The sequence below is a fragment of the Pygocentrus nattereri genome, chromosome 26 (genome assembly GCF_015220715.1).
Source record: "Pygocentrus nattereri isolate fPygNat1 chromosome 26, fPygNat1.pri, whole genome shotgun sequence".
Classification (NCBI taxonomy): Eukaryota; Metazoa; Chordata; class Actinopteri; order Characiformes; family Serrasalmidae; genus Pygocentrus; species Pygocentrus nattereri.
The window spans coordinates 8,345,045-8,452,562 of NC_051236.1; the positions used below are offsets into that span (position 1 = coordinate 8,345,045).

At 39.9% G+C, this 107,518-nt stretch overlaps 5 protein-coding genes across 9 annotated transcripts; 3 read left to right on the plus strand and 2 right to left on the minus strand.

The window, feature by feature from the left end:
* Positions 1-4,627: 4,627 nt before the first annotated feature.
* Positions 4,628-8,729, plus strand: hmga1b (high mobility group AT-hook 1b). 3 transcript variants are annotated; one of them, XM_017708381.2, is made up of 5 exons: positions 4,628-4,951; positions 5,475-5,585; positions 5,947-6,024; positions 6,787-6,837; positions 7,163-8,729. In XM_017708381.2, exons 2-5 carry the CDS (start codon positions 5,496-5,498, stop codon positions 7,226-7,228), a joined length of 285 nt encoding a protein of 94 aa, XP_017563870.1. In that variant the 5' UTR covers positions 4,628-4,951; positions 5,475-5,495; the 3' UTR covers positions 7,229-8,729. The 3 variants fall into 3 exon arrangements, with proteins under 3 accessions (XP_017563870.1, XP_017563869.1, XP_017563871.1); XM_017708380.2 differs by having other exon boundaries at positions 4,630-4,867; XM_017708382.2 differs by lacking the exon at positions 4,628-4,951 and adding an exon at positions 5,078-5,230.
* Positions 8,730-10,334: 1,605 nt separating this feature from the next.
* Positions 10,335-22,382, plus strand: nudt3b (nudix (nucleoside diphosphate linked moiety X)-type motif 3b). Its single transcript, XM_017708404.2, has 5 exons — positions 10,335-10,624; positions 11,497-11,607; positions 16,659-16,703; positions 17,068-17,152; positions 18,494-22,382. The coding sequence occupies exons 1-5, from the start codon at positions 10,526-10,528 to the stop codon at positions 18,688-18,690; spliced, it is 537 nt and encodes a 178-aa protein (XP_017563893.2). The 5' UTR covers positions 10,335-10,525; the 3' UTR covers positions 18,691-22,382.
* Positions 22,383-24,122: 1,740 nt separating this feature from the next.
* On the minus strand, positions 24,123-27,896 carry rps10 (ribosomal protein S10). Its single transcript, XM_017708403.2, has 6 exons — positions 27,769-27,896; positions 26,289-26,438; positions 24,890-25,064; positions 24,673-24,750; positions 24,316-24,371; positions 24,123-24,201 (listed from the first exon to the last, which is right to left on the minus strand). Exons 2-6 carry the CDS (start codon positions 26,436-26,438, stop codon positions 24,160-24,162), a joined length of 501 nt encoding a protein of 166 aa, XP_017563892.1. The 5' UTR covers positions 27,769-27,896; the 3' UTR covers positions 24,123-24,159.
* Positions 27,897-28,861: 965 nt separating this feature from the next.
* On the plus strand, positions 28,862-68,781 carry pacsin1b (protein kinase C and casein kinase substrate in neurons 1b). Of its 3 annotated transcripts, none has more exons than XM_017708401.2 (10): positions 28,862-29,010; positions 56,167-56,293; positions 57,171-57,327; positions 57,599-57,834; positions 58,404-58,559; positions 62,517-62,692; positions 63,310-63,430; positions 63,705-63,835; positions 64,612-64,802; positions 67,214-68,781. In XM_017708401.2, the coding sequence occupies exons 2-10, from the start codon at positions 56,234-56,236 to the stop codon at positions 67,321-67,323; spliced, it is 1,338 nt and encodes a 445-aa protein (XP_017563890.1). In that variant the 5' UTR covers positions 28,862-29,010; positions 56,167-56,233; the 3' UTR covers positions 67,324-68,781. The 3 variants fall into 3 exon arrangements, with proteins under 3 accessions (XP_017563890.1, XP_037391059.1, XP_017563891.1); XM_037535162.1 differs by lacking the exon at positions 28,862-29,010 and adding an exon at positions 42,902-43,040; XM_017708402.2 differs by lacking the exon at positions 28,862-29,010 and adding an exon at positions 52,972-53,230.
* A 1,781-nt stretch (positions 68,782-70,562) lies between these two features.
* On the minus strand, positions 70,563-85,837 carry LOC108433664 (SAM pointed domain-containing Ets transcription factor). The gene is made up of 6 exons (XM_017708379.2): positions 85,502-85,837; positions 75,172-75,637; positions 73,870-74,067; positions 73,711-73,758; positions 72,457-72,591; positions 70,563-72,324 (listed from the first exon to the last, which is right to left on the minus strand). The coding sequence occupies exons 2-6, from the start codon at positions 75,629-75,631 to the stop codon at positions 72,146-72,148; spliced, it is 1,020 nt and encodes a 339-aa protein (XP_017563868.1). The 5' UTR covers positions 75,632-75,637; positions 85,502-85,837; the 3' UTR covers positions 70,563-72,145.
* Positions 85,838-107,518: the final 21,681 nt, after the last annotated feature.

A 107,518-nucleotide genomic window follows, 5' to 3' on the forward strand; every position in this document is an offset into this window, starting at 1 on the left:
TCATTAATTAGTGACGCTGACGTCTATTAAAATGATCATAAGCACAAAACACTGAAGGTAAACAGTTTCCGTCAGGGAGAACCGAGTGGCTCTGAAATCACTTTTTACAAACATGCAATAACGTTTTTAAGATTTATTTGTAGCTTAGTTCCAAGTTTAAGTTGAATAAAAACTGGCTTTAAACTCAGGATCACAGATGAGCTCCTTTACTATGTTGATCTGTAGGCGTCTGTTCATAAACATAAACCAGCCCAAACTAATTTACTATAAAATGAAATGGTGTTTGTAGAAATTCAGAAAAAAGCCGCGTCAGTCTCGACTGCATATGTGGACATATTTCTATATTATGCTCTATTTACACAAAGTTAGGTTAGTTCATCATTTATGTTGAACAGACTCTCCCAAAGTTTTACGCTGCTGCAGGTCAAAACCAGCTCTAAACAAAGTGACCGCTGGGCCCTGATTGGGGCTCTGGCTTTGCACTTCTTTTGTTTTGACGTTTCGGTGTTATATACTGTCACGATTGGCCCCTCCCAGTCCTGTCCATGTGCGTTTGTTTTGGTTTTCTAGTCCTGCTCCTTCGTTTCGTGACTCCACCCCTGATTGTCTCCACCTGTGTTTGCACCTGTCCCTTGTTTCCCTTATGTATTTACGTCCTGTGTTTGTTTGATTCTGGTTTATGTCATGTCTGGTCCCCAATCTGTCCGTGTTGGCTTATTGACCCTGGACTGTCTCGACCCTGATTTTGGATTTGCCCTTAATAAATCTCGCTTATCTCTGCATATGCGTCCGCCTCCTCGCTCCCCGTTACACACACACAGAAACCTAAAGGAACGACAGATTTCTCAAAATGTAGTGAAGTAAAAAGTAAGATATTTCACTCTGAAATGTAGTGGAGTGAAAGTAAAAAGTCGCCCAAGATGGAAAAACTTCAGTACAGATACACAAAAAAAAACTACTTAAGTACAGTAACTAATTACATTTCCTTAGCTACTGTCCACCTCTGGATTTGTCACTTTAATTTTGCAACTTTATTTTTTTTTCTTGAAATATAACTATTATGACTTTTTTTTAAAGTTACTGTTAACGTTTGATGTTTTTACTGTATCCTTTTTTTTCAATCCTTCCTACATTGTAAATGAAGGTCACCCTCAATGTACTGCGTGTTCAAATAAAGGCTGGCTGACTGACTGACAAACAGTCATGTTGAGTAGAATGTGAAATGCAGAACTAGATCCTAGATAAACTCTTATTCTCATTTTCTAGTCCTACGTGCTCAGTAGAGCTACAAACGATTTATTAACCTTTCTCTTCTACCATTCCAGACACCTGTAGGGTTCCTTGGGTAGCAGATGGCCATGGTTTTGTCCAGGAGGCGCAGAGGAGAGACAGGCACGAACAATACCTGCTCCAGGTAGGGTGCACTCCAACAGCCTTATTATATATATATATTAGAAGCGTGCATCAGTAGAACGTTTTTCTTACTATTTAAGGTGAGGGCAGTCGTGGGCTGGAGGTTAGGGAACCAGCCTTGTGACTGGAAGGTCTCCGATTCGAACCCCTGAGCCGACAGTATGTGACTGAGGTGTATTTGATAAGAATTTAGAACCATTTGTCACTGTGGAATTAGACCTCTGCATTTAACCCATCCATACAGTGAAACACCCACATAGATGCACACTAGTGAACACACACACTAGGGGGCAGTGTGCACACTTGCCCAGAGCTCAAGGGCACTTCAGTCATGGACTGTCAGTCGAGGGGATCGAACTGGCAACCTTACGGTCACAGGGCTGGTTCCCTAACCTCCAGCCCACAATCAAGTCATCTAACCCTCAACTGCTCACTGGGCACCATGGATAGGGCTGCCCAGCACTCCGGGCAAGTGCGCTCATTGCCCCCTAGTGTGTGTGTTCACTAGTGTGTATGTGGCATTTCACTGCATGGATGGGTTAAATGTGGAGGTGAAATTTCACGATTGTGGGACTAATACGGGTCGCTTGTTACATTTGAATTAACCTTGATAGCGTTTTATTAACAACCGTGTTCTCTTTCATAGGTCGTCTTTTAGGATGAGGCAGTGCTCCTTTTAGATCATGGTAGAGAGGAGCATCCTGTCTCTTGTCTGCATCCTGGATCTCTGGCTTTGTGGGACTGTTAAGAGAAGCACGTCCAGCAGCTCTTGCTGAGAGTCCAGGCCACAACTTATTTTGAAACATCATTCCTAGTTTACGTACATATTTCAGTTATAACAAAGTTAATATTTATAATTTTAGTATTTTAATTGCATTCTACTCTGAGTCGCCGCTACGAAGTACACCTGCCTTGTACCTACATTTGTTGGCTGCACATTTCATGGGCTGTTCCCCTTTCATCCATGGAAACGAGCCACCAGACATGCAAAACTGACCAAATATAATTTGGGAGGTGGACCATTGTTTTTAAACACAGTGTACACTAAGTGGTCATTTTTTTAGGTATGCCTTCTGAGTATACTCTAGTACATATTTATCCATGCAAAATTAGTTCTTGACAATCTCTGGCTCGGGGGGTCTCAACTCCAGCCCTGGGGACCTACTGCACTAAGCTGGAACAGGGGCAGTGATGACATGATGCTGTGCAAGACAGGGGGTCTCCAGTAGTGAAGATGACAGCCACTTCTCTATTCCACAGGTGTCAGACTGAAGTCCTGAAGAACGTTTGGTTCTTTAATTAGGAGTGAAAGAAGCCATTGTTTGCTTTGTGAGTGGAAGCTCTACATCAACAGGTGTTTGTGTAATCTGGGGCTTTGCCTTTTTCGCACTTGTTGTCCTTTCAAGATCTTTCCATCGTGTTGTTACTGGACCCTTCCATCCATTCATCCAGACACCAGTGACTCAAGAAGTGCTCTGGCTATTTGTGAGGAGGTCAGTAGGCCTGCCCCATCACCAAGACTATTTTGGGACACTGTGTGTAGACATATGTGAAAGCCAATGTAAAAAATGAGCACACATATTTACTAAGATATTTGTCCTGTCTTTCTGGTCCTGTTCCTTTAGGACTGGCAGCATCCACCTTCCTCTTTCATTGTAGCTGGAGCCCTCTCGGTCAACTAAAGGGGAGGGGGACAACATGGGATTGAGGTACCTGTAGGAGAGAAAGGATAATGTTAAATATGAGAACATACCAGTAATATGAGTGAGTCGGGATGTAGTTTGTCAACAGTGATGCCTGCAGTGATATACTTAGTTTCTTGTACTATCCTCTGTTAATTTGCTCTTATCAGTGGTTTAGCCCAGTCTGATTAGGGGCGGAGCTGTAAATTTATGGTGGGGGTTGTTGGGGGGGGCTGTCTGTGGGGTTAAAAGACTTCACCTGTACTGAAATTGAGGGAAAGCTTATTTTATTTGACTGATTTTGGTGGACTAGAACAAGTCAACTAGAGTCTGTCTCTATAAATTGATCTAAGAATATTTTCTGTTCTGTGGTTGTCTGTGTGTGTTGTGTGACGCCTGTACATGCGGCAGTTATGTTGCTCTGCTCCTCACGTGCAGAGATGGCAGGAAGTTTGGAATATAGAATGAGAATGGAAAATGTATTTTTAAAAATAAATTTTTATTAAATAAATATATATATATATAAAGGGTATTATACATGCCAAAATTAAATAGGGTGCTTAATCGATTATTACGTGTACAGTGGTTTGAGGTGAAATGGTTCATTTGTAGAAAAACCCAAAAACACAAATATACGCCATGTTATTTACCATCCAAAACCACCAGTGAACCTACACGTGCTTTCGGAGTTAATGTGGATAATGGTAAAGTAGTTGCAAATCCAAAACAAAGAGTTTTCTTTGGGGACTGTTTTGCCTTAGATCACCCTTCATGTATTCCTCCACTATGAGTAGATTCAAATAAATTGATTAAAACGTCATTGGACGGTGGAAGGAATACTTCAAGGATCTTCTCAATCCCACCAACAATCCTTCCCTAGAGGAGGCAGAGCTTGGAGATCCAAGCAAGGGTCCGTCCATCACTCGGGCTGAGGTAGCCAAGGTGGTTGGAAAACTCCTTGGTGGCAGAGATCTCCCTTAGAGATAAGGGGGAGAAGATCAGTGATTCGGGAGAGGCTTGGAGTAGAGCTACTGCTCCTCCACGTTGAGAGAAGCCAGTTGAGGTGGTTCGGGCATCTGGTAAGGATGTCCTCTGGACGCCTCCCTAGGGAAGTGTTCCAGATATGTCCGACGATGCAGATGACGATGGATGGATGGATGGATGGATGGATGGATGGATGGATGGATGGATGGATGGATGATTAAAATACGTTTTTAGGCCTAATTTTTTTTTAATCACAAAACCATTCTCTCAGTCATCATGAGTGTACTTCATGCAATAACTTTCTATGAGAAATCTTTTATAGGTGGACGTCTGGTTCCTATAACCACCACTGTAAGCAATTCTGACTGTGTAAGTTTCTCTAGAACGGAGCATTTTTACAACAAACCGCTCTGAATTAAAGTTTACATCTCAACTGTTTAATTATCTAGACATTTTGAAAAGTCGGTGGAGTTGCCCTTTAATTAAACTCTCCACAGTCTAATGCAAGCTGCCTTGCCAAAGCAGATGGTCCACGGTCTCCCCGCCCCCTTTGTCTTTCCTTCAGCCTGAGCCTCCCACTGGCTTTTCCATTGGCTTAACGTTATTATAGGGGCACGGTTATTCCTGAAAAACGGTTCAGAGCGGTTCATTCCTCGAAATACCGAATCCGTTTGCAGTGTCCTGAGTCGTGCGTTACTGCATGGACCCGGCTGGGCTTCCTCTCTAGCTGGAGCGGCGCACGGGCATTGTCCTTTAATTCAATCAGAAGACATTGTGCACAGGAGGAGGTGGGGCTAAACCGAGACACACTGCACACGCATACGATTATTGTCGTTTCGCCTGTGTGAAATCAGACGTGCGAAGCGCTGCACGTAAGTTAACGTTTCGTTCTTTAATTCGGATTGAAATCCGCTCGGCCTTTCCCGACAAACATCGCCGAGGCCCGGCCGGCCGAGTGCAGAGCTGCCGCTGCCGCTGCCGCCGCCGCCTACGCCGCCTCGGAGCGTGTTAGTGCGGCTTGACCCAGACCGTTTATAGCTACCGTGGTGGGAAAGAAAAGATAAACCGAGCTATTTCTGTGTGGTGGAGTACATTAATTATACTCTGCTGATAAACACAGGCTGACCTCTACTGATGGGTGTATTGGCCGTGTAAGACTTAAGATTTCGATTTTATTTTTCCGTTCCACCTTAAATGGTGCAGTAGTTTCAATATGTTACGTTCCACCGTAAACGCTGCTGCGGTATGTAGCTGCTGCATCATTTAAGGTGGAACGTGAGAATTCGATGAGTAAGCTGGCGAATAGGAAGCCTATTTCATCCTCGTCAGTTATTTACAGTTGTAAGCGGTTATTATGCTGCTGAAATACTTATTATGCCGTTTTTATTCGACTAGGTGACGCAAGACATCAGGAGCATGAGTGATTCCGAGAAACAGAGCATTTCTCTGAAAGAGAAGGATGGAGTGGAGAAGAGGGGACGGGGACGGCCGAGAAAACATCCGAAGGTAACAGTGATAACATTAGGTGGATAACGAAGCTGGGCAGCCTCTTGTGCGAATTCCTCGTTCCACCTTAAATCGCGCTGCTGTAGAATGTAGCTGCTGCACCATTTAAGGTGGAACGGGAAAATTGGAATAGGAAGCCAACTTAAGCCTCGTACAGCTGATGTCAGAAGCAGGCTAGGCTAAAGTAACAACCCCTTAAGAGCTAACAGGTCCCCTGTAACTTTGGCAGGGATCAGGAATTAGGCCTGTTATGTCCAGCCCCTGCCAGATGCATAACTTTACATAACCACCATAAAGCAGTGAGTTAAATCGTGGTTCTGTGTTTCAGCCTCATGACTCATGATGTGTTATCCACTCTCAGGAGTCCAGTGGATCCCCTGTTCCGAAAAGACCGAGAGGGAGGCCAAAAGGCAGCAAAAACAAAGGGCCCTCCAAGAAAGTGAGTGCATTCCAGGCCAGTCCTTTATTTCTTTCCTACAAACTTTATTTGTCATGTGCATTTGATGCGTAATAAGTCAGAGGAGGACTGATGAGGGATCATCCTCAGGCCTTCTTCAGCTGATGGCCTACTAAGTGCTAGCTGTGAGCTAAGCGCTGTCAGTCTGTCGCCCACCACGTCACAGCTCTCAGTGAACTCATTGGCCCCTCCACCTGTTTTCCAGCTCAGCAATGGCACCCTCTGCCGTTCTCTGCTGGAAAGTGTGGAGGAGCTGTGATATTTCTTGGACATAACTTATTTTCGCATTCAGTTTTCACGTCTTTGTCGTAGTTATTTTATCTCTTCAACCTTCCAGTTTGGGAGGTAGGTCCCCTTCCACTTTGGGAGGTAGGTCCCCTTCCACTTTGGGAGGTAGGTCCCCTTCCACTTTGGGAGGTAGGTCCTTCAGTGCCATCAGCCTCAAACATACCCAGTCTGTGAGTATGGTTGAGGGACAAAGCCAATAACATTCTGAAGAAATACGAGAAATTAATTTCTGTAGGGTTACAGATGCAGTAAAGGAAATAAAATACAGACATTTTTTGGCACAGTAGCCCAACATCACCTGAACATTCTGCTCTAGCTCATGAAATAATGGTTTACAGTATTGCCCAAATGTAAACATCTCTTTGTTCTGCATATAATTATGATACGGTTCTGATATCTTAATGCATTCCTAAAGATAACTGCTGTGCTTGGGACTAAATTGGTGTCTCTCCTCAGAGAGCTGTGTCATCTTCAGGAAAGAAGCTAAAGGGGAAGCCCAAGAAAGAGGTAATGCACCCCACAAAAAGAATCCTTTCGAAACATCTTGTAGACTTGTAACATTGGATAGTGTTATATTTGGAACAAAAATGCTGTATTTCCACTTTTTCTTCCCTCTCGGTTCTCCTATACGAATGCTCAAAACCTGTAATACAACCTTGTTACTTCAACTTGCATAAAAACTGTTTTTCCTCTCAATCTTTTCTGCAAATGTAGTATTTTGGAGAGAAAGTCTTGTTCTAGCAGCGACCATATGTAGTTTACTGTCCTTGTAAAGGTGAGTTTGTTTAATGAAATGTGATCTCAGTCGTTGCCTTTGTGTTTTGTGACTCAGGAAAAAGATCAGGCATCTCAGGAGTGCTCGGAGGAGGACGAGGAGGATGAAGATGAGGAGCAGTAGCTGTCTCATCCTCAGCACTACCTCAAGACACTCAACTTGGCACCACTCACTAATCTGCAACCTGTGTTTTAACAAGGGAATGTCATTTGCTCAGACCCCTTCCCGAACTTCAGAGGACTGATATACATCAAATATTCTCTCTCTCTCTCTCTCTCTCTCTCTCTCTCTCTCTCTCTCTCTCTCTTTCGCTCTATCTCTCACTCTCGCTCGCTCTCTCTCTCTCTCGCTCTCTCTCTCTCTCGCTCTCTCTCTCTCACTCTCTCTCTCTCACTCTCTCGCTCTCTCGCTCTCTCTCTCACTCTCTCTCTCACACACACACAATCAGTTATGTAAAAAAACTGGAATAATTTTAGAAATCTGTGAATTAGATCATGTAAGTGTTTAGTACATTTAATGGTGCTTACTGGGTGCTTTTCTACTTTTGTTCAGGTTGGCTTTTTATGTATTTTATGTGGCTTCTAAAGTGAGAATTATAGAATTAGAAAGAGCAAGCTATATGTTTTGACTGTGATGTGTAGTGGTCCTATGGTTTTAGTGCAGGGCTTTCTGCTTAAATGCAGCGGTTTTAAAACATCCCTGCACCGTAAACTGACTAGATTTCATCTTATTAGATTTGCTTTATTATACATGTCGAAGAGTGAGTATTGAACATTTGTTGAAGGTTAAGTGTGTGTAGTTTGTGAGATATACTTACCACGCATTTAAGGAATTTAGATCAGCACTCTCTCTCTCAATCTGTTGTATTAGTTGAATAGTGAATGTAGGTGTTTCAAGCATAGTTCTCACTTCACGTACATTCCAGTAGCACTTATTTCGTGACCAAATTCGATGGGCTGTTCGTCTTAGGTATTTTGCTCACTGACAGATTTGCCACGTTTTATTTAACTATTCCCAACTGGTCACTATCTAGGACAAATGAAAAGACACCCAGGGCAAATTGGTAATGGCTAAAGTCTTTTATACATTCATCCGGTAAACACTATTCTTTAAACGACAGTTTATCACAGTTCAAAATGTATGGGTCCGTTCAAATACTACTGGCAGTTTACACTGAACACTTGTGAAACAATGCTCGCTTGACCAGCTATACCTCAGTACCATGGCTTGTGCTCGTGACAAGCCCACATTTTAGTTGTGATCATGACTGTTTTTACTCTGAGCTTACATCACACGTTTCATCCATGCCCGTTTTCTGAACCATTGCAACAATATGCATTAGCCACCTCAGGAATTACAGTGTACAGAAAGGCAGCAAAAGACCAAGGTAGTGTTCAGATAGCACTGATGACTTCTGTATAGAATATGTTTGTCTTTTCACTTGGAAATAGCCTTTGCCCTGCACCTATTTTTGATGCAGCTGAGGAATTGTCTACAAACTTTTTTAGGCTTATACCACATTTTGTTGATGCAGCAGCAGGATACATATTTATTTCATGTTTAATTAAGAACTAAAATGTACCTGTGTAGCATGTTGTGTTGTTAATAAAATACATTTTCTCAACTTGCTGTCTTGTCATTCTTTTGGGCTGAAGAGCTTTATGGGTCTGGGTTTGTGCATGAATAGTTCCTATCAGAATCCAAGTCATAACAAATGCAGTACTGGTCATATTATTCTATACATTTAAATTAATCAAGGCAATTGATTAATCAATACACGATGGACCTCATTCACCAGTATCTTCTTTTTTTTTCTCCTAAATTTGTTCTTGAGAAAGGTCCTAAGAAAAAAATTTATATCAGATTCATTACGTGTTCTTAAACTGCAGGATTGTTCACAACTTTGCGCTCGTGACTGTGTGTAGATTGTGTACTTGACTAAGAACAAAACTCAAATAAGGAAACGTGTGTGAATTTTTGATAAAAAATTGTGTAAGTCAATTTTAAGATGTAATTTCTTCTTAGGAATGGTAAATAAGACCCAATGACCACACACACTCACACACACACACACACACACACATATATAGAAGCCTTATGTCAACACGATCCAGAAACGCCATCGTCTTCTCTGGGCCAAAGCTCATTTAAAATGGACTGAGGAAAAATGGAAATTTGTGGTCAAATAAATCAAAATTTAAAATTCTTTTGGAAAACCACAGACACCGTGTCCTGCAGATGCAAGAGGAAAGGGAACATCCAGCTTATTATAAGCTCACAGTTTAAAGCCTGCATCTCTGATGGTCTGGGGTTGCATTAGTGCCTATTGTGTCAGCAGCTTACACACCTGTAAAGGCATTATTAATGCTGAACAGTATATAGAGGTTTTAGAACAACACATGCTCCTCTCCAGACAGCGTCTCTTTCAGGGAAGGCACTGCATATTTCAGCAAGGCAATGCTAAACCCCATACTGCATCCATCACAACAGCACAGCTTCGCAGAAGAAGAGTACGGCTGCTGAACTGGCCTGCCTGCAGTCCAGACCTTTCACCAGTAACATTTGGCTCATCATGAAACAAAAATCCGGCAAAGAAGACCCAGGACTGTCGAGCAGCTAGAATCCTACATCAGACAAGAACGGGACAACATTCCTCTCCCAAAACGCCAGCAATTGGTCTCCTCGCTTCCCAGATGTTTACAGACTGTTGATAAAATAAGAGGTGATGCTACGCAATGGTAGACACGGCCCTGTCCCGACTTTTTTGAGACGCATTCCTGCCATGAAGTTCTAAATGAGTTAATGTTTTTCATGAAGTGGTAAACCGTCTCACTTTTAGCATCTGATATGTGTTCTACGTTCATTTGTGAATAAAATATGGGTCTTGAGATTCGCAGATGATTGCATTCAGTTTTTATTGACATTTATTTATATTTTACAGAGCAAAAATATAATTGTGAGTAGAATGCAGAATTATTGCGAGGGAAGGCAGTACCACTTGCTTTAACCTTGGCGCCTACTGGCGCAAAAATCCGGATAATTCTAAAGGGTCCACAAACTTTTTCATGCAGTTGTGCACGCCTGCGTGCGGCGGTCGAGCTGAGACAGCACTGCGCTGTGTTATGAGGGGCTCCCGTAGACACGCTAAGGATTCCCGTCGCTTTGGGCCAAATTCTGTAAGAGCGGCTACGCAACTTTTCTAGTGAAGAGCCGTTCACGGAGGCTCAGGCTGCGACGACGACGTAGCAGTTTCAGTAATGGCGTCTATGGCTGAGATGCGCTTGGCTTCGGAAAAATGAAGCGTAGAAGAACTTATTTCTTTTATTGAAAACGCGGGGTTTCCATTAGTGAACTTTGCGTCGAAAGGCTGTGTCATCTCCCGGAGGTTCGAGCTCTGATACTAGTCCCTGTCGTACCGAGATGATGAAGCTGAAGTCCAACCAAACTCGCACATATGATGGAGATGGCTATAAGAAAAGGGCCGCTTGCCTGTGCTTCAGGAGCGAGACCGAGGAGGAGGTGAGGCCGGGGATGTGAACTGGAGTGATTGAATGGGCCGTGATAACGACCAAAAATAGTGCCGTAGTCAGTGAAATGTTCAGTAGTGGGGAGCGCATTTTGGCAGCACATAAATGCACGTTTTTGAGTTTAATAGAGGAATAGCCGAGCGCCGAGATTGAACAGCTTGAGGGCGGCGGGGTGGCTGTATAATAGGGAGCTAAAGGTAGCTTAGCCGGGTTAACGCTATACGGTGCGATCCTTCAGTGAAACGCTGAGCTGCCTTGTGTCCGGTTAGCCTGTCAGCTACCGAGAACCCGCCAATTTCTAATCCAGCTTATACATGTTGGGCGGCACCGTATGGCTTTTACCGACCAGGACTTTTTGGGGTCTGAAAGAAATCCGCAGACACCGCAGTTTGTGCGAGGTGGTCGCGCAGAAACAACGAAAAGACCGCTAGCTAACCGTTAGCTTGATAGCCAGCCTACTCATTGGCCAGCGCTCTGGATGAGCTAATCTAGGTTAGCTTGTGTTAGCTAGACGTTTTAGCCAACCAAGTAGCTCGCAAGGTTGTACAATTTGTCTCGTTTTCAACATTTATGGCCAAGGAGACGCTGTTATTCACGCTCTCTAGAGATTCGCATTATCTTAATAGACTCAAGTGCTTCAGCAATGTGCATAGCTGACATAGCGCCACTCCACTTGTTTGTTTATAACGGCTGAACAGCTAACGTTAACTTCACCGAGTAATTTTTATGGATATCGTTTGACCTGCTTTTGGCTCAGAAAGGTGTCTATCTCTCGTTAGCTTTTGTCAGACTGGAGGGGGAATGTATGACAAGTTCTGTCAGATCCTGCTATGTCATCTGTATTGCTGCTGTGTGTTGATCCAGGTGTTGTTGGTGAGTAGCAGTCGACATCCAGACAAGTGGATTGTACCAGGAGGGGGAATGGAGCCGGAGGAAGAGCCCAATGTTGCTGCTGTCCGAGAAGTTTGTGAAGAGGTCAGACTCGTTCACATTCACTGATGCTGAATGTGAATTTCCACCCAGTTATTGCACTGTTACTAACGTGGTACAAATCAGTGGACTTTGATCACTTGAGTTATCATTTGGCCTTAAAACACATGAGAAGTACTTACAACTGTATTAGAGTTACAGTTGAGTTGGCTGTATGACCGCATTCATCATTATTGTGATAAATTATGTTACAGTATGCTTTCCTGATCAAATCTATTGTCAGATCAATGGATCTCTAATCATTCATGCAGTTAGGAAGTGGATAAATCGCTCCCCAACTGGGTGTTTGGTTGGTTTAATAGGATGTAGTGCAGCACAGTCAAATGTCAAATACAAGTGATTGGATTCATAGTTTTTGTAAGTATTTTTGAAATTTGGCACAACTTTGTCTGTTTTTAACATGCCAGATGCCATGCTTGATTAATATAAATGGAAATTTATGATGAAAAACCTCTTTCAGTATCCTCTGAGCCACCCAGGAGTCTCATGTCTCACTTGAAACCCAGTGTTTTGTTGGTTTTCGGTAGACTTTGTGCTACTGAATGGAGGGACTCTTATATCCTTGTAGCCATTCTGAGCCAACCCTGATGTTCTGGACATAGATTCTTGTGATGGGTAGTGATACGCATCACTCATGTGGAGAGGCAGATCACGTTACAGTGGAGTTTTAAAGGGCGTTAACCTCAGATTAACCACTGCTCTTTACTCTACACCCTGGCTGTGCTCCAGTTAGGCAGACCTCCAGCAGCAACACTAGGCTAAGCTTCCTTAGGCCCCCTAGGATGCAGACCTTTTCCCTTTATGTGCTCAATATGTCACCATAATGTGCTGGAATATAGAATTTGTAGGATGTACGGCGTTCGAGTGAACAGGATATTCCTTCCTGTATTCTTTTGACCTGCCCTTTGGTAAATCAGTAGGTCTTTCTAACTGTAAATCATGGTGGAAACTGAGAAAGGTGAAAGAGACTTTGTAGAAGATACTTTCTATGGTGCAAGTGACACCTTTGTTGTGTCATTAATATATCTTGACCAGTATATCAGGTGGCCAATAATATTGGTCTATATTGACTACCTATGGGTTTTTTCCGATATGTGCAGAAATATTACTGATGTGCCAGTAGGTTTTGGTTGAGGCATTGGTGAGATTTAAACATAACCTCCTGATGGTAGAAGGAAACCTTAAACAGTTCGAGAACTCGGTATGAGTCCCCTCATGTTCATAGGAATACAGGTTGAATTGCTTAATTTGTACACAAACCACTTTCATGGTTAGAACAACAAAAACATGTTGAAAGCATAATCTTTAGCATGAGAATAACACAAACAACCTTTTTTTATAGAGAGGAGAAATATAAAGTAACAAAAATGAGAACAGAAGCCAAAAATATGAAGAATTGTAGGTATAAATACCAACCACAATGCAATATTATTTATCTCAGTTTAAGCTATTACACCTATTATTGGCACAGGTAATATTTCAGTATTGTCACATTTGGTAGGAGAAATTAATATGTATGAATTAAAAAAAGAGGTCCCAGCCATGATTGCAGTACTTCTGTCAAATCAAAAGTGCTCACTGAAGCTGTATTCAGTTATTCATAGCCACTTATTCCTGAGCTGTTTTTACAGTGGTGTGTGCAATATCAAACCTTTCCCCACTGGCCAAGCATCTGCTCAGTGTAGTTGTGCGAGCTATTATGCAGGTAAAGCTTTAGAGTTTATGGTAATTTACTCAGTCGGGTAATGTGAACACTACAGAACAAAATCCAGATGTCCTTAAGGGCCTTTTGATGTACAGTATGCCCAAAATTTGTGTAGCTTGGGGCTGTAATGTCTTGCGTAAAGCCAGCGATGACGTGGGATTTTACAGCTTGCCTGCTGAAAGAAAGTCACCCCAAAAGACTTGACGCACACCCTTCTGTTTCTGCTGACTTTGCTGTCTTTAGCCAGTCTTTTAATATTAACATACTGATTAAATTACAAATCTCACATTAAATAGCAGTGAGCCTTACCTTTCAGATAATAAACTATTTCCCTTCCCGTCTTGAAATTCATGACTCCAGCCATACATGCGTTACTGCTGGTGTTGGCTTGTATTTCAAATACAAACCTTTTACACATTGCTTCTGTTTCATTACTGAAAATCTGTTTCACTAAGATTTATATTTATATTTTGGTGCTAAAAAATACAATACACTTGCAGCTTTTATAGCACCAGGACTACATGCTCAATTTATTTGTGCAAAGCCCTGATATCTGCCAGTAAAGCACTGTTTAGCTAAAAGTACTCGAGTATTATTTATTAGATATTACTGGAGTAATATCTAAAATACATCACGTATTAGAATTTCTAACTCATTAAAATCTGCATTTTTTGTGGCTTCAAAATTTTCAGGAAGGTACTAGGCATTAAATTGGGAGAATTTTGTGTGAATAGAGTGAATTTTGTTGTGGCACTCAAGGCTATACGATTACACATTTAATTTACTTTTAGTCAGATTGCCATTAAGAGAGCATTGAGTTTTTTTGTATGTTCTTGATGTAATGTTAAGAAAAAATATTCTTCGCCGAACAGGATAATGAAATATTAAACTGTTACTTGGGAGAACTTGAGAAATGTGTAAACTGGGAAAGTAGCTTTCAGTTCCACAATATTGGAGGTGAATACAGGTGTAATTGGTGAGCAGAAATTGCTGTCAAAACTACTGCTCTAATCCAGGCATGTCTAACTTGGGACATTCTGGGCCAAAGCGCTGCCGAGATTAGCGTTTACCCTTATCTAACGCTCAGTTAATGAAGGCCTTGCTAATTAGCCGCTGAGCTGAATCAGGTGTGTTTAATGAGGCAATGTGCTGAAGTCTGTAGTGGTTTGGCCTACGAGGACTGGATCCTGACACATGTGCTTGCCCAGTCTTATCCGCAAAGGGGCCAATGTAGCTGCAGGTTTTTTTTCCCAAGGATTATCACACCTGCTCAGTTGTTTGTGGACAGAGACACTTGATGAAACAAGCAGAGTCTGGTGTCTTGTTAAGAATGAAAACCTGCAGTCAGTAGATTTTCTAAAATAGTTTGGCAACATCTGCTCTGATCTTTTAAAATGAGTGCCATTTCTGAACATGAATGGTAATGACTTGCCTTTATGTAACTGAACTAAACAAAAGTTTTGGTTCCCAGTCACCACCAAACAAATCACATAAGCACTACACATCATGCATTCCCTTTATTTGTGACCGTGATCTATACTTGATTCTATAACATTGAAATTAAGCCATCAAGTCTGGACCCCAGTGCAAAAAATGATGTCCAGCGAATTGTTGACTGTGACGTCTGTTTGGCTGTTTATACAAAGAGCAAAAGGAGAGAAAAATGCACAAGTCACTGCTGAAAAGATCTAAAGTCTGGCTGTACTTTTCACAACTAGATGATAACCGTTCTTAATGCTTTAAACCTACATTCTTAAGTCTGGTAATAACCCAGTGAAACACAAAGTGCTGAATTAACTTCTGTCAAGAAAACAACGATTTTGAGTGCATGAGAAATGGGACTCTCAGCCAGTATTAGGTACAAATCTATTACAGATTACTAATTACTTCTTACAAAATGTAATGAGACTACATTACTTATTACTTCCTGTGAAAAGTAATCTCATTACTCATTATTACTTCTCATTTACTCTGTAAAACCTGCTTGTACCCAGCTGTACAAGAGAAAGCCCAATAGTGCTTTTCAGTTGTTTATTATGAAAGAAATAGTCCAGTTACAGTAAACATTGTTGAAAAGGCCGGTCACTGTCCCTGCCTTTCAGTAAGATCAGTTATGCTGAACAGCTGATGCTGTTTGAAAACCAAGAGACTAGCCAGTAGAAAGAGTTATGAAACAGCCATCTCGAAACAGAATGTTTATGAATAAAATGGAAAATTTAGGATCTGTTTTTACGGCTCTCTTAACGGTTCTCTCATTCCATCAGTGCTGCGATATTGGCTAACACATACTGGAGCTAGCTTTACAACAGCATAATTATCAATCTGTTGTCTGCAGCCTAAAACTATTGACAGCCAGTAGCAAGATCAACTCCAGAAAGTCCTGGGCTCTGTATTAACGTTATTGCACTTGGTAGAAGTACTAAAGTTCTTCACTTCGTCTCTTCTAGCCTCGTTCCTATTAATGTGTGTTTTTGTTTATTTTGCGGAAATCAGTCGTTTTATTTCTTATTGCTTATCACTTCTAGGATTAGTCATTTTTTGTTTTTATGTTGTGAGAGGGCAGTGCTGTGGGAACTGAAAAAGTTTTATTTGAGCTATTTGTCTGTGTTTTCTCTGCTCCTAACTACAGAATCACAACTGAGGTTGAACTACCACTGCGCAAAGTAACCCGTCAACTGAGAAGTGGTTTGTTAAATACAGAGACAGTTTCATTAAGGTCTTGCAGATTATAATAACATCTAAAGCAAAATTAAAACTATTATTCATTATTTAGTCTTTTAAATTCTGTGTTTAACTCAGTAGTATTTCTATCAGTGTGGTTATCAGAAGGCCCAGTCCAGTAATGTAGGCGTTTGCTGATTAGTTTTTTCGGAGGTTTTTAGCCATTGGGCCAGTCTCTTGGGTTTAAATTAAATCTAGTTGCAGACTAAATTAAACTGTCAGTGGGTTTTCTAAGTTGATGGCATTTTGCCTGAGTAGTTAATTAAGATGTGTTGAAGAGTTGATCAGTTTTAAGCTTCGCATATGGAGAGACCCAGTAACTAGTAGATGTGCAGCAGAGGGGCGTGTCATTTCCCAGCCATGAACTTAACTACAGGTTCCTATTAAATGATAAATGGCAAGACTGAAACATAAATGATGAACAGTCTTGATAATGAGTGATGGTGGTGTCAAATAAACAGATTATCACTAAATTTGTCAATGTGTCAAACCCTTTTATCTTGTCACTTTGAGTTGCAGCACATTAGCTTTCTTGTGTTTCCAGCGATTTCTTTTTCCTTGTCCCTTAAATGTTAAAAACTGTGTGCATGTTTTTGTTCTGTTCTGATAGGCTGGTGTCAAGGGCACTTTAGGAAGACTAGTAGGAATTTTTGAGGTGAGTTGAACTAATACTAGAGTACATTTTGTGACCAAACCAAGCTTCTTCTTGTCTGCAGTACTGGTTCTGATTCCTACTGCACAGGTTATTTTCCTAAAATTCTTTATACGGATCAAACATGAGACTTTGCAGGTTTGCGAAGTCATTATAGACTTGGAGTAGATAAAATCAAATGCAATCAGTAAAAAAATGTTGAATTTAAAAAGCTTTGTAGTTTTGGAAACAAGCAGATTTTCATTTAGTGGTTATTTCTTAATGATAGTTGGATGTAAAAGATTTTTTGAATCAGTGTTCTAGATACTGATGATTCTAAATTTCATATTGTGATGCATTTTTTGTCATTCATTTTCTTCTCATTTAGAATCGAGATAGGAAACACAGGACGTATGTGTATGTTCTCATCGTAAAAGAAGTACTGGAAGACTGGGAGGACTCTGTAAACATTGGTAAGTATTTGAGAGTAGTTTATTGTAGTGATGCATTAATACCATTTTTTATACCAAGTTCAAGTACATAGTGCTTGTCAATACCGAGTCTGATGCCATACTGAGCAACTTACTTAGTATTAAGTAGTTGTTAGTGTAAATGAGAGTAATGTACCTTAACGGTTAAATCCTTCAAATTTAACTGATTTAAGACATGCATTAACTAGCTATGATAACAGCTACGTTATTTACCTTGGATTGAGTAGGGTTGCACTGGAGAAGAGTGGACTTTGTTCCACATCATCCTCTAAAGCCAGGCATACTCTGTGCGATTTTAGAAATCTTGTTCTTTGGTGACTCTCACTGTACATTTGAATAGACCATTGTGTACAGACAAAGCTGACATGTTATGTACTCACACTGTACCAAAACACATGGTCTACATGCTACACAGAAAGACAGCTCTTACAGAAAGTGATGTCTATGAACAAATTTAAATAAAGCTGTTTAATTCAATACAACATATTGCACACCAAGTACTGAGCAAACATGCTAAGAAACAGAGCTTTGAGCATTGCTGTGCTGCACTGAAGCGAAAAGCAAGCAGTGATGTACATGGCAGGACAAAACAGTCTGTCTACTGGCTGTTTAAGAAAGAAAGAAATCACGATAGTAACATTTACAACTGTCAGTGTTAACTTTTTTGCCTCCGTTTTACTAGCCCATTTTTTTCCTCCCATTTTGGGGAAGTGGTTGTGATTGTGTTTGTGGGTTTAAAACGAGCTAAAATCGCACAGTGTAGGCCTGGCGGGAATATGCCAAGGCAGTATGTTTAAAGTGACGACTTTGTGTCCAACTACCACTCAGTAACACTTCTCTGTGAGAGCAGCCCCTCCTTCACTGCCAGCTTGAGTCATTTGTTCATTAGTGCAGCAGCGTACACTCAGCTTACATCATAGGGTATTAACTGGTATCTGTGAGTTTTTTATCGATATCAACGCATCCCTAATTTATACAATAGGCCATTATTGATTTTTAGATGGAACTACTGAATTTTAACACTTATGCCATAAGTGTATAGAGATCTGTGTAGTACCTGGGCGATACTGCTAAATTGAATGTTCATATACAGAGAGCATGTTTTCTGGAAGGAAACTGTATGTACACCATGCTATTTTATGGGCATTATATCATGGCTTTAATATTAATTATCTAGAAAATATATAGCTAAAAAGTATCGCTAAAACTGAACCACAATATAAATATCTTTGTGTAGGAGTATAGACAAAGTATCGCCCAGCCCTACTGTGTTAGGACTAAACAACCCCACTGAGAGCACTGTGCCTTCTCTTGTGTTGACAGGAAGAAAAAGGGAATGGTTTAAAATAGACGATGCCATACAAGTGTTGCAGTGTCACAAGCCAGTTCAGGCCACCTACTTCGAGGCTCTACAGGAGGGCTGCCTGACCAGTAACGGGACGCCTCTAGTGGCCACGATAGGTGGAGACCTTTCGCCCACCTACAACATTAATCAGAGCTCTGTCTCTGATATCAGATAACTAATACACAACACTGACACTCCGGATGCTTCCGCCACCACTCTCGCTCTTATTCTTTCAGTATTTTTTTTTTCTCTCTTTGCGCTCTCTCTCTCTTTTTCCTTCTCTCTTTAAAACTGGTTTGCCTTGCCAACCCTTTTTGAGTGCCAGGAAGGTGGCACAAACAAGTGTTGGGTAAATATTCAAAAACTTGTTTTGTAAATGTAAATTGTTTGTCTCTCTACTCTGATTTCTCACCTCCTCCCCTACAAACGGACAGTTGCATGAAATACTCTTTCCCCTCCTCGTCCTTTTCTCCCTTTAGCGCCCTCTACGTGGCCCAAGTGTGAGTTTAAATGAATGCAAGAACTACTTTTTACTGTTGTGATGTAAATACACATAGCCTAGTACTTACGCTTGAGGCTTTTAATATTTTTATGCGTTCATTTTCTTGTATGTGAGAGTGAGAGTGAGCACGTATTAGTGTGCGAGTGATCGTGTATGGATGTGTTTGTTCTCTGAACCACCCCACAGTGAGAAGGAAATGCTTAGCTGCCTGAACAGATGGAAATGTGAGAAGTCAGTCGTTTTGCATGAGCACTGATATTTATTTGTCTTACGAGTTTGGGTGATCTGATGAATGTTCAACCTGTATTTGGTGTCGGTAGGTCTTTTGAGTAATGTTTTTCTCCCCTTTTTGCCCCCTGTGGCATTTTGTAAATATCTTGTGAGCTGAAGAAATACAGATGGCTGACTTACGCTTGTTCCCTGACTAGAGAGTGGAGCTCAAGTCTTTGAATATGCTGACTTTAAGGGGATGGTTCAAACAAGCAGTTCACATAGGCATGCTAGCATGCTAATCGGTGTGTTTCATGCCACTCTTGCGTCCGTTTATTGTTGGGCCATGTTAGCGTTTTTGCCTAGCGCATCCATCTAAGTCGGACTACCCTTTGGAACCTCAATCAAAAGGCTGTGGGAGCATATGTGTGCTTTATGTCGCCAGAAGAGAGTCCTACATGTTCATTATAATATGAAGAGGTCCTTGAGGTTTAGCATGTCGCTGCTGCTATCTCATGCAAGCCTCTATTTATTTCAGTGTTTTGATGGTGTGCCAGTGAGAAATGGTCTTTCAAAAAGAAAATTTGCTAGTTATTTCCTACATTTCAATGGCAAAACCACTAAAACCAGAATTATTTTGAATGGCAATGTCCTGGAATTTATGATGTCTAGTTTGGCGACAGGTGGATGTAACCAGAAGGTGTGGTAGAAAAGAAGCTCGGATAGGCACATATCAAACTGTTTTCTCTTTTTGTTTTTATTTATTAGCAAGCATCAAACTTCAAATGGGCCCACTATAACATTTCTTTTTTCTTTCTTTCTTTTTTTTTTTGGATCCAAATTAGGTGGAATACAAGTCAAAGACACTAGGCCACAAAATTCTGCGTCAAAGCCCACTGGGTAATTCTAAGTTCAGAAAGCTGAGGGCGCTTTTTTTGGTTTAGTCAAAGGAGTTCCTTTGAATGTGTCCAACAGAAAACCCACACGCCTTAGTTGTCCCTCAAATTGTTTTAAGCTTGTACAAAGGCTCATGTCAACTGCATGAAGGCACAAGTAGTTTAATGCTGCCTCTTGTTTACTGTGGTTTTCAATGGAAGAGTTGTAACTCATACCGTGTTGATCTGGGCAGATGAAGGTGTTGCATAGCCCTTATTTATATCTAACAATGATCTTTGCAGTAGTCTTTTTTTTCTTCATCTCTTAAGGGAAATTGTTGAATCCACATCTTCATTCAAGTGCTCCATACCTGCTTGACAGCAAGAACTAACACTTTCTAACATGATGCAGAGCCAAACAAGGCTTGTACAGACGAGAGACCTTGTTTTAACATGTAAAAAAGTGGTTTTGATCTGTAAGCTTTTCCCTTCTCTTTTCCACTTTAAACCATTTAGTAAGTCGTCTGAGCCAGGCTGCTTACCTGCCCTTCTGACGGCAAGCAGCAGTTGGCACAATACTGTGAATCTGGAGCCACTGTAGTTCGCCATTTATTTTTTCCTTTCTGCATAGGTCAAACACAAAAATACAAAGTACAGTATGTGTGGTTTGATGTTGGGTATGGTACAGTGTGAGTTTCTGGTCATTGGCTATGGAACTGATAAAGGTCCCAAGCAGGATGTTTGAGCTGTTATAGAGCAGACGTTCTCAAACGTCGAGTATTGGCAGCAAAGTCACCTTTATTTCTCTGAACAACTTTCAGCAGGATTGTTTATCCAGAATTTAACCTGCACACTTAAAAATGATGGTTCTTCAAGGGTTCTTAAGTAAGCAATTGGTTCTGTATAGAACCATGAACATTCAAAGAGCCCATTGCATGATTAAAGTGTTTTTTTGCATTGTGAATGGGTTCTTCAGATTGATGGAGAATGTGCTGTAGATGGTTCTATATAGCACCAAAATGAGTTATTCTGTAGTAACAAGCCTGACGTCCTAACAATTGAAGAACCCATTTTGGTGCTATGTAGAACCATCTACAGGACTCTGAAGACACGTTCATGATGCAAAGGACCCTTTAATCATGCAAAGTTCATGATTCTATATAGAAACATTTTGTTTACCCTAGAACACTTGAAGAACCATCATTTTTGAGTGTGTAGATATTTTACCCCCCAGCCAGCAGATCTGTTTTGTTGAGATGACGCATCAGGTTTGCCCCTATAAAACATCCTGATTAGGACTTTGAGGCCCGATTCCCAGACACAGATTACGTCCAGTTCTAAATGACACAATCCTCTGAATGGAGGTTCTCCATTGAAAGGAAAATGGTCCAGGACTTGCTTTAATCCCTGTCTGGGAAACCAGCAACTCTGTGGGCTTGGTTATTAGTGAGCAAAGAGCAAGTACATTCAGGCATAATCTTAACAGAGGCCATGGTTCAACTGAGTAAATCCAAATTTGTAATGATTTTGTTTACATGGCTAGTCAAGTGCAGGTCTATCCGTCAAACACTAAAATCATGATTTAGAAGATTACATCGTCCTATAGCTGGGTGGATGGACTAGATAATATTTAATACATAATTTTGTTTAATTGCTCAGAAAGTGCAACATTTTTTATGTTATGTATTTTAACTGCACATAGCACAATCACCTATAGACACATAAAACTGTATTATAATTAATTTCTAATTTAAAACAATCTCCTGTGCAGGGAGTAGCTCGATTATACGTGGAATACAGCCAGCATTTTTTCCCTAGTCCTTTCGCCCTCTCCAGATTTGACTCTGCTTATGCAGTCTTGATTTCCGACCAAAAAAAATTGAGTCCTACAATTTGTTTGCAGATCAATGTCAAACTGTAGAATTGACTATGCTCAGTTACCCTATTGCACCTTACTCTTACTAGCCCAGCATAATGCATTAGACCCTGAATGTAGACTTTCAATTTACATCAAAACACCAGCCTGAGTTTAGATTTTTTTTAAAAGCCCTCAATGTGTCACATTTGAAATTTGCCTGTTGTAGACTGTTGCCTGTAGAAACCAACACGGAGAAAAAAAACTGACATCACTAATTCAATCCCTGAAGCTGTGACCCTTTTCTGTTTAACAAGCATACCCTTCACTGGAACATTTGCTTTGTGATTTTGGGATTGTGGAATATACCAGTATGAGAATGTAATATAAATGTGCCAACAAATAAACATCAGTATTTCACATTATCATTATAGTGTGCCTTTGCTTACAAAAACTTATCTCTGAAGTTCAAACAGGGTCCTGTTTGTTCAGATGTTTACAGGAGAAAAGCTATGAGCCCTTGCAGCCCTTGCTGTAGATTGCTATCCAGTCTTTAACCTTAGAGCTTTCTTTGTATTTGGCTGCAATTTTCCCACAGATCAAACTCAAGATTAGTTCAAATCCCAACAGGCTAATTCAGTTGTAAATGTATGTAACCTTTGCCCCGTTTTGCAATGTAGTAAAATATCTTGGCATGCTGTAACACTACGTAACAGCTCTGGTGTTATTCAGATCTGATGCTACAAATCTTATCCAGAACTTAAGCAGTTCAGCTCATTCCAGACTTTTCAAAGATGTCTGCATAATTAAATGGTTAATATGCAAACAAAGTCATGCAAGTGGTTTAATGCAAAATGCTCCATTTTAGAGAAACTTGCCTTCTGTGGATTGTTTGCAGTGGCAGTAATAGGAACCAGACATCTGGTAAGTTTAATGCATCTAAAATCTACAACACATTAAGCAGTTGCAAAAATACTCCCTGATATGAGGCACTATTTTAATAAGATTTTAACCTATAAAACATTTTTAAATCCCTTCAGTGTGGGAAGGGTGTTATAAGTCAATAGTACCAGGACTTTTGCGCAGATGACCTTTATCAACATTACACACTGCTGCTGTCTGACCGAAACCTTGCATCTCCAAACTGAGAACTTTACAGCAAAAGGTAAAAACCCACTTTGCTTTTAATTTAAGTGAATGGAACCAGACTCTCCACCCAATGAAGTGAATTTGGGTCATTTTTGTGGCCCATTCATTATGAAGTTTACACACAATGTACAGAAAAAGGACAATGGGTACTTTAAAATTACATCAAACTGAAAAACAAAAATGGAAATACAACCTTTGATCCGACAGCAGCGATATACAGATTTTTTTAAATTAAAAAGTGGTGTGTTCATCACCACCACTGTAAGGTTTCTCTGCAATGTACTTTCCATATGCCACAATGAATGTTTACATCACACTGAATTATGCAGAAACTTAGAAAAATTGTAGTCTAATCACATATGCTTAAGCAAGGAAAGCACTGCACTGTCCAGCACTTCCTTTCAGGAGTACAGTACAGGAATCTGCTTTCCACCGAACATCAGGCTCTCACCGTTACGTTACACATATTATGCAAAACTTCAGGCCTTTTACCCAAATTCATTAATTTTCCTGTCTTAAGTAGGCAAATTGTGAGCTTGGGTCTCGCACACGTTCTTAGCCATGTATATTTACAAGCTTAAAAGAAAATTGTCACATCATGCCCACTAGCTTAAGTATTACAGGAAGCATGTTTTATGATTTTTCTTCAGGTTTTATATAGCCTCTTTAAAACAGCACTCAAACGGCACGCACATTGAGCACTCATCTCTCCGACCTGCACAGGGCTTCTGTTCAAATGTCAGCTTGGTATGAATGCAATCCAGTCAATACAAGTACATTTGCCAGGGAATGTCATTAAAGCCTCTCCTACAAATCTGACCTGAGATCCCCGGCCTGCTGGCCTGGCCTTTTACATAACTGGAAGAGACTGCTGTATATTCAGCATGCATTAACTCCACAACAGAGCATTAATGTGCATTTTACCTAAACTGCTAATGTGCCCAGAGGTTCTGCAAATGCCCAATATATAAAGCAATATTTAACATGACCGGTAAAAGAAAGACACTGACATGAAACCTATTTGACGCTTTATTATACAGACAAAGTGGAAAATTACTGTGGCTGCTGTCCTCGGCCACGTCCGAAACCACCTCTCTGCGAAAGACAGAAGGCAGAAATCAATACCATCGTTTCATATGAATCTCCATTAGTGGACAGTTTAATTACAACAGCCCACTAATATTTACACAACTCTAAAACGGTACTTACAAACTGGAATTCTGTGGCAGCTCCAGCACCTGCTTCAGCCTTCTTGTCTGCTCCAGCTACAGTAATACAAAATACATGTATTAGGTTTATGAGCCCTTCATACACCCACCAGTGTAAAAGTCTGCCAAGTAAATAAATGTTGGATGAAATTACAGGCGTACTGTTCTAAACACAACTGCATCTGGACCACTAGAACAAGTGAGGTGAAAAGCAACTGAAAGACAACACTGATAGTTCACCCTGTACTGTTCTCAGAGCGTTGTATCTCAGTTTTGGCTGGTACTAAGCCCCTGCCCCACTGGGCAAAGAATGTGATGACCTGCTCAGCTCGGCAGTTTGACAGTAGTGTGCACTTACGCTGAGCTGCAGATCGTCTGTATGCATCTCTGTCTCCCTCTCCACGGGCCAGACGAGCTGGTCTCTCTCCCTCCAGACCTGAGAGGAGAAAGAAAAAAAATTAAGCAGAATTAATTTTCTTTACATTTAATCTAAAAAGCTTTCAACCTTCAGCCATCTCATTTGTTCCAAGAGTATGACTCCAACTGTAAAACGCATTCACATGACAAAGCCTTACCCTTGGGGCGGGGTCTGGCTGTCTCAGGGCGGGTCTGGCGGCGGAGGGTTGCAGGAACGATCTCAGGTGGCAGGTGCAGGAAGTCCCTCAGGTACTGGATGCCCTCATTGGTCAGGTACCAGTAGAAGTGGCGCCAGGCAAACTGTTCTTTGACGTACCCACAAGACTTCAGAGACTACAAAAAAATAAATAAATAAAAAAATAAAAAAAGCACTGTTTTACAGATCTTGGCAATGTTGACAACTATATACACAAATTCTTGTGGCATCATTTAACACTTCACAGCTTGACCCTTTGACAAGGAGTACTTTATAAAACAAACCCTCATGAAGTAAGCATAATTCAGGACAAGTGCATCTCAATAACTGATAGCCAAAGTTGCTTGTAACCAGAAATACATCAACGACTTGATTTGAAGCAAAGGATCTCCTGGGTTGCCAGTTTTTCAGCAGCTTAGATAATGAATTGCATAACTACACTGTTACATGAACTAATTAAAGTACTACCTAAAGCCCATCATGTGGCTAAACTTGGGCATGAGTAAACCAGGGCATTTTTCTCAAAGCAAGTCAGACATGGATTTGTCTGGAACCTTTTTTTTCAGGAACAACTGATTACGATCAATGATAGTTTACCAGTTTTTCCAAAGTAGAACACGTTTCGGCTCAGCAGTATTGACATACCACTTTATAGGACCACCGGATTTTTCCTATTTATTAAGCACTGCTAGACAGTAAACCCAAAAACCTGCCAGAACAGGAAACCAGTCAACCATATATTTTTTTTTTAAATCACAACAGTTTTACACAATGCATGCTGTATCATTCTTGTCCATCTTAACAGCTTTACAAGACATTGTTTACTGATGCTTTTATTATTAACTGTGTGAAATTAAATTATAACACACCCAAAGGGCACTTTGAACACCTAGCTTTAAAATCATTGGCTCATTACTGATAAGAGAATTGATGTTTTTAACACAGGAAAACAAGCCAACACATCCATGCTGTCAATACGGCACCACATCAGTTCTAACTTATTTCCTCCAAAACCACCTACGCATTAAGCTCCAGTGTGATATTGTTTGCATTTTACAATCACAGTCACCAGTCAAGCTTTTATTAACAATAAATGTACCTATACTTTCCTGGCTGACAAAGTTATGCAAGCTCATTCACAAACTAACTACAGACAAGTGCATTCAAAAAGACCATACATCAAACAAAAGCTATATATGCTCAAAGAAATTATATACAAGACGGGAATAAAATCCCTCTTCATTTGGTACACAGCTGCGCATCACCACACCAATTTCATTAACATCACAGGACGACCGGTCACTTGCACATTAACGCATCTCAGACTGGAACCATTCCAGACCAACTTTCCTGGTACGCACCTGCATGGCCTTGATGACGTGAAGGTTGGGCACATTCTTGTCAGCGAGCTCCGGGTGCTTCGGCAGATGCACATCCTTCTTGGCCACCATGACGCCCTCCTTGAAGAGGAGCTCATAGATGGCAATGCGATTCTTCTTGGGCATCAACATCTAGAACAGAAGCAGATTCCAATGATCGTTACACTCTGATCTTTAGCAATATGTACATACCAATCAACACGCCGACCAGATATTCATCAACGAGAAGGCACGAAGTGGGACCTTGCTTATCAGTTACCAAGGAAACTCCTTAGTACATCATGTGAACAGCATCCAGACACCCTTCTAATGAGTTAATGCAGCTTCTTTAAAAGGTAAACCTATTGCTAAGACATTAAATCCCACACAATGCACGTGATTTCCAAGCAAAACTGCTACCAACTAAATGAGAGGCTCTGAGGCAGCCCTGCTTGAACTTATGGTCATCATGCCCACTGCTAAGCATCAGCTGGAGGGGTATAAAGCTGCCCAGCACTGGGCTTTGGGGCAGTGGACCACCTCACAATTGTGCTCCAATTTGGCATGAACATGAGTGATGCTTGTGGTCCAGAACTAATCATCCAACATCACTACCCGACCTCACTAATGCTCTTGTGCCATCAAATCCTCACAGCAACGTTGCATAATCTAGTGCTAAGCCTTCCCAGAAGAGTAGAGACCTGTTGGTGCAGCAAGGGAGGACGAAGTCCTGATTTAAGAAGGTGGTCTACAATCTTTGACATAGTTGAACATCATGGTCATGCTTCCTTCTGGAGTGACGAAAACCAAAGGAACGGCTGACAAACACTGAGCAGTGGACCAAGCGGCACCTGGACTTAGAACTGGCTTTCGGGAACAGGATCCAAATACGTCCAGAACAAGATTAATGACCGTTAATAAGCCCATAACGTGCTCTGCCCTGCAGGACGGATTCGGATGGGGAATATCCAGCACCGGCATACGTGCTAAGCTACTTCCACTGGTTATGAAAGCGGACTCTCTGATTCAGATACACAACTAAGATTATCTGGAGTTTCTACATATGAAGTGTCGCTGAACCGCTACACGGAACCGCGTCGCTACAGAGCAAACCGAACCGGGGCCGATACCGAGCTAGCATGCTAAACATTAGCTCGCGGTTTAACAGCAAATGTGGCTGTTGTGGCTGCATGTTTTGACTTTTAAGGCCAGTTGCGGACGCTCTGGTGAAAATAATCCCCCAAGTCACAAAACTAAGAGCCATTAATCCGGAGCGCGTCCGCCTACATCACATTCGGGAAAGGCGGACGATAGCCGCGCTAAACCTTCTCTCAAATACCCTCCTAAATACGAGTAATTTGGCGAAAGGCTGTTAATCACGCATACATAAGAGAGTCTTCGCACACATCGACCCAAAAAAGAGGCAATATATAAAGCGATTAAATAGATTGTGGTGGATTTTGGGGCCTCGGGTCCGGCCTACCTTTACACTTGCTGAGAGACCGGAGTCGGAAAGGACCTCCGCTGTAACTCGCCCTGTATTGTTGAGTGGAGCGGGTCGCCCCGTCAGTACCGCCACCTACCGGCCTGGAGCTTAACGTTGAAGCGCCCTTGATGGAGAATTCCACCGAATTTTAAAATTTCCGAATCATTCAGGCTTTAATGTGTAAACACAGAGTCGTTCAGAGCGGTTAGACGTAAAAACGCTTAATTGTAAAGAAAGCTACGAACTCGGGTTTCTTTACAGCGGTCCACAACACAAATTCCAGACCCCCAATGGACCTACATTCTTTTGAAGGTTTTATATTTAATGTTGATGCCAAATCTGACAGTAATAAGTTTGTTTTTTTTTTGGGGGGGGGTACTTTCAGAGTACACCATGCAGTCATCAGGCAGCTTACACCATTCAAGCAGCAGTTCCAAAATGACCAAAAATGACATAAGTATAAATAAATAAATGTATAAATAAATAAATAAATGATACACTTTTTGTCATGAAAAAGGGCACACTAAAAGTAAATGTTTTTACTTTATGTATACATTTACACATATCAACATTTATTTGGGCCTTTTCTGTATTTCTACATTTACTTATTTATTGATGTATTTTAATGTATACTTATTTTTATATTTCCACATTTCTACATTTATTTATTTATTCATTTATTTATTTACACGTTTACACATTTATTCATTTTTTACACATTTATGTATTTAATTATTTACACATTGACACATTTATTTATTTATTTATTTATTATTTATTTATTTATTTCCCCATTTATTTATTTATACTTGTGTCATTTTTGGTCCTTCATAATAAAGAACCTTCTTTTTAAGAGTGTATTGCTGAGCATGAGTGTAGTTAACAGTAAACAGGCTGATGCTGGGCAGGAATTAAACAAACACTAGTATATTCGTGTTTATACCTTGTTTATCGAGGCTGCACACGGTGTAAGAGCGTCTTTACCAGTTTAACGGTTTCCTCCATTTTGGGGTTTAGCTGGTCTCCAGGGTGAAAGTCATGAATATGTAAGAGCTCCTCGTGTTGGACCATCCCCCCTCTCACCCCCCCCACCCCCCGTCTACCGCTGCGCCTCCAGCCTGAGCGCATCGCTTCCAGCCGATGTGCTCTCCACCAGGACCTGGGGCTTTTCCGAGGAGCGGTTGGGGGGAACGGGGCTCGGTGTAAGGAGGAGGCTGGATTCTCGCCGTCCCGTCTTTGGTATGTTTACTAACCCGCTGTTTTACTGCCGCGGCACTGAGGGCGCCGCGTGGCGGAGCGTGTGACGGCGGGGTCCCTCGGAACGGGCTGCGCGGTCAGGCTGTGGGTGAGCAGCGCACTTGGAGAACAGGCCGGAGCTGAACGTGCTTCGGGCTCAGAGCATGTAAATAAGAGTCTCTGCGCGGAGAATCGTGCGGTTCATGCTTTCTGCCGTTCATTCGCGCTCGTGTGCTGAGTCGCAGCGGTTGCATGTGGCTGGCTGGCTGTAAGCGGATCCTGGTCATACATTAGTGATGGGCTTTCACCAAAATACTGACAGCTTTGAGCCTCAGAGCCCATTTAGCAGACAAGACATAAAACCGTTTCAATGTAATTAAATGTGGGAGTGTATGGATTTAGAATTATGTGTATTTTATTATAATTTGTATTTATTATGGTTGTAATTCGTATATATCCAAAATGATAACTTTACATAAGAAAGAAAAAATCTACTTTTTTATATTATATTGTTGGAACAAAACCTTGTATCTCCAAAATGGTAACTTTACAGGAGAAGGAAAAAACATACTTTACCTTTAATGCAAGTCAATGGAACCAGACGTCTTCCCAAGCCCAAAATTTTGGGCCATTTCTTTTAGTCCGTTCATCATGAAATCTACACACAGTGTAAAAGGCCATGAGTCTTTTCAGATTCTGTCAAAAATGGAGATACAAGGTTTTCTTCTGACAACAGCAATATATGGCATGGAACGTAGGGAATTACAATCATGTAAGTCAGTGGAACCAGAGTTTTTTCTAAGTGAATTTGGGCCGTTTGCTTTGGTCGATAATAAAATTTACACACAATGTAAAAGACAACAGACACTTTCAAATTGTGTCAAAAACTGAAGATGTTAAAAAGGGATATATATATATTGTATGGATTGTGTGGAATTACATTCATAATAAATACAAATTCTAATATAATTTTTGTCTTTGTTTTTCAGTTTTTGACATAGTTTGAAAATGCCTGTGGCTCTTTACATTGTGTGTAAATTTCTTGATGAATGGACAAATAGAAACGGCCAAAAATGACTTGGAAAAATGTTTGTTTTCATTGACTTACATTAAAAGTAAAGTATGTTTTTTCCTTCTCCTGTAAAATTACCATTCTGGAGATACAAGGTTTGTTCTGACAGCAGCAATATATATAAACTAGAAAGCAAAATTAATCTATCTATCTATCTATCTATCTATCTATCTATCTATCTATCTATCTATCTATCTATCTATCTATCTATCTATCTATCTATCTATCTATCTATCTATCTATCTATCTATCTATCTATCTATCTATCTATCTATCGTTTCCTTTGGACACCACGAGTTTGCATTTACAGCCAGCCATTGGTTATCTGTTAAACCATTAGGACTCTTTACATTGTAATATCAACCCATTAAAAAAGCCAAAAACCATTAGAAAACAACCAAAACACTTCATGGTTTCTAGGAGGTTTTTCAGCTGGGTACTTACTGCTTTTCTCTTGTTTTCCAGTGAAATCTAAATCAGACACTCTTTTATTGCACACTGTGACATGGTGGATGAGTCAATTAGACGTTCTGCTCACTCAGTCCTCTGTGGAGGTTCACACAGACCATTTCTGTAGAAGTAATCTCAGCTGATTCTCCAGAGAGACCTTTTGAATTTTTTTGAATTCAGAATGTCCTTGTGTTGTGCATTTTAAAGTCCAGTCTAATAACCTCACTGGCAGGTCACCGGGTGAAAAAAGCAGTCAATACAAATATGGGTGAAATTAGATGGATTGCGAGATGCCCACTAAATTACCTTGACCACTGCAGTTGTATGATTCTTTTGCTAGTTGGCTGTGGGACTGACACATTTGATCATATTAGTAACTGAGGAATCTACAGATCTGATTAATGGAGTCATTAGAATTTGTAAAAAAAAAAGGCCAGTAATGTACAACAACAAACCATGTGTAGATTTCTGAGATTAGTGTCCATCAGGCTGTTTTAATTGATTAATTGGGTTTCATCACTTTATTGTGATAGCCCTAGTTGGATAGTATCCTATTCTGGTGCAGTTGTCTTGTGTGAGTCAAGTCGCTTTCAGCTTTGGGCTGATGATATTATATGATTTTCTGGATCATTTGGATTGGGAGTAAACATGAAAAGCAGGGGTCGTCAGTTCTGGTCCTGGAAGACCGTATTCCAGCAGATTGGTGATATCCCTGCTCACACAACCGCTTCAACTTGTCAGTTAATGATGAGGTTTAGTGTTAAAACAGAGAAATCACTAAGTTGTGCTGGAGACCCATCCATATATACAGTCAAAGAGTGATACCGTGTCTCTCCATAAAAACTGGACAGCTGGTCCTTTTATGTCTCTTGTTGCAGCCTAACCCTTCCATCAGTTCTCTGTCCTAAATGGCCCAGAGCACTGTCCAGGGTCCTGAATTTCTCTTTATCTTCATGTCTAGCCCACTTGTTAGACTGACCAGTTTGTTTACTGGTTGACCCTGCCTGATGCTTCACCATTGTATGCATTAATGAAATGGACACAAACAGGGGGAGAGCATCTGACATCATTTCATTATGCTGAGGTCCATCAGCTGGCTCAGGGCCAGCTTCATTTCTTTCATTTTGTAGTACTCAGGAAAAAAAATTCTGATTGAATTGTAAATAGGGTTGTCACCAGGACAAAATGAATGAGAGTAAAGTCGTGGCTCATGCTTTAGACATACTTATTTAATTAAACTGCAAAAGTCATCTGTTAAAGCAGCTGAGCGTGATGCTTGGATTTTAACCATATCTATTATAGTGGCTTACATACTTAGATCACACCATGTTCCCTCTAACCCCCTATGCCTGTTACAATTGTGAATTTTTGATGTTTAATTATATAAATATGTAAATAATTGCAGTTAACAATTGGAATCCGTACTAATGATCTGCGTGCTTTATTGAATTCACTAATAATATGTGAACTAATAACATGAACTTGATAGTGTCGTTTAAATGGAACAGTAATATCTGTAGGATCAGCAGGTCATCAGGCCTGTCAGTGAGTTACTGACTTGTAATGACTATTGACATAATATGACTTCTCATGACCTCTAATGACTAATTTCATAGGGTCAGATATGTTGATCTTATGATACATGCAGTTGTTCAGTGTAGAAGTCCTAGCAATACACGACATCAAGGTACAAAATACAGGGGGTTCTCTCGGATGCACTGAATGTATCAAAATTCTGGGAGGTCCATGTAATTAAACTTATTATGACGTTCTGCTGACATTCAAATATAAAATTCAGGGAAAGGTCATTATTTGGTCTGCTATACCCACAATCAGCAAACTTCTGTCTTTGGTGTTCTTAACTAACTAAAATTGGTTCACCCAGTTGGTCCTTCATTACTTAGCAACTGTAACTGTGCCTAGAATATGGAGATGTGTAAGATCTCAGTTATGTACAAGGCCACATTACTGAACTAGAAAAGAGCATTTCCAAAAGAAGAATAGTTAAACAAATCATTTTGTTGGCATTGAAGCAAGCATCGGCACTGCTATGGTGAGTGAGTTAGCAGCCAGAAAACACAAAGTAGCTATTCAACATGGGACATTCTGAATACCAAGGACTGTTTCACACACTGTTTATGCAGAAAAGTGTCCTGTGGTGTAAATGTATCATCACAGTGCATCATATTGCCCACAACCATATCCAGTTAAGCTAATGCAGTAGTTAGAATAGTGTAGCTTACAGAAAACACTCTTTTCTATTACAGTTAATCTTTGCTTATTAACAAGAATGACCTGGGGGAGGGAAGGGCCATGTCATTGTAATGGAAGATGTAAACTGGGGTTAAGTGTCATGCTCAAGGGCACCACGGTAGCGCTCTTCAACAAGATTTTGACTTGATACTAATTCATTTCACCCTTGGGACTTGAACCAATAACATACCAGTCACTTCAGTGAACCCCTAAGCCTCTAAGCCATCTGTGGCTCTAACTGCACTTATGAAAACAGATGATGTTTAGCTGATGTGTTTAATCTTGTGTCTTGCTTTCTTACACCATCATAAAGCATGGACTTGGCTAAAATGTCTTTAAGGCTATGTTCAGACTGCAGGCAAATTGGATTTGTTTCTCATATCAGATCTTTCAAGACGACTGCCCGCACTATTATTTGCAAGTGATCAGATCAGATTTGTGTTTCTAGACATTACAGACCAAACTGCATGGGTTGCTGTGTTAACAATGTAGGCATCAGTAACTGCGTAGATACACTGGTGATACAGATGCAGGAGAGATGGAGGTGCATCATCTCGCCCTCTGAAGTCTTCATAATTCTCTGGCATGAGTGGTGTAAGTGTGAATCTCTGGTGCTCTTCTTGAATCCCAACAGTTCCTTCGCCCTGGATTTGACTTCATCATTGTTGCATTGCGAGTGACGAAAAACACACCAATATGAAATATGATTTGAGCAGCCAGAGCGTCCAGAATGAGACACATCTGTAAAAATCAGATAGGAATCGCATTTCAAACCAACTCCAAATGTGTTTTTTGGTTTGCAGAAATTGGAATTCATGTGGTTTTTAGCTGTCCAGACTATCAAAAACATCTTTATACAATCTGGGTGAGATAAATACCATATTAGGGCTGGCGGTCTGAACATATCCTTGGACTCAGGCTTGGAGCTGACTGATACCTTGTATGAGCCTCACCAAATTTAGCTTCATGATGCAGCCTTTACAGTTAAAGTTTGCAGAACTGTTAAGATAACTTATTCCCATAATCTGATTGGATTTTGGGCTTGCAGGACTGTGGGCAACTAGTGACCCCACTGACCTTCAGTAAAATAAAACACTTTTTGAAGAACGTTATTTCTTCACAGAAACATGATCTTATATAGCTTATATTGTATCCAGTATTTACTGATAAACATAAAAGTATGCAACAGTCTCTATTAGATATCTGTACGAGAGCTGTTTCTCAGCTCTGTTGAACTGTGGCATTTTAAGCTTTTTGGGTATAATCTTTAGTAAACTGCCAATCTAATTGTGTTGCATTTGTTAATCGCTGAGTGGCTTGTTGTTTTCATGACTGGTAGCAGATTGAGCTGAGCTCAGAGCGAATGACGCAGGCTTATCGGGTATAAGGGCTTTGTTTGTCATGCAGTAGGTGCATGCAGAATATATTATGGATTTTTCGGTGAGTCACCACAAAAAGAGATTTCAGTCAATGAGATTTGAGTTTCAGCATCTCTTGAAGTATCATATTATCTATAATATGAACCAAAAGTACTGAACATGACAAAGGTTTTTGGGATTATGTCGGTGTCCGACCCAGTTTCAGTACAGTCTTGCATTTGTCGATTTCTGGCTGCTGCGGGCCTGCACTTATCAATTCTCCAGACGCTAGTTGATATCAACATAGATGGAGAAGCGACACTTGAAAGAGGATGGTCAGACATATTGATTCTGGCAAAGCTTTAGACACAGCTAGAGATACCTAGTAAATTCAGATGGGTTATTTATGCATTGGACATCGTCTCAGAGGCAGAAGCAAAGAGGTTATGAATTTATGGAGATTGTTTTGCTGGCTGTTGTTTGTGAGAGGCAGGGTTTGTGTCCTTTTTTAGCAGTAATCAACACTGCCTGGGGTTATGTAACAGACTACTACAGCATGTTCGCCTTAGGGAGAAGAGCCCTCAGTGGGAGAGAGAACGATTCATATGCTTCAGAACTGCCTGCCAGGCTATTTATTTAATCCATGAGTCAGACTCTCTTGGTAGCAACCCTCACCCTCTGCGGGGCAGTTACTCAGCAAGGTTCTAACATGAATAAATCAGAGCAGCTATGTCTAGTAATGTACAGTATCAGTGTCAGGCCCTGAAATCCCTCTGCTTGCTGTTACCAGCCCACTTTGTTCTGAATGTAAGTGAAACATGGAGCAATTGAGGTGTGAACTGCGGTGAGGGATATTACACTCTTAAAAATAAATGTACAAAAAAGGTCTTTGGAGGGATTCCACAGTTTCCTAAAGTACCTTGCAATGAATGGTTCTTTAAACCATGTGTAAATGAGATGTGAGTGAACCTTCTTAAAGTTTAACGAACCTCCATGTAATGTAAATTTCTACACAAACGTTCTAAAACACCATGCCCAACCAAAGAACCATTTAGGAAACTTTATTTTGAAGAGTGTAGGCATAACCAAGAGCGTGTCAGTGCCTTGAAACTTGTAAATAAGGATGCACCGATATGACTTTTTTACTTTCGATTCCGATGCCTGATCCTTGAGTTTCGGCCGATACTAACTATTTAACCTAACCAGCTTATAGGGCCTCATATTTATACAGTTCCACTTTTAAATATTTTATTTTGGTAAAAGTTCCCCGTCATACTAACTTGTCACCAAACAGATAAATATAGAACTGAGCAATATATAAACCTGTAGTCTGTACATGTACACTCATGCTTACACCTCTTCGTTTGACTCTGCTGAAGTTTTCTAAATATTAGTCATTCAGACTAACAGCAGCGTTTGAGCCACATATTCCTTGGTTTGGTGAAGCAAAAGGCCGCGAGACCCTGCTGCTGTGTAATGCAACTGACTGATGTAGCTGATATGCTAAAGGCTAAACCAAGACTATATTTTAGATACATTCATGGCAAGAGGTATATGCAGGGAATTGTAAGGCAAAACAGTACTCAAAATAATTTTGTCCAAAATGGCTTTTTTTTTTTAATTTGTGTTGTCATGACTCCTGCTTCCTATCACCACCACTGTAAAGACGTCAGTCAGTTAATTTCTCAACAATGAACCATTTCTCAGCTCTAAATGACTTTGTTTACATCTCAATGATTGAATTTTGTAGGATTTCGGGAAAACGCTCAGTGCGAGTTCGTAAATGCTTGGTATTGGAAGAGGTGGCAAGACTTTTGAATGGCCAGTTAAAACTGAGCTGTTGTTCTATAACTGTGCTCTAAAAGCAAAGCTGCTCTGATACTGACCCATATGGTATCAGCGCCGATACTGATAACACAGTATCGATATCAGTGATGGGGATACCGATAACTACGATAGATACCACAAAGTAATTTCTGACCAGTGTATTGTCTGACCAATGTATTTATAATCTTTCTGTGAGGTATCTTTTCGATTAATTAAATGCTTCATATGCCTGGTGACTGTCACCACCACAGTGAGCAACTCTGAATCTGCAAGTTTCAACAGAATGGTGCACTTCACATCAAGCCAATATGAACTGCTTTCTTTCTAAATGCTGAAAATATTGTGGAATCACCCTTTCAGGGCAATTAAAGTTTATTTTATCTCTCCGTGAGTGAAGACAAGTGGCAACTCCCTCAAAGAAATCACTGCAACCTGACGCATTGGCCCTTTTTCAAAACTGAAAAAATGGCAAGGCTGTTTATAAACCACTGCAAACGTTCTTTTAAATGGTTCATATTTCAAAATCGTAACATTCAAGTAGCTCAGATTAGGTTTTAGGTTGTGGAATACTCCATCTTGCACTCGACTGCTGATACTTTGTTCACTTTTCTCTCACTGTGTGGTGGTTTTGCTAGCTGTGTAGCGTTTAGCTTGCTAACTAGCAGGCTGAAAGCTACACAGCCAGCAAAACCACCACACAGTGGCTCTAAAACAAAGCGTATTGCCAGACCAAGCAATTATTCACAATTCATGTATGTAGGTTAAGCTTAGGCCTCTCAGAAAAGTTTGCAATTAGCTAACTGAGGCTAAGCTAGCTGAGGGCAACTGGAAAATGCGCTCTTTGCTGTCCCCTCCTGCCCTCTTTATGCTGTGAGTGGCCATTTGCGTAACATGGGAATGATGCACTTCCGAGTGGTGAAATGAAGTGTGTTAAGAGAGGGGCTTCTGATGAAGCAAATGGAAAAGGTCATCGGGCTGAAATACGAATTTCAATTGGGGATCCGGCCCTGTGACCGGAAGGTTGCCGGTTCGATCCCCAGCACCGACAGTCCATGACTGAGGTGTCCTTGAGCAAGACACCTAACCCCCGGTTGCTCCCCGGGCGCCATGCATAGGGCTGCCCACCGCTCCAGGCAAGTGTGCTCACTGCCCCCTAGTGTGTGTGTATTCACTAGTGTGTATGTGGTGTTTCACTTCACAGATGGGTTAAATGCGGAGGTTTGTGGGATTAAAAATTTATCACTTAAATAATTTCAGAGGCTTCTGTTTTACTGTGCACATCTTTTCTGTCGATATGGATTAACAGCGTTCATGACGCGTGTGGTATTGTTAAAATGATGGGCTATTGCTGCATTCCTTCTGGCTGCATTGCAGGCTTTCGTACTGTGGTAGTCAGCACGTAGCTTGCTGTGCGTGAAACCACATCCGAACACTTCCTGCTCTAATGACTGAAAGAGCCCTGCTGCGACTTCAGTGTGATTGAGCCAAGAGCAGGTGGAGGGGGGTTTGTGCTGCTCTCTTGGATGATCAAAATCGGATGCTTTAGAGCGACATTGAAGGAATTTTTTTTTCTTCTGTCTGTTTGTGGGTTTCTGAACCTGTGCACCTGAAATAGCTGAAATAACCTTTGCTCTAATGCCAAGAGAGTAGCATAGTGATGTTACTAACAGGAGTTGTCATTCGCTGCTTGTTTTCAGAGCCCTTTTGCCATTTCCAGCTCAGTGAATCTCACACTGGTAAAGGACATCACAGGAAAGGTTTCAGCTGAGCTGCCAAATGTGATTTCTAATTTCCTCAGTGAAAACTTTAGACAGTGCTACCTTGTGATGATATTATCACGATAATTGAGCCATAATACGGTATAATATTTAAAATGACATGCTAGGTATTGTGATATGACACAGTGTAGTATATTGTGATTTATTACTTTTGACTGAAATTCCTGCAAAAGAAAGCACTGCTTATCTGAAAGTTTATTTCACAAACTCATTTAATCTTAACTATTTGTGTTCAAGCAAAACAGGTTAGATTAGACAGATTAGACAAATCAACATCCTTACATGTACGTATGTAGCAGATGCTAAGTGGTGCTGGGCACTCATTGAAGCACAAGGGCACAAAAGGCTATCCCATCTGCTCTAAACCAGTGGAATGGCTGCAGTGATGATGGGTACAGGCAGAATGTGTCATAACACACAATGTATTTTATGGGGCTGTGTAGTTGCAGACTGGTCAGAGTGCCCATACTAACCTGTTTACCGTCAAAAGAGCCTACTGTGGGCAAATGTGCCTTGGAAATGGACCGTGGACCAATGGAAGATAGTCGCCTGGTCCACTGAGTCTTATTCTTGTGGATGTCAATTTGACATGTGCCACCTAACTAAACATTGCTGCAGACCATCTACTGCCCTTCATGGAGGTGGTAATTCACAATGGCAGTGACCTATTTCAGCAGGATAATGCACGCAGTGTTCAAGAATGGTCTGAGGAACATGACGAAGAGTTCAAGGTGTTGTCCTGGACTCCACATTCCTCAGATTTTAACCTATGGGACGCATCTATGGGATATGCTGGAACAGTTAGTCCAATCTGCAGTGGTTCCACCTCACAAATTGCAGCACTTAGAGGATCTGCTGCTAATGTGTTGATGCCAGGTATCCACAGGGTATATCTACCTATCTGTCTGTATCAAAGACTGTTGTCGGAAGAAATCTTTGTATCTACAAAACTATAACTTTACAGGAAATGGAAAAAACAACTTTACTTTTAATTCAAGTCAATGAAACCAGACTTTCAGACTGTTTGTAATTTTGGGTCATTTCGTTTGGTCCATTCTTCATGAAATTTACACACAATGTAAAGGGCAACAGACATTTTCAAATTATGTCAAAAACTGTTTTTTTTCCACAGCAGCATTATATATATATATATATATATATATATATATATATATATATATATATGTGTGTGTGTGTGTGTGTGTGTGTGTGTGTGTGTGTGTGTGTGTGCTTTGAGTTGAGGTGCTGAAATATACATGATATGAGCTAAAGGTAGAGCTTACTGAATTAATTTAAAAAGTTCAGTTCACTTTTATTTTTATCTTTTTCAATTGCAGTTAACCAGTCCTTAAATTTGGTAGTGCTACACATTTACATTTATTTGCATTAACCCCCCATACCCAATTCTTGTTTTACCTGAATTTAGTTTGTTGCAGCATAATGTGACTGAAATCTAACGACTGTGTAAAATGATTGCAGTCAGGTCAAATAAATTGCAGTTAGGTGATTGTATAATAATAGTGACAGCATTAGCTGTGGGGTTATGGAAACTTTTTTTTATTCTCTTGTACATTTTAGACGATTTACCTCAAACGGAACGTGTCCTAAAGTGCTGTAAAGTGACGAGAGACGCTGATATGCACATGTAATTGTGTGTGTCTCAGTTTTGGATGAACGGCGTACAAATGAGCTGAGCGGGACCGATCAGAGAGTGGTGGGTTTAACCGATTGTCACACCCACTCAACCTACTTTCTGAAATTCACTGCTCAAAACAAGCACCCAGTAAGAGTAAGAGATATAATGGATGAAAACACAACTAATGTGTTCAAAAATTGCATTAAACCTGTTTGTGTTTTGCCGACACACACACAAAGCATCCAAGAGTTGGAGAGGGACTCTCCACAAAGCGACTCTGCCTGCTGTAATAAGAATACACCATTAACACAATTTTAAAAAATATATTAAATAAAAAACAAAACAAGCTCCATCCTTTTACATCCATCATGTAAAAGCTCAGCTCTCTTTTATTATTATCTTCATCAATTACAACAGCTAAACAGTCCTAGCACACCTACCTCCCCTGTCTGTGTATATATCTACCCAGCTAGTACCTGCTCTGTCACCTTGCAGCCGCTTGGCGGAATAGTGTATGTTGGGTGCTTCTTTGTGCCGGGAAGTCATTCATAATAGTTCATTTCTGCTTCAAAACTTAATTAGAACTTGTATTACATACACTATTACTCGTAGAAGGGCTGGGTTCTAAAAACACCACCAAAACACTTGCTTATGGTCAGAACACTTCTTTTGTCATTTTGACAATAAAAAAAGAAATTGCATTCCAGTGTAGCATACAGAACAGTGGAGTTGCTTTGGACCGGATTTTTGAAGCACCCTATTGTAGAATGGTTATTAAAATACTGGGAGCAAGGCATTCTCTGCATGTCCCTCGGGGCTGTGGAGAAGATATTACACAGCAGACGGGTGAGGAAAAAGCTGTTGTCAACATGAACCGAGTCTGAACCCTTCTGCAATCGAAGACGAGTTTGCTGTCAAAGTGGATCTTAGAAGCTGTAACTCAATTTGACACCACTGTGGGCTACCTCCAGGCACTGGCTATTTCTGAAGAGTTGTATCATTTCAATTAGGCTAAATATGGCATATGTATGGTTACACATTAGGGCTGCACAGTATAGCATTTGTTAAGCTTTATCACAGTAATGGCTTTTGTGATACTGGTATATAGTGCAGAAGGCTGCAATATGCAAATAATAATAATAATCATTTTTATTTATATAGCACTTTTCACAATGGTGGCAGCTCAAAGTGCTTTACAGGCAGATGATAAAACATAGTTATACAAGAAGTCATTAGTATTTAGCCCCTTAATACAGCACAATAAAATTGTTGTGAGCTTTGTTCATCCTGAACAACACCAGGTGCTCCAGATGAGCTTCTGTGGGTGTTTTAATGGTTAAAAAGATTCACTTGATCCAACATGGGTAACTCATTTTGGTGAAAACAATACAGGCCAGTCGTTATATTAGAGACATCTGAGGTTGTGCATCATTCTGTAGCTGGCGTCGTGACCATATAAGGAACTCCAGGTCGAAGCTGGTTTTCTCTGCGAGAGACATGAATGATGATTTTTTCAAAAACCTGCTTTTGCACCTGAAAATGTTCCAAGCCTGATATGTTTTGTCCTGCATACATTGTTTTAGCCCCGAAAATCACTGTATCCTCTAAATTACAAGGTTGTGAAGAAGTAAGAATGCAAAAGTTGCTATATGCATACTAAAGCTAGCTAACTGTCCTGCTGATTGAGATGATTGGTTGCATGGAGAATTTTGATAAGTTGTATATTTAGGCTATTTAACAACCTCATAATTCAGAGGATCGAGTGATATTCCAGAGAAAATTGTGCAGAGGACAAAATATATCAACTTTTGTTCACCACTGCGTGTAGTAGCACAGATTTTTGAGAGCTCAATTCATTTTTCCCGTAAAGAAAACAGTCAAGTCCAAGTTTGTTTATATAGCACTTTTTACACCAGGCATTGTCACAACGCAGCTTTTTAGAAAAATCCAAGTCCGAGCCCCCATGAGTCTTGCCAGTGGCAACAGTGGCAAGGACAAACTTCCTAAGGGCAAGAGGAAGAAACCTTGGGAGGAACCAGGACTCAAAAGGGGAACCCATCCTCTCTGGTTGACACCAGATACCAAAGCAATAACACAAGTGCAATATAGTAATAATAAGGCTTTCATTTAGGTATAAAACATTAAAATACAGAAAAGGGGAAAAGCAGGTGAGGCAATGGCATCAGCAACAGCATCATCAGGAGGGTCAGAAGCAGGCAGGTGAGGTTTGAACAGCGCTTAGTACAGAAGGAAACTGGTCAGGTGGTCAGACTGGTCCGGAAGGCGGTTGAGGAGTGGGCACTTGGATCAAGGCAGACGAAGCAACAGCATCAGACTGCGCAGGCTTAGACCCAGAGTTCCTCACATGGGCATGTTGCCGACTGTACTACTTTAAAGATCTGTGTTTTCAATTTATTGAAAGGCACATCACAATCGCAGTATGTATATGTATTTTGTCGCTATCTTGCATATTTTTAGCATATAAGAGGAAAATGTACATTACTGTCTCATTATATATCATGAAAAGCATATCGCTGCGATCGGAACAAAACCTTTTTTCAGTTTTTGACATCATTTGAAAGAACTCGTCATTCTTTATATTGTGTGTGAATTGCATGACGAAAGGACCAAAATAAATGACCCAAAATGACAAAAAAGTGGAGTATGTTTTTCCCTTCTCCTGTAAAGTTCTCATTTTGGAGATACGAGGTTTTGTTCCAATATTCAAATACACTAATGCAAATACAATTTCAGTTCAGACCATGCCTGCAACATGGTGGTGGTAGTATGAGGGAAGACTAATTGAGGGAAGGGGAGAACTCTGAGAACTTGGGTTGGAGTTCTGGGCAGCTTCCTCTTGTAGCTAGATGGCCAAACCCCCCTCACAGCTGTAGTAGGACTGAGGAAAAGGGAGGAGGTGGCGATGGGGAACAGAACACCTTGAGAATTCATAGAGCGTTAGATTGAAAGAAGGAGGGTTTTCAGACATGTTCCTCCCCTCAAACTTCAGTTGTGACCTAACTACATTAAGACATCAAGCTTTTACATATGGGGACTATGACTCCCAGCACCAGGAAGACACTGGAGATGTGTGTTAGCCTGAGACATTAGTTGTCTTTTATGATCAGTGTTATGCATTAATTCCTGTGTTTCTATGTTTTTAGGGGTAGATGGCTCCTCTGGTTAATGATCAATCATTGTTTAACACTCCACATTTAATTTCCTTATCATATATTACATGAATAATTCAGACCTTTTTTTACAGGTGATTTATTGGGTTTCAGTGGTGATGTCATGTTGTTGTTTAACAGGCGGAACTAGTGATGATCTGCAGTTGACTTATATGGTACATGCTCAGATTGGAAGAGATGAGGTGATGTTTTACACAAAGGAGTGTTCTTTTTTTAGTTTAGCTCCGTCTTTATAAGAGACTCAGAGTTTATGGCTAGGAGGGGCCTGTCTGTTAATAACTGATGGGCTGGTATGTCCCTGAGAGCATTGTCAAAGTCCAGTGTGGATATGTGTTTATGCGTGTGTGGCATTGACAGCAGGGTGTGGCATTAAGCAGAGTTCTACTGTATCTATTAAAACATCTGCACTATGTGGAGTATCACTCAACAGCCTGAACTGCTGAGCTTCTTTTAGCCTGGAATCCTCAGGTGAGGCATCATTTCTCCATAGACAGTTGTATTTAGATTTGATATGAACAGTGTGGCGTCCACAGTGGTGAGGGTGATATGACAATATGTCACATTAAGTTTTTCTGTGTATATCGTCAAAAGGAATTATCATTAGACATTACTGATCTGGAACCAGGTATTGCTATTGTGCTGATGTCAGCAGAAAATGCTGGATGGGTTATAGGAGGGAAAAAAGTACCTGATCCAATCATGTCCTGTAACCTACACTTACATGGTATCGTGTTGTCCATGTGATTTTATGCTGATAATTATCAGTCAATATCGATCCATTATTTTTCTTTTAAAATTACTAAGCTTTTAAATGAGCTATTTTTAATTGAAGTACTACACTGAAGATGAGCATCTAAAAGTAGGCTATGATCAAAAGTACTCAACACTACTACTATAATCAAGGTTTCAAGGTGTAGGTATTGATTCTTAACCAAAACCAGAACCAAAATTCAAGACATACAGCTTAAATCCAAAAGAAATGGTTCTCATATATACAATTTGCCACTTAATTTATACTTTTCAATTAACGTAATAATACCGATGGTGCTTCAAAGGAGATATTGACCATTTCCAGAAAGAGAATTTACAAACTAAAGAACAACTTTAACTTTTAAACAGCTTGCTAAATAATAGTTGTAAACTTATGAAAGTAAAATATTTCATGGTTTCACAAAGGCCTCTAAAGCTGAAATCCACCGCACCTCCACTATAATAATGGAAATCAGCTCATTTTTTAATATATAAAGCATATAGACATGGCTTTGGAGCTCCTGCCCAGCAGTCTGAAGTTTCTCCAGTGGGGGCGCTGTTAGCATGCAAGTCACTTTAGTGTTTGGTTTAGAAACAGCCATTAACCTCATCAGGATCTAATGAATGCACATATTTATTACCAAAAAAAAATACTTGATATTATTTATGTGACTTAGTATGATTATTAGAATTATTTATGTGACTTTCCTCAGCGATTTTCATAAATCAGTTACACTAAAAGGCATGAAAGGCATACAGGACTGTATAGATGAGCTGTTTTTTACTCTTTCAGCCAAAAAAGTACATGATTAAATAGGTCTGCAATGAAATGTCAAAAGCTAGCATTTAATAAAAATTTAAATGGTAAAAAGCGCCACTTTCAACCATTTTGGGATGAACATTTCCCGTGGCCAAAATGTCAGCGCATCTCTAGTACTGGCATCAGTGTTTTAATATCATATCAGAAAAGACAAAGTTATACTGTGCCATCTCTAATATTTATTAAACAACATTGACCAACTGCATATTTCATTGAAAACACACTTAAAAGAGTCTCTAAAGTGATGCAGTTGTTTATGACGGCAATAATAAACTAAAAGTAGCTCAGTTTGTGAATGGTGGAATAAAAACTCATTGTGCTCATTGTTTTTGATTGCGATTTTTTAAATTAGTGTAATTTAGTGTAGTGTGTCTTTTCCAACTTCAGAAAACGAAAATATTAATTATATGTATTGTGTAAGATGAACATAAGTATCGAGATTCTATTTTTGCCTGTTTCTAAATACCAAGGCCAAACAAAGAGAAGCAGGATTATCAGAAGCCCTAGATGGATGAAGATATTTTCAACAAGTATGTTCAGATGTCATCTATGTAAATAGTGGTTTGCTATATTTTGTGTGTTTTGCATATTATGCAAATACGCAAGTTGTTTGTGTTCCAGTTAGGGCTTTTATGTTCTTCAGTTGTTATTCATCTAGGCCTCAAATGTGAAACTTCTACTCTGACATTTGAGCAGTTCTCCCGAGGGTGTGGTGAAGTTCTGCTTGTCAGGTAATTGGTTCCTTGGCTATTTCTCTGCTGTCACCTTTCTGGTTTGCTTTAATCAATTCTGTATTGATTGAGTAGGCAGCTGGGGCAATAACTCTGCCTGGGGATCATTGAAAATATATGTTGTGCTGCATTTTGTAGAGCTGCGGGCAGATTTGGGGAGTTAGGGGTTTAAAGTGTTGTGTTTCAGTGTCTTGTGGCACTCTTGTTTATTTATAGCTGCTTTAGGTATCAGGGTGAAGAGGAACATTACATCATGATCAGACGAAGGGAGTCAGAGAAGGTCAGGCAACTTTTGTTTGAGCTTTTCTGACACTGAGCTATTTATACTGTGGTTAACCTGATGTCTTTGCTAAGCTGGCATTACCTTTAAATCAACAGAATGCCCATGACAGTAATGGTAATGAATGAGGGATGTAAACCGTTGGAGTGAATCTTTAAAGTGAACATGATTAGTTTCTAATGAGGCTTTTTATCATTTTTAAGTTGTCTTTTATTAACTTGGCTTATGCACCTGCTTATGTTCCTGTGGTTTTTAGAATGATAGCTCATTTGCATCTTTCTTTTTCATTCAGCTGTGTTCATTTTCCCACAGAGTTACATGAGCCATTTTTTATCGTCCTATTTTGACCTCAAGATAATACAGCCAAGCTTGCTGTGGAGATTCTGATCACTGGTGCAAAGAGCCCATTGGCTTATCTGACTTGTATCTCTTTTCATCCCTACTTTTTCATTCCTCTCCCATAATTTTAGTTCATATTTAGTTCATATTTAAACGCTTTCTTGCTTCCGTAGTTATGCAGTAAATATACACTTACATTGGCTTTTTCTCCACTCCACTTCTACATCCTTTCTTCTTTCTTCTTCTTCAAGAAATCTGTTGATTTATGTTCTTGAATTTTCTAATTCAAGCCGGGTCTTAGTATAAAGATTTGCCTTTTGAATAAAACTTATCGTGCATTTCATACTGAGCACTTATTTAGATAAACCTGCTCTATTTTCCTTCCCCATCCATTCCGTCATCCCAAAGAAACCCTCTGATTTCATTGCTCCTTGCATTTTAAGATACAACCAGCAACCGTGATAGAATAGTGTCACTCATGGTTCGAAGTGCAGTGCTGCATTTCACTTCATTAATTCTGCTATCCGTGATTTTATCCCATTGATTTTGCACGTCCTTGAATTTGTAAGCAACAGTCATGAAATCACAGGCCTGACATCCTGTTTATCCTACTGAGGGAGCTCATCTGTGTAAGCCTGCTGTCCTTCCTTTCATTCTTTCTTCGCCCAGCTGAAATCTGCTCACAACTCAGGATTCACTGCTCACGCTGCTTTCACCAAACCCTATAGAAATATTGAGCTGTTGACCCAGAGCACATTTCATACGGCTTGTGTCTAATTCTGTTGTTTTTCATCTCTCCCATCATCTCATGGAAACCCCATTATTTGGTAGAAAGATTCATCTCTTGGTCCAAAGCACACAGTTGCATTTTATGCTGATAGCACAAGCTAGACAACAGCCCTATTTTTAGTTTCCATGCTCTTTTGAATAGCTTTGGCAAACCACCTTAATATTTAGTCACAAACATTATTTTCTTTTATCACCGTCTTTTTGGAGATTTATACTTCTATAACCTGAAGCTGTTCCAGAATGCAGATGCATTGTTAGAAATGCCTGCTCAAAGGGGAATTCCAGTGATTTTTGAAATATCCACATAATTTGATTGCTGAGATGTAAACACAGTGGTATAATGTGACGTGGTCCATTGTGGAGAAACTTACCGCCTAATGCATTTCTTGACAGTAGAGGTGACAGGATCCAGTGGTCACTTTTCAACACACATATAGTCATTTTATTTATTACCCAAAATGATCAATGAATTCTTTAGTGACTACTCTGCCTTACAACACCCTGCATGAACCTCTCCAGTATGAATGAATGTAAAAAATACATTGTAGTCATAGTACCTACCTCTAGCAGCTTCCTGTGCGGACACTTTTAGAAGCGTTAAATGCTTCAGACATCTGGTTCCTAACACTACCACGTTGAGTGGTTTCCCTAGAAACAGGGCATTTCACATCAAACCGCTCTGAATGATTTTGTTTGCATATGAACCATTTTATTATGCAGAAATTTAGAAAGATTAGTGGACATCCCCTTTCATTTATTTGCCTCTTTTAAATCCTTAGTGTGATGTTCTGTGAAGCAATTGGAAGAACTGTGAAGGACTGGATGGTTAGAATAGTTGGCAACTGGTTCTGTGGTTTTGTTTTTAGACAAAATTTGGAAGATTTATTACTGTATGATTTGCAGTTTTTCCAGAAAGCAGATGCTTCATACCTGCTCATCATGTCGGGCCAGAAAACTAGAGAATACAATCCATTCAGAGCAATGCTGCAAATGTAGACTCAGCTACAGAGTCGTCTGATGAATGCGATTGTTATCTCTGCACAGCTGCATCATTCAATTCGCTAAATCTCATTACGCCTTAGAGCACTTTAGAGAACTTAATTGGGACATTATCAGATATTCAGAATGAGGAAGCAAAGATGGCTCCCATGGCTCAAATGAAGTGAACCCTGACCTCTTGTGTGCCTCCAGGCGGTCCAGAGTTGGTTGCTCCAGTTATCAGATAACAGAAAGGCCTGAATAATTTATCACTGGCCAGGTCTATATTTAGAGGAGTGGATATGATGTGGGCTGCAGTGCTAGACTCTCTAGGACTTAGTGGAACTGTGTAGCTTTGGTCCAGGACGATGGACTTAGTTGTTCAGAAATACTCACTGAAACCCGAACCCCACATTTAACCCTCTTTAGCTCCTAGCACCTACAGCTTGACTCATGTGAAGAGACAATGATCATAAGTCTTGTTTTTATCTGTCTTGCTGTGAAACAGGACCGGCTTAAGTATGTTAGCGGCTCTTGGCCTGGTCAGGTAATGACGAATGCGATACCCTGTCGAGAAAGAGAGATGAGGAGGCTGTGCAGCTGCTAGTTGGAGCAGGTCCCATTTTGCCATCAGTGTGGATGCATAGGGCAGCAGCTTTGGTGACCTTGGATGCATTGATCTGCAGCAACATGAATGCTGCAGTGGAGGGTGCGCTGCAGTGATGCAGCACTTTGGGTGACAGAGGTTATAATATGGATTGAGTCATTATAGATTATTGAGTGTCAAGTCACACATATTAGGTGTGACTTCCTGGGTCTTCCTGTTTCACCAGAATGTTGTAGCTCTGTTCGCTTGGATGCATCTGAGTATAATTGAAGTTGGTTTGATATTGATACCAATACTGATACCTTGTTTTCTAAATGGTACGTTTTTCTGGTTACCATTTTGTGAGTTTGCCTGCCATGTGTGGCGGTCGAATTTGTAGGACGTTAGAAGGAGGAGGAGATGTTTCAGGCATGGTCCTCCCCCCAAATTTCAGTTATTAAGTGATACTTTTTTAATCCCACAGACGGGGAGATTTCACCTCCGCATTTAACCCATCCATGAAGTGAAACACCACATACACACACTAGGGGGCAGTGAGCACACTTGCCCAGAGCGGTGGGCAGCCCTATCCATGGCGCCCGGGGAGCAATTGGGGGTTAGGTGTCTTGCTCAAGGACACCTCAGTCATAGACTGTCACCACTGCGGATTGAACCAGCAACCTTCTGGTCACAGGGCCAGTTTCCTAACCTCCAGCCCACAACTGCCCCCGTAGTTCTGTAACTCCTTGTAAAATGCTGCAGTAAAATCCCTTTATTGTTGGTGTGTACTTTGTGTGATGCACTTTTTTTCTTTTCTGGGACTGTGGGACGTTTTTGGGCTTATGTGAAATAACCACTTTATAGTATTTTGTGTGGTCTGTTCTTTTTTTGGCACTGAGGTCAGGTCAGATTTTAGATTTTCTTGATAGCTGACCTCCACCTTCTGAAACATTTCACCATAGTTCTCATTGTTATGTATATAGTAAAGCTGTTGACACCAGATGAACAGAAAGATTTCTAAAAATTCTTAGTAGGATCTAACTGATATATTGGTTAACTGATACTATTGACCAATGTTGACAACCCGTTTATGCTGGTGATGTTACGCAGATAGTTAGCACTTGATTGCCCTTAGATGGTTGTGTCATAAACATATTTAAAAGATGACCAGCCTTTAACATTTTGCATGAAAACAACTAGAGGTGGGCAATATGACAGTATTGTATTGTTGTCATGGTAAATTTTGTTATTGTGATAAACAATACATTTTCTGAGCATTTTGTTGATATCGTCAATACTCTATGAACCCTGACCTACTATATGTTTCATTACAAAGAGAGCATAATTAGTCCTGTTTAACTGGATTTATTGCAGTGCTGTATGTGAAATGCTGAATAATAAGTACATACAGTTTTTGACTATACTTCTTAAATGTGGCATTACTAATGCTAATGTCTTTAAGTTACGTGATGGAATATTTTTCCCAAATTGCCTACCCTTAAGAACACCTAGCCTTTATTTGAACTAAAGAATAATTAGACTATGAGTTTCTGCCATTTCAGTTTAGGAAGTATGATAATTGAAATCTGACAGTCATATCAGTCGTTGTATAATTGTTTACACTGTTTAGGAAAATGAAAAGCTAAAATATAAATATAACATTATATCAGCCAGTATTAGCAGTTTAAAAAATTTAAAAACTGTATCCGTGTTGGCCACAAAATGTTCATATTGGGGGCAGTCGTGGGCTGGAATTTAGGGATCTGGCCCTGTGACCGGAAGGTTGGCGGTTTGATCCCCAGGGCCGACAGTCCATGACTGAGGTGTTCTTGAGCAAGACACCTAACCCCCAACTGCTCCCCCGGCGCCGTGGATAGGGCTGCCCACCGCTCTGGGCAAGTGTGCTCACTGCCCCCTAGTGTGTGTGTTCACTAGTGTGTATGTGGTGTTTCACTTCACGGATGGGTTAAATGAGGAGGTGGAATTTCCCCGGTTGTGGGATCAAAAAAGTATCACTTAATCACTTAATCTTAATATCCGCCAGGCCTATAGTTTTCTCAGGTTATTTATTCATTACTGTGTCTTTATCAGTTGTCTAACATTTCTTCTGCATTTGTAGAGTTAAAATCTTCTGGAAAAGTTGCTGAAGAAGGCAGAGAGGTGTGCTTCCTTCTGGGGATGTTCTTGCTTGAAGTGCTGCGTGTTTGTGGAGAGGCACGCTTTCTTTGAGTATGTGCTTGAACTTCGAGTGCTGTGTGTTTGTGGAGAGGTGTGGGTGCTCCAGGCGTGCTCGGGCTGCTGTGCTGGTGCAGTGGAATTTTACTGAGGCTGGCCTGGCTGCCTCTGGGCTGTGTGTCTGTTCTCACTGCCTACGCTTTCCTAATGGTAGCAGTGTGATCAATCACTACGCGCTCTCACTCTCCTCTCATCTATGCCCCCACCCCCCTAGTCTTCAGTCCCCCTACCAATAAATTCATTCTCTTGGGCTGATCATGCAAAAATCTCCAATGACAAAAATATACATGTATATATTGGTGGGAAATTTCTTGTATGACCAAAAAAAAAAAACCCCCAGTATCAGTCAAAAGTTTGGGCACTCCTACTACTCATATTTTTTTTTACTTTTTCACATTTTGGGACAGTATTTTACACGCAAACCAGATATAGGTCAAATTTCTAGAATAGAAACTTGCTAAAGATTGGTCTTATATATTTTAAATTGTTTATCAAACTTCACATATTTTAACTGACTGTTACTGGGTGCCCTGTGACCCAAGAGGAGAAGCAGCTTAGAAAATGTGTGTGTGTGTGTGTGTGTGTGTGTGTGTGTGTGTGTTATGGGTACCATGTTTAAAGTGCACAAAATGTCTATCAATACTGATAAAACTCACTCTGGTCACTACGTGGCACCAAACTGCTGTACCCATACTAATTATATATCACTTAGCACAACTATTGTTCTAATAACTGAGAGATACTTCTTATGATTATTTCCTCACATTCATAATGGAACTGAAAGGAAAATACTATGGAAGCAAGAAACATACATGCGTGCTTATACATGCGTGTCACTTGCTTGATAGGAGGTGATGCAGCGATAAGATATGACTTGTATGTCGATCCGTGTTGTGAAGATTTTTTGAGCTTTAATTTCAATGTTATAGAATCAGCACTGTGCAACCTCCCTGACACTGTCTTTACTGAAGACTTCACTGACCTTATATGGTATTGCTTTAATGCTGTGCGGTGCAGATAAAGAGCAGCATTACATTCTTGCTTTTAGACTTTGAACGTCATCTGAGAAATTTGAGATAAGTTATCTGAAAGTGGCGTGGCATATAACTGAGCTAAATGACTTAACCATTGGGCTTCTTCATTCCACGCGTTGAGAAATTGAACAGATTTCCAATATTTTATCTAAATAATGCAGTTTTCTCATTAATTGCTTCATATTCATCCCTACATACATACTTAACCTCTAAAACTGCTAAATGATGGGGAGATCACCCTTAGACCCATATATGCACACATGCAGTGTACTGATAGGAGACACAGTGTTTTAAAGTTCAGTGTGATTCCTGCTTTGATATTCTCAGCAGCTATAGAGCAAATATGAGTACTTAAGTCATACTTTTGCGTATTTTTCCTAATATAGGATAATATAGGAATCACATTTACTGAGTTTTTATTAAATTGATATATTCATATATTCTCAATTAATCTGCAATGATTTGTTGGCCATTTTTATGATGATAACTGTCTTGTGTCAGTGTTTCCCAACCTGGTCCTTAGGGTCCCCAGGCAGTCCAGGGCAGGGGGTGGGGGTAAATAGGAGGACGGAGTAGATAGATCCTAATAGACAAGCATATTTATATGTATATATTTATGGTATTTGCAGTCTTTTTATAGGCTTCCCAGGTTATGATTTGTTATTATTAAAGGGGAATTCCAACAATCTTTTACACTTTCTGCATAATTAATTCACTTACATGTAAACGCAGTAATCCAGAGTTGTTTCATTCGAAATGCTCTGTTGTAGAGAAACTTAACGAGGCGAAATGTTTCATGGAGGTGGTGATAGGAACCACGCGTCTGAGAAGTTTAAAGACTCTAAAAGCTACATTACTGAAAGGTTTCACACAAAATGGTTATGAATACACTGCCTGATGCCTGAGACATGTTGAGAGAAGGTTTTGGCCTAAAACGTATTTCATTAAATACATTCATGGCAGAAGGGTGTATGCAGAGTGTTGTAAGGGAAAATTGTCCATAAAAAAACCTTATTTACAATTTAACATTATTGTTTTTCATTAACCTTTAAACCTTTAAAGGTTTTGATTCATACAAAACTCAGAAGGCATGTCTGAGTTCACTGGTCATTTTGGAAATAGTAAAAACTAGTTGTTTTGGATAGCAAATGAATATGGGGCAATAATGGGCTGGAGGTTAGGGAACCAGCCCTGTGACCTAAAGGTCGCCGTTTCGATCCCCAGAGCCGACAGTATGTGACTGAGGTGTCCTTGACTAAGGCACCTAACACCCAACTGCTCCACGGGCGATGTGGATAGGGCTGCCCACTGCTCTGGGCAAGTGTGCTCACTGCCCCTAGTGTGTGTGTGCTCACTAGTGTGTATGTGGTGTTTCAGTTCATGGATGGGTTAAATGCGGAGGTGAAAGTTCCCGGCTGTGGGACTAATAAGGGTCACGTAATCTTAATAGGCAACATTGATGATGTACACATGGTGACCTCCTGTCACAATGTACCATTTCACATCAGAATGACTTTGTTTAGACCTCAATTACGGAAATATGCAGAAAATTAGAAAAATGGATGGTGTTCCCCACTAATTTCATCTCTATGTTGTGTTGTTTGGCCTTTTATGAAACAAATCAGATTACTCTATTAATCATCAGAATAATCAGTAGATTTGCAGTATGCTTAATTCATTTATTATATTTTATTATTACTTTCACCAATGCATAACATAGTTGTCCTTAAACACTCTCGCTCTCTCCCCATCCCTCCCCTCACTTGCCCACCGCCCTAAGCTGTCAGAATTGCTTGAGCAGAATGTGATTGGATTCCCCCTCTGCCATTCACACACACACAGCTGTGTGCACACACACAACCTTGCAGCAACACCCACAAAACCCCGCTTTAGTAATTCCCCGTTTTCCTATCGCACCCCGTACAGAATGGATTTGGTCACTCCAGTGGTTTACAGTTGACGGGTTGAGGTGGGCGAATGCATGATTACTCTGAAGGAGGAGTAGAACAATAAAGAGCGTGTTGAGAGGAGAGTCGCACTGATTGGTGTTGGGAGGGAAGCCCCATGTGCCGGGATCTAAAGGCAGTTCCTGCCCTGATCTAATGGAGGAGAGCGGGTAAGCTTCTATTGTCACCATGGCAAAGCTTTCTTGAGGGTCTACGTTTTAGCTTTGTCTTTTTTTCTTTGTCTCCTCTGCTGTCTGAGAGCAGACCATGAATGAGTCTGTAGAGGGAATGAGAGGTTGGTGGGGGGGCACTTTGTTTGGGTGTGCTGGGTTGTGTTTTGTCTGTGATGAAGTGAAAGCTAAAGCTGCAGTTGTGGGGCGCGTGACTCACTCTGGCACATGCTCCTCTGCACCATGCAGGCATTTCTTCCTGTGTGTGTGGTTATAATTTGTGTTTATGGAAATGATTTTTTTTTTTTAATTTTCTATGAAGACTACTTTATTATGCGTCTGTGTATGAAATTACCTTCATGCGAGCAGTGGATTTTGTCACTTTGTCAATTAAAAAAATGCTAACAACAAAATGGAAAGTATGATTAGATAGAAAATGTCATTTGAAATCACTGTTTTCAATAGCATAAAACCATTTTTGTTGCAAATACATTTATGAAATGATTCTTATATGTTTTCCATCTCTGTTTAGTGTTTTGATCTGGACCGTCAGTTTCTATCACCTCCTTTGAGGTCCGTTTGGTTCATTTGGAATGCTTTAAACTTAATCCAGTGTTTTTTATTGGATATAATGTTAATTTCGCTTTGCCTCAGGCTGGTAGCAGCTGAGAAATGAACACTTGCTGTGAGCTAAGTATAAGCTAGAAAATAGATGGGATGTTTCAGCCACGCTTACAACGCTTTTGTCTTCCATACCAGTGAGGCTCCTGTAGTTACTGAACAAAAGCTCCCCCCGGGCCACTGGAGTGGATTAGCCAAGCATGGGGTTGGAAAATGCACTACGCTTCAACACCTGCCAGAGGCTCTTCTGTGTTTTTATTTCGGCTACTTATGAATCCCATATTTTCTTTATTTCCAGATGAGGTTATGGCTCATTTTGTTCTTTTGTTTTCCTCTTGTGTTCTTTTGTCTTTTGGAAAGAGAGTTACCCTATCGGCTTCAGCTGACCCAAATACTCGTGTTGCCCCTCCTTCCTCCCCCGCTGGCCCCTATTAAACAAGAGCATTGCACCCCCACATGTCACTGGAAAGAGCCACGCCTCCTCTGTGCTCTTAAATCACAAACCATTGTCTTGTCAGTTGTGGATAAGTCAATTACATCATCTGATCTAATTATGCACTCTTATTTTCATTCTCTGAAGCAGCCACCTGGACCAAAATGATAATTAAGATTTCTTTTAAAAGGCCAGTCTTGGTGAAAAGTCAAGAAGTCCAGATGCACCTTGTTTGGAATTATTCCTGACATATTAATGCGACATATTAATACTCTCAAAAATTAAGGGGTCTTTGGAGTGATGGAAGAGAAGAATTGCCTTTGGTTCCATAAAGCAGTGGTTCTCAAATGTTTTTGCTCTATTTATGTGTGTTGGGAGTTGGGATCAAGCAAAATTTGGATTTTGGGGGTCCTTAAGGGCCAGTTTTGTGAATCTCTGCTCTAACAAAGGTGGTTCTTTTATGGCACCTTTGTAGAACCTTTGCTTTTAAGAGTTTAAGACCTTATTCATGAGTAGTTCTCAATTTGTGTCGTAATGTCACTCCATCACAGTGTATCTACTGCATTGTCTTAATTGCATCAGTGGTCTTACAGCAGTGAATGAAACACCACTGTATGCAGGTCCCTGTGTTTACAGGTGCATCGATCCATTCTGTTGTCTAAAGTGATCTGGAAGAGAAATCAATGAGCCATTATCAGAGTTATGGGGACTAAAGAGCAGAGCCCCGGCATGTTGTGCCACTAGCCAAAAGAGGGCAATTAATGTGATGTGCTGATATAATCACTTTGGAGGGAATGTTTGTGATGGGAGGCTGTAGATTAATAACTTGGCTTTGGTTTTAATAAAATACACATCGGAGAGATGTTTAGAGTTGACTAATGTTTCAAGCTGATATATAACTTTTAGGCAACTTTGGGTTACTGGGTTAAAATATCTGTACTTTGGTACAGAAAGTAGGGATGAAAGTCCAGTCAACTCTTTTGAGCAACCCTGCTAATCACATTTATAACAAACAGCAAAGTAGAGCACCATAATAAGCTCACAATATAAAGTCTTACAGTAAACTACTGCAGTACATTACTGTAAAATCAACTTTATAGTATTGTTGTAACTGTCGTGACAAAATCCTGCATCTCTAAAATGTCGACTTTACAGGAGAAGAAATAAAAAATGTTCTTAGCTCGTAAGGAACAATATTTGTCCAGGTAATTTTGGAGCAATTCTGTCATGTAATTCACCAAAGTATTTCATGTAAAGAGCAGCTGCCATTTTCAAATCTTGTAAAAAAAGGTTTTCTGATAGCGATGATATGCTTTCAAAAGTTTTTCTAGGTGTTTATTTAGAGTAGCACTATGTAAGTTTGTGAAAATGTATAGAAGTAGCAGGAGAAACAAAACCATGCCATAAAAATAAGGTGCTGCTGGGCAACTCTGTATGTTATGCTATGTTGTACATCCTTACCTTTTAACATCACACGCACTGCAAAAAAAAAATGTCCAGCTTGATGTTTAGTTCTCAGAAGCACAAACAACATATCTATGAAGATATCATAACAATTGTAGATAATTCACTCACATCCTCAGAAGACACATCCTTCACCAAGTTTTAACTGAGTTCTCTTTGAATTCTCTTTCAACACACAATCATCAGATTCATCCACTCGGGGAGGGGGTCTCAAGGGGAAGGGGTCTGAAGCATAACCTGTGTTACAAAGTCTTATTCCCCACTTTGCGTGCAATTACACATTTCCACCAAAGAGGTCTCCAAATCCCCAGATGTAACATTCTGTAGCTTTAAGTTCAAATAATTTTGGAACACATATGGTTTATATCATCTACAGTACACTTACGCTGCTTGTATTTTTTTTTTCTGTCTTTGGCAGTGCATGGTGACGTCCTCTGTGCTGCAGTGTTCTCCAGTCTCAAACCTGTTCTGCCAAACCATACAGCATGTCCGGTGCCTATGATGAGACAGCAGGGCCTGATGAGGCCACAGACAGCTTCTGGGAGGTCAGCTGCTTATTCACAACAGATATTTTATCAGTATTTTAATATTTAATATTAAGGCTTAAAATGAGAGTTAATTGAAAAATCTCATTTAAACAGTTTACTCCTTACACCAACTGTAATTGATGAGTCAATACATGTTTTGTGTCTGAAGTTTGTTTCTTTATATTTAATCTGATGCTACAAGGTTAATATGACAAACGAGTAATGGAAGCTTCTATATATTATATGTGAATTTGAATCCTGCACAATTAAATCATCATACTTGCCTCAAAACGCATCAAACTGTTCATCTCAAATAGAAAACGAAAAGGGAGCGATCTCAAAAGGGCTTGCTTATGTAGTTTCTGAGCTGTACGGCATACTGTTTTCTATAAATTGGACAAAAATACATTGGCACAGCTAAAAAATGTAGCAGCAATCTTAAATCTGTATTTGTGGATCATATAGGTATCTGTCTAAAATATATTATAGCCAAAATTCAGGATGAAGGACATCCAATATTAATCCTAGTGGGCAGTCATGGGCTGGAGGTCAGGGAACCAGCCTTGTGACCGGAAGGTCGCCGGTTCGATCTCCAGAAGCAACAGTATGTGACTGAGGTGTCCTTGAGCAAGGCACCTAACCCCCAACTGCTCGCCGGGCACTGTGGATAGGTGTGCTCACTACCTCCTAGTGTGCGCATGTGGTGTTTCAGTTCACAGATGGGTTAAATACGGAGGTGAGATTTCCCTGATGTGGGACTAATAGGGGTTAATCTTAAATTGTGACTGTAATTCAGTGATCATACTGTATGAGCATTTCTTGGATTGTTGTGTAGTGAGCAGGAATTACTGTCTTGGTGGTCACGTTTTACTCCTTCCTTTGCTCTGTCTTTCAGGTAGGGAACTACAAGCGTACAGTGAAGCGGATCGATGATGGTCACCGACTCTGCAATGATCTAATGAGCTGCATCCAGGAGCGTGCCAAAATAGAAAAGGCCTATGCACAGCAGCTAACAGACTGGTCCAAGAGATGGAGACAGTTAGTGGAAAAAGGTAATGAATAAAGTTTTAAATGAAATACTGAACTGTAAGTTTCCCTACATTTATGGCGTTTAGTCTTTGTATGAATTTGAAGTTGAAACAGTCTCATTTGAAAGCTGCTTGTGATGCATTGATGAAAAATTCAGGTTTATCGCCCTTTTCATTTTAGTCTGTAGGTTAAATTGTTAAGTTAAATGGTTTCTCCTCTGTACCTGTGGAAGTACTCAGTGGGACCATTGGGATCAGACTCATACTATCAAATCCAGTATCTTCTCTCTCTCAGGGCCTCAGTATGGGACAGTGGAGCGAGCATGGATCGCAGTGATGGCAGAGACAGAGAAGGTGAGCGAGCTCCATCAAGACATCAAGAACAATCTGTTGAATGAGGATTTGGAAAAGGTGAAGAACTGGCAGAAAGACTCCTACCACAAACAGATGATGGGAAGCTTCAAGGAGACCAAAGAGGCAGAGGAAGGCTTCAAAAAGGCTCAGAAACCGTGGGCCAAAAAGCTCAAAGAGGTGATGAAAATACAGTTATATGCTGTTATTCTCTATCACAGATTCATAAAAGCATGGTTAGAAACATGCTGTCCTTTACAGTGAAAGATCTTGGCCTTTAATTTGCATGGCTACATAATATTTTCTCTCATCGAAATCAGGTCTGGTTCTTGGAATTGGCCACTTTTTTCCTTTTCTCTAATTTCCCACCAGTGTTTACCATCCTGTTCTGTTTTGCTCTGGCACTTTTGTACCCTTGTTAATTGTCCATTGGCCTAAATTTGGCCATGTTTGCACGATTACTAGATTTGAGTCAATACTTTATTGGATCTGACATGGCCACTGCACAATTACTGCTGGCAGCCAGGGCCCTAATTGCCTTATTTCAATAATGTCAATGTCTGCCGTTTTCCTTGAAACAGGCTTACACTACCCTGAAACCTCAGGAATGTAGTCCTTTAGCACTTTCTAATGTATTCTTAAAATTGAGACCTACACAAATGCAGTCCACATTTAATATGTTTGATGGTGTTACTGGTTAACTCGTATTTTTAATCACTGAGCTCTTGCACACTCTTTTTTCCTGGTAGTTGGAAACAGCAAAGAAAGCATACCACATGGCCTGCAAGGAGGAGAAGCTGGCCTCCACTCGAGAAGCTAACAGCAAGGGAGAGTCCTCTGCCACTGCAGAGCAGCAGAAAAAGCTTCAGGAGAAGGTGGACAAGTGCAAAAACGATGTTCAGAAGGTGAGCCTTAGAGAATAAAGATCCAGATGTTTTTCTGTCCATATTTTCACTGTGAAAAGACAATTTAGTTCTGAAAGGATATGTAGCTGTCAAGAAGCTGTTAGAAAGTGAAATACAGGTGTAGCTTTTTCTTTGAGCAATGTATTGACCAACCCAGAGTCCAGACATCAACATTACTGAATGTGTTTGTATTTGGACTGTGAAAAGCAGAAAATGCAACCAACTTCTAAAACTGAACTTTGGAGCTGTGGAAAGATATCCCTGCTAATACCTTTGAAAGGAATCAAGGCAAAAAGTGGGCACACTACATGTGAAAGTCTTGATATTACATTTAGTTTTTGAGGGTTCTGTGCACATTTCTGTTGAGTATGAAAAATGAATAACTTGTGGTTCAAGGCTGGAAGTTATATAAACAAACTAAGGGTCGTCTGACTTGCGCAGTGCTGCGTTCGTCACGGCTGCAGAGTTAGTTGTTTGTTAATTGTTATTGCAATATCTTGGCAATACTGATATAGGTGAAATGCAGCAACATGTAAATGAGCCCTGAGAACCAGTCACAGTGTGCTGTGTGCATCATGACCAGTCACAGTTCAGATGAGTGTTTGAGTGTTTTAATGATTCAAGGTGTTCCTGTAATCCAACAAAAGCAAATAATTTAAATGATTTACTAATGCACCCAGCCTTGTCATATTAGTGGTTCACTAATGCATGTAACACGTCTAATACATGAAGCCATATTATATTTCATAAATTACAGTTTAAATATGTATCAAATCAAATCAAATGTATTTGTATTGCGCTTTTTACAACGGATGTTGTCACAAAGCAGATTCACAGAATTCCAGAAAAGACAGCTTTAACAAGCCAGGGGCAACAGTGGCAAGGAAAAACTCCCTCAGAACTAAGGAAGAAACCTTGAGAGGAACCAGGCTCACCAGGGGAGGAACCAGGCTCAGCAGGGGAGGACCCATCCTCCTCTATTCAAACTACCTACAAGTGATTATACTACTAATATTAGTAGCAGTAGTATTAGTAGTAGTAATAGCTAGGAGTCTATGAAAACATCAGTGTAGGGTGGGCAGCTAGTCCAAGGCAGGTGGCGGTAGCTGGGGCATGGGCAGCTGGTCTGAAGTGGGTAGCAGGAGGGCTCGACAGTTAGTCATCCTTCAGTGTCCGGCCGGACATGTTGGCGGTTGTATACTCGGAAAAAGGCAGGGAGAGGGAATTAGTTTTATTCTGTCTGTTTTTAAGTAATATGTGGCAATTTAATCAGTATTTAATATTATTTATCTAATACTGTTTCAATACTAGTATCAAGCAGCCCTATTGTCACATATCTTCCACTCTTAAGTGCTGATTAAGAAAATGACAAGACTGTACTTGGCAGTTCACACTATAAACAGGGCAATTAGGCAGCAGCAGATCACTCTGCTGTAAAGCAAATCCTCCAAGCCATTTATTTCACCATTTATCAAGATGCCACATCTGAGTCTGCTAAGAGCACCATGACATCACTGTCCTGCCCTTGGCCCACTCGACATGAAAGAGCACAGTTCCGCTCAATAACGAGCCCTCGGATGCACCATGGGGTCAATTCATTAGCCTTTAACATCAGTCTCCTTACATCAATCATAACCACTTAACCCCTCTCTTTAGTGGAGTTAGCCATGCCAGGCCTGAAATTGTTCCTACTCAAATGACTCTCGATTGAGCTGTGGGCGCACAGTGGGTATGAGCAATGAATTAAATTAGTGACAATAAAGTAACTATTCATAAACATGTCTGCGATCATTATCGTCCCAAAAGCATTCGTAGTGAGAGCAGTAAGTTCTAGATATTGTCTACAAAGCGTGGCAGTGCAAAGAAACATGCCTTTTGGCATTAGAACTAATGATCTTCGCTTTGAATACACATTTGTTACACATTGAAGAAACAAAGAAGCGCAAGAACAAAGAGCGCAAACTACAGGAACTACAAGGAACAGGACAAGCACAAGACGTCTAAATATTAGGGGGAAATGAGCACCTACAGGGTGGGGCAACAGATCAGACACAGGTGAGGGGCATGGCAAAAGGGCAGAGCAGGAAAATAAGACAAAAACAGAAGAACCTGGCCAGAAACATGAGGAAAGTTAATCAAGAAGGAAAACAGACAAATACACGGGCAAGACAGCATTACAGTTATGGTGAGATCATAAACTGATCAGACCATACTGAATTATGTTATTTGTTACGTGGTAGGTATAGATGTCTGGTTGATATTACATGTCTAAGAAGCGTGGGTGGATATTAACCCTATCATGCATGGTGTCCACATAGGTGAGGAAAACTGTCCACATATGTAGATGGTATACAACAACTGACCAAACTGCATAGAATACTACTTGTACATCTCAGGGATTAAGTCGGTATATCTGAGTATAGCATAAACAGATAATAAAAATATTGCTGCTGTTGTAACAAAATCTCCATTTTTTACATTTTTAAATTGTTTACATAATTAGGATTTACCTGTTGCACTTTATATTGTGTGTAAATTTCATGAATTCATCAATGGACCAACAGAATTGGCAAATATACTTGGGAAAAGGTCTGGTTCCATTGACTTTTATTGAAAGTAAAGTAGAAGTTATAATTTTGGAGATATGAGTTTTTGTTCTGTCAGCAGCGATATGTTGAACTATTATTTCCTAATTTTTTTTAGTATGTTAATGTAGCACTGCATGTGCTACCCCAGGCTCAAGGAGGACGCTGGAGGCAGGTTTCAGTGCTGCCGCAGCCATTGCTTTACTTCACCCAACTTCACACAAAACAGACAACAAACAAAACCAACACTGTGTTAAGCTGGCCACTTTTCAGTGGCTTATGCTAGCTAGACTTTTCAGCCCTTTCTGAACTGGAGCTCTTCAGCTCTTCACTCAGTCGCTTGCTGCTGCTGCTCGTCCCTCTCTCTCGCTCTGGTCCCTCACAGCTCTTTTTAAAGACGCTCACCCTACCAGCCAGATCAGCATCAGCTGGCTCGCATTAAGGGCAGCATGAGCACCTGAGGCGAGAGGGAATGAGAGCCCGCTGCTCCGCCTCCTCGTTACCACCCCCAGCTGGCAATTCGGCCGTGCGGGACGAATGTGAGGTGTAGTGAAGCGGCCTCTCTGCGTAACCGGAGGTGAGGCCCAGGCGGTGGAGCTCGGGACTTGCTCGTTGCTGGCACCGTTGTTGTCCTCCTCCTCTTCCCGCTTGAGTGTCACTTGAGTCACATACAACACTCGCGGCTCTCACTATGCAGTCCTCGCCGAGGTTCGTCACCGCTGGGTGTTTGGGCCCTGCCTTCCTGCTGGCTCTCACAGCTGTCATTGTCGGGGGTCTGGGGGGCGGGCGCATGCCTCAGTTAAATTCAGTAAATAAACAGTAATTGTGCTTTAAAATGTGCAGAGGTAGATCACAGACATTTTCTTCTCAATACACACAACATTACACCAAAATAATCCTCAAGGGGTCTTATCTCACATCATCTATCTGGTTAAGCGATAGAGTAAACATTTCCCGAGTTATGACTGTTTGTCCAGAGGGTGCAAATCAGACTCAAACAAGGCTTCTCCACTGAGAGCTGCACAATAACAGAGTGACAGTTCATTTGAATGACTCCGCCCCCCCCCCCCAAACACATACATCTCTGTCTCTCACACACACACACACACACACACACACACACACAAACAGACACATACCTAAGGAGGTTTTGTTCACCTACACACAAACACACACACTTGCAGCTCTTTTCAAGCACTCTTGCAGTTCCTTCAGGAAATGCACATCTAGTTTAAAATTATATTGGGGGGGAGGTGAAAATGAACACTTTTTATGCAGTTCTGTTATAAACAATGCATGAAAAGGTTAAGCATATATGTTGAAATGTAGCTTGTGTAGAGTGTTTATACGTGTGCTCTGTTCTGGGTTATAGGCTAAAGAGAAGTATGAGAAGGCTTTGGACGAGCTGAGCAAGTGCACACCACAGTACATGGAGAACATGGAGATGGTATTTGACCAGTGCCAGCAGTTCGAGGAGAAGAGACTGGCCTTCCTACGGGAGGTGCTCCTGGATATCAAGCGCCATCTAAACCTCACAGAGAACCAAAGGTCAGCCAGGAGCTGGCCTTCTGTTTGTCCTCTGCTTGTGCTAAGTGCTGTAGTAGCAAACAATGAATGAAAGATAATGTGACCCAATTAGCATGCCTTGCATTTGCATAATACAGTCTTGCATGTGTTATTCCTTTAAACTTCATGCTACATACATTCTGCCAAGCATAATTACCAAATGTAGGGCACTTGATTAAGTGGTGTAACAGGTAGAGATACGATTTTTTAAGACAAACATTTCAGTTGATCATGAAATCTCAGATTTGTCCTTGATTTTATTTAATTTGATTATTAGTGATTATTAACAGAAAATATATTATAAATATGAGCCCAGAGGAACTCACTGCCAAGTAATGGGAGGGACAATTAAAATAACACACTACACGTTTCTTGTTTGTTAGTTTTTTGGGATTTTTAGGTTTGAAAATGGTCCTAAAATTTGATTGTTGTCAGAAAATGGGTGCATACTTCAGTGAATATTATTCTAACTGATTTTAACATTCAAAAATTGCAGCCAAATCAACACCTTTATATTGATGCATACATATTCACACCTGGTAACAGGGATATGAGATCAAGATGACTAGAAGTCAAAACCTACCTCTTTGTTTCTACAGCTATGCCACAGTCTACCGGGAGCTTGAGCGAACCATCACGTCCTCCAGTGCCCAAGAAGACCTCAAGTGGTTTAGCAACAACCACGGCCCAGGCATGCATATGAACTGGCCACAGTTTGAGGTAACATTTATTGTGGCCTAAAGGATTCAGTGCATTAATTCCTAATGGTATGTGCTGTACGCTGTTGTGGGAGTCTGGATATAGTTATAAAACATTCTATAAATACAGCTATACATAAAGAAAGAGACATGGAGTGGTGTGAGATTTGATTTTGTCACAATGAATCTCAGAACAATGACATAGGCATTTAATAGTCATGCTGACTGGATATGCTTTTTCTGATATTCAGTAGAAGTTAATGAATGAATGAATAACTGAATAATCTCTATATTAGGAATATAACCCAGAGCTGAGCCACTCCATTAGCAAGAAAGAGAAAGTGAAGAAGAATCATGATGGAGTCACGCTCACCCACGTCTCAGCTGCTGGGGATCATGGAACGCCACGCACTGGAGACCGGGGCAGGTAGAGTTCTACATCTTTCTTGCGCACTATATCCTTACGTTTATTCATTTATGCAGGCACTTTTTTCCAGAGTAATGTATAAAATGTACAAACAATGGAAGCCAAAGCAATGCAGAGCATTTAGACAGTGCGAGAATCTGTAACCTAAGGGACAATAGCCATACCATAGATCTAGTTAAATAAATACTTGTAGTCATAGAGGATAATATATTTAGTGCGGCTTGTGTTTGTAGAAGTTAATAATCAATAAAAACAAAGCTAAAATGTGGAGGATTGAAGAGAAATGACAAAGTGATTCAGAAAGTAAGTGCAATAAGGTGTTAACCTGGGTGTTGATCTGAGTTACTGTAAAGGGCTGAGTTCTGTGGGAAGTTTGTTCCACCACTAAGGGACAAGGACATTGAAGCAGCGAGGCCTCAACTCATGCCTAGATTTTAAGGAAGGATCCCAATGGAATATCTTTCTCTTTATAGTTAAAGTATTCCATCATTCTTTCACATTTTAAGTTGAACATGCTTTCTGTTGAGGACGAAGTACTGCTATGTACCTTAAATATGAATTGCACCCAACTACTAAAGGATAGGGCAAATTAGATTGAGAGTTTGAGGCTCAGTCCAAATGTATTATGAACATGCTTGTCGATAAATTTAGTCTGTTTTTTCCTGGCACTTTCCAAGCTCATTTAACTGCTGCCCATATTTAGGGGGCCCAAGATCTTCTACCCTGGTGCCCTCTAATGAGACACTCCCATTTTACTAATTTTACTGATTTTGCAGTGTGAGCAGTTATGAAAAGAACCAGACGTACTCAGCAGAGTGGTCAGATGAAGAGCAGCCTGCAGCCCAGCCGGCCGCTGAGACAAATGGAGGAAACAATCCTTTTGAGGAGGACGTGAGCAAAGGGGTGCGGGTGAGGGCGCTGTACGACTACGAAGGACAAGAGCAGGATGAACTCAGCTTCAGAGCAGGTGAGAGGCCTAGCATGAATTTGTACTGACTGAATGGGAGAATTCGCCCTTAAAGATCCATCCATCCATCCATTTTCTAAGCCGCTTCTCCGTCAGGGTCGCGGGGGGATGCTGGAGCCTATCCCAGCAGTCTTCGGGCGGAAGGCAGGATACAAAGATGTGACCAAAAATCAAATTTATAGATTTTTTCTCTTTCTGGCTTTAACATGGCTTCCAAATGGCTGCCCAGGCGAAGGTTTTATTGCTCAATTGTTGCTCTTTGATGACTCAGGAGACTTAATGTTGACTCTCCTAAAAGTCCTTAGAAGAAATAGCAGTAGAACAAAAGCACACATGAGATAAGATTAAGATTAAGTGACCCTTATTAGTCCCATAACGGAGAAACCCCCACCTTCCTGCCAGCTCTCGTGGTCCTCATCAGGGCATGCCATAATTTCTATTATGGAACAACTTGACACTGTTTGAGATGAGTGTGTAATGATTTAGTCATGCAGTTAGCACAGTGCTAATTGGTGGTAACATGTTAGCTCCATTAGCCTTGTAACTCCACTGCAAAACTAAAGAACCAGACTTCTGAGATTAAGTACATATTGATTAAAATGATATGTACTTAAAATTATATGTATCTAAAATTAAGCACACATTGATTTTTGGTCAAACTGTTCCTTTTAAGGGTCCATATAATGTAAAATCTTATTTTCCTCCCTTTGTTGGAATAAAAGAGACTGATACAGTATATTAAACATTTCTTAAAATGTACTGTTCTCTCCTCAGTAGTGTGTATAGTTATGGCTAAGAAGTTAAAAAAAATGGTTTTGAATTCATTGTTTTAATGATGTCAAAAAACAAAATCATATCAACTTACAATCCACATAGTTTCATAGATCTGCTGATTTAGCCTACACCTGTTTAGCCTTGAACACATACACTAAAGTTATAAGTGATTCAGCACAGACTGCTTTGTAAATGAGGCACAATATAGGGCAGCCAGTAAGAACAGGGTTAATTTACACTTTTCACTCTTAAAGGCACAGTAATACAAATACATACAACCACATAAAGCTTATAATAAAACACCACACAATTTTTGGATATGGGCTGTTGAGTGCGCTCTACTATCCCGGGTCTACTATGATCTGGTCACAAGGATCAAGAGAACAGACTACATGCAGTAAAGTTGAAGTTCCAACAGTTTTATTAGCAGAGCTCCGAGAGTTTAGTCTGACATTGACAAAGTCTGCCAGAAAAACTCAACATCTGGGTGGGCCGAGATACATTTTATAATCAAACCCCCTCCCATGTGAGTGGGAGGACAACCAAGCCTGAGCCACAACAGTTTTGCTCTTAACGTCCCCCCCCCATGTAGTTGTTATCTTTCTAACTTTGCCCTCGTTTTCACCTCCCTGTGTCTCTAACTAGCCTTTTCATGCTGTGGTTTCAGTGTGGTTGTCACTCTCACGTCCCTCCAGTCTGTTTCCTTTACAGACGCTGAACATCATTTTTAAACTTTCAAAACAAAATGTTATAGAGCAAAAGGTTACATGAGGGTCCTATGTGCAGCCATGCTGGTCCCTATAAGCATTTTCAGTACACTATTACCTAGGAGTAAATAATGCTATCCGAGAGTATATAATGCTAAGCAAGAGTAAATAATGCTATTTTCCACAGGGGCTTTTAAGCGCTGACATAAGTGTAGTTTTGTCCTGCAAAAAGCCGCCATCACACTAGACATTTGCGGTTTGTGTCGCCTTGTAAAAAGGTCCATGGTGCAGTTAATTAACAGTAAATTTACTAACCAATATGATACAGATTTTACCAGGTAATTATGGACTTGCCATAGTGCAGTGCTGCACACTCACGTGTAGTAAAACAGGATAGATGAAGTGTAGTAGTAGGGTGACTTGTGTACAGTTAGCCAATGAGCTAACATCACAGCTAGCTGCAGTTAGCCAATGAGCTAACATCCCAATTAGCAAGCTGGCTAATCCGTCTAAAGCAGAAAGTAAAACCACAAAAGTACAGATTAATAATACAGTCTTTTGACTGACGGCATATGATGCAGACTCTTTCATGTGTTTATATATAGCCGTTGGGGAAGAAGTGATAAAGATCTGTGCTAAAATTAGCACTTGCTCGATTATAGATCTGTAGTGCTGCTGTATGGAGGGCCACCCCTTCAGAGGTCAACATAGACAACGCGGCAGTGCTGTTGCTTTATTACGTGAATTAACATGTCAAAGTTCACAAAAACTGAAAAATGTGAAGATTTGCTCACACGTTTGTTTGCCCTAGAAAAAGCTGCTTATTAATGAATTCCATTAACATGCATGTGAAAGTCATTAGGCCTAAATGGTTAACTCTAGGACATGAGAAGGTGACAGCTAACAAAAATCTGATCTCTTCTGTAACAGGTGACGAGCTGACCAAACTAGAGGACGAAGACGAACAAGGCTGGTGTAAAGGCCGACTAGACAGCGGTCAGCTTGGCTTGTACCCGGCTAATTACGTTGAGCCCGTTTAGTTGCCTTGTTTGGAAGACGGCCTTCTTTCTAGAATGCCCTGAAAGACTGCGCTGTCCACTGCACATAACCAGAGACTCCACAATACTTTCCTTGAACAACAGACTGGCTGAGATATGTCTACCATGAACATTCCTCCTGTATCTTAGTCGTCAATGAAAACCATCACAAAAGAAACCACAACACATACCCAAAGTATACTGTATCTACTGTGTCGATCCAAGAGGTTTGGGTGATCTTAAATGAAGCCTTTGAAGCAGTACATATCTAACATGTCAGTGCAGGGAGAGGTTTTGTATCCTTGTGTATCCGTTATGAATTTATGTGCAGCTGGCATATGTGTACAAGTATGTTCTCCTGTAAAAACAAACAAAAAAAAAACATTGACTTCAGTATAATGTAGTCCATGAAGCCTAGCATAGACAGAATAAGCTATGCACTGTGTATATTTGATGACTCTTGCGTGTGGCGGTGACAGTCTCAGTACCTGGTATGGCCCTGCTTCATGCATTGCATCTGGGTTAAGACATTTACATTCCTTTCTTACGTTTTATTTATTGATTTGATGACATCCCTGTCAAAGGTGTATATGGTTTTTACCCCCGTCTATATGAAGCAACATAAGTTTCGGCATGTGCTACAGTGTTTAAACTCAGTTAATTCCACTCGGAATGCTGCCTGCGCTGGTTTTAGCCGCCTTATTTCAACTGGAATGTGAACCTCGGGCACTGGCATTTAGAAATTCAGTTCAGGTAAATTGGCTTCCTTTTCTCAGGTGCTGTCATGTTGTCCTGATATTTAGTTTACCCCATAACCACTAGCCTGTCTTTGTTTATTTCACCTCTGGTGGTGACAGATTTAGTATTAAGTGTCACGGAAAAGTGTCACATGGACATCCCCTTTTGACTAAAGAAAATAATTAGGTATTTATATATTGCAACAAGAATTTGATCATGTTTTGTTTCACAATTTAAATTAATAACAGTCGCCTCTGTGGAAATCCTGAGCAATTTTTGGTCCACTTAAACATAGACAAAACATGTCTTGCCAGCCTGGTCCTATGAACCTAGTCCATATTCTCCTTTCGCTGGGGAATTTCCGTTCAGAATGCTGTGTAGTCCAGGACTAGGTTTAATCCCTGTCTGGAAACATGACTCATAAACATGAAGGGCATTGCATATTAAAGGATTCCTTCTGCAGAGTAATGGCAAAGCAAAACCCTAGTGGGGACTAATTATCATAATGTTACATACATACTAACTGATCGCTCCAAGCTTTTATTCGTTGTCAGCGGTGAAATGTTCCTTCAGGATTCTGTTTTTTTTCTGTTTCGTGTGTGCTGAGGACATGAGAATGAGAACAGCAGGATCACATCTGTATGTTAAAGCTCATGTGATGTATTCTACTCTTAATGCTGGTGTAGTGACTGTTCAACTATAAAATAAAACACATCAACCTGACACACACACTCTGTTGGCTGGCTGAGCAGGTCACAGACTGTAAACCACAGTGCACATTGTGGCCACTAGATGGCAGAGACCTTTTCATCTTTGGTACAGTGCTCACATTGATAGTGTATAGAGCTGGTTTATGGGGCAGGTTTCAGGAGTCCAGCAGAGAGTCCTCAATGAGCTGCAGTAAAACTAAATGGCTGAAAATGTTAACTAAATGCATTCGTAGATATGGAAGCAGTGACTTACTTTAAATTTGGTGAAATAGAAGGATTGATATTACACAGAAAACAGGTTTGGACACTAGCACTACAGCTACTGAGTGCTGACTGGCTGGCTGACTTAGCTGATTGGCAGGATGAAGTTATATTTGACATGTTTTGGGCTGTTATATGTTTTATATATATATATATATATATATATATATATATATATATATATATATATATATATTATATGCACAAAAGCTCTGTAGGTCCCTTATCATTCTGGACTCTATCATTAGCGCCCTCTAGTGTCACCATCTGGATAACCCAACTAACCAAAGGAGAATTCTGAAAATGTTGCTATTTTTCAGAATGATTAAATGGTTATATATGTATGTATGTATGTAAACAAAGTCATTCAGAGTGGTTTGAAAAGTTCTGTTCTAGAGAAACGTGCTGAGTTAGAAATGTACACCGTGATAGGAATAGGAACCAGATGTCGGAACACATCATCAGCATTACCTATAAAAACTCAGAATACACTTTCAGGTTCACTGATGGTTTTGGATAGTAAATGAAATGTCTATTTTTGCATAACCCCATGGTTTCTGTCACCACAATGAACCATTTTACATCAAACCACTCTGAATGAAAGAGAAAAATTGGTGGAATTCCTCTTAAAATGTAGGAGCCAATATGTGTTCTATTGTCCAAATTACAGCTGCTAATCAGTGTCCTAAAATTACAGTATCTATACTAACATGATGTGTTTTGATTGTTACAGACCAAAAGTGAAAGTTTGATCACACAGACACAAACAGCGTTCAGGAAATTTTTACTTAGTAGTTTATAAACAATAACTTCAACATTTTATTCACAACAATGGCAGACACAGCAAAAAATCCAGAGAAAAGCTTTACTTGCACCTTTATAAAGATACCAAGATAAATGGAATAGGCCTAAATTAAAATATGAACACAGAAAAAAAGCCTTTGTTCTGACAGTGACTGATGACCTGACTGAAAACAAGCCAAGTACTGAAGAGGAAAAGAAGCTGCCTCCCTCGACGTTATTATTTAATACCCCACCCTTTTGCCTAATTCTTAACTCAAGAACTGACTCTGCAACAGCAACTTACCTTTGCGATGCATATGAGCCCTGAACATATTAGTCATAAAAATAACCATTAGCCAAGAAGCCCACCTTTTGCTGCCAAATTGTAGGAAGATAGAAAGATAATTCATGAGAGCTCAACAAAGTGGAGACTTTCTCCTTTGTGAGTGCCTTTGGGGAGAGTTAATAAGTTTGCTGTGTGATTAGGCCTTAAAAAAAAGAAGCCAGAGTGTGTTGGACGGAGGCCAGAGCCAAACCCAAACGTGTGCCTGAGCTGGCAGGGAGTGGAGGCTTGCTCAAATACACGCTGCAAGCATTCACATGACAGTGTGAAAGCTGGCCAAGGGGAGTTCATGTTCGATAAATGTGAGTTTACAAAAACTCCTTGTTGCAAACCAGGTTCTAGATTTATCAAGGGTTTAAGAGAAATGGACTACAATCAGGTCCTCTCTACCCAGATACATGGATTGATTAAGACATAAAAAGGCAAGAATTGGTTTTAGATCAACACTTTAACTCTGAGAAGTTTGCTGTTGGGCCCAGGTCCTTAAGCTTGAGTGTTGAGTAAAACTTAGAAAGATAGTGAAAGACAGGCAGACCATGCGAACATACCCGGACATGTTTTTGTAACTTCTGTTCATGTAGAACCCCATATATCTAACCTAGTTTCTCAAATAAATATATGATGAGATGAGAAAAATGTCTTGAAATATCTACCCAGACACATATACCACTTAGAGCAAGAACCATGGCTGAATCGCAAATGGCTCCCTACTTCCTATGTCGTCTTAAAATATTGGCTCCGGCATCCAAACAATGCATATTATGTCAAACATGGACATGTGCATTTCGCTACTGGACATTATTTAGGAGGCCAAACTTTCAGAAGTCCCCAAGTGTACTCCATGGGGGGGGGCTGATTTTGAGATTCAGCCCTTGCCTCGACACTAAGCTCACTGGCCTTTATTCATCAAATTTATGACAGAAAATTTCATGGATCTACTCTGTGTCTGTTTCATGAAACCTTCGTCCAACATGCAAAGGTCTGAGCGCAAATAGCGAATCAGCTTCAGTGTGTGAAATCAAGCACCAGCCTGCAAGTACCTCATTTACAGGAAGCAAGCCCTAATTCATGCAGACGTTTGGTAAGCCTCATGAGACAATGGCTGTGCTCGTAGTTGGAGTTTGAGGTTGAGCAGTGTGTGCACTGTTCCCCCTAATCACCAATATTTATACTATTAAAATGATGATGATAGTAAACAATGAAATATGAAATGAACAAAATGTCTTTTTTAAGACAGTAGAAAGATGTGATTGTGTAGTGTGATTGTTTTCCTGAAATAAAGTTAAACACTGTGTTGCTCTGCACTAGCTGTGGTTTGAAGTATGTGTTTATTTTGTGGGCAGAGTCAGTAGCATAAACCTATAGCACAGTGTATTATGTGTTTAAATGGAATGTGCAACAGTGGCAGCATTTGTTTACACCAATGTCCATGTAAAATAAGTACATCCACTTTTGTGCTGGATTGCCATGTGGACAAATTATTAGCGTAATAGTTACTTTCTATTTGTATTCTTATTTCTGGTGTTATAGATGATGGTGATAATAGTTTTGATGAGTTAACCACAAATTATATGATTTTCAGCATGTTAAACTATTGCACTCCCACTATATACGCAGATACACCAAAGATGACATTAACGAATAATAAAATTGTCTGTGAAATTTGGGTGCGCACATTTGATCAGATTTCACCGAATGCCACATTGATGAATAAATAAGGGCCACTGTGTATATCTGAGTGGAAAAAAACCAAAACATATGCCGTGAGGAGAAAAACAACCCTTATGGAACTAATAAACCATTTTTTTTGTTCAGTTTTGAAACCAGATCTGCGGCTCAAGTCATTAAGAAAAGTATTGTAAAGATGGGACTCATACAATCCTGTTGTGCTAGCATAATTTGCTAGCCTGTAAAGTGTAGAAGTGTAGGCTTAGTGGTGCTTGTCAGTGCATAGATATCAGTCTTGCCTCTTCTAGTATGATGACCGGCCTCATACTGGGTGGACGAACTGATAGACCAGTCTCTGAGACACGTCTGGTTTGCGGATGATGCCCTTCTTGTAGTACTGTCGGATTGAGCGGCTAAGCTTGTCATAGTTCATAGCGGGTCGGTTCTTCCTCAGGCCCCAGAGTCGTGCCACATGAGCAGAGTCTTCAATTTTAAAGATGCCTTCGTAAAAAAATAAATAAATAAGAGGGATTAGAGATTTAAACAAGGCTTGACAGAGCTAACTGGCTACTTTCATATCCTGTTAGCCACACTAGCACTATTGGGGACATCTGTTCCTTTAGGGTTCTGTACCTTTCTCTTTGTTGAGCCAGCGGATGCAGCGTCCATAGCTGTGAGGCTTAAGTAGCAGCTCCCGGAGGAACTGCCACAAGTGGATGGGCTGACCAGAGCAGGAAGAGTCCGCTTCTGACCACAGCTCCTCTCCCCCTGCAGGATCACAACACAAACATGATCATTAGCCCAAATCATAGTGAATTAATATCCAGCTAAATTTCTACTGAATTTGTGTTTTTTGAAAAATTCCATGTGGTTGAACAATCTCTGACCTAGGGGTTGGCAGTAGGATGATATTTTCCATTATAAATGATGATGATAAATCACATTAAACAGTTAGGTCCAGCAGCACAGTCGGATTGGCCGAAAATGTTTCTGTCTGTACTGTTATTTGTGATAACAGCACTTTTTCTTACAATAACTGCATCATGCTGCTGACCACTGGTTGCTAACCACTTGTTTTAGCTGCACCGAACCATTCGACTTTACCACACACAAAAACAAAAATGGAAACGTTACATTACATCTTTAGTATGACCTTTAATCTGCTGCCTGTGTGACCAAAGGCCTGCATGAAATTCTGAACCTCTTGTTGATCTTAAACGAGCTTTCTAGTTCTCAACTATGACAGAACAAATAAACAAACTGTGCTAACATATTTTTGTATGTTCCAATTTATCCAACATCAGTAAACATTGTAACTTTTTGTTGTATCTCTCATCATTTGAGCCTGTGCATGTGACATTGATAAGTAAGTAAGTAAGTGATACTTTTTGATCCCACAAACGGGGAAATTCCACCTCCGCATTTAACCCATCCGTGAAGTGAAACACCACATACACACCAGTGAACACACACACTAGGGGGCAGTGAGCACACTTGCCCGGAGCGGTGGGCAGCCCTATCCACGGCGCCCGGGAAGCAGTTGGGGGTTAGGTGTCTTGCTCAAGGACACCTCAGTCATGGACTGTCGGCCCTGGGGATGGGGTTTTAGCTTGTTTTTTTCTCTTGACTCAGTAATGCTACTAACTTCAAGTTGAACAAAAATATCTTACATATTGCAGCTTTAATATAGAATTAAATCTTGAAATTGATAGTAAAGAATTGGAAACGTACCAATCTGGATTTATTACTGGGCCACATTAATTCTGTTTTGTTTTCTTTCTACTCTCTGTTTAATAAACACCAAACCTAAACATGCTATTAATGTTTGAATTCACAAATTCAAGCATATCTAATTTGTTGGCATGCAGGTTTGAGACAGTGACCCACCTGTGACCCTGCTCTCTCCTACCGAACACCTCTCCTTCATCCAGGCAGCTGAGCATGCAAAAACAGAAAAATTCTCTCATGAAATCCCAGAAAACATAAACATATGTTTATGCATGTGCAAGCTTGATGCGCATGCTTAGCCACAGTTTCAACCTGCACCTGATTTCCAGATGTCTAGATGCGCATGCAGTGTGTCGCCGCACTGCGGTGAACGTTGGCGGAAGTCTTCCTCCGTCATGGCGCACAGGTCTTTCCCATCCAGGTCCTGGAAGGCTTTGCCCACTTGAGGGAGCCGGTACAGATGCTCTGTCCACAGCAACCACTTCTGAACATTCCCACAACTCCACTCCACCGGGTCTGAAAGATCCAAGACAAGCGTGACTCACTCTCTCTTACTCATTACCCTAAAGCAGCTCCCCCAGTCCTTTGAGACAGCAGTCAAGCTGTATAACATGTGGATTAGTAGGTGTTTGCATAAGGCTTTGTGTATTTTGATGCACCTTTTTTAGGGCCATTCAAGGAGAGCAAGAGAGAAAAGTGTGAACAGGGGAAACAGGTATTTACCAAAGGAGGTGCACTGCAATTCTTTTCGAGGAAAGAAATTTGGCATGACAAATGTCAGTTAGAAGCCCTGGCAGGCCAAAGAGGACACACCACTAAAATCAATAGCCAGTGTCAGTGGGGTCCAGGTAAATCAGAAGGTTTTAGCAATGCAGTACAAAGACATTATGTGCAATATATTTAAGCTGTTAGAATTTTTTACTCTTTTCAGTGGTGTGAGACAAAATACAGAGCTTGTTAAAATAGTCCATAGACAGGGGACAATTGTTGATAAGTAGTCCTTTAGGAAGGTTTCTTCACCAGTTCAGGGGAAGGGCTTGGTTGGACAATGTAAACATCTACTTCTAGGTAAACACCAAAAGACTTTAAAGCTGCTCCAACAAAGTTCTCCATATGCAAGAGTGAGGATTAAGTACATCCTGGTGTGTAAAGCTAAGTTTGACGTCAGGTGCAGTCTGCGTCAAAGACCTTTGACAGTTTCTCTATTAATTAATGTACTGGATGCGTGATTTATAGACCTTGACCAGAACCATGATTTATAATTTCAACCTAGCGGATTAAGAATTTATAAATAACACTTATCGAGCGTCATCATCTTTAGTTAACAAAATATCGTGAGTTAACAAAATCTGACATAGGCAAATGTTTAAATATCCCAGATCAACTGATGATGAATGTTGATTGAAAATAAGTTAATATATCCTCTATGAACACCTAAATATGGCATTTTTGTATGTATGTCTATCTATCTATCTATCTATCTATCTATCTATCTATCTATCTATCTATCTATCTATCTATCTATCTATCTATCTATCTATCTATCTATCCAAACTTTTCCACATGACTGTAAAGTGTTGCAGTTCCCGGCTTTGAAAGTGGAGTAATCCAGCTTCTAACCTGGTGTGATGTTCAGCAGTTTGCAGGCTGTCTCAATGTCCTTCAACACTTCTCCCACCACCAAACTCTGCACTTGCTCCAGAGACCTCTCCTCAACCTGGTCTTCCAGGCCAGGTGACAGTGGTGCACTTCCTAACCCAGGGCTGTCAATAACAGGGCACTGCTCTGGCTCCGGACAGGGTTCTGGACGAGGTCCGACACCGGCCGAAGCCGAGGAGTCCGCCACCCTCACTAGCCAAGCAGCATCCTCAGTGAAGAGCATGTCGATACAGGACAGGTAGAGTCCTGAGAGCCCTCGCTCTGAGCCATCTAGTCGTGGTTTACTGTCTACCAGCTCCAGGGTCTCTATGCTATCTTCTTCTCTTTTCAGAAGAGCCAGAGGACTCTCAGAGAAAGCAGAGCCACTGCGGGGTGGCTGGAGCAGGGCGCTGTCTGGGTGGACCCGCACTGGACTGGCCATGGCCTCCTGAGGAGAGGGAAGAAAAAAAAAGCCATTTTTTGGTTTTGTGTGTGGTAAGAAAACCTTAAATTCTCTGACATAGTAACTCATATCGGTCCATCTGTTGGTCTAAAAATCACAAATTTGAAAATGCCTGTTGCTGTTTACACTGTGTCCAAGTTTCATGGCAAACAGACCAAAAAACAGTCAAAAAGACCTAAAAAATATTGTTACATAAACTTATATTGAAAGTTAAGAATGCTTTTTCCTTATTTGTAAAGTTGCCTTTTCAGAGATACAAGCTTTTCTTCCAGTAGTAATGCTAAACAATCAACAAGGAAGTTCATCAACAAAGACACAAAAATTGCCATCAACAAAAACTCAGTACCATTCAAGTAGAATCTGGTCTCAGGGTACTAGTCGTTAACTGGTGTCATGGTGTCCAGTTCCATAGCTCAACCAAACCAGAATCCAAGCTTGCCTTAAGGGAATTCTGAGCCCTAGTGAGACTCCTGGTCTCTTTAAATGTTGGAGGGACAGAGGGACCAAAGCAAGTCACGGTGCAGCATGGGAAGCCAAGGGCCAAAACGGATTTGGCTGAAGGACTTACTCACGGGTCACTACTGCAGAAAGACGGTTGACGTCGGGGTAAAAAACAGTAGTCAATGCTCACTTTCAAGGTGTCATTCCCGCAGTTTCCTGTCTCCACTGTCAGCATGAGTTTTTAATGAAAGCGAAATGAAATGGAACTGAGCAAAAGACAGCTTGACGCTGCACAACGGTAACGGTAAGAGACTGGAGACTAGGAGAGCGATGAGTAGATGGCGCTAATTCATGCAGTATTTAAAAGATGGGCTGTTATCAAACATCCAATACATGTGGTAATTTTCTCCACTCCACTATTTAGGTACCTAAATAGTTTTTAAACTTGTACCTTAACATTATGTGGCTGTTCTTCAGAACTTCAGAAAGGTTCTTCATACTGGTACATTATCATTTATATTCATTGGAAGGTTCTTTATGGTACTTTAAGGGTCCACATCACAAAAAGCCACATTTTCTTCACTTTTTTGAAATTACAGTTGTTTGTAAACCAGTTTTTTAAAGTTCCATTTACGTCTCAGTCTGTACAGTCCATGTGGTCACCTGCCACATTTTGGTCTTTTTTACATAATTTGTAAACACCAGATGACCATTATACTTTTGTATACTGTTTGAGAATTTCATGATAAATGGACTGATAGAAATGATTTATAATGTATATAATATAATAAATGAAAAATAATTTGGAGGGGGGGGGTTAGATCCATTTTAAGTTTCAGTTTAAGTTCCCTCACATTTCTGTGAATATTTCATTATAGCTTTTTATGGGACAACACCAGTACTACCACCACCATGCTTCACTGTAGGCAAGACACAGTTGCCTTGGTATTCCTCACCAGGGCGCTGCCACACAAGCTGGACACTATCTGAGCTAAACAAGTTTATTTTGGTGTTGTCAGACCACAGGATATGGTTCCAGTGATCCAGCCCTGCTCCCCATTCACACCTGGAACCTTGTAACTCTAACGAGTCACATGACACCAGGGAGGGACAACAACACGATTGGGGACAATTTGGATGTGTTCACTGTGAGGCGTACTCACTAGGGTTGCCAGCTATTTAGACATTAATGGCTGTGTGTTGAGTTCTTTTCAGAGGACAGTAAGTCTGTACAGCTTGTATAGCAGTACAGATTTACTACTTATATTGACTACTTTAAGCTATATCCAAGTTTTAGTGTATAGTGTTTAGTGTATAGTGTTATCCCATGAAAAGATATAATAATATTATAATATTTGCAGAAATGTGAGGGATACTGTGTGTATATATATATATATATATATATATATATATATATATATATATATATATATATATATATATATATATATATATATATATATATTTGTGAGATACTGTATATATAGATAGTTGGAAAGTGGTCTTGTTTAATTCTGATTATCTTTGGTACATAAAACCACACAAGCATCATAAGTGGACCGCAGAGAAAAAAAAGGACATACAATATTTTGAAATTGTTGTTCTATGGAATTGCTCCAAAGAGCCCTTTTACACAACTTTATTTTTATATTTATCATTTGCACTAAGAAAAATACATATATTTGTCGCAACCTGGTACTCCTAGGTTAGCGTCATTGGGCCTCATTACCCAACCATTCTTATGAAGATGTTCCTTTTTAAAACCCCCTTGTGCAGTTTTCATTAAGATTCTAACTCACTAATGTTGTCTCATTAGGTAAGAACAGAATCGACACACACTCAAGAGCACAGAGGTGAGAACAGTTCTGCAGTTCAAGAACACGACATGAATCTGACAGACTTTTTCTTTGGCCCTTTCACAAGAACCCATTTAAGAACAAACTTAGAAAGATTGCTTAATGAGGCCGATTGTTCATGTCTTAGATGAGTGATAGTGGTATTTGGAAGACATCTTTAGTGCTGACAGCCAAGTGGCACAGATGGAGAACGAGTAGCCATCATAGATTATCTGCTGTCAATGATCTTGTACGTCTTCAGAACAGTTCGTCGCATGCCACATGCTCATTGATACAACTTTCGTTTGTTTGGACATAGTGACACCCAAATTCATAAAATCTGATAATAGCTCCACACCCAGTGATAGCGGAGGAAACTAGGTACTATTAAACTAAGCACAGGCTGTCAATGTATTTATGAAGCAGCTCAGGCCATTTCAGCGTCTCTCTTTGCACATCTCTATGCGAACACAAAAGGAAGCCTTGCCTAGTGTCTTTGAAGCTGCCCTCTGGTTAACCCTAAAGGAAATGAAGTTATCCTCCTTTAAATAACGCCTCGTCTCATCTCTTAACCCTACTGTGGCTCTCATCCCCTTCTGCTGCTCCCCACATTCCCTCCTTTCATCCCTCTCTCCTCCGTGGAAAAGAAGGTGCATCTTTTCCTTCATCTGTGGTCAGCTTAGGCTCACTGAGCATCCAAGCATTCCCCCTCTGTAGCAACAGCTTGCAGTAAGCCCATTACCCTTGCGCATTTGGCTGTATTGACTCAGCCCAGCAGTGAAGGAGATGCAAACATACTCCCTAGGCAAGGGATTAGAGCCTGTGACTGATCCTTAAATGAGTTTGGTTAAAGACTCGAAAATTCATTTCAGGGGAATTAGGAGTTGCTCCATTTGCCAGGTCAGTGGTGCTCATTGTCGCTGAGATGAGGAACGTTTATAGATTCGGCTAACAGTATAGGTTTAGCACAGGAGTCTTTCAAGGGCCTTTCTTAGTGCCTGAGCTGCTCTGATTGCTCAATCTATTGGTGGGGAAATGCTTCGGTGAAAGACTGAGGTTTTGGGTATTGAAAGCTGTAAAGCTGTTTCCATCATCATTTTTACTTGTTAACATTTAGACCTTCTGTCTGTTCATTTTTTACACTCCTAAATTTGGTGCACAGTACTTCAGATTCCTCATGAAAACCACATCTGCTCACAATACAAGGACCAGGGAACATGCAGTGCTTGAAAGCTAACCACTAGCGATTTTATCTGGAAACATAACAGAAAGAAAAAAAAATTAGAAGACAAAAATCAAAGACAGACGTGTTGCTGAACCTGCTGTCCGCCCATCCCTATCCTCTCTTTTTTATACAGGGCTTCTTTGTTTGGGTTTTGGAAAGTATATGTAGTCATCCTGTAGACTCCTGTCATCTTAAAGGGGAATTCCACTGACTTGAAATGTGTGCATAGTCAAATCTTTGAAATGAAAATGTCATTCAGATTGGACTGAAGTGAAATATCTCATTGTAGACACTGAATCAGACTTCTTTATAGTGGTGGTGATGCGAACACAAATGATTGAACATTCATCCATTCATTTTGTCAGTAATAGTACAATAACAACAGCTAATAATAACAACAACAAAACACACTGGTTTTCATACTATGGGACATGTTTGCTTCAGAACAGTGGGATTTAACTGCTCACCATGTGGCCATGAGGGACAGGGATGCAGTCTCACTTCCTGCTCTAAAATGCAGGGGTGTGGCTAAAATGTGGCTCTGCCCAGAAACTAAAACTTGCCAGTGTGTTTCAGATGTGACATGAAAATGTGGGGCAGCATTTTTTGAATAAAGGTTTTTATATAAAATTAAACAAATAAATTATACATGAAAATACATCATTTTTCAACTTCACTTAAAAATCAAAAGAGCTTTTTAAAAACAAAAAAAGCACTGAAAAATGCAAAAAAAAAAAAGTATATTATTTTAACAGGTGTACATTTAGGGGTTAGGGCTTCAGACAACCACCTCCCAAAAAATAAGTTATAAATATATGCTATAAATGATTTTCTTTATAATTAGCTTATTACAATCTCTATTAAGATTGAGTGACCCTTATTAGTCCCACACTGGGGAAATGTCACCTCCTCATTCAACTCATCTGTGCAGTGAAACACCACATACATAATAGTGAACACACACACACACACACACACTAGGTGACAGTGAGCACACTTTTCCAGAGCAGTGGGCAGCCCTATCCGCAGTGCCCGGGGAGCAGTTGGGGGGTTAAGTGCCTTGCTCAAGGGCACTACTGTTGCCTCAGGATATCAAACCGGTGGCCTTCCAGTTGCAAAGCTGGTTCCCTAAAATCCAGCCCATGACTGCCTCTACTGGATTTAATTAGATTGTATTAATGCATTGGATTTAAATAGATTATAATATAATAAGGTCCGAAAACTTTATCTGATAGATTTTAAACAGCTTTTTTACGGTGAGGCTGTAGCTTGAATTAATTTGGTAGAACAGTCCATATAAGAGTTTTTATATGTAATGTTGATGGTGATAAATTAGAAAAAAATACTTTTCTTTGGCTACTATGCAGCCGCTCAATGTACCATAAAGGCAAAACTATTGTAACCAATGTCTCAGGCACCAGGCCTTCATAATCATTTCATGTAATACTTTTCTGCAAAGTAGTTTTAAGAGGCATTAAATACTTTGGACGTCTCAGTCCAATCACCAGCCATATAAGCATTGTTAGCATTGTGAGTTGGTAAGTTTCTCTAGAATGGAGCATTTCATATCAATCCACTCTAAATGACAGTTCACGTTGCATACATTTTTGAAAAAACATTGGAATTCCCCTTTAAAATTTCACATTTCCCCACTGGCATGAAAGCTCAAATTCACCAAGGAACACTGATTGCTCCACTGGCCAGGTCTGTAGTGCTAATTTAAACTTCCTTGCAGTGAAACTAGGTATTAGATTAGAATAGGTAAAGATTAACCCTGAATAAAGTCTTTTCTGCTGAAGGAAACATATTGAACGTTATTGTGAGTCAAGACATCATTTCAAGGAGGCAGGACAAACTGACTCTGTGTTTCCTCTGACAGCTGTTCAGTATGAGAGCTGTTCACATGGGCAGGACATAAAACGCTATAATGATTACACACAATAGGCCCAAGATTAGAGCTTTTGTGCCATCTGACTGTATCTCACAAAGGTACAGCACTACAATTCAGGAGCCCCTTTTTCTGAGAGAAGGTCAGCTGTGAGAGCCGTCAAAGAAATATTGCAGCAATTGAAAATTTTTAGTGGCCTAACTTATGATGCTCTTATTGCTCTAGTCGTGAACCACAAACCTATCAGTGTGCAGCTTTTCCTTTGTAACTGGCAGGTAATTAAGTAATATACACCTTATTTCCCACACCAAGAAAGGAACTTTGCTCTTTAAGGGGCCAATACCACAGAAAATCCCATTTTCCTTTCTTTTTAAAATAAAAGAGTTTGATGTAGCTAGTAAACACATTAAACATGTTAAAGTTTTAAAACTGCTCACTCCCCAGTTCAATCCCTTTGTATATTGGCACTGTTGGAACAAAATCTCATATCTCCAAAATAATACTTTTATAAGAGAAGGAAAAATATTCTTAACTTATAATGTAAGTTAAAGTGACAAGTAATTTTAGAGCGTGTTTATTGGTCCGTTTAAAAATGGAAGGCTCTTGCATGAAGGCAACAATATGAAAACTAAAGTTAACTTCACTCTATTTGTGATGTCATTAAAGCGACACACTTATTCTGCCTACAGCAGTTTAACCCTGCACATTCATACAGGAGGTATAAGGAGTGTTTCAGCTCAGGCCTGTTTTTGAACGAGGGCAGCCAATAAGGGCATAGGCCATTTATATACATAAATCTTAAAAGGACAGTTACAAAAACAGCCTGTTTAATTCTAAGGGATGAAGAGAGGCTGGACAACGGTCGTGTTAAAATGAATTACAATTGCTTTTCATACACTAAACCACATAAACATTATAACTGGATCTCAGGGATAAGAAAAAAATGAAAATATAAGAAAAATGTAGGGGACGAGCCCTTTAAGTTCTCCTTGTTGATTGACAATTAAATGCTGTAGTCTTAGGTGTTACATCATTAAAGCAACATTTACAAATTCTAAACAACAAAACAAGATAAAACAATATTATTATTATTATTATCATTAATAATAATAATAATAAAAATCTATTTATAGAGCACTTTTCATGGCAAAGTGCTTTACAGACAGGTGATGAAGCCTAACAGTAATAGAAGAGGTTGTGAGTCTTAAGTTAAAAATAAGGCAATAACAGAAATCTAATTAAAATGATAAACACCAAAGAGACGTACAGTTTTAATTAAAAAGACATGTTTTGAAATTAATAAAATAAAGGTGACCACTGAGCTTGACTGTCTAATAAAAGGTGAACTGAGCTCCACAGTCTAGAAGCAGAATAACTGAAAGAGTCTCTCCATGTTTTCCGTATTTTACAGAAGGTGTTCCTGCGACCCTGACGGAGAAAATGGATGGATGGATGGATGGTGTTTGTAGAAGGTCATTATCTGAGATATCACGTGTTGGAACATAAACACACAGACAGTCACTCAGTGATGTAAGCCAGTGCTCTACGTTCATTTAGAGCTTTAAAAACTAGGTGCAGAACTTGACTTATCAGTAAACTTACTGATAAAACCTGGCAGCCAGCGCAGTTTTTAAATGGGAGTGATTTGATCTCTGTTTTGGTTTTGTTAGAGTCTGTGCTGCTGTATTGTGGTTGGTACAGTGTAGTGGATAACACCTCTGCATTCTACGCTGTAGACTGGGGTTCAATCCCTGCCTGGGGATTACACTATAACAGTAAGAGTCTTTGGGCAAGACTCCTAAAACCACATTTGGCTTCCTGTGTAAAATGATCAAGTTGTAAGTTGCTCTGGATAAGAGCGTCAGCCAAATGCCATAAATTTGGCTCATAAGAAATGCATGAACAAGTTTCTCTGCATCACTCTGGGATATAAAAGGCCGAACTTTAGCATTAAAACCAAAAGGACCTCTGTCTGAGCACCCTGGAAAACATTGTATTGCCCCTGAGCTTCTCCATTACAACTAAGAGAAAATTTGTCAGATTTGGCAAGTTCAGTAAACTTGTTTTCAAACCTAGTTAAAAGTCTATGTATCTCATTAGGCAGGCAATTCTCTCAGTACATCAACCAGATAGTTAAAAGGGGAATTCCACTGTTACTTTACAAAACTCTGTTTTTAAAAAGACACCTGATTTCACAACTATAGTAAAATCATGTCCCAGACATCAGGCAGATTATGTGTAACCATTTCATGTAATACCGTCCGTGGAATTCCCCTTTCAAGAAAATAAAAGTGAAAATATTCCACCAACACTCTGAAATCTGATCAAAAAATGCTAAAGCAATTCTGTCTGGAGCTTTTTGTGTGAATGAATCATACTCTTCCTGTTACTGGTTAGCATGCTTTCCAATTCATGGGTGATTTCATCACAAACAAAACAGGTCCAAATATTTATGTGAAAACTTGCATGGTATGCTAAACATGCAAATTTTCACATCCCCACCAAGTCATCCAGTTTATGACAAGACCTTGATAAGGATCATTGGCTCGGTCACCAGGTTCAATTATGACAGCATTTCCAACTTATATTTGCTTGTTTTTTCTGTTTACCTTTTGGCGTTTCTCTATGTTCTTGGCTCGACTTCTGGTGCAGGTGTGAAAACACTGTAGCAGGTTATATTTCAGGAAGATCGCTTTATAGATTTTGGAGCTGATTATACAAAAGGACTTTGAAAACATTTTAACGCAATTGAGCCAAATCATCTTTGAGCTGTCAGTGTTTTTCAATGTAAAGCGTAACGTTAAATATTGAACAAGCTAACTAGGTGAGGCTCATGCACAATTTAGTGTGTATGACTTTGTATGCCAAAGTAATAGGGTGGGCCTTGGCTTGTATTCGAAATCTAGGCAAACACCCCTAGGTCAGTCCATAGCTCTTCATCACTGCGCCTTTGTAACTGTAGACAGATCAATAGCTTTATTCTATTTATTGTACTTTTATTTTAATTTTCCCTTCATTAAATAAGTATTAACAATCTGTTTGCTTGTCTGGTCTGTTCAGTAAATTTTATGTCATACATATGTGTACGTCTAACATACTTGGTAAAATAAAGTCATTCTGAAGAGCATCAGACAGCTGCTCTTAAACTAAACTGTGAATAATTTAATCCCTTGAACTGAAAGTGACCACTGCAATTCCTCATTCTCATGACTACATAAATAAATTAAAAGTTACTGAATAATTTCTTGCAGTTATTGAATAATAACAAAAGATTCAAAACTTAATGGTAAGCCAGAGGTTCAAGTGGTTATGCGTGTGTGTGTGTGTGTATATATATATATATATATATATATATATATATATATATATATATATATATATATATATATATACACATACATACATATAGCTGTTGTCGGAAGAAACTCTTACATCTCCATTTTTGATGTTTTTCAGTTTATGACATAATTTGAAAATACCTGTTGCCCTTTACATTGTATGTAAATTTCATGATGAATGGACTAAAAGAAATGACCCATAATAACCTGGAAAAACTCTGGTTCCATTGACTTACATTGAAAGTGAAGTTACAGTGAACAGCAAAATATATATATATATATATATATATATATATATACATACCACATTTATATGGTCATGATGTTGGTTATATATGGACATCAGTCATTTCACCTGAATTAACCTGAGCTGAAAAACCCTGCCTGAAGCCTTTTTCAGTCTGAGATATTGAAATTCATGCACTCCTTTGGGAATTCGGCTGTTTGAATTTCAGTTCATCTGCCAGTGCTGTACAGCAGCCAAGCAACTTGGGCTTTACACGATGGGAATAGTTGTGGTCTGCACTGGTGGCGATGTGGCATGCTGCCAGGACAAAAAACAGGTAGGAACTTTACAAAGTTTTTTTTTTTCTCTTTAATTACAAATCACTCACCGGGATCCTAACGTTAGTAACACACGGAAGAGATCCAAAGTGTGTCACACAACAGGTGCACTCCCTGTTAGGAATGCTCGATCTGAATACCATATCAGCACTTATTAATCATCAAAAGAAAACACAAAAGCTTGGTAGAGATAAGGGGCTGGCTTAGTGCTCTTTTACCCATTAAACTCCAGGCTTTTCTACTGTGTCTATTTTCCTTGTACTATATTTAAACTTAGTGTCTTTGGCCCATTGCAGTTGTCCTCTTTAATGATTGAGAATTATCATGAAGTTAACAGTGGCAGTTATTTTTATCACATGGAACTTGTTTTCTTTTATACAGTAACTACAAGGAAAACAATATGACATTTTATTATTACATGACAGTGATAATAGTAAATACATTAGCTAAGAAATAGAAGTTTGGACCCATCAACAGGTCTATGGATGCTAAGGTTGTTAAGCACGGGCTCCTAATGTTGCTCACATCCCTGTGGAGTCTTTGGTTACTTGTTCTTACCTGTGCAGTTGCAACGTCTGTCCAAGAAAGCACCACAAAGGATTTTTCTCTCTCTTGCGTCAAAGCCTGTTGATGTGGTCAACGAATAGCCCCCTCTCGTTCCTGTCCGGTCTCGGATCGCCAGGTGATGGGCGTTCAGTTTGGGCCAACCTGTATCTTCTGAAGGCTCTACAGAGATGCAGGATGTTCTCTGGCTGCGTGAAGAGTATGAAGCTGGAGGCTGTGAGTGATGTTGGGATAGCATGCAGCGCGACAGGCTCCAGGCACATGCCACCACATTACTAACCTCACTACTGACTTACAGTGCAAGTGTCAATCTTTCCCTAGCTGTGTGTGTGTGAACCTGATGTGGGTGTGTAGCCAAGCCCTTAAGTAAGGTTTGTGTGCAGGAATGTTTGCTCCATTGACTTCAGAGCTTGCATTTATAGGGAGGCTTTATTAACCTAAGTAAACACCATCCCAGAGCCCCGTCCTCTGTCTAAAGCACCACGAACCACAACTGGACCACTTCTAGCTTTCAACAGTGGGGTAGCCACGGCTTGAAGGTTGTCAGAAAAGTGATGAGAAACTAATGAATTCCATTGTTCTCTATTGTTGCTGTCTCCAGTCTGGTTATCAGTAGGTTGGATGGTGTTAAATTAGGGGATTTTCATAGACAGATGAAATTGCACGCTTAGTGTAACAATTAGACAATGTTTTCATCAAGAAGAGATTGTTATTGAAACTGAGGACATTTTTTAGTAAATTTAGGAAATTTGCACCTGGCTCTCAAAACAATTCACTGGAAGTATTAAAAATGAAATTTGATTTAGATTTTTCAAAATTCCTGTAGAAATCATTTGTTGAGATGCAATCAAAGTCTTTCATAGTAGGTGGTTCATTTTAGAGAAACTTACAGACTCAGATTTCTTTATAATGGTGGTAATCATAACCAGAGGTTGTGATTTTTCCAATGTAATTTTGATGATAGTTTAGAAATCTTTGTGATCTTTGTGAACTATCGTGCCTCACAATACCCTGCATGTCCCTGCATTCATCTGAATTTTGTAAGCGGTACCATAAGTTGCTATATTCAATGTGGCCATGGTGATCTTTGCATTTGTTTAAATTAGGGCAATTTTGTGAATAAGAAGTTTGTAACAATTTGTCTGAAAATTGTGTTGTAGTGTCATTTTTATATAGGACCCCACAAATGCCATTCATCAGATACACAACTTGCCTCTCTACTTGCAAACGGTTGTGGTTATGAGTAGCAGAACATTTACTGCTTTTAATTACCTCATTCACACAGCCTTGATCTTTGGAATTCCAATGGATTGTTTGTCAGGACCAGTTGCAAATTTCTGAATTTTCTTCCAACGTTTCTCTCCACAAGTATAATTTTCATTTTACTCATCAGTCAGGCATCAGCATTCAGTTGGGTTAAGACAGGCTCAGCTCAGGGCTAAGCAGACGCACCCACTAGACTATACAATATAAGAATACATAGGTCTCATTGAGACCATTTATCCTTAATAGCTCTTGAAAATTGTCTTCAGTCTCTGAGAACTGATATATGGATGTACCCAGAGGCATTTCTGGATTTTCAGCATCATTATGTAAAGCAGTGGATCTCAATCACGGTCACAGGAGGCCTGCTTTAGGTGTTTTCCATACACATCTGATTGAATAAATCAACTGATAGTGATTTTCACTGCTTTCAGAAGTCAGAGCAGGGAAATCACTGAATGTTATTAAAGAGAAATGATTGTATGAGGCTATAAAAGATTATAAGCTATGCATAAAGTGCTGTGCAAAATAGGTAGGTCTGTTTTTACTTGTAAAAACATTGTATAACATTAGAATAAATACAAATAAGCATAGATACAGTACAATATTACATCCTTGTTTACAAAAAAAGTGTGACATTGTGCAAAATGTAAATAAAAACAGAATGCAATGACACAAATCATTTCAACCCTCAATTTAATTGAAAATAGTGGAAAAAACAACACAAAATGTTGAAACTGAAAAACTTCATTGGTTTTTGAAAAATATATGGCCATTTTGAATGGCTTTTGAACTGTGCACTGATAACAAGCTGGACACCTTGGAGGACGTGCTGTGCATGATTTCTAAAAAGGATTTAAAATTTTGATTTGTTGGAGCACAGGTCACTTCTCCACTTTGCCTCAGTCCATCTTAAATCAGCTCAGGCCCAGAGAAGGTGGTGATGTATCTCTATTCTCTTTATATGTGGTTTCTTATTTGCATGGTTGAGGTTTAATTTGCATTTGCAGCAATGAACTGTATTCACAGGCAGCGGTTGTCAGAAATGTTCCTCAGCCCATAAAAAGATTTCCACTACAGAATTGTGTTTGTTTTTAATGTAGTGACACCTGAAGGCCCAAAGATCATGGTCAGCTAATGCTGGTTTTCAGCCTGAATCTTGTAATAATATTGTATACCATAGATGATGAAATCTTCAAGTTCTTTGCTATTTTACATTGAGAAATTATTCGTGAATTGTTGCACTATTTGCTTGTGTGTTTCACAGCAGGTGAACCTCTCCCCATATTTACTTCTGAAAGACTCAGCCCCTCTGTTGTTTTTATATCCAATCATGTCACTGATCTGTTGCTAGGCAGCATAATTAGTTATTGTAGCACTACACAACTTTACCAGACTTTTGTTGCCCCTGTCCCAACTATTTTGAAACATGCTGCTGGCATCAAAATCAAAATCCCAACTCTTTTTCGAAATGGGGTTTTAGAAGGATTTCTTGATTTCAGTAATATTAACAACAGTTTGGTTACTTCTGAGGTTTTATGTGTACTGTTGATGAAGGTAAAGTAGTGGGAAACTACTCTACTGGGGACTATTTTGCCTCACAACAACCTGCAAGTACCTCTCCACCATGAGAGGATTCCTAAAAGCACATTTTAGGCCAACCCCCTCTCAAAACTATTGTAAAACAATGTCACAGACTTCAGGCAGCATTTATAACCATTTCAGGTAATAACATTTTGTGAGGGAGCTTTTAAAAGTGTTTTACTCTTCAGATGTCTGGCTCCTATAACCACCACTGTGAACAATTCTGGCTGGTAAGGTTCTCACATTGAACCACTCTGAATTATTTCCTTTAAAAATGACAAAATACAATGTGCCAATGTATCAAAGGTAAAAGTGTTTTATAAGAAATGTTTTGCTGTCCAAAGAAAGAGAGAGAGAGATAGAGAGGGGTGTGTGAGAGAAAGAGAGAGAGAGAGAGAGAGAGGGAGGTTCTGCCTGCGTCAAAGTGTTGATGATGCCCCTGCAATTGCATAGCATGGTGTTGTGTTTGCACAGTTAAACAGACACACCAATGCAAACCCTCTCTCTCACACACTCTCTGTGCTTCATTTAAAGCAGGCTTGGATGCATGAGTTGCACACGCAATGTAAAGTGGTGTTTAACATCATATCCCTAATATAGAGGAGAGTGGGGCACAAACTAACATGGGGAAAGGTATCACAGCTATTTTACATAGTTAAATTCATGTTCTTGTGCCCCCGTAGCAGTTTTTTTTACCCGAGACTGTGAAATAAAAGTACCTTTTTTCATCAGAAGTGTTTTTGATTATTGAGATGTGTGTTACAGAATTCATACTTATTTTATTTGCCTTCTTGGTGCCCGTTTTGAAGCGGAAAGACAACTCCCAGAGCTACCAGGCTGAAGTACAGCCTCCAGATGGGGGGTTAATATTAACAACTTTATAACAAAGCAATAAAGAGCTTGTCTGGCTCAAACAGCAGAGTTATATTGAATTAATCATGTTTTGAATCAATTCACAAGATGTGTTAGTGACTCTTCCAAATAGCCCCTCAGTCTGTTACAATTCATTTACAGTTAATTAATTTATAATTAGTTACCGCCTATAGGGCAAGCTGTAACATTTGCACTCCTGCCACTTTCAGCTGAATTAGTCATTATTAAAGGAGCTAGAAACTCAGCTTATTCTCATTTGCACATGAAATCTCTTTTTATATATGATATTTTTGACGTTTTTCTTTTTTTGACATAATTTGAGAAAGGCAGTTGCCCTTTATGCTGTGTCAATATTTTGTGATGAACAGACCAACAGAAATGATCCAAAAGTACTTGGAAAAAAATATTTCTCCAGATAGTTGATTGTATACAAAAAGTTGGATTTTTTTCCGTTAGAATATGTTAGGTGAGGCATGGATTACATACAAACCCTGTGAAAAGCTGTGGGTTATTCACATTAGCGTGCTATTGTTTTACAGGTGATTTATGGAATAACAGTGAGATTTCTCAGGTTTTTGAGCCTTCGCCTCACACAGAGGTCTAGTCCTGTCTCTTTGTGAGCGCTGTTTATTCAACATGCTTCTCAGAGCAGGTTAATTTGCATGGCAGTTAGAAGGCGACCGCAAGAAGTGGAAGTTCTCGCTCTTTTCACCTTCCTGCCCTAAAATAACATTCTCATGAGACAGATAAGACTTTTTGAACAGAAAAGTGATTGCCCCCCCAAATCCAAAGACAAAATAGTCCATTCAATGTCAAGTTGACGTTGTAGCCATCAATCAAACATGTCTAGCTAAGCTCAGCTAACTTTTAAAGTGTTGAATCCATTTACAAAAGAATTTGCCTTATGTTAAATAAATCCTTTAGTGGTGCCACTGAGGAATACTGGACATGGGCTGATAGGCTGCCTTAAATGAACAGGGTTAAGACTGTGGGATATTTGCATATCAGTTGCACTGCTTTGGAGCATCTTTTGAATTTTAGGTAATTGTGGTGCACACAAGGACAAGTGGCCCTTGTCAGTCTATAATTATGATAATGGCATAATCACTCAGTGATGAAAGCAGTTTTGTGTCACAAAGTACCTGTGAACAGCATTAGGTTGCATCCTAGCTAACCTCCATTTAACAGTGGCACGAGACACACTGTACTTACCGGATAAATGTTGATGTAATTGAAGTTCTAATAACAATAAAACTCCTATATATAGGACCACAAAGGTTCTATGAACATAATGGAACCTAGTGTTGTAGTCAAGACTGCTAGGTCCAAGTCAGAGTCAAGACCGAGACCAGGATTGGCAGAGACCAAGACAAGACCGAGACCAGATTAAGGTTTTTCTTTTTTCAGAAAAAAAATTGTAATTAATTGCACATGTATTATAATTACTTATACATACTAATACATAATATTATATTAGATATTACATTTTGTAAAATATAATATTACACATATAGCCTTAAACAACACTACATTGTCCATTACGTATAACAATGACTGTAACAGTAAATAGTAGTCCTTTTTTTCGAGAGATCCACCTTACACCGAGGCCGCTTGTTTGTGGTCTTGAGAAAGAGACTGGACTCAAGTACAGCTAGTGGAACCCTTTTCGTTTTTTTGTACACTTCTGAGTTCATGATCCCGTCAATGAACACAAGCTCAATGACACCCGTTTAAGAAAAACAGCCCCAGACTTTGCTGTCAAACTGATTTCAGCGATATGGATAGTGTTTCTCCTGAATGTCCCGTCTTCCCCAAGTTGCACCTGTGATTTTTTTTTTAAACTCCCTTTTCTCACTTGTCAACGTCAGCAACTATAGAAGGCTTTAATCTGGCATGTTATACCCACAGGCTGTGTACTCCTATAAGGATCCTTGAGCTGTTCCTCAGTCCCATGATGAGTGCTCTTCAACCCAAACGTCCAATCTTACAGCATCTCAATAATCATTCTGTAGTTCTTATCCATGGGCTTTTCTTACGTTAAGTGATACTTTTTTAATCCCACAAATGGGGAAATTCCACCTCTGCATTTAATCCATCTGTGAAGTGACCACATACACACTAGTGAATACACACACCCTAGTGAGCACACTTACCCAGAGCGGTGGGCACTGGGGATCGAACCAGCAACCTTCCAGTCACAGTGCCAGTTCCCTAACCTCCAGCCCATGACTGCCCCCACGACTGTACTTCTTGGAGAAGTACAGAGTTGGTCTACTATTGCCTTCTTCCACACAGTCTTTCACAAGTGTCACCTCTGTGGTCATATAGATCAGCCATATGTTGCTGTTGTTCAAATTCTTAGTTAAATATCTTCTACACACTGTGAGAAATAAAGGTACATTTATCATTCTTCAAGGTACAAAAAATGAAAAGGTGCCCTCAAAGATACAGTAAAGGTTTTAAGGTCCAACTGGTTACCTTAAAAAAGTTTTTTTCCAGGTGGAAAGTGTGCACTTGTACATTTTCCTAACCCAATGTTTTAAAACAGAACAGTAAAATAAAAAAGCCTGGAGGTGAGACGGGGTGTGTGGAGTCAGTACAACTGTGACAAGAGGGGCACTGCCTCAGTGACCGTTCAGAACCTTTATTTCTGAGAGTGCAGGGAATAATGCAAATTTTAGTGCACAGTTTCTGTTTACTTGCTGAGTTTAACATATTGGGAACTACAAATAAAAAACTAGTAAAAAGTGACATAACTTCTGCACAAGCCCCATTTCTAAAAATGTATTTTCCCCCAATATGTTTAATTCAGCAAATAAACTAGCTGTGCATTAAAATGTACAGAAATGTGTTCTCTGTAGAGGATGTGTTCATTTATTTTCACAAAGTAAATCAACAAAACGAGTCACTTGACCAGGGGCACTCAAACTTTTGCATCTAATTTTGAGTGGTAGGTCTACCATCAGTTTGATGTCGTGCTCAAAGTGTTTCTCTCTAAAACAAACATAGTTTGCCATTACATTTATCAAAGTTAGAGTCCAATACTTTTAGAGTCACTGTTTACCCAGAACTGCAAAGCATGAGGAGTTAATGCCATGTTTTATGTAGCAAACCATAAAGGACTACTTTCTTCTGCAAATGTAAAACCAGTTACCATTCCATAATGTCACTGCTATTATTAAGCTGAGCAGAAACTTGGTGCTACATACGAGTCGACATTAATATAACAAATGTCACTTCAGGTAAAACGTAGAGGTCTTATGCAATGATACCATTACTGAATGTTGCTTGAGCAGCTAGTTACTGTGAATGGAGTTATTGAATGAAGTATATGGGATTGTTTTATTCTGTTTTCTTATTGAGACATTCCTGCATTTTACAGGCCTGCATCCAATAGAGATTATCTCTCTTATTTGACTTTCCTCAATATAACAGATGTTGAGCGGAGCAGACCACAATCCAGCACACTTCAGAGTGGCAAACACTGAGGGAGAGCCAGGCGTTTCAACAGTGACTACTTATATATATTGTGCCCTTTACACTCACAGACATTTTTGGGGATGGAACTCTGTAAATAATATTTACAGAGAACTGCAGGCATTCTTATCAAGAAAGGTGGTCAAATCATGCTTCAGATGAAAGTAAACAGAGGTTTTTAAGGCAGTGTGAATGTAACGTGCCAAGCAAATTCAGATGCTCGCAGATGTAAAACATAGAAGAAGCTCTACTGAGAGAATCACTGTCCAAAGAAATGGCAAATAAATCCTGAGGGCCAGATAATATGAGTATAAGGGCCAGGTAAAAATGAAAGACTTGACACAAAGATTTGAACACTCAGTAGATCGCAAAATGGATACAATACCTCGCAACTATTTCCTGCTAAAGCCAGGGCTTATAAACTAAATGTCACATGACAAGTAGCACAGGTGCCTCACATCAGTAATCTGGAGATGTAGGGTGCTGATAGGAGTCACGTGAGGAGTCATGTGATCTCCCAGAGGAGTCTTGGAGATCGAGTCTGAATGTAATGTGGAGCTCGGTGGATACGTGACAGATTCTGGATAGGGCGTCTGCATCTTAGTGTTTCTAGAGCCTGGTCAATATTTAATACTGAGACAAAAATGTGAGAAGAACAGAGACCATCTGGCTTGGTGAGCATTCAGGCGTTTGGCATTAAGTAGAAACTCTAAGTTCTTATGATCAGTTAAAACGACAAAAGGATGATTCACTCCCTCCAGCCAATGTCGCCATTCTTCTAACGCAAGTTTTTTTTCTGCAAGAGATAACTTATGGGAATAAAAGGCTAAAGGGTGTAATTAGAGAGGATTACTGGAGCGTTATCCCAGTCTCGGAGGCATCTACCTTGACAGTTAAGGGCTCGGATGGGTCTGTGTGTTTAAGAATGGGGGCAGTGGTGAAGGCCTCTTTTAACTCTTGAAATTAGTTCTCTCTCTGTTTGAACTCAGAGAGTTCACTCTCTGTTTGTTCTATCCATCTAAGCTTCTTGGGTCCACCTTTTAGAAGAGATGTAAGAAGAGCTGCAATAGTGCTAAAATTGCGTATAATATGGCGGTAAAAATTTGCAAACCTAGAAATCTCTGCAATTTTGACAGAAGAGGGAGCAAGCCATTGGCTAACTGCTTCTACTTTCTGGTCATCCATGATGATTCCTTAAGCACTAATGACGTCCTCTAAAAACGGATTCAAGATTAAACTCATTTCTTTCCCTTTAAAAACTAGTTGTTGTCCAATAACCGCTTCAAAATGGAACAGATGTGTTGTACATGAGGGGCCTTATCGGGGGAGTACATGAGGATATCTGAAGGGATGTTTACTGTACTGTTGGCATTAGGGCTGTCTATTGAGGTGGAAAAGACAGCAACTGAGGGTTCTGCAATTTCCCTCTGGGATCAGTAAAGTATTCTGATTCTGATTGGGTGATACATGCTTGCATAGAAAAGTCAGACCATCTGAGGACAGTTTGATCAGACCAGGAAATAGATGGGTTGTTTTTCTCTAGCCATGGCAGACCTACTATCACTTCAAATTCAGACTGTACAAGCACTATAAAAGATAGATTTTCTCTGTGGAGAGCACTGGTCTTCAATGACATGGGCTGAGTCACTTTAGATATGGTCCCCAGGCCTACAGGTCCCCCTTCCAGTGCAGTCACCTTCAACTGGGTCTTCAGGTCCTCCACAAGAATTTGAAGTTGATTTACCAGACGGGCATGAATGAAGTTTCTTTCTGCTCCTGAATCTATTAGGGCTGAGAGAACAACAGATTGGGGAGGACAGTATACAGTAACGGGTAACATGAAGGACTTTGAAACCAACCCCTTTGTGGGCAAACTCATCATATCCAGGGGTTTGGCGCTTTACGTGTTTGTGGTCTGGCTCGGCACTCACAAAGCTGATGTCCAGCATGACCACAATACAAACAGATGATTCCTTATCGAATGCAGTCTTTCAGTCTTGGGCTTGATGCGGTGGTGCATTAGATGGTCTAACCAAATGGCCAAAGTAATGAGCTGATCCAGATTCAGGTTGCCATCTTTACATGCAAGATCCATTTGAAAATCTGGATTCAGTCCTTGTCTAAACATTACTAACAGGGCACCCTCATTCTAGCCACTGCTAGCAGCTAATGTAAGAAATACTGAGCAATTCCCCTGATGTAACTTGGAGAGCAGTTCACCACTAACCTTGCCTTCATACTGAAGGTCAAAGACAGTTTTAAACTCTTTGATAAACTAAGATTATGAGAGGTGATGAATGTGAGCCAAGCTTGCTGTTGCCCACTCTAGAGCCTTGTCAGCCAAGCAAGAAATTACAAAGGACATCTTGGCTTGATCAGAACTACTTGCGGAATTCTGAAAGTAAACTGAACACTGTAGCAAAAAACCATGGCACTTGTCTGGATCACCCTCATATTTATCAGGCTTACTAACGGGAAAAACAGTGTGGGAAGCCTCAGCCTGAAATCAGCCTGGTGATTAACATTAACCTCTGTTTCAGCAAGGCTCATGTTCTGAAGCTGAGTTGTTAATCCCTCAACACTCTCAACTAGTTGGATCAACTGAGCCTACTGTTCAGACTGCTGGTGGGCTAATTATTCGAGAGATTGTCCTAGCATTTGTCCTTGCTCTGCCAGAGCTTTCTGGAAAGCCTCTGGATCCACCATCTGCATTATTGGTATTCTCAAACATGACAAGCAGATTCAGACACTTGCACATATGAAACAAAGAAGAGGCTTTACTGAGAGAATCACTGTGCAAAGTCGTTGTCACAAGACAGGCAGGGTTCAGTTCCAAAAGGCATAGAAAATACAAATGAACATACATCAGACAGTGCATCAAGTCCAAAAAGGGAAAGGCAATGGCGTGGTCAAAGATACAGGCAAAGGGTCAAAAATCAGTGGTCAGAAGTAATGGCAAACAAATCCTGAGGGCAGAGCAAAAGGCAAAGTCGAAAAAAACAAAGATCATACACAAAATACACACAAAGAAATACACTCAATAGATCGCAAAACAGACACAATACCTCACAACTATTTCCTGCTAAAGCCTGGGCTTATAAACTAAACTAACTATGTCATATAACAAGTAACACAGGTGCCTCACATCAGTAATTCCAGAGATCTAGAGTGCTGACAAGAGCGCTGAGTCAGGTGAAGAGTCATCTTTCAGAGGATCTTGGGAGGTTCTTGGGAGATCCTTGGGAGGATCTTGGGAGATTGATTCCGTCTTAGTGTTGTCGCTTACAGGAAGCCCGGAAGTCACATTATCTCCCAGAGGAGTCTGAGATCCAACGTGGAACTTGGTGGATACGTGACAGTGAAGTATTTGTCTTTAAGCCCCAGGGAACCTAAATATATTTATTCTTTCTAAGTAGCGTAATCATTCTCTTGTGGGGACACAATATACATGTGGTCAAGTCAAGCAGTCTTCATTGTCATTCCTCAATATAACTTGTATAAATTGGAATGAAATGTGGTTCTTCAGGGTTTTCCAGACCCCATGGGGTAACATACAGAGATACACGACAGTGAGAAACAAGTAAATATACAGAACAATAAATACACCACAATAAATAACAGAGACAGGACAACAAAAACATATATGGTCATCACTATGTTGTATTTTTTTATGAGGTTGGTATACATTTAAGGATTAAACTTGGTTCAAATGTTCAAAATAATCAATGTAATTAGAGGGAAATTCAAATGAGGAAAACTAAAAAAAAATACATACAATTACATTTTTTCACTGACGTTGCTCAAATGGTTTATTGGTTGCAATACCTGTCAGGTACCTACTTTGGTGAGTTTACCTTGTCTCATGTCATGTCAGTGATCCTCTCTGAAACTATCAGTATGCATGTTACAAATTAGCTGCTGGGCTAGGGCTAACGTTTGGTTATGGTCTTAGAAATACTGTCTGTCTAAAAAGCTTACTTGCTGCACTGCATCAAAGCCTGTGCTTCTTTATCAGCTTGTGCTTACAAATGACTGAAAATGTAGCTAATCACCACACATGGCTGATCGCTAGTTAGCTAGCTAGCTTATGTTACTATAACATATTTACTGTTTGGCACTTTAGGCTCACCTGTTTTTCTGAAACATGTATTGTGCATTTCTGTAATAAATAAATGAACCTTCTCCTCCCTCAATCTAAAATGAACAGTGCCTATGTAAGCAGTGTCCTCACTAAATCCCTATGATGTGATGCTTTCACCCAACATATCTATAACAAAACTGTGTTGCTGTACAGTCTCTCTGCATTTAAGATGGATAAACTTATCCCGAGGATGAACAACAGCATAACTAAGCTAGCAAGAATGTCCATTTGTCCAGTCAACCAGTCACGCCAGCATTTTTTAAAACATTACCATCTTTAAAACATCATGATATAAAAGTCAGATAAGGCAGATGTGTTTAGTTTTGGATGGGATGGGAGCCTTGAACTGAGGGCTGTTAATCACCTGCATGCATCAGAACTTTAGACCAAGCCGAGACAGTTTTCAGACAAGCCTGATAAGTGATTTTTAAGAAGTGTTTTAATAAATTTCTAGCTTGATTTTTTCATTCAAACTTTGATGGATGTTCATTTTAATGCTCAATTTTAGTATTATACAAACATTAATTTTTTACACTGTGTACCCTGGGACTTTAATGGCCGAGCAGGGATTTGAGCCCCAGTCTTCACACTACACAGCTGTAACACTATGTTATCGAATTGCCATAAATAAGTAAACTAAGCCTCTACATAAGAACTCCAAAGAGCCTTGTATAAACCACTGTGGGTAGCCACAACTACACCAGAGGAGACACCCAAGAGCAATGAATCTTGTCGAACATGTGCTGAGTTCTAATCCCAGAGTGAAGCTGAGCCTTGCTAAAAATGGATTTTGCACTTATAAAGCAATTATTATACACGTCAACCAAGAGGGCACTTATACAGGCTTAGGACAAAAGGACAAAAATCTAACCTTTATTTAAAGTACAATTATTGAAAGAAAAACACAAAATCTTATCCTGAAAGAAATACACACACACCTTCTAAGCCGCTTCTCCTTCTGAGTCAAAGGGGGGTGCTTGGAGCTTATCCCAGCTGTTAACGGGCGGATATACCCTGGACAGGTCGCCAGTCCATCGCAAGGCAGACAGACAGACACATTCATTCACACATTCACACCTAGGGGCAATTTACCATGTCCAATTGCATGTCTTTGGACGGTGGGCAGAATCCGGAGTACCCAGAGGAAACCCACTCAGACACGGGGAGAATAGGCAAACTCCACACAGAAGGACCCTGGTCACCTGGCCGTTGAATCAAACCCAGGCACTACTTGCTATGAGGCGACAGCGCTACCCACCATGCCACCGTGCCGCCCCGAAAAAGCATTTTTCTCAAATTTATGTGCCAGAATTGCTGACACCCCTTCATTTAATACTTTATGCAGCCTTCCTTTGCAAAGATAACAGCTCTGAGTCTTGTGCTATAATGCTTAAGAATAGAGAAAAATACATGGCAAAGGATCCAAGACCATTGCTCCATACAGAATCTCACTAGTGTCCTCAGATTCCAAGGTCCACACTTGTGGATTCTCTTCTTCAGCTTACCTCAAGGTCAGGGGTGGGGTGGCTATGGCAAAACCTTGATTTTGTAGCCAATTTTGTATTGATTTTGAGGTGTGCTTTTGGGTCATTATCCTGCTGATTATCCAGTTATAGCTGGTCTAAATATAGATGGTTGCATCTGATCATAGTACATAGTCCCACTAAAATTTGCGTTTGTTGGTCCTTTACAGCAGAGGCTGTCTCCTACAAACCATCCCAAACATGATGGTAATGTCATGATGGTAATGTCTGATTTTAGTTTGGGAGACAGTCTGACCCCAAGACCTAATGTCTGCAATTCCCCAACAATACCTGTGTGTATGTTCTTAGTTACTTGACCTGATAGTGGAAATGTGAATTTTCAACTGTTTAGCTATCTTCTTGAAGCCATTTCATGATTTTTGCAGCTCAACAACCTGTTTTTGCACATCATTGCTGTTTTCTCTGGACCTTTTCATAATGATGGATGACTAAGGGAATTTGGCTTGTGTAAAACAGGAAGTCATGGCTCATCATGTAAGTGTTCCTATTCACTCAACTTTAACACACAAAATATGAATGGGAATGTACTTCGGTTAGAGTTCACTCAATAACTTATAGGGGTGCCAACAACTGTGCCACACATAGATTTGAGAAAAATATTAATTTCATGACAAGATTCAGACATTTTCTTTCAATCAGGCTTTAAATATAGGTTAGATTTTTGTCAATAATTTGAATGAAGGATTAAAAGAATATGCAGTAATACTTTTTACAGCCCATTTTACTTATATTAACTGGGGGTGCCAATATTTGTGAAGGACACAGTATATTGAATAGATTCAATATGAATTTACCTGCTAAAATATCAGTTCGAATGCAGCTTTACTGTATTATTAGCACTCAGCTTTTTTTAGACTCCTTTAAAACGAAAATGTTTCGTAGATAAACACATAAGCACTGATTTAAATTGGTATTTCATTCCATACAATTAAACAAGGCCCTCTGATGGGTCTTTCAGAATTTCGTCAGAGTGAAATATCCTACATTGGTTAATAATATGAAAAGCTCTTGGCATAAGTCTCAGGAACTGGAGAGTTTGTCAGCTTTCACTGCTTTCACTCATTACTGTTTGCTAACCCATCAAAGTACCACAAAGTACTTTGAGCACCTTAAGTTTCACAATAATCTTTGGGAAAATACCAAGGTAATCAAACAGACTCTGTTGCAGAGGTCATCCACTCATTGTGAGCTACTTTCAAGGATGTAGTCATCTTCCATTCTTTTCAGGAGACTCACTTTCAGTTTATCACAAAAATCTGCAGGGATGTTTTTCCACACCTCCAAAGTTCGGTCTTAAAAGCTGGTTGTATTTTTTCTTTCTCGCGGTCCAAGTAATCCCAAACACATTCAGTGATGTTGAGGTCTGGACTCTGGGGTGGTCAGTCCATTGTTCATCTTCTTTGTTTGATGTGTCCGTCTCCTTTTCTCAGTGAGGTTCTTCTTGGCAGCTACACATCCTTTCAGACCCATAGCGCTGAACGGTCTTCTCACAGTGGAAGGATGGACAGAAACCCATGTGGATGTTTTTAGATCTGAAGCAGCTCGATTTTCTCCTCTCTTTTAAAAATGAGAGCTTTAAGCTGTTTATCTGATGGGGGCAGTTTTGGTGGTCTGCCAGGTCTTGTTTGAGTCTCATTTTCTTTGTGTCTTTTATTTTTTGAAGTCCAGTATTGGAAACTCCTGTTTATTACACTTTGACTTTATGCAAGTTGAGAATATTATATCTAATCTCATCAGTAATATCTCCTGAAAAATGAATAGCTTGCACTTAATTGCTGTTTGATGGGAAATTAAATGAGTCTCCCACTTATGAACAGTGCTGTATTTTCTTTATTTGTATTATAAGGTATTGTCTTTTTGGCCCTCAGCTCACCACAGGCAAAAAAAATGTAGCAACCCTGCTTAGATGGCCTATGAGTGAGGATACATGATACTGAATGCTCAATCAGGCTTTTACATGGCCTTCATGCTACAGTGTAACTGGCTTACATACTGTACTTAGCCATTGCTAATTGATGTAATGTAGGGCTAATTTTAGCAGTCTGGCAGGCATGTGACTAGTGTGACTAAACACTGAAATTAGGTTAGGCCCTAGAGCTCTTGATGCACTCTAGAAAATCACAAGAAAAAAATGAATTAAAAAAAATTATATATTTTTTCAAAATCAGTTGATATCTCAGAGCTTTTGCAATGCTGTGGCTCGCTGTTGTCTATGAGACTGACTGATAGAAGACTAAGCCTAAGTCAGCATGACTGACAACTGGCGATCTAATTAAAACCCGAATTACACCAAACATACCTGCCAAATACAAGTCAATTTGACATACATGTTTTCCCCTGGGACCTACAGTGGGGCATGTAGAGGTCCTCAGCCAACATGCAGAATAATCTCTGGAGAAATACCAAGATAAACTGATTCAATTGTGGAGATCTTTCATTGCTCTGATGTGAACCACTTTTAAAGGCAGTTAATAACTCATCACCACTGCTGCTTTTAGGCCTTTTTGATGTGACGTTCTTCATTCATCAGCGCACTTTAAGAAAGGTTTGTACATTGTGAGACATTATGCCACATCCAATATCTACCTAGTAGGGGAAAAAGTACACAAATCAAATACTTCAGTGACAGTGGACTTATTGTAATAAAAAAATATTATATGGAAAAGATGAGATTTCACTCACTCGTTCAAACATCATTCATGGGCCATCTAAGCAGGGGTGCTAAAACCTGCAGCCGTACTTACCAAAGAATTTCTTGCTTGTGAAGAATAAAGTCTGGAGGCCATAATGCCTACTATTGTAGTTTCAAAACTAACAATTAAACTACCTTTCTTATGACTGAATTACCACAAAAGCCACATAGTTTCATATGAAGTGCTTGTATGGGCAATTTTATTTGCCTTAGATTAAGCAGTTCATCTTTGGAACGACAGGTTTCAATGCACCCCCCACCCTTTACACTGAGATGTAAACAAACAGTGGTTTGGCATGAAGGTCTTCACTGTAGAGGAACATAATCTGATTTATTTACAGCGGTGGTGATAGAAACCAGGGATATGCAAATACAGCCATTTTATTTACCGTGCAAAACCACAAAGAGTGAACCTACATGTGTCTTCTGAGATTTTAAATCTAGTGTTGAAGGGGGGCTACTGTGTCTCACAACACCCTGTAAGTACATGTCCACCGTGAACATTTTGGGGCAAAATTATTATAAAACAATATTTCAGGCTTCTGGGAGCCTACTTATAATTATTAAGTGTAATAAACGTGCTGTGAAGGAGCTTTCAGAGGCATTAAACTCATCAGACGTCTGGTTCCTATCACCACCACTGCAAACAATTCTGACTCAGTAAGTTTATCTAGAGTGGAACATTTCACACCAAACCACTCTCAATGACTTTGTTTACATCTAAACCATTACATTGTGCAGAATATTTGAAAAACTAGTAGAATTCACTCTTAAAGCATGCTTGTTCAATTCCAGTTCTGTGAAGGACAATCCGAGTTTTTCAGTGGTATTACATCAGTATGTGTTGTTTTTGCAACTGATCATTTCAAAAGGAAACTTTCATGGAGATGTGATAGTGACCAAAAGAGTATCAGGCAATTCTTTCTAAATTATTTAATGTCACAGATTCTGTATTTTGGAAATAAGAACCACAGATGTGCTTCTCAAACAAAACCACACTTATAATAATAAGAGCAATAGAATAAAAATAGAAGAATATGTACAAAAATGAATATAGACCAAAAAAAAGAATATATACAAAAAAAGAGTGTGATTTGGTTTTATTCAAAAGCAAGTTTATATTCCCACAGTTTATTAAAACATGGTATATCTTTAGGTATAAAACATGAGAGGTATAATTTATACAATATATAACACAATTTTATTTTTATTTTTAAAAAGGGGAAAGTCAACAGTATCCACTAACGGCAGGGCTCAGGTAAAGGTGGCTGCCTGCAGGGGATAATTAAAATATCTACTGCCTCGTGTGTTGTCACTCCAAACACACACTTAGGCACTCAACACGCAACAAGTGCGACAAAAATAAATAGTGAAGGAATGAATGATAAATAAAAGAAAAAAATAAAACACAGCATAGAGCAGAGATACGGTGACTCGCCTAGGATACAACCACCTGCTACACGGCCACTGGACATCCTGCCTGGAAGGGGGCGGGATAAACATACAAAAAAAAATCTAAAATGTAAAATGAAACCATTTAAATAAAATGATACCACACAGTTTGTGTAAGGCAGATCACAGCGAACTCTTAAACTCTTAAAATCTTGCCTCGTACTGGATCACCCCTTCTCAGTTGGCAACAGCAGCTCAGGAGCAAGCACTCACTTAGTAGCATGAAGCATAAAAGAGCAGGCCTTCACCATAAATACGCCAAAACAATCTGGGGTCCAACAGTCATCTTACAAATATGTAGCCGCAATGCTTTTAAATCAGTTGGTCTATACCAACTCTAAACAGCCCAACCCAGCAAAATTCAACATCCTTAAAGTAACTTCAAAGGGACAATACTAAAAGTTGTTGAATACACTACTAAAACTGAAATAATTCTAAAGCACAATATGCCCTGTGTAGCATGAAACGCAATAAATGGAGAGAGAGAAATCTGACACCACACTGTAAAATGACCTCAAGCAAATTAAAAAATTAATTAGATCCAGCAATCCACTGAACTAAAGTCACAGCTAGGCTTTTTCTTGCCTCTGGCTGTTCACTGCACACACAAAAAACACTAGAGGGATCAAACTGCCATCATAGCAGGCTAAAACAAGAGTATTAACAGTCGGCAAAAACACCATCAAACAAATTACCACCTGCAACCAATAACTAGTGGGAATTGCCGCATAGAATAGGAAGACATATTCTGCCTACCATAATAAAAGGCTACAAAGGAGTATTCTAATCACCATAAAAAGGCTTCCAAAAACGGCACCTTTCCACAGTATGGTAATTACTTACTGTAACGTGTATGGTTTTAAGGCAAAAAAATAAGTAAATCAGCCTCATATTTTTTAATATACGCATATAGAAACACTGGAAACATCATGATTCTCGTGGGTTTTTTTTCTGGAACATCATGGATGGACAGTTACAGTCCTTGAGGTCACAGCGCTGCACATTTTTGCTCGTGTGCACATGATTTCATTCATATGCTAATTATCAATCCATCGATGAGCTGAATTAGTTATGATAGAGCAAAGCACAAAACCATGTCCCTCAAGGCCTGTAACTCGCAACTGTGCTTGTATCAACTTATCAGACCTTTCCAGAAAATGTTACAACTAGCCCCTCAGCCTGTGACCATTAACCACACCTGTGGGGCGGGTTGTAACATTTTCTGGAAAGGTCTGATAAGTTGATACAAGCACAGTTGCGAGTTACAGGCCTTGAGGGACATGGTTTTGTGCTTTGCTCTATCATAACTAATTCAGCTCCAGTCCTGCTGTTCCTGGCAGAATTGTTCACAAAGGTTCTCGAAAGAAAGGTTCTGCTTTCTTTTGTAGTAGAGATTAAAGTGAGTAAGTAAATGTTATTTATATAGCACATTTAAAACCAAAGTGCTTTACAGTTTACGGACAAAAACTTGTCCCACCATTAGTTCTCCATGTGCACCCGTCTTTTACACGTCAGGGAAACATGAACCCTTCCAGTCCTCAACCAGCACAAGCCAATCAACCGTTAATAACAGGCAATCCTTAAAAAATGTTCTTGGAGATATTGAGATGTGAAGAGAGTGTTAGGGTTCCCCCCTGTACCACACAATTTCATTTCAGGTTTGAAGCTTAGGACAGGTTTAAGATGAAGCAAAGCAATGTGCAAAAGTTTGGGCACACCAGTCAAGTTACACTTTTTGTTGATTTAAGTAAAAATATGTTACCACGTCTTCTACATTTCTGCACTTTTAAAAGCGCATGTGTTGTTTATTTGCTGAATTGAACATACTGGCAAAATAAATACAAGATATCATAAAATGATGGCACATTTAATTTTTTCATGATATGTTAAAGCTGCACTATGTAGATTTTATTTCTTAAAATGAAAATAAGTAGCATTACTGAGCCAGGAGAAAGCAAACAGGCCAAAATATGGTGTGCAGGTGCCCCGAAGCACAACCAATACTATAAAATGGTTGATATACTGTAGTGGGTAACACCCTTGCCTTCTACCCTGTGGACTGGGGTTCAATCCCCCACTTAGGCCAACACCCTACACAATACCTATAAGAGTCCTTGGGCAAGACTCTTAACACTACCTTCACCTACCTGTGTAAAAATTATCAAATTGTAAGTCACTCTGGATATGAGCGTCTGCCAAAAATTGTTCCAAATCCCCAAATGTTACATAGTGTAGCTTAAAGGACAGCTGTGCTATAAAAGTTGGAGAAAATTGTTATAATGTGGAATATATTATCTGTAGTACTTGTTTTCATGTAGAAAATCAATAAAACATGTTATTTGACCAGAATTGCACAATTGTTCATACGAGGAAATTAAGATCTCAAGGCCAAAACCTACAATCAGCAAATAAAAATGCTAGTTTTGTTTAAAAAAAATCTATAACACTAACAGAGACAAAGTAATACATCCCTTCATATGCATATTAGTGGTTGCTTCTGTGAACTTTGTTATTTTCACAAATCTCACTCTTTCACACAGATTGTCCTGACTGTAACACTGCGCCACTACATGTGAATATTAAATTTGCAGTACACCTGTGTCAACACAGATGCTTTAAATTTGGCTTTCTTATTCCTATATTGCATCTGCATAGGTAATAAAAATAAATGATCAGATTATATCTACAAACTTGGGGTTGAAAAGAAAATTTGTTCTCTTCAGACAATCTTGTGAGAATGCCTGAAGCACTCTTCTATCTTGTGTTTTTAAAGGATCTATTGTTGCAGAGATGTGTGCCATGTGTGTAAAATGAGCTTAGTAAGTAAACTTGGCAAACCCGTACTTTTTTTTTATCATGGAAAAATTTTTTTAAAACAAAGGGGGGTTTCCAAATAGAGGCTAATGATAAACAAAACGGCAGGATACGAATACATGATGACAGTCTTTAAAAAGAGACGCTTGCCTGAGTTAAGTGGCAGACAAATAGCAACAATAAGGTGTCAATGCTTTCCTCTCTGGATCCATGGTTTGACTATCAGCTCACCACCCTCTACCCAACTCCCTACCCAAAGAGCAGAACTGAAACCGTGCCAAGAAAAACACGTTATGCTTGATTAAGCAGCCTTCCACAATCCAAGATGTGTCACTGGTGGGCTAGACCGTCCCTGACATGGATCAGATCCAAGGTGTGTTGCACAATGTTTAGGGAGTAGAGACGCAGCAAATATTTGTCTAGAAATGCCTTTAGCCAACGTGACCCTTCAGAGCCCTCTTCTTATTGAAGGATCTGCAGTGGCTTATAACAGGACATTTGTGAAGCTGTATGCGTGGAATAATTTACTTCATGGCCTGAACTTTTTACACGCCTTTTTTAGATTCTAAATATCCCAATGTGAATATAACAGCAGATTTTATTTCCTTTTCAGTTTCTCCCATTTATTTTATAAGAGAAATCCCTGTAAGAGCCTGCTTAGTTTATGAGGGAGTATTATGAACATCACAATATAGGCAAGAGCGTTTAGAATAAACCAATTTAGACAGCATGAAACACCCACACACACATACTGGTAACACTTTATTTGGAGTGGTCTGTTGTAAATGATTAATAAACTCTTAACAGACTATCAGTAACACATCACCAACCTATTAGTGAAGTAGCAGTAGTGCAGCATCTGAATACATTTAAGTAAATATCCTTTAGATGTTCTGTTGATACATTACTTACATTAAGTAGATGTCTTGTTTATCTGTTACTTCCATTATGCAAAACCTAACTTTACCCAACACCTTACCCAACACATTACCCTCACCCTGGCCATAATCTTAACCGTAACCTCAACCCAACACCTAATCCTAACCCTCACCCTGGCCATAATCTTAACCGTAACCTCAACCCAACACCTAATCCTAACCCTCACCCTGGCCATAATCTTAACCGTAACCTCAACCCAACACCTAATCCTAACCCTCACCCTGGCCATAATCTTAACCGTAACCTCAACCCAACACCTAATCCTAACCCTCACCCTGGCCATAATCTTAACCGTAACCTCAACCCAACACCTAATCCTTACCCTCACCCTGGCCATAATCTTAACCGTAACCTCAACCCAACACCTAATCCTAACCCTCACCCTGGCCATAATCTTAACCGTAACCTCAACCCAACACCTAATCCTAACCCTCACCCTGGCCATAATCTTAACCGTAACCTCAACCCAACACCTAATCCTAACCCTCACCCTGGCCATAATCTTAACCGTAACCTCAACCCAACACCTAATCCTAACCCTCACTCTGGCCATAATCTTAACCGTAACCTCAACCCAACACCTAATCCTAACCCTCACCCTGGCCATAATCTTAACCGTAACCTCAACCCAACACCTAATCCTAACCCTCACCCTGGCCATAATCTTAACCGTAACCTCAACCCAACACCTAATCCTAACCCTCACCCTGGCCATAATCTTAACCGTAACCTCAACCCAACACCTAATCCTAACCCTCACCTTGGCCATAATCTTAACCTTAACCTCAACCCAAAATCTAATCCTAACCCCAACCTTATCCTCAACACCAAAGACTAATCCTAACTCTGGCCCTAATCCTTAACCTTAACCACAACCCAAAACCTAACCCCAACCCTAACCTTAACCTCAATCCAAAACCTAATCCTAACTCTGGCCCTAATCCTAACCCTAACCTTAACCTCAGCACAAGACCTAATCCTTACCCTCATATGTTTTTGACATGTTACTGAGAGTCTGTTGCATGTTTGTTTCATCTAAAAAGGACCCTTCAAAGTAATGTGTCGCCTTTATTACATATACAGTACTGTGCAAAAGTCAGAGACCACCCTTCATTTGTTTAATAGATAAGCAAAGAAAAGTAAAAATAAGTGAAAAAAAAAGGAGTTTCTAAAAGTGGACTTCAGAAAATGATTAAAAGCTACAGAGAAAACGGGACTCCTAACAACCACCT

What these genes read in the sequence shown, in the direction of transcription:
- hmga1b (XM_017708381.2), top strand. Translation starts at nt 5,496, where the DNA reads ATGAGTGATTCCGAGAAACAGAGCATTTCTCTGAAAGAGAAGGATGGA. An exon ending in GGCCGAGAAAACATCCGAAG is followed by an intron (nt 5,586 to 5,946) that starts GTAACAGTGATA and finishes ATCCACTCTCAG; the next exon opens with GAGTCCAGTGGATCCCCTGT. An exon ending in ACAAAGGGCCCTCCAAGAAA is followed by an intron (nt 6,025 to 6,786) that starts GTGAGTGCATTC and finishes GTCTCTCCTCAG; the next exon opens with AGAGCTGTGTCATCTTCAGG.
- nudt3b (XM_017708404.2), top strand. Translation starts at nt 10,526, where the DNA reads ATGATGAAGCTGAAGTCCAACCAAACTCGCACATATGATGGAGATGGC. An exon ending in GACTAGTAGGAATTTTTGAG is followed by an intron (nt 16,704 to 17,067) that starts GTGAGTTGAACT and finishes CTTCTCATTTAG; the next exon opens with AATCGAGATAGGAAACACAG. An exon ending in GGAGGACTCTGTAAACATTG is followed by an intron (nt 17,153 to 18,493) that starts GTAAGTATTTGA and finishes TTGTGTTGACAG; the next exon opens with GAAGAAAAAGGGAATGGTTT.
- rps10 (XM_017708403.2), bottom strand. Translation starts at nt 26,438, where the DNA reads ATGTTGATGCCCAAGAAGAATCGCATTGCCATCTATGAGCTCCTCTTC. An exon ending in ACGTCATCAAGGCCATGCAG is followed by an intron (nt 25,065 to 26,288) that starts GTGCGTACCAGG and finishes ATTTTTTTGTAG; the next exon opens with TCTCTGAAGTCTTGTGGGTA. An exon ending in CTGCCACAGAATTCCAGTTT is followed by an intron (nt 24,202 to 24,315) that starts GTAAGTACCGTT and finishes TGTCTTTCGCAG; the next exon opens with AGAGGTGGTTTCGGACGTGG.
- pacsin1b (XM_017708401.2), top strand. Translation starts at nt 56,234, where the DNA reads ATGTCCGGTGCCTATGATGAGACAGCAGGGCCTGATGAGGCCACAGAC. An exon ending in GAGACAGTTAGTGGAAAAAG is followed by an intron (nt 57,328 to 57,598) that starts GTAATGAATAAA and finishes TCTCTCTCTCAG; the next exon opens with GGCCTCAGTATGGGACAGTG. An exon ending in AACCTCACAGAGAACCAAAG is followed by an intron (nt 62,693 to 63,309) that starts GTCAGCCAGGAG and finishes TTGTTTCTACAG; the next exon opens with CTATGCCACAGTCTACCGGG.
- LOC108433664 (XM_017708379.2), bottom strand. Translation starts at nt 75,631, where the DNA reads ATGGCCAGTCCAGTGCGGGTCCACCCAGACAGCGCCCTGCTCCAGCCA. An exon ending in ACTGCTGAACATCACACCAG is followed by an intron (nt 74,068 to 75,171) that starts GTTAGAAGCTGG and finishes TGGATCTTTCAG; the next exon opens with ACCCGGTGGAGTGGAGTTGT. An exon ending in TCTAGACATCTGGAAATCAG is followed by an intron (nt 73,759 to 73,869) that starts GTGCAGGTTGAA and finishes TTGCATGCTCAG; the next exon opens with CTGCCTGGATGAAGGAGAGG.